This window comes from Ambystoma mexicanum, chromosome 5p (assembly GCF_040938575.1).
Source record: "Ambystoma mexicanum isolate Mex_15411 chromosome 5p, UKY_AmexF1_1, whole genome shotgun sequence".
NCBI lineage: Eukaryota > Metazoa > Chordata > Amphibia > Caudata > Ambystomatidae > Ambystoma > Ambystoma mexicanum.
This window is the reverse complement of record NC_090930.1, coordinates 233,610,155-233,754,333: the sequence shown is the minus strand read 5'-3', so window position 1 is coordinate 233,754,333 and position 144,179 is coordinate 233,610,155.

Here is a 144,179-nt window from a genome sequence, read left to right as displayed (position 1 = left end):
TACATAGAGCGGTGAGTGCATAGAGGGGGTAAGTGCGTAAAACCGGTAAACGCATAGCACGTGTGAGGGCATAAAGCCGATGTTTAACTGGAGCGAACAAGTGCCTGGAGCGATCGAGTGCCCAGAGTGAACTGATGCGTCGCGCAGAGCCGACGAGTACGTAGAACGAACGAGCACTGACGCATCCAGTACTGATGAGTGCGTAGAATGGATGAGTACGTTGGGCTACTGAATGCGTAGAGCATGAAGCAGTCAGGAGTGCATGCCTGGGACAGTCAAGAGTGCACGCCTGGGTCAGTCAAAAATGCATGCGTGAGGCAGACAAGAGGGCATGCAAGGTGCAGACAAGTGGACAGTCGTGTGGCAGACAAGAGTGCATGCACGGCGCAGACTAGACCGTGCAAGGCGGACCAGAGTGTATTGGACCAGACTGGGGTGCATAGAATGGATAGGTGTCCATGGTACGGACTGGAGCGCATAAAATTGTGTGACATATATAGCATGGTTTAGAATGCAAAGAACGTTTGAAAGATCATATAACTCATCATACCACACCACCATGCTTACTCTCTCCTTTACATCACCACTCAACTAGAACACAGAGATACTATGACACCACTGTTCTCATACCAACATCTGCCGCTCACTCCACATCATTCTAATCTAAGTTGACACTGCTGGTCTCACACCCCCCAGCCAGGGGTTCTCCTCAGGCCTAACGCAGCTGCAGCCGTTCTGGATAAAACCTGCCTGAACGAACACATTCTCACGACCTCTCAACCACCACACCTACCGCTAAGAAGCAGCTACTACACGGATATCGCACGATCTGCATTCCTACCCGGTGCTCACATGCACCTTTGACTCTCTCTACTCTCTCTACTGATCTGAACTTCGGTTCCCAAGGGCGTTAAACCTACCAGCGCCTTCAGACCAATGGTATATAAGGCGCTATATAAATGCAAAATAACATAACATAACATAACATACACCTATCACAAATCCGTTCATGACAGACTGCATGTACTGTGGAGGCTGTAGTGTAAGAGTGATATTTGTAGATGCCAGTATTCGAAACAAATTCTGGAATAAGCATGAAATTCTATCATCAATAGGCATCAAGGTCGTCCTGGAAAAGGGAACTAAACAATGCCACTTTCACGAACACTGGTGTCTACTCACCCTTGAGCAGAAGATAAAAGAAGGAAATCTCACTGGAGCAGACATGTACATGGAGTATGGAGAGAAAACCAACAATATAAGGCCTGCTGAATCAGCTGAAATCATGAACATGTCCCCCATTGCTCTGGAGAGAACCCTATGCAACCCCTTAATATTTGAACTGTCTGCAGAGGCTAAGGATCCAGCTTACAATGCAGTGTACAACCATTTGTGACAACCTGGTGTCTAATGTTAGATGCCATTGCGGGAGGGTGCTTTAAAGTCCTATCTTGGAACATCGCTGGTTTGAGATCAAAGATCTGGGATCCTGAACTTGTTGAATACATATCTGATTTTGATGCTTTACTTTTCCAAGAGACCATTTGGTGGAAGTGCATTGGAGGAGTGCTGTCGGCTGAGGAGGTGTTTGGTGTTTGGAAAGTACTCTGATTGATCCCCTGCTAAGAACACTCCTTGAGTTAACCCCGCCCCACTACCCAGAAAGCAATATATTCACCGTGCGCGTGCATTTGGCGCGTGCTCATTTGGTGGAAGTGCATTGGAGAAGTGCTGTCGGTTGTGGAGGCATTTGGTATTTGGAAAGTACTCAGAATGATCCCCCGCTAAGAGCACCACTTGAGTTAACCCCGCCCCACTACCCAGAAAACAATATATTCACAGTGCGTGTACATTTGCCGCGTGCGCATTTGGTGGAAGTGCATTGGAGAAGTGCTGTCGGTTGTCAGCTGGCAGAGGGCAGTGGACAGTGGTAATATGAATTATTTTATTTTATTTTAAATATTTCTTAAGGAATACCAACTTTTACAAATACTTTCCGTCTAGTCTTTGCTTCTATATGAACTTTTTTGGACCGGCCTTGCCACGCTGTGATTTTGATTTTAACTTTGTAAACCGCTGAGACTGGTCTTGTGTTATTATCCTGTGCTGATGTAGTTTTTCACTGCCGGTATGCCGGCAACTAATGAAATATCAGCTCATGCTGTGACTGTGCTGGTAGCCCCAAATTCTACCACGCACATAATTCAGCTTTCTCAAAGTAGTAAGGCTGGGTTAAATGTTTGTTCTTGTTCACTGATGACTGACATTCCCAAATGGTGTGCTCAGGGCTCCAAAGTCTCTGAACTCAGAGTTCCTCTATTACCACCTCTAGATCTACGTATTCTGGAGACTGCTAAAAATGCGAATGAGGGCTGCAAATGAGTTATTTAACTCACACGCCGCCCGATTCTTTGGTTCAAGCTGGGGCCTAACACCACTGCAGTTGGTCGCCATTACAGTCGTGGCTGTGGACAATTTGACTAATCCTCAGGTGGGAGGTGGAGACCATCCATTGTACGATGTGATTGATGTTAGAGTGCAAGGAATGCCGTGTGCAACTGCCGCTGCCTCTAACATTACGAGTCCTGTCATTAGCAAAGGACAGGTGAATGAAATATATAAAGAACTAAATTCTGTGGCTTCGAATAATTTCGATACGATCCCCCAAGTCTAGGATCTTTCTCAGTCCCTGATCATGTTTTCACCTACGGCCCTGAACTCATCTGCACTATAAAGCTCGCATATTCAGGCTACACCTAGGCTAAGATGGCCTCATTAATAGGAATGTCCAGACCCCCTACCGGGGACTATTTAGTGGGGCTCAATACGTCTTTACAGTCTATGAACGTGGCTCTAATTTCTTTGACTAGATTGCATGAGAATCTGGACAGCAAATTAAACTTGCAACATGGTCTCGTAACTCAATTAACGCAGGGAAATAAAATGGTTCCTACTTATTGCCAGAGTTGCGATAAATGGTTGATGTCAAATGCAAAACCGTTTGACAAAACTTCCATGGTAGGGGAAGTCTTATGAACAGATTGTTCACCCGAACAGCAAATTAATCTAGTGCAGCGGAGCAGCAGAAAAAACCAAACAGACCCTAAAAACCCCAGTTTGAATAAGGGAATTCTGTCTGAATATTCTACACTTAATGCAACGAAACAACCAGCTGTGGCTTGCCAACCTGGCCTGCCTGCCTAAAAAAAAAAAAAAAAAAAAAAAAGAAAGTTAAGGTCAACAATATTGAAAGCCCTGCTGATAATAAAGGCGTTTCTATCGAGAATGATGTGGGAAGTGGCCCATCGAAGGGTATGTGGGAAATGGATATAACTTCACCCCTAAATTACAATATTTTCGATACTAAAGCAAAAGTACTTTTGACTAACCAACTAACAAAAAAATCTAAAAACAGTGAACTATGCTCTGGTAATAAAACTACATTTGTGCACATTTCTACAAAGCTTAACCCTCCCCAGAACAGCGGCTGGCCTTGCGCGAGTTGCAATTGCTAATAAGTACCGCAGGGCACATTCAAAGAGGACAGAACCACTCTCACAGAACAGGGCGCAGCTCCAGCCTCTGCCTTATGAGCCTCTGGATGCCCTAGTACAATTGTGTGAGCTGCAAGCTGGCCCCTTACAGTCAACACATATCAATGGGGAGACTAAAAGTGAGGCCATTGATCCTAGTGGATACCCCCACCTTCTAAACGGTTTTACAGTTAGCGATCCAGTCAAAGAAACCAGTGTAAATTGAACCTGCTGACCCTAAACTGGAAAATCTGTTAACCTTGGAGGGCTGGAGGGAGGAGATTGCTCAAACCTTGCATCGCTTATTCTCATTACCGAAGCAACATGAAGTGAATATCATAAGAGACAGTCAAACAAATAGAAATCATGCAATACCATGCAATAGTCATCAAAGCCACCAGATCCAACTGATGTACCAACCAGCCCAGGACCTCAAGCAACTTTCTAGATCTGTGATGGCAAATCATACGATGTTCCACTTAATTTTACAATGTCGCTCGCATCCATTCCTCATGCATGACCTTAATAGGCAATCTGTCATGGACATCCTTGCAGAGATGTCATCCTTAGAAGATCTTTCATCTAATGGTATTGACCAAATAGAATTCATAGACCTCTCGGTCGTCAAATTATGGATGAAATCGGACCTCGTAAGAAATGCCTTGTGGCAGGCTAGAGCTGAGTTTTACCACCTGGGGTTACTTTTGATTGATCAATCCTCTTTTGACCATCAGCATGTGCCTACTTTGGGGAAACAATATATTCCAGTGACTGATGGCGGCCAATGCAGACAGCAAATACAGTAGCGAGACAGCCAGTCAAATTTAAATGCTGAATATATCAAATCCCGAAGCTTATTACAGAATCAACATTAACAATCCTAGCAAATTTTCCCATATTCTTTGGCATCTTGGAATACCAGGAGCTTTAAGCAACTCACTAGTTCTAAAACAAATCTCTTGCACAAATTCGATATCATAGTCTTGCATGAGATTTGGCTTTCTACTTTACCAGTGTGGGATCAATATGTTGTTTATTTGGTCCCTGACATTGTACCTGTTTGGGGCCACCCAATGGCCGGATTTATTTCCCTGTTAATATATCAACTAATTGGCGTTGGAACCTTGAGCATCCCCCAATATTTTTTTACAAATGGTAAAAATTAAATCCTGTAGGCAGGTTATTTCTCTTATTAACGCCTTTTGGAACCATGCTTGCATATCAGATGAGGCTTTCACTAGTGATTTGGAAATGCTGTTGGCTTTAGTTGCTGTAGATTGTGGCTGTGACCATGTTATTTTGGTAGGTGATTTTAATATTACTTGCATTACTTCATCCACCAGAATCCTCTCGCCCATTGCGAAGCGGTGGAATTTACCATTGAAGGAACGACAACTGCATATCTTAATGGGGGTGTGCAAGGTCCGCCAGCTAACACTTCACATAAAGGATTCCAAGGGGGTCTGATCGATTATCCATACGTGGATAGCGATATGTTTAACCTCATATCTAAATTTCAGGTTACCCCATAAACTGTAAGTGACCATGATATCTTATCAATATCAAGGTCCTGGTTTAATCTGAGGAAAATACATTAAGCCTCATTGGCTACTGGCATGGTTTTGAATAGTGCCGAAAATAGGTTCCGCTGGTCACCTGGCTCGTTGGAGGACTTTAATAGGAGAATCCTGCAGTCTGCCAACGTATCCAGTGCATCAGTTACTGGAGAACTTTCATTGTATGTTGGTGTTATGCAGATATTTAAAACAAAGAAACAAGTGCACCCTAAATCTATAACAACCAACTTGCATGTCTATGACCCCGAGTTGGTAGAGAGGAAAGCCATTTATGAAGCGGAAAAACAGAAAATGTGTTTGTTACCCAATTCAATCAAAATGATATGACTAAAATCACTTAAATGCAGATGTAAAAATTGGATAAAGGCCAGGCGTGCGTTAATTTACCAAAATGATGCTGAAAATATGTTAGAAACACTGGCTTCTAAGAACTTGGCCAGGATTTGGGGTCTTTTGAATAAAGTACACTGGACCATCCAGCTAGTTTCCCAGGTTAATCTTATTCCAGAGGAAGTATGGGTAAAATTCTACAAGAGCTTATATGCTACCACCACAATAGTAGCTATCCCTAAAGGCTATGTTGGTTCGAGGGACGATCAGCTCCGCTTTGATCTTGATGATATCTTATTTTACATCTCTAGGCTTAGTACCTCTAGGGCTCCTGGGCCTGATTGATTATCTAACCTTATGATCAAGCAGAATCCGTCAGCCTTGGCTAATATCCTTATGACAATTTTTGTGCAGACCGTCTGGACTAAACAGCTGCCTCCCTTTTGGAGAAAATTGATCGTCATACTGATCTATAAGAAAGGTGATCGGTCTAATCCCATTAATTATTGGCTGATAACCCTTTCAGATATCCCTGGTAAACTCTTTGCCTGGTTGCTGCCTAGAGATCTTAATTGCTGGCTTGATGCTTCCAGGACTCCCACCAGACGGGGTTCATGCCTGGCTTGGGAACCTCCATCAATTTATATGTTATGCAAGTAATGAAATATCATGAACAACTTAAAAAACAGCCTGTATATATGGCATTCATTGATTTTCAGGCAGCATTTGATTCCGTCTGCAGAGACTTATTTATGGTAAAATTACGTAAGGTTGCCTGCCCAGATTATTTACTATTCTGGATTAATGAACTCCAGTCTAAGACCTCGATACAAGTAAGGCTGTCTTTGGATGGTACTCTGTCAGATCCTATTGAGACCTTTAAAGGACTTAAGCAAGGATGCCTCCTGGCCTGCCCCCTCTTTAACTTCTTTGTTACGGACATGTGCCATGATTTTGCCAATATTACTTTGGATTCCCACAGATTGGGAGGCCATGCAATCCCCTGGCTTTTCTATGCGGACGACCTTGTGTTGTTAACAAGAACACCCATGGGCGTGGGAGCCTTGCTTTCCCAGCTTGGTAAGTACATTGAAACCAATCTGCTGAAGATCAATCAGACAAAGTGCAAGATCATGGTGTTGGGCATGAACAGAAGGAGGAATCCTGGGACAGCCCCCTGGCTCTTGCAGAATATCAAATTGGAGGTTGTGTCTGAATATAAGTAATTGGGTCTCTCTGTGAGTAACCATCCGAATGATAGACCCTTTTTATCATGATTTGGAGCTTAAGCTGAAGATGGGTATCTACCAGGCACGTATTATACAGGCGAGATACGGAAAGTTCTCCTCCTCCCCAGCTATAATTTCTTTTAAGCAAAAAATCACACCCATACTTACATATGGGGCAGAGACAAGGAATTGCTTAAAAGAGCTATTCTGGCAGAAATTAGAGGGTCGATATTGGAGGGCCGTCCTGGGTTTACTGCAGACAGTCTCGATGTGCCTTTTACGCCACGAGCTTGGATCTGTGTCTCTTTATGCTATGTATATTTGGAAGCTACTATCTCTTTATAGGAAATATCTAATGTCAGCAAATACAAATTGTGCTATGAATATCTTGCCGAAATATAAATTGACGACAAAACAGGATAAGATCCAAGCTTGGAGGATAAGAATCCAGGACATCTTGCTATCTGAAGGGATACAAGAAAGTGTTTTTATTAATAATCCGGTTAGAGCCAAAACAAAACTCTGGCTATCCGCCTGGACAAAAACAAGGGAGAAATGTCTTTAATTGCAATTGTTCAGAGACCAAGCTTTTAGAATGAAAATGTTACACTCAGTAGAACCTTCATTGGTAAAGTTCCCTGATCCTAAGCAAAGACTCTTGTATATGAGGCTGAGGATGAATGTATGGTATACAGATGAGATTTTGTTTAAACACAAACTCAGTCTAAATAATTGGTGCAGATTCTGTACTAATGATTCCCAACCTGAGACAATTAAACACTTGATTGCTGAATGCCATGCATTGATTTCACTGAGAATTAGACTATTTCAGCGCATGGTCAGAGGACGTCAAATGTTGGATACTAATAATACATTGTGGAGGGTTCTTTTTGACAGCATGACATAAGAATGCATGTAGCCATGATAACATTTAAGCAGTCGTTATACTTGCTGGAAGTAAACAAAGTTGCATATGACTTGAAAGACTAAAACATTTTTTGTATAAATTGCTTATTATGTATATATTAGAATCGAGGTTTTATTTGTGAATATATTAGACAGAACTGAAGAAATAAATGTTAGTTCTTATTGTTTTTCTTTTGTCTGTATTTAAAAATGTACTAGTGTAATCAGACTTGGCTTAATTCGATGTGTTGTAATGATGTGAAGTCCATAATAAGTTGTGTTGATAGGAAATGAATTGTTTAATAATTGAGTTGTAAATTTCAATATTGAAGGCAAAATTTGATTGTGTATATTTGAAAGGCTGCTTGTTCAGCTATAACAAACAAAAAATAATACATTTTAAAAAAAGAGACCTGTCAACTTACATTTTCACCTCTCCCAAGCTTTCTTGGGTTTTATGTTACAGCGATTCAGAGCAAAAAAAGCGAAAAATAATGGAGGCCTTGCCACATATGTAAATGTACGTCCTGGCATTGAATGCAGATCTGAACCTTTGTCTAACACGGGTCCTCATTACGACGCTGGCGCTAATGGGTTAATGGTGCCGTAAAAGGCTGCAGCGCCGTTAACCCATTAGCGCCTAATTACGAGGTCCCTTTGCGGGACCTGACCTTAACGGCTGGTCTAGGAGATATGTTGTTGGCACATTTAGCAGACCATGGTCTGAGATCTGTAAATGGAAGGTTACTAGCAGACAGACCGGGGCGCTACACCTTTAGTACCGCAAGGTGCAATTCAACAATTGACTATTTTTTAGTGCATGCATTGGATTGGCAGCACTTGCAGGATCAAAAAATAGAACAGTGCCCTAGATTGACCACAACCCTATGATACAGTCGATCTTTTACGGCGATAACATTAATACCCATAACGACCAGAAAATCTATGCTCGAGCCAAACATATCATCAGAAGGCCCATCAAATGGGCATTAATGGACAGAGTAGCCTGCTCATCACAGTAATAGTTACATGCGTTCCTTTTATTGAGTTATGTTGCTCACACTTGGTGTATTCCCAATCATATGATTTTGTTTATTTATTTATTTATACATTGTCCATTTTTAAGGCAACAGAGAGGGAACAAGGTAATACAATAAAGTTTAACAATGAGAGATAGAGGCAGACCTACTAAGTCTTGTGAGCATTCAGAAAACGCAAGTGCAGAGAGGGAGCAGGGATGAGGTAGTGGGGGTGTAAGTGCTCGGTGTACCAAGAGGGAAGTGCTAGAGAAGAGCAGCTGTAAGTGCCTAGTTGAGAGTGATCAGCTGCCACAATAAATAAGTGCAGGACTGTGGTGACATAGGCCTTTGGGTGCCAAGGCAAGTGCTGGGAGTGAGTGGAGCCTGAAGGTGATTGAGTGTGTGATGTCAGGACTCGAGAGGACACATAAGTGCCCTGATCTCCAATCTCACCAACTGTGGGATTTAGCAGAGGAGGGAGAAAGGGAAGGAGGATGTGAAAAAGAGCATTGAGGAGCTTCCAGAATTTGAAGAGATCCTGCTCAAGATGAAGAGGCAGGGGGAGGGTGTTCCATAGGAGGGAGCCAGCTGAGGAAAGAGATCAGCCACTATCTTGCTGTTGAGCGAAGTGGTTGACACAGAGTGAGTTGGAGCTGAAGGAACATATTGATATGGAGAGAGAATATGTTTTGAGAGCAAGTTGTAAATAGCATGGTCCCCAGTCCCAGACAGTCTTATGGATGATGCAGAGGGATGGATTTGAATGTAACTCTTGCAGCAACCAGGAGCCAGTGGAGAGTTTTTAATATTAGAGATATGCAGTCCATGGGCTTGAGGCCAAGGATAATTATTGCAGCCCTATTCTGGATTAGCTTCATAGAGAAGAAGAGGGGCAGATTAAGGAACAGGCTATTGTAGTAGTGTAGCATAGAGAGAATCATTGATCTAGAGACATTGAGCTTCTGTGGGAAAGTGAGGAAAGGAAGAATTCCTTTGAATAGGAGGAGTTGAAAGTGGGCCTTTTTGAAAAGGTCCAGAATGTGAGGGAGGAAGCAAGAGAGAAGTCGAAGATGACTCCGAGGTTTCTGGCTTCAGAGGAGGGAGAAGGGGGAGAGCCCATTTAAGAAGGCCAGAGTGGGGGGGGGCGGGAGTCTCAACCGGGAGGATCTCAGTCTTGCTGGTGTTGAGGCAGAGATCATTGGAAGTAAACCAGGGCTGGATGGCAGTCAGGAATGATGGAGGAAGTAAGGAGAGGATCTGAGGGAAGTTTGAAAAAAAAGCTGTGTGTCATCTGCATAAGGCTGGAAGTTATGGGAGAAGGTAGAAATCAGGTGTGCAAGCGGGGAAAGATAGGTATTGAAGAGCCAGGGAGAAAGTTGGAGCCCTGGGGGACACCGCAGGTGGAGGTGGGGGAGGAGAAAGAACCCAGAATAAACTGGCACAGAAGGTCAGTGAGAAAGGATGTCTCCCAGTGCATGGCCCGCTCTGTGACCTCAGGTATCGTGGAGCCATTTTATGAGGATGGAGTGGTTGACTGTATCAAATGCAGAGGAGAGATCAAGTTGAATGAGAACAGCTGGAGAGTTGGAATCAAGAGATCTGAGCAGTTCCTCCCCGGTGTTCAGAAGAGCTATTTCCGTGCCTCTGCATGCTCTAAATCTCGACTGATGGTCGTGAAGGCAACCAAAAAGTTCATTTGGAGGAGGACCAGCTTCTTCAAGAGTTTGCAAGGAAGGGATTGATAGAATAGGGGGGTAGATGGCTGGAGAAGTCTGGTCTGCAGGTTTTTTCAGGAGGTTAGCACACAAGGGAGTGCTTGAGGGAGGAAGGGAAAGATCCAGTAGCAAAAGAGTGGTCACGGAAATCGGCAAGTGCAGGGAAAGAGAGCCAATATTGACCATAATGGTTCTGGAGTAGCACAGGGAAACCTGTTTGGAGGAGAACTTAATGGATTGGACAACTCTGATGACCTCAACAGCTGTGATAGATGTGAAGTAGGAGGGACCGGCTTCTCCAAGAGTTTCCCTAGAAAGGTGAAAGCATTGTTAATATCTGCAAATTTCATACAACCACTACATATCGGCCAAGAAATTCAGCAACTAATGATACAGGGTGGTATAACAGGGACTGCAAAGATACAAAGTCTATGCTTTTGAAAATAGCAAAGTCATCAAATAGGAACAGTGTTGAGCTAGGACGAGCAAGAATCTTATATAAAATTGCATTAAAAGTTCTAAAGAAGCATGGAAGGGCAGGTGTTGGCAGCAACTCGAAGAGGCAGCCACAAAACCAAATAAAAGCATCTTCTGGATGGTGGTATCCCAGTGCAACCACCTACCTACAGTTCAATCAAGAGATTTCCCTGCTTCCTCGGCCTGGATTGATCACTTTTCAAGATTGTTCAGCTTTGAGGGATAGGGCGCCTATGTAGAGTTACATAACCGTGCATATCAAGCTCCCACCACAACTGACCAGCCTTTTCTTGAGTTCTGGCTTGATGAGGTAAAGGAAGATCGGTTCTCCATCTCTATTGATAAGGCTCTGGGTCCATATTTAGTGGTGACAGACATATTTAGGAGGGAACATCAAGTATGGGTTTCTGTGTTTACCTCATTTTTAAACAAATGTGTGATCACAAGTGTGTTTCCTGAAAGTTTGAAGGGATCCATAATAATTCAGATATTTTGAAAGGAGACAAGATGGACCCCAGATGTTATCGGCCAATATCTCTGATCGATGCCACTGCAAAATGGCTGTGACGGTTGCTGTATACATGAATGGTAAACTGGGCGAAAGATACCAGCATCCTCCCAGAGGAGCAATTCAGATTCAATGCAGGAGTGGGCATAGCAGAGCAGGATCTGAACCTCAGTTTGATTCCGGACAAGTATGTAAAAAGTTATGACTCTCCAGTACGCCTCATGAGAGCAATTAGACTGTACTTGAATGAGGAGAATACAGCAACCATTGCAAGAGCTACAGTGTTGTCCAGATTGGATTATGGTAATGCACTGTTAATAGGAGCAACTAAAAAAGATCTTGCCAGGTGTCAAGTCATGCAAAATGACACGGTATGCATAGTGAAGAGAATAAAAAGCAGAGCACATATAACAATGGCAAGAAAATCTTTGCAATGGTTAAGAGTAGAGGATATAGTGAATTTTAAGTCTATGGTATCATACATAGGTGTTTGTTTGGAGACGCCCCTGCCATTTCAAGAATCAATGTGTAAGATACACGTCACTGAGGCAGCCACTCTCAGCAGACACAGGTTTGCTCAATGTGCCAAGATACAATCTCAAGACAGGTAGGGGCAGGGCCTTTGCAGTGCATGCTGCGCAACAGCGGAACAAACTCCCACTCACTCTGCGGCTAGAAGAGACTCATCATGCCTTCAGGAAAAGCCTGAAGACATCTCTCTTTAAGTGATAGCACTCATTTAGGAAACTGATGGCTCCTTAGGACTATAGATAGATGCTCCTGGTAGATCCAGTCTTTGTTGTTTGCTACAAGCGCCCTGATGCCTGCGGGCTGCCGGCGCTATATAAGTAGACATAACAAAACATAACATAACATAACACAACAGTCAACCTAGGGTTCATGGATCTCAGCCAAGGGTTCGACAGGGTAAACTGTGCAGAGTTGTGGAAATTGCTACAAATAATGGGCATACCGACACCCATTCTGAACACATTAATTTCCCTCCACATGGTCCTAAAGGCAGCAGTGGGGTTGAACGATGAAGGGGAATTATCTACATCATTTGACGTCTTGCATGGTGCCAGGCAAGGGTGTGTCTTGGCCCCACCACTGTTCAACCTCTATGCCAGCAACTTGGAAACTGACCTGAATAAAGTCATCAAATATATGCCCAGTGTGGCGTGTAGAACCATCACTGTGCTGTCTTATGCCAATGACGCTGTACAAACTCTGGCAGCACTACAGAAACTTGTAAACGCCCATGTGACATATGTGGGCGGTAGAGATTTTCAATCAATACAAAGAAATCTCCAGTTAGGTGCATCTGCAGGCAGTCCAAATACCTCCCTCATATCCTTAAGGGACAGGACGTCTTCATCTACATGGGCCCCAAAGTGAATATCTGATATCCATACAATGTATCCTTATTCCCTGAGCTAGTTCATCTTTTTTTTCTGTCCAATGAATGCAAATCCCTGTACGCTCACACCAGAGAGAATACAACCCACTAGGGAAGAAAGGCCACAGTCGATCTTGTAAATATAACAAGTTTTATTCTCACACACAGATGAGAGCAACAGCAAAGAACTATGCTGCTATGAAGAATTCGGACAAAAAATGATACAAGCAGAATGTTATATAGAAACACTTCATCATCAATGAAATAAACATATACATTAAATACCGGCGTGGCTGGTTTGTGTGCGCCTATACAGGATCCGCCTGCCCCATAAGGGATGCCAGGTAATTGGTTCCAGCCCAGTCCATCCGTCTTCCATCACCCAGGTGCCGGAGGGATCATCTTCTTCTCACCGAAGCAGGTCAAAGAACAAATGAACTACATTGATAACACAAAGATACGTTATTGTTATACTGTGCACCTGACAGGCTTTAAGACTGGCACAAAGGAGGTTCAGGAGCACTCAAACCTTCACACACACATTTCCCTCACTCCCTTCGGCGCCATCAGGCTCCAAGGTCTCCACCCTCGTTTTGAACTACATTATATCCCTCCCAGCACCTTGCAATACAAATCATATGATTGTAGCTCAAAGACAGGCAATGGCTGCCGTCTTTGAACATTTCAGGACTTGTTATTTATTTATGTATTTATATATTTATTTGTACATTTATAAGAAGCATTCAAAACCCGTGGGTATCTAGGCGCTGCTTACAAAAGAGGAAAAACAGAAGGTGCGAGACGATGGAATGTCAGTTAAAGAAATATGTTTTCAAATGTTTCATGAAGGTGTTGTAAGAAGGTTCATTTCGTAGGTAGGGGGGGGGAGTTCATTCCAGAGAGCCGTAGCATAGACTAGGAAACAAGCCCCTCCAGCTCTTTTCCTTTTGTATCTTGGCGTGATAAGGCAGTGTTTGTAGGCTGATTTTACCGGTCTGGTCGAGGAGTGACTTTTGAATTTTCTTACTTAATTATGTCCTTAATGGGTAGCCAATGGGCAGCTTTTCTGGCCTCTGAGATGTGGGCATGCTTGGTAATGTCCAGTGCAGCCCGGAGTGTGTTATTTTGTAGTTCTTGTAGTTTGTGCAGTTGCAGTAATCCAATTTGGAGCCTATTAAGGCAGGGAAATTTCAAGGCGGTTCTGCATGGTGAGAAAAGGTTTGCTAGCGTTGATGAGTTTGGTGGCGTACTTGAGAAGGGGGCAATTTGGTTGACATGGCGGGTCAGGCAGAGCAACAAATCCAGGTAAACACCTAGGGTCTTGACAGATGATGCCACGGGTATCTTATGACAATCAATGGTGAAAGTTGCGTATGCCTCATGGAGGCTTGCTACGCGGGCAGGGGGTCCAATGATGAGGAGCTCCGTTTTCTCATCATTGAGGCAGAGGCTCTGTGCCACTATCCAGGAATTGATGGTTTCGTTAATGATGTTTATTCTGACAGAGTCTTTGGGATGGTCACCAGTGAGGGGATGAGGACTTTTGTGTCATCACCGTAGTTGGTGTAAGAAATTCCAAGAGCATCTAGTTGGTTGAAAAGAGGATGGGTATACAGGTTATAGAGTGTAGGTGATACGAAGGATCACTGTGGTATGCCATAGGGGGTGGGTTAGATGAAGCCTCCCCAATGAAGACTCTGGAGGATCTGTCAGCCAGAAAGGAGCAAATCCAGTTGGCAGTGGCCTAGAAGAAGTGGGCTGAGGCAGACAGGGCTTTGCATAAGATCTTGTGGTCCACAAGGTCGAATGCAGTCAATTGTCAAATGTCATGCAGAACCGCCTTGAAATTCCCCTGCCTTAATAGGCTCCAAATTGGATTACTGCAACTGCACAAACTACAAAAACTTCCAAAATAACACACTCCGGGCTGCACTGGACATTACCAAGCATGCCCACATCTCAGAGGCCAGAAAAGCTGCCCATTGGCTACCCGTTAAGGACATAATTAAGTTTAAGATCCTGTCCATCTCCCGCCGGTGCATGACCAAGTATTCCCCCCCCCCAATACCTGGTAAAAAAATTCAAAAGTCACTCCTCGACCAGACCGGTAAAATCAGCCTACAAACACTGCCTTATCACGTCAAGATACAAAAGGAAAAGAGCTGGAGGGGCTTGTTTCCTAGTCTATGCTACAGCTCTCTGGAATGAACTTCCCCCCCTACCTACGAAATGAACCTTCTTACAACACCTTCATGAAACATTTGAAAACATATTTCTTTAACTGACATTCCATCGTCTTGCACCTTCTGTTTTTTCTCTTATGTAAGCAGGGCCTAGATACCCACGGGTTTTGAATGCTTCTTATAAATGTACAAATAAATATATAAATACATAAATAAATAACAAGTCCTGAAATGTTCAAAGACGGCAGCCATTGCCTGTCTTTGAGCTACAATCATATGATTTGTATTGCGAGGTGCTGGGAGGGATATAATGTAGTTCAAAATGAGGGTGGAGACCTTGGAGCCTGATGGCGCCGAAGGGAGTGAGTGAAATGTGTGTGTGAAGGTTCGAGTGCCCCTGGACCTCCTTTGTGCCAGTCTTAAAGCCTGTCAGGTGCACAGTATAACAATAAAGTATCTTTGTGTTATCAATGTAGTTCATTTGTTCTTTGACCTGCTTCGGTGAGAAGAAGATGATCTCTCCGGCACCCGGGTGATGGAAGACGGATGGACTGGGCTGGAACCAATTACCTGGCATCCCTTATGGGGCAGGCGGATCCTGTATAGGCGCACACAAACCAGCCAGGCCGGTATTTATTGTATATGTTTATTTCATTGATGATGAAGTGTTTCTATATAACATTCTGCATGTATCATTTTTTGTCTGAATTTTGTCAAGAGTGAGAGGTTGCCCTTGACATTGGCAGTGCCAAACTGGTTCTTCAGGTCTAGTAGGGCTGTTTCTGTTCTGTGTTTTAGGCAGAAGCCCCATTGTCGGGTTCCCAGGACATGGTGATGTTTATGGAAGGATGGGATCTGTAGGTCTGCAACTCCCTCCATGATTTTCAAGAGGAAGGGGACCATTGTGATTGGTCAGTAGTTAGTGAGGATTGCTGAGTTGATGTTTTTTTAACAATGGGGCTATCCAAGGTACTTTGAGCGATGCTGGGACTGTGCAAATGGCAAAGGAAGTGCTGATAATGGTGGCAATGAGGGGTCAAGGGGTTCTGCGCATTCTTTTAGCAGAGAGGCTGAACAGGCATCTCTCTTGCATCAGGAGGGCTTGAGGCCTTTGATGATGATGGCGAGGGTGGCAGTGCAGATGGCTGGAACTGGAAGGGGGGATGCCTGTAGAGCCACGGAAGGTGGGAAGTGAGGGGGCTGGTAAGGAAGACTGTTTCACTTTGATGTTTCCTTGAAGTTGAGAGATTTTGCCTGTGAGGGTATCTTGGATGCTTTTGCACCAGGCGTTGTCTTTTGTGATGGAGGGGGATGGATATACAGGGGTATCCAATTCCTTGAGGATGGAAAAGAGGCAGCTTTGAAGATTCTCTTGTTGTAGATTGCAGCTTTGGAGGTGAGGATGGATTGTTTGTAGTGGAGCAAAATGTTAATAAGGAGGGCTTTGTTGACAGCAGTAGGGTTTTTGCGCCACATGGCTACAGCTGCTCTTTTTTCAGCTCTGGTGGAGCGAAGGTCTAGGGTAAACCAGGAGTTGAGGTTTGCAGTCTGTTTGTTTTTTTAGCTTTGAGGGGTGCTAGCTGGTCTAAGGCCCATACGTAGTAAAGTATTGCAGTGCACAACTAAGGTGGTGGTATCAGACATGGGTGGGATAGGTACGTTGAGGAGAAGAGCAACCCGATCACAGGTCAGGTTGCAGGTACTGTGGGCCATGGTGAGAGCCCAACTGGCTGTTGGCTTTGAGGAAGTGACTGGAGTGGGAATGGAGAAGGAGATTGAGTGGTGGTGAGACCACGGGCATTGGTGGTTGGATAAGATGGAAATGTTGCTGTTGTGCACTATTAGCCAATCTAGGATGCGACCATGGGAATGTGTGGGTTCAGTGATCAGTTGGGTGCAGCCTAGGGCTTCCAGAGAATTGGACAGGGCAGTAGATTCAGTGTCGGAGGGTCGTTGAAGCCCAGATTGAGGTCACCTAGAAGCAGGAGTTGTGTGGTAGGCTTAAGATTAGACGAGATGAGCTGAATGAGGTCATCCTGAAAGGTTTGAATAGGGCCGGGCAGCTGGTAGATGGGGTGGATGGTGGTTGTGGTGTTATGTGAGCATTTCAATTTTGTTGAGATTAATTCACAGTTATGTAGAGGGGGAAGAGTTGATGCTGTGTAGCAGGAGGGAAGCCTTGTAGATGATAGCGACTCCCCCACCTTTTTTGGGCAACCTGTCACAGCGGATCATAGCATATACTGGAGGGATAGCTATGGATAGCAGTGGTCCTGCGGTGGGGGTTAGCCAAGTTTTGGGCAGGGCCAGGACATAGAGGTTTTCAGTTGTGATAAGGTCAAGGAACTCGTTGGCATGGGCAGTCAAGGATTTTGTGTTTTAGAGGACATGCCAGAGAGGTGTGGTCAGAGGTTGTCTGGTGGTGAATGGGACCTCTGTGGCTGAGGTGGGGATAAGTAGTGTGGTAGGGATGGTGGTAGGGATGGTGGGAGGTGCACCCAGTGACAGGACATGGCCAGGGCTGGTGTAGCGATGAAGGTTAGTGTTGTGCTCCTCAATGCCTGGCGGGAGGGCATCAGTGATGGTGTGGGTGGAGCGTGATGCCAAGTGGGCCGCCTGCTCAGTCGGGTTGAGTGGATGTGTTTTAGTGAACAGTACATCAAGCAGTTTGCTATGGTTGGTGAATGGTGGGGTGGTCTTTTGTGCATATGAGGGCTTTGCTGGTGTATATTCTGCAAGCATTACTTTTGGGTTGGTGATCAAAGGGTACCTGGTGCCATGGAATTCAGGCCTCTTTAGGTTTAGTCAGTTAGATGGGCTAAAACTCGTGGTCACAAGGGGTTGGCACCGGTCATGCTTTTGGTCATTGTGAGATAACATGCACCGCAGCTGACGGTCTGTGATGGCTGCCTTGTAGGACACATTCCTTGCTGATAGAAAAACATCTTTGCTACACTGTTAGAAAAATGAATGAGCTTTATGACGGTTGGGGGTGTGGGTTGTCCTCATGGGAGCTCTGGCATGGCTGGAGACTTCCTTTGTCTCGCAATTAGGGCCTACTGCATGAAATGCTGAATTTGCCACACAGGTCTTGTTTCCAAACTATGGTTACTAACATCTACACAGAATTCACTAACATCTATACAAAATATCACACTTGCTTGCACCCTGGGCTACACTATGTGGGTTGAATATATTGGGATGAGGTCACACCACTGCCCCCCCTCACCCCTGGCCCATCATAGTGCTTTGAAGGCCTCTCACCTTACTCTAACGTTCTTAGAGGGGGTGGGATGGGGCCACCAGCATTTTGTAAACTAGGGTTAAGATTTTGAATACCAACAAAAGGGAGACACATTGTTCTACAATAAAAGAAGCTACTAGTTTTATATAAAGTAGTGTGTTAATTTTATTATTGTATATATTTATTGTATTTGTACATTTGTACATTTGTATCTTCTCTTTTATGAATCTTTTTTCTTCGAAATTAAAGATTCATGTGTTCATTCACAAGATGCATATTATAGTGTGTTTTGCTTAGCGGAAGGATTGAACTTCCATTGTAATAAATCCAGCACATTTAAAAAGCACTAAACTAAGAAAACATTGTTGAAATTCTCCACAATATTTCCATTCTGTTTAATTTTGTTTCTAATTATATTTCATTATTTGGAAATATGCAATATGTTCAGTGCAAACCCTGCATTAGCAAGATCTTGAGACATATGGAAGGCATTCATGAGCCTTCTTTTGCTTTCCTAGTTTAGATTCACACTAGTAATTCAACGGCCTTGATATTTGAGATATTCCCCCATATTTGCTTCATCTTTGATGCATGTCACATCAATACAGGTTACTGTCACTCACCTGCAAATGTAAGGCGTGTATGTCAAAAGCCAATACATGCAGCAATGGAATTCTCTGAACTCAATTTTGAATATAATATCCAAGATCTAGCTTGAAGCTAGCGATTGCTAATTTCTCCTTCTGCTCACTCATATTCCAATCTCCTCTTTTGTAGGAATATTCCCCGAAGCAAGCAATATTAGACGTTAAATTGTACTTTTCTACTTTCCATCATAACTGAACCACCCCAGCGTTATGGCATATTTAAACGCACTGTTCATTCCCTTCATCATGTTTTTCATCCTTATAACACGTATCTATCCAATGGTAAGGACTGTCCTTTGCCTATCCAAGGTCCCTGTACAATGATTTGTTTCTGAGAATCATTACTGACAGCTTATTTTTGCGTTTATTTGTAGCATCATTCCCCCTGGCATTAACTGGAATAGGTGCATACAAAAGTAGGTTACTAATTAATATCCATTTGTGTTTCCTGACGTCTAATTAATGAGAGTATGTGCCCTTAAAAAACGTCTTGGTTTCATCCTACTGTCTAAAATGTGAGTTACACTAGGAGAGCCTCATGACGAGTGTGCTGGTCCGGTAACAACGGTGCCGGTAAGCCTACTAGCACTGTTGTTACTGGACCAACACACTCCGAGTCTGCGCTGGCTGCCGTCCTGCCTGCCAGGCCAGACCTGGCGGGCGGGAGGGCAGCCGCCCGCAGAATTTCCGGGAAGCACCTGTACCGTTATCAACGGTGCCGGTGCTTCCATCATCCCCATTCCCATTAAGTCCTATGGGACTCAAATGGGAATGGGGATTTACATTTTTCCAGCGCCTGACTTCCGGAACACCAGGGGTGTTTCCGTGGAGCCAGGCACCAGAAAAATGCACGAGTCCGGCGGCAGCCTGCCGGTTTCACCGGCACGGCTACCACCGGACTCGTGATGGAGCCCATTGTCTCCATATTAGCGGCATTGCACACTGTCTAATATGCTCTGTTGAGATATGGGGTATCAACATTCTGCATCAGCTTTTCCACATTGACGGTTGTGCAGATCGGTGGTGTACTGGCCTCTACTCCTGTCAAAGGATCTGGAGGCGATAAGTGCATCGGTCATCATCGTGCTCGTATTCTGCTTTGTGCAGGTGACTCTATGCTGATGGCCAAATCTCGGTAGGCTCTTCAAAAGCTTACCAATGCCCACACAGAGTGGAAGCTGTTCAACTAGGCATGTCTTTTCTAACAACCGATGCCGGTGTGCTCATGCTTGCCAACAGGTATTGGAAATACACCAAGTCAATAGTGTGGTTGTGATATTTGCTGCTAGTATAGCAAGGCAGCCTATAAAGCCAGTACTGAGTATGTCTATATGCATTCTTTCATGTTGACATTTGTATAGCGCCTTTCACCATAATTATGGTCCCAACGCGCTGTTGGTTGACAGTCCTTGGAGGGACCAGAGTCCACATTTGGGGAAATTGGGAGGTGCTATTTTGCATATACGCATTTCAGCCATTAAACTTATGTGAGGGTGACCAAGACCTTGCTAGTCACCCATGTCTGAATGGTGTGTGGATGGGCACAGCTGAGGTATGCTATGAACTAAGTAGGGGAGGAGTGTGTTTAAGGAGACTGATAATTATGTGAGAAGATACAATTCAAATTGTTGTTGTTAAGGGTAGCATCATTCTAATGGCAGAAGTGTTGTGCATTAGTTTTTATGTTATATGCGAGTGCTGGGTGTGTGGAGTGAGCCCGCGCCTTCCACTAAGTTAAGACGGTGCAGTGTGCAGGTGGAAAATTGGGTTCATTGGAAACACAACAATGTTTACATCCTGGGTTTCATCTATGTACCTTGCACAATTGGGCTAAATGGACACTATGCTACCTTACACTATTCGACTCAGTGCAAGATATGGCTGACTAACAAATAGGCTACAAGCAATTCTATGGAAAAGACAGAATAAGTTCCCAAATCGGGAACTCACGTCCCCTGCACACTATCGTATGTCTGGAATACCAGACCAATAATTCATCTTTTAAATGCAAAGTATTACAGGTAAGTAATTATATCAAGTGTTTAGTTCAGAAAAAATGATCTTTCAGTCAATTTAGGTCACAACAACCAATCTTCATTTTATTCATGATGATGTAGTCAATAAGGGCCCAATGCGTTTCGAGTGTGTCCCACTCTTCATCCGGGGCAATTCAGTTTCTAGAAAAAGGTTTATACATAAATATATTCAATATCACACAAAAAAATATCAAGATAATTCAAAAACTAACTTTACAACATGTCATCACAGATATTACGAAACATCATACAGATAACCAACTTATTCCAAGCTGTCAGAAAGTCACAATCTGTTGGTGGCAGTGTTACAGTGTATTGTGATTTTCTCACTTTTAGTTCAGTAGAGATCATTTTTTCATTCCATTTAATTAGATGCCTAAGACAACTGAAAGGGTACATCATGGGAGAAAGCCTTATTGGTCACCTTGTTTTAAAATGATTTGTCTATACCAGATCAGAAAAATAGAATAATAGAAAAACCAGTATTGATAAAGGTGGTCTAACCTTGTGCCTTTTTTCTTAGAATATTGTGCAGGCTGCATCTGTATTCAGACTGTCGCATTAGTATACGAGTCGAGAGACGTGTTCATGCTGCGGATGTGGCACTCTATAATGCCAACAAGACCCTGTATACAGAATAAGAGAGTAACCATCAATGGCTGCAAAAGCCTGAAAAGTTTTAAAAAAAACAATAGTACGAAAGCGCGTAACTTACAAAGATGTATGGAAAATCCTTTAAGGAGAGGGCTCAGATCAGGATGGCAGGCAAGTAGATGAAGGTAGCTGACTACTGTTAGATCAAAATCTGGATCTGGAGGGAAAAGGAGTGTAAGAGTAGAGTCTAATAATTGCTAAGAGCGAGTGTTACGGCAATCAGTGTGATGTCTGGGCATAAAGCCCTAAGGAGCAGAGTGTTCTTACTTCAAGATCGCAGCGCTGACACCATTAGCAGCGTTGCCTCGTAATAAATACTGTTTAGAATGGTGACGTCAGTACGTGCGTAGCGCGTGTGTCTTGTGTGTATGGTGGAGCTTACACTGCTCTATGATGTCATCAAAATAATGAATGTAAACTCTGCAAGGTGTGGTGGATCAGAACCTCTTGAACTTTGGGCCTCACCTTGGGCCAATCTACCTGCTGGGCTTATGCAAAGCACTGTGATAGATTTGTTGGGCAGTGATACATGGTACATAATTACGCCCCTGATATACATATATAATAATTGTTTTTGAAGGTCTAGTGCCAAAATTCGAAATGTGGTTATATCTCCTGTTAGCTTGCAAACAAACAAAAGATATTCTTAATTGTGAAAAACATATGCATATGCATAACGTCGTTAGCAATGCTATGGAGAGTGCAGAGGGTGCACTGTCTACTCTCTGAGACTACTTCCAACATGCCCCTGCTGTGTGTTCTTTCTCATGCCTGACATGGGTTCATCAGATCTGGTGCAGGTATGTCCTTGCCTGAATGTGCCTGCATTAGCCCTGGGTACCTGCGGTCATGGGAGACGTCAACTGCAAAGCAGGAGGCTATTTGTTTTGTGTCTATCAAGTATGAGAGGATATCATGCATTATTAGTTTGGGCTATTAGGTGTGGTGTGCCAATGCAATGTATGTCTGGGTTTTAGGTTCATTTAACCATTCAGAATAAACCTAAGGTGTTTCACCTTAGGATTCAGTGATAACTCCGTTCAAGCGGGGGTGGGTCGGGATAATCAACATAAGTAACTCTTTTGTTTACAGATACCAAAGATGGTCTTCTAGGTTTTAGAGATTGTTTTTAAAGATACAACTAGGCCAATAAAATATTGGATGGCCAAGACCTCATTTATGAATCTGTGAGTTTCTCCCTCGGCACAAATATAAATTATATATCGTTGGAGTCATCAGCATATTATTGAATGCAGACTGCACGCTGTTCTAACAGAGTGAATGGGGACATTAAGTAGATGACGAAGAGTGTAGAGGACAACGGGGAGCTCTACGGGCTGCCGTATTTTACCTTCACAGTGGAGATGGAATATGCACCCAAACGTTATTTAAAATTCAGAACGAAAGAAATTCGACCGGGCAGAAGATTAACAAGAGTGTAAATACAAATAACTTTTAAATAAATCAAGGCAAACACAGTAAGCAGGAATTAAGCCCTCTCTTCCATTACTCAGAGAAAACACGTTGAAACACATGCACACTAATGAGAAGACACACTTGCAGATTCAAGGGAACAGAGTGACAATAGGAGATTAAAATAAAATACCAAACCAGCAGTTTATCAATTAATCAATTAATGGAGTGTTTCCAATAACAATGGAGTAGAAATAGGGTTATGTGCGTAAAATACTATTCAGAAAATACCACCTGAAAACATAACAATTTCAAACTTATTATGGAAGCACAACATTCATGTACTGAGATCAATTCCATCGTATAAAGGATGTAAAAAGAACTTTTAGCATACGAGTGTAAGAACATTTTCAGATTATCATGCACCAATGATTCTATTGTATGTGTTGCCAGCAAGCACGCTGCACATGTCCTCTGTGTTATGCTTCTATTTCTCGGGCCCTGTCTATGTCAGATTTCTCATGCAGCCAGCGGTCGTGGATTCCTGGCAAGAAATAATACTCGGTCCGATTACCTGCTTGACTTAACATTCAAAGAGAATGTATTTTCTTTTCTCTTGCCATTTCTTATGCCTACAATGCACTTGCTTGTTACCCACTTACTGCTAATTCGGGCAGATTTTGAATTAAGCCAAGCTAGAACAACAAGAACCATGGCTTTTAGGGCATCACGGACACTTTTAAAGCTCGGTTCATCTTTAGTCAACTTAAACAATTTCTGTGTCCATGCATCACACAAAATGATGTTTTCAATACACATTTTCAGACATCTGCTCATAATATAAGTAATGTATCACATTAGGCAACAGAAGATTGCCCAAAGTTCCAAAGTCCAAAGTTCTGATCCTGAATCAGAATTGTGAAGGCCCTATTCAGACACACTTAGAGGGAATCGTGATCACTAGCCTGCCTCACATCTAGATATGATATTGAAGATTAGCAAATGTCACACTCACATGGAATAGTGAATGATAGCAAGCATCACACCTAGACATAACTGCAAGGACAGCAATGCCAATTAACTGATCCACTAACAATTTCACCCCTCTGCATACACCTCTCAAATTCTAACCAAACACTACCACAAGCCTACAACACAACAATCCGTACAAACTTCACTACACTGCAAAAACAAAGCAAACCACACATAGACTTGCACAACAGCACATGATGACTACCGACCGTAAAACACCCCAAGCCCAGTCATCGGACTCACCGGGCTGAGGTTGCCATCACTGCTCTCTTGCACTTTTCCAGCTTATTCCCACTAAAGCACCCCTCCTTCCCTTTTTCAGAGCTGCCAGAGTGCCAGGAGACCACTCCGGTGGTGATAGTGTGCGGTACAAATATCCTTTAACATTAACATACACAGCTCTGTCAGTGACAAAAATATAGCGAAGTTACTCAACACGTTCTGCCGCCCTAAAAATAAATATTATTGTAATTCATTTTTCTATGACACTTTGGTCCAAATTCATGGAAAAAGTGCTAAGTCTGTGTAAACTACTTTTCTTCATAGGGAACATAGCTCCTACTTGTGCATGTGAAATATTTAGCACTGTTCAGTGATTCAAGGAATAAAAAGCACAAGGTAACCCCAGAAAAACTACGGGCCATCACCCATAACTCAAGTCAGCACCCTGGCGAAACTGCAGAATGTCCCTTGCAACACAAGCTAGCAACCTGCGAAACTGCAAACCATCCCTCGTAACGCAAGCCAGCACATCAGCGAAATACGGACCAGCATCCGTAACTCAAGGCAGCACGCTGGCGAAAATGTGGACCATTCCCCGTAACTCAAGTCAGCACCCCAGCAAAACTATGGATCGTCTCTCGAAACTCAAATCAGCAGCCTGGCAAACTGCAGACTGTCCCTCGCAGCGCCAGTCAGCCCCCGGTGAAACTGTGGACCATCACCCCTAAGTTCAAGCATCATAAAAACTTTAGACTTTCACCCCTAATTCATAGCAGCCCCCTCAAGTCCTGGCACCTCCCACCACCCCCAATTACCTCCACCCACTACCTCATGCTGCCCCCTTAAGTCCTCGCACCTCCCATCCACCCCATTCACCTCTGCCCTCTACCCTAGACACCCAATTCAAGTTCCTCCCACCTCCCAACACCGCCACTCATCTCTGCCCTCTACCCCAGGCAGCCCCCTCAAGTCCTCGCTCCTCCACCATCCACACTCACCTCTGCCCAATACTCCAGGCAGCCCCCTTAAGTCCTTGCACTTCCCACCAACCCCACTCACCTCTGCCCACAACCCCAGGCAACCCCTGCTAGTTTGCCCTCCTTTGAACACCCCCACTGACCTCTGCCCACTACCCTAGGCTGCCCCCTCAAAGTCATCACCCCTGCCACCACCGCCACTCGCCTCTGCCCCCTCAAGTCTTCACACCTCACACCCACCCCACTCACCTCTGCCCACTACCCCAGGCAGCCCCTGCTAGTTTGCGCTCCTTCCATCACCCCCACTGAACTTTGCTCACTACGCCAGGTTTGCACCCTCAATTATTCACACCTTCCACCACCCCCACTCACCTCTGCCCACTACCCCAGGTAGCCCCCTCATGTCCTCACACCACTTTCAAACCCCACTCACCTCCACCCACTACCCCAGGCAGCTCCTGCAAGTTTGCCCTCCTCCCATCAACCCCACTGACCTCCACCCACTACCCCAGTTTGCCCCCTCAAGTCCTCGCACTTCCCATCACCCCCACTGACCGCTCCCCTCTACCCCAGGCTGCCCCCACAAGCCGTTGAACCTCCCGCCACCCCCAGTCACCTCTGCCCTCTATCCCAGGCAGTCGTTACAAGTCCTCGCACCACCCACCACCCCCACTCATCTCTGTCCAATACCCGAGGCAGCCCCCTCAAGTCATTGCACCTCCCACCAGCCCCACTCATCTCTGCCCTCTACACCAGTTAGTCAGCGCAAGTCCTCGCACCACCCAGCACCCCCACTCACCTCTGCCTACTACCCCAGACAGCCCCCTCAAGTCCATGCACCTCCCACGAGCGCCACCCACCTCTGGCCACTACCCCAGGCAGCCCCTTCAAGTCCAGGCACCTCCCACCACCCCCACTCACCTCTGGCCACTACTCAAGGCAGCCCCTGATAGTTTGCCCTCCTCCCACCACCCGCATGACCTCAGCCCACTTCCTCATGCTGCCCCCTTAAGTCCTCGCACCTCCCACCCATACCCACTGACCTCTGCCCACTCCCCGAGGCAGCCCCTGCTAGTCTGCTCCCCAACTAGTCCAATGTGTAGCAACAACCCACCTTGACTCGCCAGCCTGGCTCCACCATGAAATACACCTGCCACATATCCTCCTCTAAGATGAACAACTGGGAGCACTGCAGTTGAATCCAGGACTATAGATTCCACCATAACTAGGTGATAGACCACATGCAGCTGCATGTCAACTGGACACCATACTGTTGCACAAGATACACTTTGACAACTCACTCTGTGCACGTGTGAGATAACAATGCAATGTGGTATTCATATAGTGCCTTTGTGCCATTGCAATGGCCTCAAAGCACTAAAGTCAAATGCCCTGAGAGGATTTAAATATGAGGAATCATAGATTTGTCCAACTGATTTACAATGCGTGTGTGTATTTTATCCTGTACAAAGGTTGGTATGTAATGGTTGCAAAGTCCCTACTTGCGACCCTTATAGAACAGGCTTGTGGTTGCACGATGTGGAGGTTCTCAGAGAGTCAGCGAGTCAAGGAGACTGATAATGTATTCAGCTAGATTGAAGAATCAATCATGGGACACAGCTGCATTAAAGTTGCAGAGGTGATAGGCGATATGAGAGCAGGTAGTGGCTGATTGCAGACTTGTGTTGCTGGGTGGCCATAGCTTGGGAGGGACACATCAATCTACCATTGAGTACACAAATGATGAGTGTAGCTCACTCATCCAGAGTGGGGCCTCATCCTACCTCAACACCCACAATGCCAAATACCCACAACAATGAATGAAGTGTGGGCACATACACATTGACAAGCAAGTGCCAAAGGAACACCTAAACATCCATCAGTTGACCAGAAAGGCACTCATAATACAACAAACGCTACCTCCAGCATTTAATGTGCAGAGGCGAATGAGCTGACACAGATACAACACACAACAAAATGATGTGGAACCTGTGGCATTACACATGAACAAGTGAGTATACATCCCCAGGGAGAGGCCACAATGACCACCATGAGATATCTCACACATCACCACACCATACCCATATGTACACCATTAAACACGCAGCTAAATACTGCACTCCAACAGCACCAATGCACTGAAACCAAACACGCAGTGCCCTTGCACACGGAATTAATTATCATAATCAGCCACTGCCACCTCCAGCTGTCTGATGGCCAGACTCCTACATGTCAAACACATGCACACACGTTCCCCAACAAACATCACAGTAACAACATGACACACACAGGCCCCAATCCACACGATTGACACAGAACATATGCACTATGAGAACATGAAAAAAGTTAAGGTGCACACAGACAAAGAAACTGCAAGAAGCATGGAATGAACTGAATGAAAACTTGGATTAAAAATGAACTATTTACAATAAAATGCTGGGTAGGGTGAAACTGTCCCAGGATAAACACAAAAAAGTACAAAATGATACCTAATGCTACATAGCTATATATAATGGCAAAGGGCTACATGTCTCCAATATCTGTCAATGCCTCAAGCAGGGCTGAATCACATTCAACATCCACCACCCGCAGGCGGGCCTCCGTTCTTGCCTGGAGGACTCCGTTCTTGGCTGGAGAGTCCTCTGTCCTTGATGGCCCCTTTAGGGTAGCACCCTGTCCTACAGCTGCTGATGTGTCCCTCAACACAATCCCCTCCTGGGACATAGCCTCAGCAGTCTTGCCTGATGGTACTGGTGCTCCCACAGCCTCTTTGCTCTTTGAAGAAGAGGTGTCAACAGTGAGTGGACAGGATCTGTGCCTGGGCATGGAGGCCATATTCCTGCATCTCTGTTCCACAGCACTGCTTCATACCATTTTGCCAGTTGCATTAACTGTAGAAAAGTGAACAAAGAACATTGGCATACGTCAAAAGTGACAATATATGTGTGGCATGCACAAAATAAACAGTACCATTAAGTTAGCATGGATAAAAGAGCAATTTACACACACACACACACACACACGCTCATGCAGTCAGCATGAATATTGACACATGAGTGCGGGGACAAGAATGAGTTACAGTCATGACACACGCATATGTCAACCCAGCACATTGGCTACAAACATATTTCAAGAAATCATGACATGGTGTAATACCAACACCAAAGTGACCCAAGTGTAAACCACAACCAGGGCCATGGAAAGTGCAAGTGGCAAATGTCTCACTGACACCATTGCATGTTTCGGATTATCACCTTTACCGCTTGCATAGACATGCAGCGTGGGAAAGGCAACAAACAGGACGGCCATGAGGAGTCACACATGGGACAGGGAACCTTGACAGCCATGTGTCTGGCCACAATGTTCAAAACAGGGGACATGCCATTGACGCACCAGAGCAGTACTCTCCTGAGAGACCTGGGGACCCCAACTGCCTCATGGAGCCCCACTAGCACTTCCTGGGCCACCTACCAGGACCCAAGTCCAGCCTGGACCTTATTTATTTTATTGTTTTTTATAACGTGCCTAATACTGTACCTGAATTTCGTTTCTAAGCGTGGATCAGGGATTCAAATCTCTGTTGCTCTGGGTCTGGCCAAATGTACTGGCCGAAGAGACAGATGGATGTGTGGCCATGAGGCAGTTCTAGCCATAGGGCCATGTAGGGATTTGGTATTATCCTGCATCCTAATGGAACCTTTGGTCAGTGTATTGATTGACAATGGAGTGTTAAGGGTTAGAATGTTTATGTGTGACTGGGGTTCTATGTGGTCAGTTGGGAGATGTAAGCCTACCTGGGAGGATGCAGGTGTATGTTGCCCTGAACCCAGATGTACCTGACATTATATGACCATCATAATGTACTGGAACTAAATAAAGAAGTTACTGGAACTTCACCTGAGGTCATGGTCATCTGTGGGGAACAAGGAGTTCTACATTGGCGACGAGGATGCTGGCTGTGCTGGGGGGACAGCATTGAAGATGGCACATACACCTCCCCCCAACCCAAGAAGAAGACCTCCCAGGTAGGGCGAGCGCTTAAAACTGTAGGCGCAGAAGGGCCCAGCGCATGGAGCTCAGGGGCAGAAAGTAAGGGGCTGCGCCAGAGCCAGGGGCCAGCTGGCCTGTCACTAGAAGGACAGGTCGGGGAAAGAGGAAAGCAAGAGACTGAGGAGGGGCTGAGGGCCCAGAGACTGATGGCTTAAGGGGTCTGGGACCACTAGCTGCAGCATGGAGGGCTTGGTGCCCATGGCAGTAGCAATTTGAAGAGGCCTGGGGTCTAGTTACGCCTGGAAATTATGAGGAAGCCATGCTGGGCAGCTGAGGGATATAGCCAAGGCAGTAGCAACAGGAGAGGCTTGGAGCCTAAGCTGCGCCTGGAAATTAAGCAATGAGGAGGCATGCTGTGCAACTGAGGACTATAAGCCCAAGGCAGTAGCAACAGGAGAGGCTTGGAGCCTAAGCTGCGCCGGGAAAAGAAACAATGAGGAGTGATGTTTTACAGCTTGAGGCCTGGAATTGGGGCAGCAGCAATAGAAGAGGTTGGGAACCTAAGCTGCGCCTATATGTTAAATAGAAGATTGGTGGCGAATGTGAAAAGCGCCTGGAGCAGAGGAGGGTCCTGGGGGGCCATTCCAGCGTTTGAGGGGGCTTGGAGCCCATACCTGCACCTAAGAGACTTGTAGCCCGTGGCTGCACCTTAGGGGCTTAGAGCCCATGTGCAGAGATGAAAGAATATTGCCCAAGACAACATGTGTAGTGCCTGGAGGGGCAAGGGCCCATTTGGAGCAGCGCTAAGGAGGTGCATGTAGGAGCTATCACTTATATGAGGTGAGGAGGCTCTTTGAGGGCATGTTGTCAGTAGTTCCTGAGGGGCTTGGAGCCTACTTAAGAACTGAGAGATGCGGTAGGAGGCAAAGGGAGTACAATTTTATAGCAGGCGGCTGGCAGCAATGAAAAGCAGCATTATGAACATACCAGGAAAGGAACGCTTCGGGAGGTGATATTTACAAAAGGAAGGAAGTGTGGCAGATGGATTGGTAAATCCATTTCTGTTGCGGGCGGCTGCATTTCCGCCCGTTGGAATTTTTTTTCAAAAAGCTTAAGTTGTGAATGATCTTAATTGCCGGAATGAATAACAGAGGTACTTTTAAGTTAAGAGATGATGCTTTCACGAGCATAAGTAAAGGAAGCAATTTGGTCTTGCCTTCATTGAATTGGTTAAGTAGTTATAATTAGTTATTGATTCAGAATCTGTTGTCATGTGAGGCCTGAATGGCATTTGGACAGCGTGAGTGCATGAGAGCGTGAACCTGTATGTTGTCAGGTGTAGTTTCTTGTGGGATAGGTTGTCCTGTAATAGGGGTACTTCATGGAAGTTGTTGAAGCTTAAGAGCAGAGAACAAAGTTTATAGTTTTTTAGATTGGATTTAGGTCTCAAGGGTGTTTGTAATTAGTCAACCAAGGTATTAAGTGATCCAAATGTGAGGTTTTATTAAGTAGGTTAAAGTTGCATATTAGTAGAAGGAGATTGAGATATGTGTAGTAATAGTGTTTTCTGAAATGCTATTTGGTATTTATGTTGTAGGTACATTGGTATGAGAGGTTTCTTGCAAGTGGTAGTTAGCATGTTTGATAGGTGTGCACGGATGGTGTGTAAAAGTGGTGGCCTCTGTTACCTCTGTCAACAAATACTTGGTAATGTTATGATGCAAAGAAAAAAAAATAGTGGTGCGGTCATGTTTAACTAACACGCTTTTCCTTCCACAGTTGGACATTTAATGAAATATAGGTTGCATTGACAACATTGCTAGAGTTTGGTATGTGGAATCTGAAGTATAGTTATGTGCACTAATGTTTTATTTCCACAGGTGGGACTTTTGTAATGCAGATGTATTAAGACCTTATTTAATGCTAAAGTTTAGAGTGCTAAGTGTCAAACAAAGTTTTTTGTTTGGTTGTTTGGTTTAGAAACCATTCAGAGTTTCATGATGATACAGCAAAGACTATAGTAGAGTCATTGATGTTGGTATGATGCTGGTGTGAATGAAGTGTGGTTTCCCTAATAGGAGCTGTATTGTATTTAGGAATACTTTCAACATGGGCAATTTAGGGGTAATGGTGTCACAAGAAGTGAAGTAGTTACCCGGGTATCTGGGATACTCAGTCTAGTTGGAGGTGGTGTGTATTTAGGTACATACCGGTTTGCATTGTTGGGTGTGAGGGAGATGTGTGTGTGTTCTTTTGTGGGATGAAGTCAGGTTTAGGAAGAGAGGTATGGGTGCCTCTATTTGTAAAAGTTTTAGTAAGGATGTTTGAGCAGTTGGGTGCCTTTTCCTCACTTGGTAGAAAGAGGAAGGGGCATTGATTGTAATTGTGTCCCACGGCTGTGTGGACTATTTTGGAATATGTAATGAGACTAGCAGAATGTTCTCAGTTAGGAGTGATGAGGCAAGTGCATTGAACGTGGGGTTGTTTGTGTGCGTGTTGTTATTAGCCATTATGGTTAAGTTATCTACTTGTGTTTTTATGTCCCTAAGGAAGGGAGATATGTAGGGATTTGGTATTATCCTGCATCCTAATGGAACCTTTGGTCAGTGTATTGATTGACAATGGAGTGTTAAGGGTTAGAATGTTTATGTGTGACTGGGGTTCTATGTGGTCAGTTGGGAGATGTAAGCCTACCTGGGAGGATGCAGGTGTATGTTGCCCTGAACCCAGATGTACCTGACATTATATGACCATCATAATGTAACTGGAACTAAATAAAGAAGTTACTGGAACTTCACCTGAGGTCATGGTCATCTGTGGGGAACAAGGAGTTCTACAGGCCACCATCCAGGGTTGGCCCTCAGCCACCAAACATTGTGCTGGGATATGCTAGTGGCATAACACTGTCTGTTAGTTGAGCCCCATTAACATGACTTGTGATCCTTGAGCGGTGCTGAGAAGATGGCCACTTAATGAGAAAATGGCACTGTGCACTGTCCACTGTGGATTTCCGATATCACTCGACATGAATGAGGGACTCCTAGACATGTAACGATTATACACTCAAGTAACATGCCCTAATGTAGCATTCCATCATCTCCAACATGAGTATGTAGCGAGCTGACTGGAGCCCAGGTGTCTGGCCTGTGATTAACATCAGACCCTCGGTCTGTGTGACATCAGTGTCAGTGAATGGCCCAATGCCGCAGGGTGGTGAGCCCTATTGTTTACACATGCATCAATGGCACAGCTGGATGGGTGGAAGAAAGAGCCTGGGCCAATGCGCTAATCTTGCGAGAAGGGGACAGCTGCTGCACACGCACACACCACTGGTCTGGGGAAGGGTGGGCTGGCACCCGTGGAAATGTGGTCACCCTGGCTTACATTTGTCAAGAGAGCTTGGTTGAGAAGTGCATATGCATGGCTTGCGTGGGCCCATGGCTACTGGGTTTTGGACAGGCCCTATGGTCAGCTCACCATCCTGGGGAACTACTGGCTTGCTCTGCCTCTGCACTGCTTGGAAGTGAAAGACACCCATGTAAAGGGGCACTCTCTGAGTGGGAATCGTCTTGCATCAACGCTTTTCAAATGCAGGTGCCATATAAATGCCTGTCTCAATGGTCATGGCCAACCTGAGATGGACCAAGTGTGCAAAATGTCCCAGTGGAATGCAGGGTGTGAGACGGACAGCCTGCCCTGCTGTTGCAGTGGATTCATGGGCTGGAACAGTACTCAGATGAAAATACCACAAGGCAAAGCTCAGTGGGCATATTCCTGGAGTGTCAGTCCAGGAAAACTGGACACCCCTTGAGTGGAAGGAGATGTAGGATAATTGGTTGGCCGAAGACCAATCGCCTCATTGCAAAGTGTTAAGAATACATGCTCATTAGTTATTGCGTAGCTATTGGCCCAGCTAGAGTGCGGCCATTATAAGATGACTAGAATCACCATTTTGTTTTCTCTCTGTTCTCTGTTCTCTTAGCGTTGCCTCTTTGCCTCATGTAAAACTGCTTTGCTGTAGATATTATTTCGCTTCAATGGTCCAAGGTTACGAAAACATGTTGAAACATTACACTGGAGAGCCAGACAGAAATGCCCGATTCCCTCCCTCATATATCCTTGAAGACAGGGAGCAAGGCATTTAATCAGTACATAAATGCCAGTGAGTCTCTTGAAAGAATAGCAATGTACGAAACTAGCATTTAAAGAGTTGAATTATGTTCTTCTTTACGGCCCCCCTTTCTGAGCCCAGTGAGGCCCCGGAGAGCGGGCTGACCTCCAGAGCGAGAATCGGAACTTAGAGATTGGGAGGCCTGGTATGCGCCAGTCTCCTACGCACAGCTTGCCTATAAGAAACAGAAATGCTGTGTTCTCGCAAACATAGAATGATGTCTGTAAAACTGGAGATTGCAACCTTTACTAAATATGGTGGTCTAAGGTGTCATATTTGTCACACTGGTCAATCATCGCCTCTAATTCAAAGGGAAATGAATTGGGGGCGGTATCAAATGTGTCATACTGTGTCATTGCTGATTGTAAGGTGCTCCTTTTGTACATATGTAACTGATGTACATCGTTTGCTTGCTTGCGTTACCTGAGGTCTGTTTAGACATACGTCGTGGGGCGTGAAACCACTTGGCCAATTGTGACTATTTTGTATTGCAATAAACCCTAGATTTAGGGAACCGAACCTCGTGTTTGGCGTATCTATTCGTGTGTGGTGACTTTGCCTCGTTTCCACATTCGAGAGTCCGTCAGGGGCCCCTTCAATATTGCATTGTACATGGTCTTCATCCATCCTGGGGATGTGCTGAGCCTGAGTGTGTCAGTGAGGACTAAGTGGAGGGCAGACACAACCCTTACACATTGTCAACAGTGGGCCAGAGGAAGGTGATTATGCTTGCTTGTAAACTGTGTACCGTAGGTGACAGAGAGGGAGTACTGGCCAAAAGTGTCATGCCTCCTCATGAACCCAACAGGACTAGATTCCCAATCATAGACCATCTGGACATCTGGAACTGGGCAGCCTTCTGGACCAACATTGCATTCGCAAGGTCCACAATCAGATGACAGGGCAGTCCAAAGGATCACAATGGGCACATGCAGCGCATGGTCCTGACCTCCTGGAAAAGACTTCATCCCCACGCTGCGTGCTAAGGGGGGCACAACTTAGTGGTAGAGGGATTAGCAGTGGGTCCCTTGGTAGAGTCAGCAAACACTGAATGCATGTGAGCATAGCTGGTTTGGGAGACCCTCCCGCCCCTGGACACGCATGGTGCACTGTTTGAAACACCATAGCTGGCAAACCATCCTGTTCAATGCAGGACCCCATGAGCCTGTCATGATTTGATTATACACAGCATTGCCATGCCAGAGGGTAGAGTGGTCTCACTCCACCTGCTTGCTTAACATTTCCAGACATCAATACACAGGTGTCAGTCTCAGCTGCTGAGTGTGGATGATGCAATCTTCACTTGCAAATGTGTAACCGATACAGGTTTTGTGAATGCATGTCCCTCACATGCCCTCAGCAACGTAATTTGCCATCTGTATCTATCAGAGCACTTGTTGTCACCAACTCACATTGCATGTGCATGAATGCACCAACTCACTGACAGAGCACATACCTATGTTTGTCCACTACACAAATGTCTGCCATCACATACACCCAGCATCGACGAGTGAGGTCACATACTGACACTGTGTGTATTTGTGAGGAACACCATAAGGACCTTGTTGCTACTGGGACTCTTCTTCATGCATCCTTGTCAGGTTAGGACAATGCCGCTGAAAATCAGACATTTGCACTGCATGGTATGGATGCACCATCCTGGGATCCAGCACAGGATGGTGGTCACTGCTGACCCACCTCCCCTACCTGTGCCTCTGTGTCCTTGAGCCCGTGGAGGGTTTATAATTTAACATTTTAGTTCACATATGTGGACACCTCCCACACAGCTCAGGTTGGACACCTTCATTTTATCATTTTTTTAAATGTATTGCTCCATCCAAGTTGGTCAATTACATTTCCTTTCTCCATGCAGGTTGCGCTCTTTGTTATCTGTTTTCGTGACTGCAGATGATATGGACTCTGTCACATTTTATTTTTCCTTGTCTAGGGTGGACTTCAGTGTTGTACTTTTGACCCCTGTCCATGATTTTTTAGTGTTGTATATTTGATCCATGTCACAAGCCATTGCCCTCTTGTTGGCATTGGGAGTTGGAGGACTGCACATACAGCAATGTGCAGTGGAGTGAACCACCGTGGATTGGTGGACTGTTTCAGCCTCCTACATACAGGTGCACATCACAACCTGCCATATTCATCAGATGTGCAGTCGGTATACTGACTCCTTCAGCTGGTCCTAAGCAATGTTGTTTCAGGTATCTAGCCTCATCCTGTACCTGCCCACCCAGCGGGGTCCACCCAGCACCATTTATGCACACTATTTCCATTCCCTCTGCTGGACACTGGCCCTCCATGCGACAATTCAGAGGCACAATGTTAGGTGGAGGTGGTGAGGGATTCACAGCAGATGAGCTCTACCAGCAAGTGAGAGTGTGCACTGTCAATCATGATGATGGCTGGTGACATTTGCGACCAAATAATGGCATGAGATGGCACATGTAGGGTGTGCTTGTATGTTGTGATTTGGTGATGTTTGAGGGATTTCCTGCACTTATCCTCGTGACATATCGGTAGCCTTTGACGCTATTGGCCACAGCATCCTAACAGACAGAACAAACTCTCTAGACATCATGGGCTCTGCATGAAAATGGTTCCTCTCTTACCTCACTGACCATTCATGGACCACCCTCCTAACACCCTTCTCCTCTCACCCTGTCCTGTCTCCAACAGGGTCAGAAAGAAGGCCCCCTAAACCCCTACTCTTCCACCTCTACCTAAACTCCCTCCTCACCATTATCTGTTTACATGACCTGAGCCTCTACATCTACACAGATGGAACCCATATCATCCTCAAGATCCCCAAGACCCCGGCTTCTATACATCCTGACCTGCCCTGTGCATCAACAATATTGGCCACTGCTGTCCACCTCCACCTCAACCCTGTTAAACTGTGACTCTGTTCTGCAGAGAAATGGCACTCTACATCCCAACACACCCTGGCCATCCTCCCTAGGCAACCCATCCACGACATCCAACTCAGTAAAGAACACATGATAAACAATGGAGTCCGAGGGAACTCTCACTCCCCATATCAATGCTGTGTTTACGTCCTGTCATCTACACCTCCACATCCTTAGGTGGTTCTTCCACTGCCTCTCATGCACTCATTGAGTCATGGCACTGTTGGCAATCTTTCTCCATGCCTAGGATATGCCAATTTACTTTATCTGTGTGCACCTGCCAATAAACTCAAACCTCAAAAGTGAGCTCAAACATGTTGAGATCTCCACAGCTAGGCTCCTCCTTGCCTTTGGCCAGTGTGTTCACATCAATTATGCCTTCCAGGTGCTCCAGTGGCTACCCATCGGCCAAAACACCACCTGCATTGTCATGTGCATCAACCACTTTTTCCTCCACAAGACAGGCCCTGACTTCCTGAAACAATGACTCACAAGCTACCTACCCAACAGTAACCTTAGATCAGCCTCGGCACTTCCCAATGTAACCCCTGCCATCAATTTCAGTAAAACAGAAGGGTCCTCATTTTCTGTACAAGCTCCCACACTCTGGTACTCCCTCCCAAACAGCATCTGCCACATAGAGGATCACCATTCCTTCATGAAAGAACTTTAATCCTGGCTCTTCCCTTCACAAAGCCACACAAGGTCCACAACCCATGTAATGTGACAACACGGCTTGCCCTGCTGGGGGGACCATGCAACCCATGGCACTGTTGCAGTAGGTGTAATGCAAGTGGTGTAATTCAGAGAGTCCTGCTATTTTCTTGCCCAGCATGATGCCTGGCCAAAAGGTGTAACGCTACTGACTTGTGCATAGAAAGTATGGCGGCCTGCCTATATGCATCCTTGCACTCAGCAGGACAAATGAGACGCACTTGGACGATCTAGGGTTTGACTGCTTGCCACCTGTGAAACCCTGACAGCCGTTACCTGTGTCTCACATATATGTCACTTTTTGTTTATTTATTTGTTCTGTATGTGATTGTCATCTTCAATGAATTGCATAACCTTTCATTTTTCACATCTCTTTTATTCTCTGTTTGCTCTGAATGTGACAGCCCTGGATGTGACTGTGTACTGTGAGTGCATGCCTGAGCAATATCATCCCCTCCCCAGAACTTCTGTTGTCCTTGCATGTTATTGCAGTCCCTATGATTCACGTGGTCTGTTCCTCCTGGGGGTGGACTCTGTATGAGGGGACAGTGAACTATTGTGTCCATCAAGGGATGGGGGAAGACACTGGAGTGTGGTTGCCAGAGCCTTATATATGTGGGGAGCGATGACCCCAGTCACTTCCTGAGTTGCCTGCCTTGGTGGGTTGACCATGTGAGTTGGGTACAGAGGTAGAAAGAGGAGGCCATGTTCATCAGGTATCCTTATTTTCCCCTTCTGCTCTTCGCCTTCTCCCTCTATTGTCCTCCGTCACCCACTACCTGCTCTATTTTTCCAGTAGTTCTCCTCCCTTTCTCTCCTGTGTCTCTCTTTCACTCGCTCCCATTCTCCCAGCCCTCCCTCTCTCTACCAGCCCCAGTCTCTCCCAGTCTCTCCCGTCATCTCCCCACTGATTAATCTCCTCATTTCTCGACCACTCCCTCATGCTCCACTCACCAGCTGCCCATTCTCACTCTCTCCCCCCAGTCTCCCTCAAATTATTTCATCACTCCCAGCTACATCCCCAATCATATTTTTCCTCTGAGACACTTCACCTCCTTCCTTGGTGTCCCTTTTCCTCACCTGCATCCAAGGGAACCCCACAGGCACCTGGGCAAACATGAAAGTGGCTCTGCCAAAATTGTATGCCTGCCATCAATGCACCGCCTTGTGCCCACAGCTCAAGGATGACTAAGCCCTGTGTCCAGAGTGCTGTAAGTGATTTCAACCTGGCACTTCACCTAGGTCAATGCCTAGCATTTGATGCACAGCTGAAACCCTTAATTATTTATTTGTGTCTATAAATTCTTTTATTCTAAACGATGTACCACTTATATGACGCCCCTCTCTTTTAACCCCCCACCCCCGGTCGTACTGAACCAGGAATCAGGCTGGTCTGCAAAGTTAAAAATATTTTTTTATGTATTGCACAATATAGCACACTATTGTAATGAGTATACAATGATCACCAATGGGGTGATGTCACACTAAACAATCTTGTTAATCACAAGGAGTAATGATGGGCAAAAACAATGCAGCACGGAAATAATACTTTAGGTATGTTCAATCAAATGGCAATGTGGTTAATATTTCCCCCTGCACACCCTTAATCCCCCCCAAATGCAATATAAAGAGATAGAAGGAGAGAGGACAGGTTTCAGGAATGCAGAACTCAAGCAAATATATCAATCCCAATTTCCCCAGCAAACACAAGAGAGAAACAGGAATGATTGCAAACTTGTCAAAACTGGTTTTAAAGTTGGCTTGAATGGAATGGGTAAAACACTGAATCTGGATTTAATTCACTGAAATTATTTAAATACTAATGGAAGCCGCTTTATCTGGTTTCAGACACACACTAGCAACGATTTGAGAGTAATGATCAAGTTGAAAACTTAATTGTGAGGTCGGGTGCAATTAAAAACTATTTTCCACGTTATAGATTATAACCAAATGAAAAATTTGCGGAAAACTATAATTTGTGCTACAAGTAGACACTTAAATTTCGTTTCTAGCATAAAGTATGAAGAAGTTATGAATGTTTATGTGGAGGTTGTTTTTTTTTCAGAAAGAAGCAAAATTGTAAAACAAAGATGTGCTTTTTAAAATACAAACAAGGTTTCTTTACATTAGGGATGGACTATGAAGAAACAAACTACACGACAGCACAGCCACCATACCAGGATGTCTCTGAAAGGTTTTTGCCCGCCGAGACGCTTGCTTTCTTCAGATGCAATATATCAACGCAAAGATGATTTAAACAATATTGTTAGAGAAGGACTATAGGATAAGAGAGAGAGTTCAGGCAAGACAAAAAAGATTTCTAACAATACAGTTCTGGATACGTGTCAGTGATCAGCAAGGCCCTCTGGACACCACATGGCAGGACTGGACAGCAAGGCGCTCTGGTCTACACTGCACAGCACGACTAGACTGGATCTGCAATGGTCCTCTGGACTGCACAGCACAACATGGCACCAGACGGGGTTTAATCTGCCCTTCTAGTTATGAAAATGATTATTTGGCAGGCAAGCAGTTACAGCACAGCCTGGCTGATTCTTTGGTTTCCCCTTTAAGTAGAGGGCTGGGTTCTGGAAGTTAGGCCTAGCTGAATGTGGTTCAGCTATGCTCTGGAAATGGGCCTTTCTGCTTGCAAAGTTTCTGTAGTCTGGAACAAGGAGTATGGATGGATCGCCTTCAGAGTGCTTCGACAATTTCGAGATGGTGGGTGGATCCGTGTGTTTTTCTAGGCCCTCAGCTGTCTCTATTTATCTGTTTGATAAAGGGGTGGGTAAGCTGAATTATCCTAGGCACACCCCCTAGGTAGTCCATTGGCTAAAGTCTGCTCTCTCCCTTGATTGGAGGAGAAAACAGTGTGTCATCATGATGATGTGGTTTATGAGACAGGGAAAACCTCCCCTTTGCCTTTTGCATATAAAATCTATTTTTGATATAATACATCTTTACATGTGTACAATCTTTATACCAATGACATACATAGATCACATATGTTGTGTAGCACACCCTCTTCCAAGCCTCATTGCTGTGAGATCTTGGGTCTGGATATGGCAAAATGTCACACTTTGTGTCCGGGACACAATGTCTAATTTATACATATGTGAGCATTGTATATGGGCATAATCGTATGAAGTTTCATGCTCCTGACATGAATACAATTGCTACAAAACCGGAATTTTCACTGCGCCTTCTCAGAACATCGTACAGAGTTCTAGGTCCTTTTAAAATGTGCACACAAAAATCACATTAACAATACTGTAATTTTACAATTTTTACAAATTTGCCTAGTCATTTATCAGTCTTTTTCAAAAATGTGCTCTCTGTGCTATGTGAATCCACAAATGGTCACCTCTCCCTGCCTCCAAAGTTTCTGCCAGGTCTGAAGCAATCCGCCCACTTCCTTCTGGGAGAGGTCACTCTTGACACTTACAATCTGCATATCCTTTCAGCCAAGGAAGGTCCTTTGTCTCTCCCAGGCGCAGCAGCCCAAATTTCTTCCCCTCTTCATCAACACCTCAATGTGAGTGCCTGGCCTTTGGTGGGAAGCAGGAGATATGCCTTTTGTTGGGGAAAGCTGGGGTAAACTGGTTTGGTGACTCTGAGTTCAGCTAAATTCACTGTCACTTTATAACCTTTTTCTTAATTTAAAATAAAACTTGCAATTTGTAATCAAGCAGTTAGACCTCTGATTCCAGTCTCTAAATCATGGAGATTAAACAGTTACAACCTATATTACTTTTGATAACAGGTCACTTAATTCCAAACATTTGATTTCAATTGCACAAATTTAAGCATCTGATGCAACTAATGACAGCTGTCACACAGGCAGATGGTACTGCGCCCATATTTTGACAGATGTTCACAGGCAAGCACACTTTTTACTGTGGATATTTTGATGATAGATTCTGCTTTTCCTGACATTGTGGGTTCATATTGATTCCTTAAATGAAGTGACGGGTATCAGCCAGCAAGGATGTTGGATGTTTTCTGATGTTTTGGACCAGCAATTTTTTTATTTTCAGCAACCAATAAAAAAAGGATTTAAGAGCAATTTCTGGGTTTCCTTGTAATAAGCACTGCCTATCATGCAGTTTCCATTTTTACTCGGTGGGCTGCCCACTGACAGGTTTCAGCCGTGTGGTCTCTGTTCCACCACTGACACAGGCAATGTAGATTTGGCAGCCATCCTTTCCCGTTTCAAAGCACTATTTCCATAGGTTTTGGCGTGCATAGGGCTTTTGCGGCCATTTTGTTGATGATGGTGCCACCAGCACACAGGGATGTCGCAGGGCAGAGCCTAGTGCGTTAAAACATCCCACAGTGCCCAACGTACTCTGGTGGCAATGTGTTTACTTCACTGACAGTGATTACTCTGTTCCTGAGTTCCAAATTTGTTGTATAATTTGGTGCTCACACTCTTTGATTTTACCTGCCTGTTGTTGCCAGGGAGGTGGGAGGGCAGTCCATCTTGGCATACAATGCAACCTCATTGGGTTGGTTGATCCCTGGTCCTGAACTCTTGCTCTGCCTGGTGTCACTCACATGGCCTTCTCAACTTTGGTGTGCCTCCCGCATACAGGTCTGCAGTTTTAGCGAATGCATTCCACCCTACTTGGAACTGTGTCAAGGGTATGCCCACTCACATGGGCTCCCTTATATGGGTGTCTCCCACCTCCAAAAAGAGCAGAGGCTGAGCTTCCTGGAAGCTCACTGGTACAGGATGGACAGGGTTCGGTGTTGTTTGCCCCAGTGCAGGCCTTCTCTGCCATGCTGTTCACCCTTTGCCACCAAACATGTATTTGCAGTGGTTACAAAATACTGTTATGTGTGGTGCAAACCCACCCTGTCACCACACTTGTGGTGGCACGTGGCATGACCCCTCCCAATTTCTGTTGTGCCTGACCTTAGTCTCTTCCCTTCCTCCACCACCCCTGGTGCAGGCTGGCCTAACAGTGCCCATGTGGATGACCTGTCCACCACCCAAGTGCTGTGGAGTGGCATGCTCAGTTGATTCTGTCCTGCAAAGGTCAATGAAGGCGTGTAGAGCATCACAAGGTGGGTGCAAGGCTCCACCATTGTTAACCTCCAGCAGGTGCAGCTACTGTGAGTATCCAGCCAGTGGCATGTGCTTGTCTCAAAGAGTGAGCCACATACATGTTTGTATATATGGCCAGTGCAGTGACAGTGCAAATGACTCATTGAGTTAGTAATGCACTCTTTGACAAGTGTCTCTGTTACTCAGATATTTGTGGTGGATGTACACCTAATACATGCCTGAAAACGCTGACCTGCTGGGATGTGTGCATTAGTTAGACCTAGACAAACATGGCATATCATGTCTGCTTTGGTGACTGTAGCTACACTTGGTCGGTTCACACCTCCGAGTGATGGCAAACATATATTGTGATGTATGGCTTTACAACTCCTGTGCCTACCATGGTGTTGAGAGGGAAAGTTGAAACATGTTTCAAATCCAGCGAGTGAACCTGACAACCACCACATCCAAGAAAGGCAGCAGAGATGCCAATAGCCAACTTCCAATTGGGGTAGGTAGTGGCTTGGATTAATGTCACAGTATTCTTCAGAGTCCCTGTGACTGGAATGTCTACACTTCACCTCCTTTCATGGGGAATCCTTGGAGGGCATGTCTGGTGGCTGCAGTCATGGTGATTCCAGGTCCACATGCCTATGCTGTAGTTAATTCACTTGAAATTGCTCATAGTTCGATCTTGTGATAGAGGTGGTGGTCTTGTACAAGGCACAGATATGGCAGTCCCAGCCCTTGCCAACATCACTATGTGAATGCCCATCATTTGCCATAGTGGGGAGCAGGCAGACTTAAATGGCTGTGCATCGGGAATACATTTGTTATGTCCCATGATGCTCTAGTAGGACTCCCAAGAGGGGATGCTGTAAAAGCATGGGCCCATCTCAACATGTGATTACGATGAGTGGAGCTTCCTTCCCCCAACCTCTCGTGCACCAGCAGGTGCAGGCCAACACCTGGATGGAAGAAAGTTGTCTGTGACTATTGTTGGTGGATCATTCAGCTCATGCATCAATGAAGAATGTACCTGTGTGATTTGTAGGACATATCGATCATCGTCAAAACAATCTCACCTTGTAGCTCCGGTTTCCTCCTGAGCATGTAACAGTCTGAGGGTTACTTTGATGTCAATTGCACGAGGGCCCTACCCAGGATGCAACTGGTGCTGTCACAGGTCCCCTTTCCCTTTGTCCCCGTAAGCTCAGGCCACAATCAGCACCATCACTGGATCCATAGACCTGGTACACTTATTACTTTCCAGAGTCTCCTGGTCTCCCCAATTTCCAAATCGTGGGGTCAGGTGAGGAATGCTCACAGCATGCACCTGGTGGTGTTGGTGGTGTGCTGGACCCCCCAATGCACATTCCCCTACACAAGGGCAGCTGACTGTGCGGGGTTCCACAACTGTCAGCATGGGACGGGTGTAGGGCAAACCCGGTCCATCAGGCAACCACCATACAACCACTCCCCAGGTAGTGTTTGTTGCAGATTGGAATAGCACACAATTAACAACACCAAAGGTACCATGCTGGGGCAACACCCCAACAGGCCTGGCCTGAAGCTCAGCCACCCGAGTTTCAGATCATCCAGTATGGCCTTTAAACAGATGTGGGTAGACCTGGAATCTGACCATATCAATAAGTGGGAATGAAGTAACTGACCAGGATTCCATCAGTAACATCACATAGAGAAGGAAGAGCCCAGCACTGCATTCACGTCCACAGCGGATGCAGGCAATGTGGCGTAAAGAAGACCGACTCCCCAGCATCACTCAGGGGGCCTCGGTTCTTCTGTTCAGGGCACACTATATGGATGGTTTTAGGCTGGTAGCATCCACCTGCATGGTGGGATTGGGTAATCTCTGAGTCGAGTAATTGGGAATGCAACACAAAGTGGGTGGTTGACTCCATCCAAGAATGATGATGGTTATGAGACCAATAGCCAAAAAGTAGCATATGTGAATGAAGAAGTGTACTTGGAAGATTAAGTTGAAGGGGGTGATTTTACACAGTGGGCAGTCTGGACATCCAGTACAGCGGATCCCCTTGCAAGACATCCACCCAGGCATATCCAGCACATACAGGGCACATTGCCTCCATTGTGGTGACCCACAACTGTCTCCAGGTTGGCTGAAAAGCACCAGGGGGGCAGCTGACTAGCCACTCTGGTGAGGAGTATCACTGACCACTGGCTCCAGTTTCAACATGTCTATGTGCCCAAGTGTGATTGACCATGAGCGGACACTCCCCTGGCAACAATCCAGCATCTTTCTGGGGTCATCAGAGCAGAGACAGGGGAAAGTGGCACCTCCTCCCAGTGCAACTGTTAACTGGGGTGGAATGTCCTCAGTGGAACCCTGACCACCTAGCACCACCAGGTGGGAAGGTCCACAACAGGTGGCAGGGGTCTGCAGTGATGTTGGTTACCCTATTGACTCATCTTGTGACACAGACCATTGTGTACAAGTTGGAAAGTCATACCAAATCTTGTAACGCTATGGATGTGAGGCCCGGCCTACACCTTCTGAAGTGTGATCCCATTTCCCCATGCATGCCACCAGCACCTCTCGTCCACTCAGTTGCGGAGGTGTTGAACGAGCAGGCGTGATAAGACCAGAGACATGATGCACCATGCCTTGCCAGGGTGATGGCAGATGGTACTGTGATGGACGTCCATAGCGGCCCTGACAAGCAAATCATTTGTCCAACATGGGTATAGGGTCAGATGAGCAGTCAGACCATCTAGTGTCTGGTTCTCTCTGACGTTTCACTCAGGATAGCTGGCACTTTTAATCTGGTGAGGCAAATGATTAGAGGTATTGCATGCCATAAAACCTCAACCCATTATCATATGCAATATGTCTGAGGAGGCAATGGGTGAAAGCTGCCATCTGTGTGAGCATGAATAAATGCTTCTAAGTCGGTTTCCCCACAAAACTGTGACGGTAACCCAGCACTGTAGAACCTCTGTTGTCCTGAGACAGGCAGCCTGTGTGCCAGTTAATGAAGCTGCTTGCCTCAGGACTCAGTTGTGGATTCAAGTGCCCACCCTCTCAAACCTGTTATGCAACTCATGTTTGTGGGGAATGTGGTGTATGATGATTCGGGGACAACCTGATTCTAGGTGAGGCATTCATGAGTAGCAGAATGGCTATCCCGTAATCCGTTTGTAGGTATTCCCTGAGGAAAAATTAATCAATGACACTATTACAGTGATAGTGCCACAGCCGTCACTATCCTTACTCCTCCTGCTGAAACACGGTGTGCAACAGAAATTCCCATGCACCCCAGGATGAGCATTGAGCACTGTTCACCCTTTGTGGAAAACGAAGCATACCAGATGGGTTTGGCCCAGCCATCAGTGGAGTGGCTGGATCCAACTCATGGGAGTCAGGGAAGAGAAGGTGGCCCTCGGTTGCAGATGGCAGCTTTAGCCCTTGACCCTGAATGGTGGCCTTACAGTGGGCACAACCTCATGGACACACAGCCATGGGGTAGTGGGTGATTGTCCAGGCCATCTAGTCATTCGACTGGGAAAAAACTTGCCCTATGGCCACAGTGGTCAGAACAGATAGCCTGAGACGCACCTGTCACGGTTGTCCGCTATATTTGTCTGCAGTCAGAGTACATGATAGGTGTGCAGTGTCTCCCTGTGGGACAGACCTGTGTCATGGGAGCTGGACAGGCTCCTCCATCCTAGTACTGGGTCTCCAAAGTGGGTGGGGCCCAACTGGCCTGGCAAAAGAGGGAGAGGCAAAGCAAGCCCAGCAGTTTGGGGACCAGGTGAGTGATATGGTCCGGAAGGTGTCCAGTGTGAGAAACCAGAAGGTGTCTCACCCACAGACCCCAGGGATCTGTCACCCAGGTGGACCAGTGCGGGAGGATCACATGGATGAGGGGTCTTTGGGGAGTGGGAGTACACCATGAGGGTTTTGAATGTGGTTGATAGATAGATTGATATTTTATTTCTATCACACTCGTACACAAGTGTTTCAGAGCACGACAAGGCAAGGGAGGGGAAAAGGGGAGAATAAACAGCGATCTTACTAGGCCCAGTGACATTGAGAACGCGCAAGTGCATGGGAGAGGGGGAGGGGAAAAGTGCATGGAAGGAGGGAGAAGTGGAAAGTGCAAAGCAGAGGAGAAACAGATAAATAACAATAAATAAATAATAAAGGCAACAAACAGTGGTAATGCAGCCAGCAATTTGCAAGTGCTAGGTTTAAGGCAGCAGACAGGGTAGGTCTGATAAGTGCAGGAAGAAAAAGGGGGGGCTGTATGGGTACAGATACAGACCCCAGTGCAAGGGGTGGCCCGAAGGCAGTGCGGGAGGGTGGCAGGGTGAGCAGGTACCTGGGCCCGAAGGACAGAGGGTGGCCAGGTGCACAGTGCCAAGAGAGAACAGATCAGCAGGGGAGAGGGGGAGCGAAGGCAGAAGAAAAGAGGAAGGTCTTGAAGTGCTTCCGGAACCGGAGATGGTTCTCCTCAAGTTTTAGAGTGGTTGGTCCTTCTGGTTGGTATTGTGGTGCATGCTTGATATGGTTGTTCTGAGAGCCTGGCCAGTTAATCTTGTTGTGTGTAAGGAGAGAGGATGTGTAGTATGTGTCTTGCATTGAGTGCACCGGAATGTAGCTGAGTAGCCTGGAACCTCACAGTACATCAAGGTTCCAGGAATGACAGTTAACGATTCAGGATGGGAGATGTAACTTGAGAGGATGTGTATACCTTTGCTCCTGCCTCCTTTTCATGACGTGCCCTGTAACTTTATAAAGACAGCTTCCTTTTACACTTATCTGCGTCCAGTGTCATCTCTAATTAGCTATAACTGCATCCAGAACCCAGATACTACATTATCCCAATGACCTCTGATAGTTTTCTGGCAACATTATAATTACAATCCCTTGTGGAGGTTTTTCATGAAAACTAAATGCACATGTGCTGTGATCAGTGATGCCATCAATGACATTTGTGATGTCATGTTTGATGTCATAGGTGTTAGTCTTAGCAGTGCACAGTGGTGGGACGAGTTTTACCTGTAACCATAATATGGATAGGTTTTTATTAGTGCAAAGTAAGTGTAATGTTCCTTTCAAGCACTTGTTGCACTGAATTTGATAGGTTTATTTTAAGGCAACTGAAACATATCGTTCCTGTAACAACGTTTTTTGTCAGTGAACTGCATTGCTTTTTAGTAGTACAACTTACCCATAACATCCTGATAACAATGTTTTGTGTGAGCAAATTGCATAGGTTTTTACTAGTGCAACTTAACTATAATGTCCCTTTAACTACTTTTTTGTCAGTGAATTTCATAGGTTTTTACTAGTGCATCTTAAGCATAATGTTACTTCAGCAACGTTTTTTCAGTAAATTCCATAGGTTTTTAGCAGGATACCCTTACTTTTTGAAGATGTACTGTACAACATACTGCACCTGTAGGCACCATGTTAATGCGCACAGCAGTCTTGGAGTATGTGTCCGGTCGCAGACATCGGGTGGCATCCAACCTACTCAGAAAGGCAGGGGCTCTCTTACATAGTGGTACTATTCAGTGAACACAAGGAACATATGCAAGCAGCAGCATGTACATGAATTGCAAGGTAAGATAGAGTAGGGCTGCAAACTGTGTGCTTATGAAGCAAACAGCACAAAGGCATAGGGAGTACACCGTAATGGAATACACCAACAACAGAAGTGACGTCTCCCTTCAAAAATCTTACCTCACTGCTGCTGTGCATTGGAACAAAGAACGAACGGCCAGAGTAAGGACGGCACAGTACTAAGACCAGAACATCACTGCAATGTAGCAAGCACACTAATTGGTGCAGTATTCAATAGTGGTGCAGTATTCAATAGTACAGAAGCAGAACATTTTCTTTTTATATGTAGCAATGGCAAGCACCTTACAGTGGCTGGGAGAAAATGTCCCTCATGACACAATGACTTACAATACTAACCCCATTGGTACTCACAGTAGTGTGAAACAATTTATGTAGTATATGTTGCTTCATGTACACCTAACACATTTTTTTTTTCTTTAAGAGAATTTATTGGAAAGGAAAGCAAGGCAGCACAAGCAGCACCCCTTCCACAACAGCATACGGGCATAGGAAAGGAAAGAACCTCTGTAAATAGCAAAAGGGACAGCCTGGAAGACAAAATGGAAGAATAGGAGAACAATTGTGCTGCCTTAAAAGATTGTGTACAAGGGTATATTATGGACAAAATGAAACAGCACTGGCAGACCTGCATGTGAACCCATTCCCTATGTCACAGCCCACCATCCCCTCAATATCCGTGTGATGGGAGATGATAAAGTGATACCTCAATCTCTTCCTCCCCTTACAACCAACTTGTGCAAATCCCCAATCCCCCACAATAAGTATCCACTTCTGATACCCCATCCCTTTGCTAATGGTGTGTATTAATTTGTGCAAGTAAACAATGATATTGAAATTGTTACTGAGTATATATGTGGTAAGCGGCGAATAGTCCTCGTAGGAATAACCGCAATTAAACAAAAGATAGGTGTCCTACAGACAAGGCACTTGCCCGGCCTATCCGCTATTACAATGGAGGCATCCGTATGATACCAGCACACCTGCATGTCCGCATTTTGTGCACCACCTATAATTACATGTGGGAGCAGACGTTTGTTCGTTGTGCAAGTACACACATGTATATCTGTTCCTATGAGTCATGGTGACACCACCAATGCGCACCATATGTAAATGTACGCTCATTAGGTTGCGCCGCCCACCCACGAACTACAGGTAGCGATACAGATAAACATCCCACCTGCTATACCTATAAACACCCAGCGTCTTCGAAAATGTTCTGCGCATGTGTGTCGCACTATTAATCAGTAGAGAAGTGGCAACGCTGTGCATAGCACACCTATGCACATGCGCACATCATATGCGGCCAAAATGCATCCTGCGGACAGCCGTCCCAAGGGAGAATAGTGGCGACATAACCATGCGACCGCACCCATGCTGCGCATGGTCTGTTATGTCGGGGACACGATCCGGACCCGTGGACAGGGAAAAAGTACAGTGTTGTGCAATATACATAGTGTTTTTCAGAAAGTACACGCTGACAACATACCACATTGTGCTGGTGCACGTGCCTATATGTTTTTGAACAATGTAGGCCTGTTTTCTGGGTGCAAGTTCTCCACAGCAGCCCTACAAAAAGCCACACCCCAGAGCTGCTCCGCAATCTGTTTGTAGCTTTTCAGAATGGAATAGCAGGCCACATAGATTTGCCCTGTACGTGATGGTGGACTGAATCTGCTGTGCTACGTTGCCTTTCCAAGTAATGGCAACCATGTCAGCCCCGCTCAGTATGCACAGTAATAGAGAAAAGTATTAATGGGCTTTCCTGTGACTCACACCCTCAGTTGCAATAGTCCCCACTGTCCCATTCCCATGGGTAGCACGCTGAAAACGGTACTATGTGGCACGTGCGTTTTCCCAAATACGGCGAGCGCCGTGCCCCAATAAAGTAGAAACATTCCTTCTTCTCTTTCCACAAACTTCTTTCCAGTATGCCGTCATTGGCTACTGTTAGAATGTTCCTCACGCATCCACCAATCATATTGAAGAGCTCTCCATGCAACAGTATCAGTTCTGTACAGCAGTTCTCTGCGTAGTCACCACACCCAGAACCAGTATTGTGCAATACCTCAGGCTCCACAGTCACATTTGCATGTCCAGCCTCAAAATCCCTGCATGTGGATTTTGTGCTGCATACGGGCATGGGGGAATAAATTGCAACCATTGGCGGCTCTGAAAAGAGATTTTTATTTTTTAGGTACTTCTAGTCAAACACCTTTTTTTCGGTTTTTATTTGATGTTGTGTTTTCTTGTGCTCACATTGTTACAGTAAACTCTTCAGTGCATCCAGTAGATGGGCAAACAAAACAGTATTACCATTGGGAGACAACGAAATGCCATTTGCTTGGAAAAACTCCACATTTCCACAACTAATGAGGTCATTGTTGTAGAAGAACATCCATTGGACCATTGGACCAAAAATCATACATGCTTCTGTTGATGAGACACCTTCCAACCTCTGGCTCAGAACAACATCCAGGAACATTTTCCTATACTCTTCTTGGTGTTATGGATAAGAAAAGCACCTTGGTAGTGGGAAAAAGCCTCTTCATTACATTCAGCAACCTCTTCAGTTGACGGAACAAACCTAAACATTCCACATAACCCAAATGCATGCCACCATAGTGCATGATGACAGCATTGACTGTTGCAAAAGTGTCCAGTTCTCTGCAAAGTGCATGCATATCAGCGAAACTGCGGTCATAGACAGCACACCACAACACGTCCACTCCTTTCAAACCGACATTGCCATCAAAGTGTCTTTCCAGGGCATACTTGTGCAGATCTATCACAAAGGCATCACCCAAAGTCAACACAACGCGTTTCTCCATGTCAGCCAGCCTCACAACGCAGAGTACTGTAAATGAGTTTGACTGCCCCTTCCTGTGAACCACACCCTCAGTACCTGATTGGATAATCCCCACAGTCCCATTTCCATTGGCCAGCATGGTGAGAAGCGCAGAATGTGACACGTGCGCTTCCCAAAGTACTGCGAAGGCCGCTCCCCAGTAAAGCAGGCGCAGTCCTTCTTCCCTTTCCACAATTTCTTGTCCACCACTACCTCATTGGGTATGGATAAACAGTCACACACGCATCCACCAATGCCATTGAAGACGTTAGCATTTAACACTGTCAGCTCCGCACAACACTTCATATGTGCTGTTACAAATTCAGCCTGCAAGTGTCATGTCATTCGAAAGCACGTCCAGTAGAAAGTTCAGTAAATGATTGCAAGATTTGTGCATCCACATTCATCCACATGAGCACCCATCACCACAAAATAGAGGTATGAATATTTTTTATGCAGTATGTTTACAACTCTTTTATAAGTGCCTCTGCGTACTGTATCTGCCACTGAGCGTTCATTACATTCTTAAAAAGCATAATGTTTTTTCTCCCATCCCCTACCATCAAGTGGCACTTCAATGGTATGTGCTTACAACGTTGTCATTTACCCATATCATACATTTTAATATCGAAACAGAAACTCACTTCTTTCCTTCCGACAATGCTACACATTGTTTTTACCACTAACCTATCTCCTACATAAATTGTAAAAATAAGGCACCCAAACCAGCACTGAATGTATTTTACCAGCCTAAAGCAAGTTCCCAAAAGGTCACTGTCTACACAGCTGTGGTTCTCTCTAGGCTGGACTCTTGCAACAGCCTCTTTTTAAATCTGCTCGCTTCTACTCTCCGCCCTCTGCAACTCATCCATAAGAGGACTCTGTGACTTGTCCTTGGCCTCAAGCCCAGGGATCGTATCTCTCACAAACTGAAATGTCTGCAATAACTCCCAGTGACTGCAATGAATAAGGTGAAAACCCTCTGCATTATGCACAAGGCCTTCTGGGCCATGGGCCTCAGTACCTTCAACTCTCATTTCCTAAATATCTCCCTGCTCGAGCTCTCCCCTCATCCGCCTCCAACAGGGTCAGTAGCTTCTGCAGGCAACAGGTTGGTGGTAGATCTCTTTCTTTGGATGGGGCTTCCCTCTGCAACAGCCTCCCTGCCTCCCTGAAACTGGAGGAAAACCATTGCTGGTTCCGGAAGCACCTCAAAGCATGTCTCTTTGCATCTGCTTTTTCTCCTCGGCTCCCCTGCTGACTTCCTGTCTGCAAATGATTCTCCACTGGTTACCTGGCTACTCTCTGATGTTGGGCCCAGACCACCAACCCGCATCCAGTAGCAACCCTGCACAGCCTTTCTGGCAAGCCCTGCACTTGGAGACTGTTTTCTGTATTGCAAACAGTTGCACCACCACCTGATGTCTGCACTTATCCTTGCACTGGGCACAATCAGGCCGTAGTTTTATTTCTTGTCATTTGATGTTCTTCCCATTTACTGCACTTTCCCCTTCCCCTACTCATGCTCTTGGGCGATCAGAGTGACACCTGGCCTAGTAGGTTTGTTGTCTCTGTCTCCCCTCTGTTCCCACTCCCTTGCCTCATCGCGCCTTGCAAAACTTGTGTATAGGTGCATTATAAATGGCATATCATACAAATTCACATCATATGATACCATACACACATTGCATTCATACCAACAGGATGCCTTCCACTTACCTTGTACACTTTACAGGTATTTTATTTTTCCACAGTACTCCACTTACTACACACTTTTAAAAAAGTATCGCACAAAAGCAGCATTGAATGCATGTTACCAACTTTACACAAGTACATACAGTTTGTGCATACAAACAGGATGCCTGGCCCTTACCTTGCACACTTCCACCATAGCCTTCTGCACTTCTTTGTGCAAATAGACCTTCTGCCACAGTTTTTGCATACACACCACAACCACAAAACCTACTGCACAATGCCGTAGCCTCCACAGTCCCATTTCCATGGCTCCCCTCCTGAAAATGGCCAGATGTGGCACGGGGAATCATGAAACTACCGCTGAATCGGCAGATCTTTCGTGCTAGGAAGGGGGGGTGAAACAGGGTAAGGGATTGGGTTTTTAGTGGTCCCTCTGAAAGTTTGGGTCTTTCTTTTGTTTTTTACTTTGTTACATGTTTTTTAAGTGCTTGCAAACAACCATTTTTGTTTTTTCTCTTTGTATGAGTTTCTGTTTCATTCATTTTTTACTGAATTATGGTCACTTCTTGGACAGTGTAAAAGAAAATGGTATTTCCAATGGCGTTCAAAGAAATGCCATTTGCATGGAAGCAGTCTATATTTTGTAATTTCATGCTCTCATAGAGGGCGGAGAACATTCCATCAGTGCACATAAATGCAGACATGCTTCTGTTTATAAGACACCTTCCAACCTCTGGCTGGGGACATATTACACCGGCATGGTCCCATACTCCTCTTGGTGGAATGGTTCAGAAAACGACCTTGGCAGTGGGAAAAATCTGCATCAATGCATTCATCACCTTCTTCAGGTGACGGAGCAACCGTCCACATGACATATAACCCAAATGTAGACCTCCATAATGCACCACGACAACTTGACCAGTAACAATAGAGGCGACATATCTGCAAAATCATCCAGAGCGGCACCCAGCACGCCTTTGACCATGCATACAAGAGTCTACGGCTTGCCCACACCCAGAAAAACATAATGGAGCCATGCATGCAAACATGTGGCCAGAAACCACAATCCACAAACATAATATAGTCGGCAGCACTTCTATCCAACCCCAGCACCATAAGACAGCGATGCATTGAAACATGTAACAGTTAGCAGAGTCCACAAACATATCACTGCCTTTGCCACCCCTACCCACTTTCATTTGCAAAGTATTGTGTCACTGCTAACCAGACCACGCAATCTTCACAACATTGGGCCTACTCCCAGGTAGCTACACAAACCAGAATATCCAAGCACATAGAACATTCACTTCAAGCCTACCCTCTTCTATACTGACAGTGTTCCAACACTACACCCAGTGGGCACACTGCAGGACTTTTCAATGTACAATCACCAGCCATACACCGAAAACCGTAGGATGTTCTATCAATGACCGCACCCATGGAAGCAACAATATATGCATGTCAGCGCACTTCTCGTGCTCTATGAAGAGTAAAATGTGCTCCACAACCATTCCGTAAAAGTGAGCAGCCTCTGACAGATTCAGTCTCAACTGCATTGCTGCGGTGGGTGTGGGCAAGGCCTAGATTAGTGGGTGCATGGCCCATGGCCTGCAGCCTTTGGCCATGCACCCAATAGTTTAGGCCTTGCCCACACCCACCACAACATAATGCAGCCATGCATGGAAACATTTGTTGAAGTACTGCACTCCACACACGTACCACAGCCACTGCCACTGCTACCCAACCTCTACACCTTAATACAGCTATGTATGGAAACATGCAACAGTTAGCAGATTCTACAAACATTTGACAGCCTCCGGCACCCATGCCCACTTTCATTCACACAGTATAGTGTTACTCCCAACCAAACCAAAAAAAATTCTGCAACAGTGGCCCTGCTCCCAGCACTCTATTCAGTACACAAAAGCCTCACCTCATAGTGCAGTATAGAAGTCAGCACTCTGGGCAATGGACACTACACAAACCTATGAGATATGCAGTTCACCCCTATCCACTTCTCTGCACACACTATTTGAGTATTGCACCCTCTTCACACACTGCAGTATCCTTGCACATAGAAGATGCACTTCAACCCTACCCGCTTCTATACTGACAGTATTCCAACATTGCACTCATTGCACACACTCCAGAACTGTTCACTCCATTAGTTGCAGCAATGGAGTAGACACTGTAGGATGTTCTAACAAGCACCGCATCCATGGCTGCAACAATGTATGTAATGCCGACAAACCACACATAGAATGCAACAATGTCAAACCTAATTACACCCACGGCACATAGTTGTCAGTGCAAGGCCTCCATCCATGCATCAAATGGGCTATGGGCTTACCACATGCAACACACCGGAGTACACACTATGTTACAATGTGCAAGTCATGTGCAATGCACTCCCCTTCTGCGATTGTGCTCCCACCAGTCAACACGGAAAGAGGTCTCCGCACCAGCTGTCCTGCCGTACCAAAGCCTGCCTGCATTCAGCACACATGGTAGTGGCCTGTGCAGAGACCCACAGATTGGACATGTACGGATGAATACTGCAAGCAAAACAACGTCTTTGTCCACCTTTTGACATATCTCAGATGAATCACTTCTCACTGCCCCACCCTTTCCATCCCTTCTTCCCACCACCACATGGTGTAACACATGTTTTTCAATGCACGTCCTTTCTGCAAATCAGCTGCCACCAGTCACCACGGTAAGAGGTAGCGTCATGAGCTATTGTGCCGCAACTAACGCTGCCTGCATTCAGCACACATGGTAGTCGCCTGTGCAGGGACTGGCAAATTGGCGCAGTACGCACGGATTCTGCAGGCACACCACCGTTTTTGTCCACCTAATAATCACACATCTCACACAAACCGCTTCTCTCTCCCTAACCCTTTCCATCCCTTCTTCTAACCACCACATGCTTTACATTACATTTCTCAGTCCCTTTCGGCGCTGCACTGTCCTCCGATACACCATGGCGGCGTTTCCCAAAAATGTTGACGCACACCACGTTTCCCTCCAGCCAGCCACCGGCCGCGTCCAAAGTTCATTGACATAACGGCGTGCTCCCAGCCAATGAGACTTCTGTCTAGGGAGCGAACAGGGAAATGGGTCTGCGAAGTGGAGCCAGATATTACTAATGTTTTGAGATGTACATTTCAGTTCTTTGCAACAAACGTTCTGGTTGGATATCCACCAAACACACAAAAGCATGCTTTTGGAACGAAGCCGCCGCTCTTGCCGCAAATTTGGTGAAAATCCGTCCAGCCGTTCGGGCTGTAGCCGTGCACAACGTTTTTGGACATTCAGTCGATGGAAAAAAAAATAATTTGGGACCCCCTTATAACTTTGCCTCCCCTGCACGAAACCTCACCAAACTTGCTGATAAAATTCAGAGCGGGCCATATGCTCTTTTTGCGACATTTGGTGAGGCTTTCTCCAGGGGGAGCAAAGTTATAAGCCACTGAAAAAATTGTCTTCCTATGGGTTTAGAAACGTAACCATAACTACACGCTGCTACCGCGGCCTGTGTAATGAACTCAGCATACATAAACAAACATATAATCAGATATATTAAAACATATAGAAAAATGGCATCACTGTTAGCAAGGAAGCAGAAGACACCTTCATCTTGGCCACTATGACACTGCTTAGTCCCAGGGCAGGTAGGTGAAAAGATCACTCATACTAACCGAGTCTGAGGTGGAGTGTCCTCCCTCTCAGTGTGACTGCATCAACCGGGGGTCCAAGTTCTAACTGCCTTCCACAGAATACTCTTTCCTCTTTATGTGGCATGTCCCCGCCTTTCTCAGTTGTGACTACCCTCGGCCGAAGAGCAGATCACAAGTGGAAGGGGCAGAGAGCGGAAAAAAACAGTCAGGATTGGAAAAACCCAGCGCCCCTCTCCTTGCATTCATTCCCAGAACCTCTTATCATGCACCTGCAGAACGCTCCAACTCCTTTCTTGTATTCGTCCTTCAGTGGACAATACAATAACTATATTCCACAGTTCGTCCACTCATCAACAATATTTATGTAGTTATGTGACCTTGCTCTGCTTTCGCTACTGAAATACTTGTTTATTTTACCAGGCCCGCAGAGACGCAGGCTTTTATTATGGTGATGGGAGATGAGTGTCCAAATAAGCTGCTCACCGATGTCATGTTGTTTCAGCTCGTATGTCAAATAAGCATTACAGTCACGGACAGCCCACTATTAGGGAAAACATACTAACACCCGATCCATGTACTTGACATGTCCCAAAACTACGGTCAGGCAAGGTCAGGCAATTATCGACAATCACTCACACCTGACTTCCATTACACTTGCCCACATGGATAAAAGGTGGATCACATGAGCACACTCTGAGAGAGGCAAAGCACACAAGGAAACAGCAGCTTCGAGACAGCTGCTGAGCATGACGTAAAAAACAAAAGGGATCAGAAGGGGGGAAATTCCCTTCATCTTTTCAACAAGGAACCATTACTTTCCAGAGACCTTAAGAATAGAACGCACAAGACCAGGACACCAGGATGAAAAATCCTGCATTGTGTGTCAGAGATACCGGGACCCTCCCGTATCAGCAATCAAGGCGCGGAGAATCACCAGCCACCATCGTACTGTCCTTGGCTCCAAGAACAAAGTAGCATCAGTGAAGTCAACACAGCCTGTGAATTGGGGAGACTGATACAAGATCAGTCTGTGTTAAAGCCATGGTTGCAAGCAGCAACATTGTATTGGGAGCCCTGGAATGAACATTGTTAAAACGCATTTGATAAGCGATGCAAGTGAAATTAAACTGCTGATGAGGGATTGAACTTTAAAGCAAGCTACAATACCTTTGACAGAGTGGTCTGGTACCGTGTGGGTGCTCGAGTGAAGGTCTCTATAAGGTATTCAGCTGAAAAGTAATAACAGTAAGTACATTTGGTCCAATCCCAGTGGAGGGAGACCAAACTGAACGAGAATGAATAAATGTGAATTGAAGTGGACTTGCGACGGGTCAAGCAAAATCCTGCGCACTGCCAAAAGTCTTCGATTTTGATGAAATCGAGAAAGTTTGGAAAGGCATGTGAATTTGATCCGAGCAAGAAATTGGGAGACCAATTTAAGGTTCTGTGTTAAAGTAGGTCTGAGCCCAGTGAAGGGGGACACAGGGTGAAGAGTAAATCAACCGAGAAGTTGTATATGTGAAATCCAAAGAAGAAAGGAACTTTGATGTTTGTCGTGCTGCATCAGGCCCTCTGAAAAAAGAGACTTTGAATGACAAAGAGTATTTTGCACAGAAGGCCCTGATGTTGAAGTTTTGAACTGCATCCTCATGATAGAGAAACCAGATGCTGTGCTAAGTTCGAGTGTGCCGCCGTGTCCCGTGGTGAAAACGTGGGGAAGGGAAGCCAACTGCTTGAAAATCCTGACATATCATTTCTTGAACACTTTTCTTTTGCATAACACTGTTTCTCAGACTATGTGCATTTATAAGTATGGATTGGCATTATAAGTATGGATTGGCAAGAGGTTATGAGTATAGGCCATTTTATTTTGACAAGACACCAGGAGGACTGCATTACTATTATTTGATGGTTGTAGCTTGCTCCCATCTTTAGATTTAGTATTAGATATGCGTTTTTCAAATCCAATTGAAGCTCAATAATGACCTTGAATTGTGATCACTTGTCTCTGCCTTATGGTTTGATACCATGCCTTCCTTACAGTGACACAGAGTGGGTAATTCATAGAATTTAGCGCCGAAGTATTGCACGCGGCTGGCGTAGAGAGGGAGCGTGCTCCAGCGTGTGCCCGCCCTGTGCGCCAAAATGCATTTTCACGCACAGCGTATTCATAACCAGCCGTGGCGCAGAGTGGTGCAGCGACCCTGCAGCAGTGCCAGTAACGCCCTCAACCCGCCGCCCTGTGTGCCAAAAACATTGCACAAATCCCCTACATGGCGCAAAGGCCAGTGGACCAGCATACAGCCCCCAACCACGAAAATGCGCTAAAAACGCCACACAGCCCTCACACGCCATATGCGTAGCTCGCTTGTGCCAGCGAAATTGCATTGAAAACTCCATGTGCACCCCTTAGAATACGCGTAACCTGCTCTCACCAGCAAAATCACGTGGAAAACTCCTTGCGCACCAATCGGTATATGCGTACACTGCTTGTGCCAGCGAAATCACGTGGAAAACTCCCCGCACACCCCTCGGTAAACGTGTACCCTGCTCGCGCCAGCAAAACCGCATGGAAAATTCCCTGTGCACCCCTCGGAATACGTGTACCCTGCTCGCGCCAGTGAAATCGGCAGCCCATCACCCCAGACCATGGCCTGAAGGCAACCCATCACCCCTGGACATGCCCCGCAGGCAGCCCATCACTCCTGGACATGCCCCGCAAGCAGCCCATCACCCCTGGTCATGCCCCGCAGGCAGCCCAGCCACCCTCCCTAAGGCCCGCAGGCAGTCCATCACCCCTGGGCATGCCCCGCAGGCAGCCCATCCACCCTCCCAATGCCCCTCAGGCAGCCCATCTCCCCTGGCCATGCACCTGCAGCCGGCCCACATGTCACCATGCACTTGGGAGCCCTGATGTCATGATGCCTACCCCCGGAGCACCAGGCCAGGCCCAGCACCCCCTGAAGCAGGCATCATGCCCTCGGGTAAAAGCCCAGCGGCCCCTTATACGGGCTCTTTGGACTCAGTCCTGGCGCCTTTGGCTCCAGGCTCATGTTGGACATCAGTCCTGGCGCCATAGGCGCCAGGCTCATAAAGGGAGGTGTTTTGTGCACTTACCTGATGCAGACCATGATGCACGCTTCAGGCCTCCCTGAAACCTGAAAGGGACTATTTTTTCATAGGGACTATTTTTTCACTCGGGCGTGGCCAGGGAAGGATACATACCTAGTTGGGGAAGGATACATACCTGGGACTTCTTTGGAGGCTATTTAAGCCACGCCCAGACAGCAGCTCATGCGTTCTTTATGCTTCCTGCAGCTTAGCGCTCACCGTGTCTGCTCCTGGACTCCAGCCACGCCCGCCTCGAACCTGGAAGACCTGCAAGGAAGGAAGAGAAGAGAACGGTGAAAACCAAGGACTATTTCAAACTTCTTACCTGCATCCGGAATCTTCTCGCCAGCATCCCTGAAGAAAGACTTCCATTTAAAAGCATCGCGTTGCTCGCTGCAGCGCCACGCTTCACTCACCTGTCCTCGAGACATCTCCCGGCTCCATCGCGGCTGTCAGCATCGGACGCCACATCTCTGCACCTAGGTGAGCGAGGAAGAAACAAAAGGTGAGCAGAAGGAACACAGAAGGAAAGCCTGATTAACAGCCATAATACTTACCGGCTTTTCTTCCACATTTCGGGTCGGCACCGCCCCGTTGGCAGGTACCGTACCCCGGCCCCTATGGGGAAAGTACAAGAGACATTTCTGGGGAATGATAAGGACATTTAGAGGGATCGCCCTCATCACTACTCACCTCGGCAGTTTAACCCCTCGACGCAGCGCCTTCATTCTGCACCTGAAATAAAGGACAGATCACAGGTTAGAAAGACAACATAAAGGGGGCCTCACTTGAACTTTGAACTTTCATACTTACGGCGCATCGCTCACGAAAGTCAAGTGGATTTTGCCAGCGCCATTCTGAAAACCAGTGAAGTAACTGGACGAACACGCGCCCCTGCACCAGAAGCAGGATGGAGAGTTCATCCTTCCAAATCATAAGGTGAGCTTAAACCGGGGTTTGGAGGAAGTTAGAGAGGAACGAAGGGGGAAGGGGGAAAGGGGAGAGCTAGCACACTATTCTGCAGACTGTTAATCCCCTTTCTCATCTGCAGAAGGATATTCCTACGGGCCAGGCAAGCACGATTTGGAGGTCCTGTCCAATCGGTGTTCCGGGTCCTGCGCATCACGCTAGAAGAGGCCACAGCAATACAGACTAGACCAGCGCCCCCGTGGGAACCAGGTGAGCGTTACACCTGACACATGTCCCCCACCCCATCCCCAGTGATGGGCACCTGCCAGCAAGCCCCGACTCATGAGCCACCCCACCCCACCCCCATTGACGGCAACCTGCCAGCAGGCCCCGACTCATGTCTCCCGCACCACCCCCATTGACAGCAGCCTGCCAGCAGGCCCCGACTCATGTTTCCCACCCCACCCCCAGTGATGGCAAACTGTCACCCCCTCCGCGTTGATGGCAACCACGATGTCCATCCAGATCCTCCTCTGTCCATCCTTGTCGGTGCGTGTTCTTCCGAAGAGGGCATCATAATGCACCAGGACTTGCTCCACCAGGATGCCAACCTCTCCTGCTGTGAAGCTGGCAGCCCTCTGCCTCTCTGGCTGGGGGTTGCCAGTGGTCTCAGAGGGTGTTTCCCCCAACATGGCAACCCCCGAGTTAGATGTGGGTGGGCAACTGGGTCCTGGTACTTGGCTGTGGAGTGATAGAACTGGAGTCAGGAGTCTTCTGTTCCAGCAGGGGTGGTCACAGCAACTGCAGATGGCTGACGTGCAGGTCCCAAATAGCAGGGCACGTGGCTAGCAGGCAGGCAGCAGCAGATGCTGGTGGGAGTTTGTTCGGGGATCTGGGGGGCAGGAAAATGGCATTTTGGGCAGGAGCGTGGTCTTCCATGTAGTGTCACATGGCCAGCTTGATATGGAGTGATTTGGCACATGAAAAAACAGCACGTCAGCGTGTAATTCGAGGAAAGGCCCTTAGCGCATAAGCGACGTAACGCGCGCGGGCGTTTCCTTCAGCACGGGTGCATAGTGAATCCGCACGTGCACAAGCAGCACGTCCGCGTGTTAATGCATGTAATTCGAGGAAAGGGCCTAAGCCCGTAAGTGACGTGACGCGCGCAGGCGTTTTCCGGCACAGGCTAAAGGTGAGCAGGGCCAACAGTTCGATGTACATGCTTTTCGTGGAGACCGATGCGTGTGTTGCTATTTTTAGTTTTTTCACGTGCCATCACTACTTCCCAGAGGATCAAGGACGTATCTCTTCTTTGTAATTACCATGCTAGTCAGACAGTGAGTTGCGCACCAAATTTTTCCCACTGCGGGTCCACCTGTGTATCGCGTACCCGTTTTCGAGGTCATAGTAGCCTGCGTGTCCCACATGTACATGTTTTTTGTGTCCCTGGGTGCCACCGCATACTGCGGGATGTTAATTCCACACACGTGGGCTACCGGGAGTTGCGTGCACGGTTTTACTGCAGTTTTGGGGTGTCTGAGCATTGTGTGGCCCATCACTTTATCACCGGGGGTCACATACAGCCTTGCAGGCGCACAGGGGTGCTGTTTACATCTAGTACCCCACCCCTTTCACCCCAATTGGCCAGGACAGTTGTCGTGTACACCTCCCATTGGCACTACTACATCTGTGCCATGGTTGGGAGGCCACGAAAGGTGAGTGGTGCCTCAGCTGGGCGTCCTCCAGGTGGTAGGCATGGTCAGGGACGTGGCTGGTGTGACCAGGGAGTATGGGGACTCCAGGGTGTCCAGGGTGTCTGCAGAGGGGGAAGAAGCAGGGATGCGCCACTTCAGCAGGATGTTCTGCCACCTGTAGGTGCAGTCATGCCACCACCCCCTGTGGTTCCGGGAGATGCAGCTCTTGCATATGACCCATGTGACCCAGCAGTCCGTTTCATCGACTGCCGCAGGACCAAGGGTAGTGGTAGCTACAGGTGCAGCTGTGGCCACCACCACCCAGGCTCAGGGTCGCCCAGCGCATGCTGTGTTGGCACCTGAAGAGTCCCAGGATGATTTCCAGGTGGTCAGGAGGCACGTGGTAAGTGCACGCTGGGCTGCTCTGACCGAGGCACACGTCCCTGGGGCTGTGTTGTCATCTTCTGCCCCGAGCAGCCGGGTTTTGGCAACTGCATGGGCAGATGTAGCTGACACTGTGAGTCTGCCAGCCAGGACAGTCTCTGTCAATGACCGTGGCACAGCGGCTGTTGCTGCGCTGGGTCCAGTCAAGAGCACCCAGCAGCCACTGATGCAAGTCAGGGCTTCCGTCTTAGTTCCACCTGCCACTCCCTTGGTTCAATCCACCAGTGCCACTGCCCTTACAGATCAGGGAGGCATTTGCCATTCTGGGTCCGGATCACTGCCCAAGAGGAGGAAAGTTGCACCTGCACAAGAGGCTGGGACCCCACATACAGCTCCGGCCTCCGGCATGTCGAGGAAGAAACCTTTTGGCAAGCAAGAACTGGACTTCCGTTTGGGCCACGTGTCGGAGCACGACCATGATATGCTAGTGGGCCCAAATTATCACACTATGCCTACCCAGCATTGGGACCACTGGAAACATGTTACGGAGGGTGTTAGTTAATTTGGACATGAGGTGTGCACAGCTCAGAAGTGCAAAAAGTATTGGGATGTCCTCCAACGCTGTGGTAAGCTAAAGCGTGTCTCCAATTATGCCATGACTCGGGTGAATGGCAGTGGGCCACCACCTGAGGAGGAAGAACTCACTCCGCACGAGTTGATTGCTGCGGAGTTCATATCAGCAGAATTGGTCGAAGGAGTGGGAGAGATGCTGGAATTTGATGTGCCGTCCAGTGTTGTTGCGTGTTTGTCCAGCCCATGTGTGGGTTGCTTGTGCGATGTGTTGTGCTTGACTGCCAATACATGCTATGTGTACATGGTTCTCATGTGCGAGTCATGCAATGCTTCACTGATGCGTGCCTGCTGTGCAGCATGCTGGACATGTAGTGGAGACAGGGACTGTCCTAATCACCACACTTGCACCCTACTCACATGCTAGTCACCCGGCTGCCCCACCGGTCCATGTTCCAGCTTACTGGCCCTTCTGCATGTAAACTGGGGTGTCTTTCCACCCAGCACTCAGACTATGTCATTGCATGCCTGACATGCATGTGTGTTCTGCCTGCATGCGGGTACTCCACGTAGGCATGCTCCCTTGCCCCTCCACTCCCCTGCACCACTATTACACCATTGCACTCGTGGGTAACAAGTTGGACTACTGCAATGGCCTGTTCAACGCTCCTGTGTACATGCACACTTCCCCCTGCCAACCTGCCTGACACATACTGTGGTGAACATCCTTTCTCCTTGTTGCAGGGTGTCTCACTCGGACTGTGCAGATGGCAGATGCTCCTCAGGGACATGAGTGCCCATTCATGCTCCATGTGCTTTCCATGCATGCCCCTATGTGTCCTTGGCAGGATGATCATTGTTGTACATGTCCAGGATGACATACATTTAATGGCATTTGATCTTCCATTCCATACTCACTCTGGCTCAATCCTGCATCACGCACATGTTTAGGGTGTCATAGTCTGTGTGGGGCACAGGTCTCCCCTGTTTCAGGCCCCCTGACTCTGTTCAACTGGTGTAGTGTCTTATGCACAAATGGGTGTACTACAGAGGGTTCATCATGTGTCCTGCTTACTGTCCCCTTCTCATCTGCTGTGTTGTCAGTGACTCAGTGTTGCAATTGACGCTACTCAACACTGTCTGCCAATACACAGTTATCTGGTCAACCTTTCACTGCCATGCAATGGCTCCCTGCATTTTCACTGGGGGGGTGCGTGTAGCAAATTGCCTGACCTTGCCCTTACACTGCCTTCTTGTTTATTGATTGACATCATAATGTACTTGTTGGTGTAGATAGTCGGTAACCTACACATGTTCTGCACTGCACCACCCACTTCTGAGCCATGTTACACCGTTCTACATGCCTACTTACTGCTGCAATGTCAAAGTGACCTGGCATGTATGGACATATTGCCGTTCCTTCACTGTCATGAACGGCAAGGGCACAGTTGCATCCTGTGACACATGTACTCAGTATTGGAACACCCTAGTGGGTGTTTAGCAAAGTTGATAGGTCAATCTGCGTCCTATACTAACTAATATTGGCCGCAGATTGACTGTAGCCTGCCAATCAGGTTGTAATGACTGTGGAGCTGCCTGCACGTGTGTATGTGTACACTTTCACATACATCAAAGGAAGCAGCGTTGTAGCTGCTTGCTTTGCTGTATAGGATGCTGTTCATGATCACAATATGGGTGTATATGGACACAGGTGTTTTTGAACACTTTCACATGTACATATGCAAGCAGCGTCAACGTTGTGTAGTGCAACATTGCGGCTACTCACTTATGTGTGTGTGAAAGTGTTCATTTGCATATGTGTCTGCAGCTTTTTTGTTGAATGACTAACATGTAGTTGATTAACATTCATTCTGGTGAGATTTCAGCATTGCGCCCGTTATGTTCAACTGGCACAATCCTGAAGGTGCACTGTCATGCAGTAGGTGTACGCTAATCTGGTGGGGCCTGGCCGTGATGATTTGGCACACTGAATTATGGTTTAGGGCACAATCATAGCACAGTGTGCTCAATCAGGCCCTGAGGGGTGTTCTGGAGGCTTCATGGCTGGCAGCTCAGACCGTACTGGGCGTTATGGTCCCTCTTGCTTGGTTGCAGGCCCCCGCTTTGCTTGGGACATTCACTATGTCTAGATGGATGAAGCAATATTGGTGATGATGATTTAGTGATGCGTATGTACATGCATATTACGTGTGTCATGGTGTGTTTGGATTCACTTGCAGCTGTGACCATTTGGCAGTTCAGACATGCTAATGGTATGTGCCATCTCTTTGTTGCCATCTGTCATTTCTGCCTGTGACATGTGCCTGACAGAGGTGGTGTGTGATGGAGGTGATATCCTACATTCAGTACATGTGTAGGCTTCGCTATTTACACACATCCAGTCCTCACCTGAGATGTCCGCCTATACTACTACTATGCTCCGTTCCATTTGGACTGCACGTTGTATCTGTCTTCCCTCTTGGACTTTGATGCTGCCTGACAGCGCATATTTCCTACTGGACTACAGCTCTTTTACTTGTTTTTACTTGTTTTTCACACTCTAGTGACTTTAGTCCCTGTTTTTCTTCCTGCTACTGTCCTTGTTGCAGATCTGTCTGCCGTCTATCGTGCAGTTATTTCCACGTACTCTTACACTGCCTCGGTTTGCCTCAGTACACTTCTGTTCAACAGCATCTCTCTGTCGCTCCTCCTGTCTTTCATCTATTACATCCATGCCTTTATGTTGACTTTTGCCTTTTACCAATGCTTTTCAACTGTTGTGGCTCTTAACTTGCTGTCAGCTGTTTCCAGCTATCTTGCATTCACTGTGCCTTTCCAGACTTGTGCTGTCTCTGCCTTTCTTTGTTCACGCTATCAAGGATTGATTGGGTATCAGCTCAACCATCCAGTTGTGCCCGCCTCCTTGGTTATTTTCTACTGAAGTTCCTTCTCTACCTGTCAGGGTACAGACCCTGGGTTGTGTGGGAGGAGGTCAGATGTAGGTCTCAGACATGACCCAGTAACAAGCAGCATTAAGACACACACACAGAAAAGATTCCAGCCTTATGAAAGACTTTTATGCCCTTTCTGCAGGAAAGGTAGACTCCAGACTACCTTTCCCAGCAGACACCGGGCCAAGAACTACAAAACCCTGCCCACTTTGGGTGGGGCACACGTGCGCATGCGTGCACTAGCAGAAGCACGGGGCTTGTGCTCAGACGTCCGGCAGAAGAAGACATGTTTCCAGGTGCTCCGAGCAAGCGGAGCAGCATGAGGGGCCACGCTCTAGCCGACCTTCCTTGAGGCCCCTCGCACATGCAAGCTAAGTAGCGCCAGCGCTGGGGAGTTTAGCCAGGCGTTGGCGAAGACATGCACAGTACAGCAAAGCCGCGCTGAGGAGCAAATGCCAAGAAGCTTTCCAAGTTGTCAGGGGCATATGCAGGGGGCATCACCCATATCCTCGAGTCGCCCCTGCTCCAGAGAAGCTAAGTTATTAGCACAGTAGCGTTCCTAGCCACAAACTAATACAGCACAAGGGGGGCACCCAACGACGCACAAACTGGAGTGCAGTGTATATCATTAGCATATGCAATTAGCCGCGTGCGCTGCCCATAGAAAGCTGCGGCTGGCAGAACGCGACTTGTACTGAAGTCGCACCTCGCCACACGCGGCTAGCAGCACATCCAAGGCCCATTCTATCATGTGTGATTCTTAACACATGGTTTTCCATTTACCGCAGGGCCACGTGCGGCTACCTTACTGCATTAACAGTGTATAAACCATCACGGGGGCAAGCAAAACTATACGCACGAAGCAGCAGACAAGAGTGCTTGTTTGGGGAGGAGTCAAGTTCGAGGCATGAACGGTGTTATGTGTGTGTGTGAGGAAAACACACACAGAATAGTAACTCACGCTCTCTTTGCAGCATTGAACTGCTCCTGTTACCGGACCGGAGAGTGCGCAGGCAGGAGGCCAGCACTCACACCAGAGATAAGTCTTTCTTTGGCTCGCCTTTGAGCCATTTGTACAATGTGCATGAAGAACATGGTTTCTCTGATTGAGTATGTGTAATTGTCAATTGTTGTATTTTGTATTTTCCCAACTTTCCCTTGCCCATCCACCTTCCTTCTCCTGACCCCCTTTCCGGTTATCCTAAATACTGATACCTATCCAACCAACAGATCCCTAACCCTCTTTCCCCGCCGGGGCCTTGGAGGCCTGTGTAAGTTTTACCTTGCAGGCTCCCGGACCGCTGAGGGGGTGGTTGGTTCATGCTACTCCTGCGCCTGGAGACCGGAGCTGTGACACTACCCATCAGTTGTGGCATCCTCATTGATTATTGTGTACTGAAATTGCTACCCATCCTGTTGAACCATTGTTGAACTGTGCTACCTTGGTAGTTATTCTCTAATTTTGCTTGGACATGTGCTTGGCCATATTCAGCAACTTCAAGTCATCTACTGGAGACTCTTCCAGGGTTTTTGGTGGCTACAGGCTTTTTCCCTGGTTTGGGGGTTTGGCTCCTTGGAGTTCTCTGCGATTTGGCATTTTTACCAGTCAAGGTGGCCTCTGAGGGGGTTGGACCCTATTTACACAGAAGGAAGAAGAAGGAAACCAAGGGGAAGGGGATCCAGAAGCCAGGTAGACTAGAAGGAAAAAGTCAACACACCCCAGACACAGTTCTTCTGAAGGTCATGGTGATGGGTAAATGAGGGAGGGGCTTTTGTTGTCGGACAGTACGTTTGGGCTACAGTGTTTGGGCACTCTCTGACATTGTCATTGTGGGGTACTATGTACATGATGTGTTCTGCTGGTCAATGACTGTTCCTGTGTTGGGTTTACTTGTCAGGTGTCAGGGGATTTTTGTGGTTTGACATACTGCGGTATACATATGGGCAATCTTCACATGTGATGTGTACAGGACACTGAGGGTCACTTGATTTTACATACATGCATTCAGTGCATGTTCCCACTGACACACACACTTACACAATGCTCCACCACACACTCAACCACCCTTACATGCCCACACGTGCACACAGATTGCCTTCTCTAGTATGCTGTGTCTCTGCAGCACACAGTCACTTACCATTTGGGGATTGTGTACATGCGTTACTGGGTTATTTTTGTTGCTTGTACTTTTTATATGATGCTCAAGGTGTATCCTCAACACAATGTGCTGTGTGCTGTGCGGTGTGTTGCAGGAGAGACACACAGCACACGGGTTTGGGATTTGCGGATTTGGATTGGCCAATGTGCATGCCAACAGGCATTCTGTCTTTTGTTGATGGTACCGTTGGTGGCATGCATTTGTGTATGACTTTGTATGTGTGGGAGGTTGTTGGTCCGCCATTTCATCTGATTCCATGTCAGGTGTGATTGTCTCAGGCCTCTTTCCATTTATCACGTGCCACTTCGTATCTAATTAGTCATGTGTTGTGCTTTTGGTTTGCTCTTTTGCTGTTGCATGCCATGTCATGGTGTGGCCGACAAGGGTTGTGGGTTGGGAGGGTTTGGGTCGACATACCAGTGATTGTCATGGCCTGTTTTGCAGGCGGGTGGTGTGATATGCACTTTGCATGTGTTCCTTTTGGTCACACAGGATTGGTTATGTTTAAGTAGCTAGGGATGCACACAATGTAGCACTTCCGTGGCAACATTCTCAGGGTGGTAAGGTTGTGACAGTTGACTGTCTCTTTGTCATCATCGATTGTCACCTGGCATGTGCCAGGCCTGTGTGCACTCCGCAGGGGTGGGAGTTTAGGTGAAAAATGTGGCCATAAGCTGCATCTGGGCTGCCTCGCCACGTGCCCTTTCCCCTCCCATGAGCAGCGCCTGTGCCTGTGGTTGGGAATGTGGGGCCACCACCATGTCCACCGGTACGCCCCGCCGTGTTGCAACATTGTGTAGGACACATGCTGCCACAATGATCCTGCACACTACTGGGGGTGCATATAGTAGCTGCCCACCAGAGCAGTCAAGGGAGCAGAAGCGTGACTTGAGCACTCCGAATGTGCCCCCCACTATGCCCCTGGTTGCAATATGGGCAGCTTTGTATCTTACCTGGAGTGGTGTGGTGGGGTTCCATATTGGCGTCATCATGTGGTTGATCAGAGGGTAGGCACTGTCCCCTGGGGAGGTGAGGATGGTTGTTATTAGTTGGGTTTGTGTATTTGTCCTTGTGTGACATGCATGCATGTGCACAGACATTTTTACTCACCAATGAGCCATGTGTCGCCATGCTTCCCAGCTTCCAGGTCCCCGCTCAGGGCGGACATTCTGTATATGAAACTGTCATGGGTGGACCCAGGATAGTTTGCATAGACAGAGGCGATGATTGCATGGGCATCGCATACAACCTGTACATTGATGGAATTCCAGTGCTTGCAGTTGCGGTAGATGTGCTCAGTGGCCGTAGGTGGACCTAGGGCCATATGGGTGCAATCTATGGTACTGAGTACTTTGGGGAAGTGTGCCACCCTGTAAAAGTCCTGGAACACAGCTTGCCTTTTTGAGGGTGTTCTGGGCATGCATATGTGCCTGCGGACTGAGGGGCATGCAGTCATGATTGTCAACACCTGGTGTAGGCAGCGTGACTGCATGGGCTGTGAGACAACCCCCACTATGGCAGTTGTCTGCTGAAAAGACCCAGTGGCCAAAAAATGCAGGACATTGAGAACCTTTTCCAAGGGGCTCACTGCTTGGGAGCACAAGGTGGGTGATATGAGGTCATCCTCCCACTCAGTGACCAGGTCTAGGATGATACGAGATGGAAACCTATACCTGCCATAGACCTCGTCATCAGGCAGCCCAAAAAGGCAGGTCCCGGGCAAAAAAATGTGGGGCCTGGCTATTCTTCTCCTCCTGCGGTGTCCCACGATCAGTAAACCGAGAAATGGGACATTCATTGTAGCTGTATATGCTTGTTTGTTGTTTGCACGCACTTTTATTCGATTCCATGAATACGTGTTGTTTGCGCACGTGTGGGTGTTCCGTGTATTTCCAAGCAGTACTTCCCCAGTCACGTCCTCATTTTCAAGCGTAGTTCCCCATTCCGCGTGTTCCGCCCCCTTTTTAATAATAATAATAATAATAATAATAATAATAATAATTTTTGGTGTGTGCGCTGCACATTGTGCGCTTTCGCTGTGCACATCTCACACAGCGTTTGGGATGTCGCAGTGAAGTGTGCATCCGTGTGCGCCACCCGTGGATTTGGCGCACATCCCGGGATAAACACACGCAGGGCCTTCCACGATTCGCAAGCGTGCGCTTGCTTTTTCACGATTGCGTCAGCTTGCACAACAAATTTCGGCGCACATTTGTTCCATGAATCGGCCTCAGAGTTGTTTGCTACAAAAAACAATGAAGAAGGAAATGTAGTGTTTGAACTGAGCTTACCTTGTCCAGTACACATAACAGAAAGGGCAGTGTTCCAGATGACCCAGAATACAAAACAGAAAGCACAATATTTGAAGGAAGATGTGAAGAAAGTGCCCAAGAATCTGTGGACGACAGGACCCCATGATGTAGGAATACTCAAAGGGGCACAGGCAAGTACACATCAAGTTAAAAGAGGGAGCGCTGCTGCCATGTGCGAAGCAGCATCCACTCTCAAGAGTGGCAGATGAGGGCATATATGAGACACTGCATGCCTTATGACAACAAGGCAAAATACAGGCAAACTCATCACCTTGCAACACTGCTATATATCCGATTAAGAAGGCAAAGGGCGGGGTGTGGTGTTTTATACAGGATTTACGCCCTCTGAATGACATTATTGAGGTAGAATATCCATAGGTTCCCAACCCTGGGACAATGTTTTGCAGCATTCACGCAGAGGCACACTATTTCACAGTGTTTGACTTAAATAATTCATTTTTCTCCATTGCATTATGCCCAGTGTGAACATACTAGAATGCCTGAGGGGTACTAAGAAGCACCTAGCATCTTCAACAGAGTAATAAACATGAACTTGAGCAATTTAGATGTTGCGAGCACAGTGATACAATATGTTGATAACTTGTGGGTATGCAGCAAGACAGAAGAAGAATGTAGAAAGGACTCAGTGGCACTGCTAGCATACAAATGATAGAAGGTGGACTGGGAGAAATTTTAATACTTTCAAAAAGAGGTGGTGTGCTTGGGTTTGATTGTGTCAGCAGATGGGGGAAACATAACACCAGAAGGACTAGAGGCTATACACAAGACTCCACAACTAAAAACAGTGAAAGAGATGCATCATTTTTTGGCCGTGTGCATCTATTGCAGAGCATGGGTTTTTGATTACTCCACATACACCATGCCATTGTTGCAAGCACTAAAGGAAGCACAGAAAAAAAATCACACATAAAATGGACAGCTAAAATGGGGAAACGTTGAGATGAGCTGAAACACGAGTTAGCACACGTACCAGTGTTAGCAACTCCCAATAACAAAGAGAAGTTTCACCTGTTTTCACAGTCAGATGGAAACGTAATGACAGCAGTACTGACACAGAAAAAGGGACAGGGACACAAGCCACTTGCATATTACAGTGGGTCACTGGATGCAGTTATGCAGGGACACTTCCCATGCGAGCATGCACTTGCTGATGCTGCATTAGCTATTGAAAAGGATGTCCAGTAGTATTGTACATGGAATATGCATTATTTGCAATATAGGAAAAAACAAAATCAACACTGACTACACAGAGGTAATACTAACAAACCCAGCAATAGAAGTGGTGAGGTGCAAAACAATAAACCCAGCAGAGGTAATTGCAGAAAAGGTAGACAAAGGACTGTGCAGCATGCATCAACAGGAGCAAAGGTAACCCCCTAGTTAAGGAAGAAGTGATAGAAGGGGGAGCATGATTATCATGTATCGAAGTTCCAGCATTGATCAAACACACAGGGAAAAGGCACTCCCGTTGTGCAGTGCTTGGTATGGATGGGGAGTACAAACAGGAGGAATTGATAGTGTACTTAGAGACATGCTTGCCAAATCATCACTCTTCACATGCAGCTGAATTAGTAGATCTAATTGTAGCACTAAACATGTCTGAGGACCAAGCAGTAAACATCTTTTCAGACTCGGTTTATGTCACCTCTACAGTGCACTCAGTATTAGCAAGATAGAAAATGAGAGGGTTTAAAAGAAGTGATGGCACTGCCCTTCAGCATACAGTAATGTTGAGAGAACTATTGGAAATGTTACCACTTCCGGTAGAATTAGCATTAATAAAATGCAAAGCCCATACAGGAGGGCAAGATTATATCTCACTAGGAAACAAAAGAGCAGAAAGACCAGTAAAAGAAGCAGCATATATGCCAGGGAGATCACATGTGCTGTACCCTGGCGAGGAAGGAAAAATACCACTAATAGTAGTACTGAAAGCAAAGAGTAAAATGCATTGCCAGAACATTTCAATGCAATCCCTATATTGCAGATCATTGAATTGCGGGGAGAGGCATTGGATGCTGAAAAAGAGCTGTGGAAGAAGAGAGGGTGCTCTCTGTCGCCAACTGATTTGGTTTGGTGACATGATAGCACAGGAGAGGTTGCCATGCTGAGTAAACTGTTATAATTGCCATTGGAGCAGCTACCCTATCCTCCCCACGTATCGAAAGATCATGTGGCTGCAGGGATAAGTGAAAACTTTGTATGAGTGTGTTTCTGAGTATGCAAGTAAATGTATGATATGCCAGACATTTCTTCCAGGTCAAACATTAAGAGTTGTACAGGGAACATTGGTGTGCTCGGAAGGCCCCTTCAGGCACTTGCATATTGATTTAGTTGATATGCAAGAGAGATGTACTTCTTATAAGTACCTGCTTTTACTGGTGTGTCCATAGTCACATTGGCTTAAGGCAGGTCCCTGTGCTCACAATAATGCACACTCAAAACTTCTGGCAAGGAGGGTGTTTGCGGGGTGTGGGATTTCAGATGAAATTCACTCTGCTTATGGGCAGCAATAAAGGAAATCAGAACTCTCCTGTGGATACAGCATCAACTATGTACAGTTTACCATCCTGGACTGCTGAAAATGTGATTGGCTAAGTTTATGCAAATGCTTGAGAAATCAGGTGTGCACTACTTGCTGCTTGCTTTATTTGCATTTAGAAACAAGCCTTGAGGAGATCATATTTTGACTCCTGTTATAGGGCGGAGAATGCATGCACCAATTCCGCCATTGCATACAATCTCTGAATCACACTCTACTTCTGCTATTCTGGGAGGGGAATTTGATTTGTACCTCAAAGAACTTACCATGTCCCTTAAATATATATAATTTCAGAGAAGGCCTACAAATCAATGTTGACAATCAGGTGATGCAAATTGACATTTTCCTCAGACAGAACCTCTTTTTCCGGGAGACCTTGTATTTGTGTGCAACCACGTGAGGAACTGGAAAGAGGAACTTTTCACTGGCCTGCACATTGTCGTCTATTTGAAACCGACTGCAGTGAAGATACAGGGGCGACACTGATGGGTCCACATTACAGACGTTGACCAAAATAAAAGCCCTGTCTCCCAAAGGACACCATAATGGGGAGTATTAGCACATTTTCGAACTACTTTAGATTTGATCAAAAACCAGTGAAGAGGGTGGTGAAAAGGGTTGTAATGTAAAAAAGGTGACAAAGAAAAAGACCTTTTCAGTTTTCTGGAGTGTAATAATGTTAGTATGTTTTAGTATAACTGTCATGCTTCTGCTTTATATGTTTTTAAAGAAAAAAGTGAAACACAATTGAATGCTAAAAGAAAAATGGAAAAGAGAAATGTGATGAATCGAGGGGGCATCTGAGGAAGAGCATAGTTCATTGATAGGCAATATCTGGTATGATGAAATCATGCATGTGGGAAGAGACAGTAAATGGGACATGCTACATGTGCTACATGTGCTCTCTCATTCCACATGTAGTTGGAATGTCCAAAGTTCCCCTTCCCCCGGCTGTGTCCTATGAGGAGGCAGGATACCTAATGCACCTGTCTCTGTAGAACTCAAAGTTTATTCCCGGGGAAAAGTAGTAGTTCACTGGGTAGATGATATGATAGGTTATTTATAACACGCTTTACACAGAGGATTCTATCCTCCTGAGACTTGAAGGAGAAAACCTATATGAAGACAACTATGTAAAATTAACATGAATGCTTCGAAATTAAGAAACAAAGCATAAGGTAATGGCGTATGTCACTGAAGGGCTATCACAAAGGTCAGCAATGTCCTCTTCTTCAAATGAAGTTTCAGTTTCAAAATCCTCCCCCTCCTCCTCACCTCTGTCTTTTTTCCTGATTTTCTTTCCTTCCTTGTTTCCTGGTTTCTCCTTTTTTTTATGAAGATATGGACGGCCACGAAAGGACACCACCGCGACACCGTATAGGTAAGGCGGTGAAAGATCCTCCGTGACCGTCGGATAAGGGGAAAAAGCCAAAGGCACAAAAAACCCCTAGTGGAAGATTTCAGGTTGTGATCCGTAAGCAGGTTGGGTAAGCTTCACATGAAGGACCAATGTCCACAGAAACGGAAGGCGAAGACAGTCCAAAATAGCAGGCAAGGTCGGTACACAGGAAGAGGAACAATTCACAAAAACGAGAGGCTGAGGCAGTCCAAAATAGCAGGCAAGGTCGGTACACGGGATGATAAACAGTTCACAATAACGGGTGGCAGAGGAAGTCCAAAAATAACAGGCAAGGTCGGTACACGGGATGATAATATGTTCCACAACAGCGGAAGGCAGAGGCAGACCTAATAGCAGGCGAGAGGAAGGAAGGTAGAGCAGAGTGGGAGTAGAATAGCGAAAGTAGAAAAAAAAAGAGGAGGGAAGACGGGACGAAGGAAAGAGAGAAGGAGAGAGAGAGAGACGGGAAGAAAGGGGAAAAGGAACGAAAGTAAGGCGAGGAAGAAACTGCAAGAAATGGGCGGAGGTAACACAGAAGGCTTCCTAGAGAGGCAAAAGCAAGCGGATAACCAGGGAGCGTTGCAACGCATACGCGACCCGGAAGCAGAAGGCTAAAAGCTCCCGGTCGCGTACGCGAGCGGAGAAAGACTAGACCTTCAAGCACGTAGGGGAGAAAGGAACGTGACGGCAGGTTCTATGGCGGACAGTGTCGATACCGATCCCAGACTCGCCATCTACCCCACGATGTGACAAGGGCGTACAGTGGGCAACATACAAATATAAGTGTTATGCTCACCTGGTCTCTGCATGGACGTTGGGGCACGGTTGGAGCCCTCCAAGGATTCGGCTCACTGGGATCGGTTCTCACCCCCAGCTGCTGAAAAGTATACTGTTCTGGATGCTGGTACTGCCCCTGCGGGAACACGTAGGCAATGAGAAGGGTGTGGAGGTATCGTGGCTCCCCTTGGACCTTTCTTGCCAAAATGAGGTAAGTAAGCGTTTACCGATATAGGCTCACCTGATATATAGTTAGGGCGAGCTCTCCTTCCTGCTTTTCATCAACAAGGGTGCTTCAAGATGAGTCAGTTGCTTCACTGGTCCACAGATGTGGTGGCCCAGGCCGGCTGTGAATGAACCACTTTGAAGGTAGGAGTCTTTGTGATGATTATTGTTCATATAAGTATTAATGAATTGTCACATGATTTAAGTTTGTACTAATATCTCTTTCTCCCTTATAGGTGATGGCAGCCCAGCGGAGTCATTGCACCGGTGGAGGACTTTGAAGTGTTCCCAAGAAGATGACTAGTTGGAATCCATAGGTAAGCGCTAGATACCATGGCGCGCGACCTTAGCAAATGTCTCAATTAGGTTTCTAACCTTATCTGTTCTTTCCTCCTGCAGGTATATTCTCGCGGTGCTTGGAGAAGAGTTGCAGTGCGTGGACCTGGCAGTGGGTGAAGGATGCCTGCGCTCGCGACAAAGCTGGCCATGTAGAACTTCTGAGTTGGTGTCTGAGCTGAAGGTCAAGTAAGACATGCAGTCAGTGGCTGTATTTCATGAGCCAGGTAAGTGTGCTCTGGTTGATCGCGGATGGAGTCACTGCGAGCAGGTAAGAGACACTTCAGCGATGATTCAGCTGGTTCAGATGGAGCAAATGGGTAAGTTTGCCTCCACAATGGTTTGGCTGGCTATGCAGGTAAGATGCTTCTCTGCGATGGTTTCACTGGACGACAGGCAAGAAGCTTCTCTGAGAGGGTTGCACTGGAAAACAGGTAAGATGCTTCTCAGGCAGCGGTGAGCGTTACGCTGCTTAGGCAGAATAACGCGAAGCCTAGGCCTGCGGGCGGGGCAGGCTTAAATAGCCTTGTCCCAGCCACGCCCCCTTGCTCTGCTAGATGGTTCCACCCTGCCACTCCCAAATGATGCTGCACATGCAGCTTCATTGATTCCTATGGCCACGCCCAGCCCAGATGCACGTGGTTGACTGATATGAGACAGAATGACACGTGCCCAAGGGAAAAAGTGTGCAGAGCACACTTTCTTATGAGCCTGGCACCAGGACTGGGTCCAACTGGACCATTTAGGGGATTGAACTGGGGTTCCTGTCCAGTGGCCATGAAAATAAGATCATAAAAGATTACAGTGCACAACTAAAGAAGGCCAGAGTGCCCCCTGGTGTCATACGAGACTGATGATGCGGATAGAGGGAGAAGTATGGTATGGGGACAAATGGGAGGGGGGATTAATGCAGTGTCAAGCTGAAGGACTGGTGGGTTTTGAGCAAAATGTGGTAGCTAAGGTTAATAACAACTGATGAGCAACTTGGGGAAAAATATGTTCATGCCTTAAAGTGCTTACATGAAAAACATCAACCTGTTGACAAAAGGAACTTTACACAATTCCCTTTATGTTTCACGTTGAAGGGTCAATTTTCCCAGGAACTAATTCAGGATGCGCCAAAGTCATGCAGAATTCAAAGCTGACACAGGGTACAGCAGTTGTGATGGAACGCTGGTGGAATTGCGGAACCAAAGCATATGCCCAACGTCTGCCTGACTGGAATGAAATCTGCACACTTATCACTTTGCACAACCCTACATTTGTGGTGCCGTGAAATAGCACTGCCATGAAGATTGTACTGCAGGTAAAAATGGCACAGAAAAATTAACAGCAAAAAGCGATGCAAATGAGAAAGCGGTAAAACAACTTTTTCTAAAAGTAGAGCTCAGAGAGCCTGGCTGCTATCGCAGATGAGTACTGTCTTTTTTCCACAGCTGCCACCTTTTTTGATTCTTAGTTTTTTTCAGGAGTACAGGCTGCAGCCATTTATAAATGGCTGCAGCTAACACGTTATAAGCTAATTCAACTGCAAAAGTGCTAAATGCAATCAAGGAAGAGAAGAGGGCTTTGCACTTGATGACCCTTAAAAAACATATTATTTCTGGACCTACTAACTGCCATCAAAGGAAGGGTCTGCGCTAGATTCGGGGCAAGTTGCTGCACTGCCATTACTGATGGTGATACCTCCAATATAACTCTGAGCGGAGCTATACAAGAGATGAGGACACTCCAGGGAAAGGTGGCAAGCGATGTCAATGGAGTGCAAGCAAAAGGCTGACTAGACAGAATGTTTGCATGGGTGCCCAACCGGCTTTCAAGATTATTTTGAGTGACTGTCCTCACATTGGTACTGATTCTCCTCACCTTCTGCATTTTAAGAACATTTATAAAGTCTCTTTTAACAAACAAAAATTACATTTGATGTTACCCCTGAGTGTTGATAAAAGAGATTTTGAAATTAAATGCTGGAAGATAATAATGGTGGAAAATAAAGGGGAGGATCCTGATCAATGGGTCTTTACACAACCTGCTGATGTTGATAACTGTTAATTAATACTAGATCTAATGCCTAAAAGATGGGACAGGGTTGGGGAAGATATGAACGACTGCGAAGAGAAAGGGGGTGACATTACATAGTCACACAAAAATATGGCCCCATAAATATGAAGTGGCTGAAAAGGAACGAAAGGTCCAAAAATATTTAGTTATTAATAAATGAATAAAAGTGGAGCATAATGTAATAAATATGCAAGTTCAGCACGGTATGAAGGAACACACTTATCAGCTGCAAGGGTCGCACTCCATGGGGGCTCTTTCTGATATCTGATATATAAAAACTTAATAAAACGAATCCATAAATCCTGAGGCACAGGTAAGTATAATTATGCGTAGTGATAGAATGAAACATGGTAATTACGCCCTAAAAACCTGCTTTGGCTTAAATGTGTGCAAGCATTTTGTTTGCGGCAAAGGCCGCTGCACCTATTTGTTTAGTTCAGGGCAAGCATTCCCAGGTGAGCGTTAAGAGAAGAACACAGTAGTTGTTATTTTTCGAGGTTAACCGATTAGAGTTCACAGGGTCTGCCAGTGAAAAATCAACATATGACCATTATATGAAAAGTGATTTTCAAATGGAGCCGGCAAGAACCAAAGCAGTTTCAAATCGCCCATAGACCATTTTCCTTGGGAAGATGGTTAGAGTGTTCCCAATATGCAACATTTATGCAGCGGTTTCTCCATAGCTCAAGGCTCTGGTGGTGTCATGGTGGGTAGCCATTCTCATGAGAGTCAGGAAGAGGCGAAGGGGCCAGAATAATAAAGTTCCACTGGTCGTCTCAAGTGTTTAAATCACATAATTATGTGCTGTGGGAATTGCATGTAAATAGTGACATCACAACACTGTAATTGAAAAAAGAGAAAGAAAATTAGAAAGACAGTGGCTAAAAAGGCAAAATGGAAGAGAAACAAGCAAAAAATGAAAACATTGAGACAAGCGATATAGAGAAAAATTGACCGAATTATAGAAAACTTTTATAATGATCACATTTCTACAGCTTCCAACTCAATGGGCAAGCTCTTTCAAATCCTAAAATCAGTGAAAAAAACACCATCCCTTTCACCCGCCTACCAACCCTCACAGGAAGATTTCAAAAAGGTCCAGCTCGATTTCCATGAAAAAATTCATAAATCTTGAAATGGACTTTGTCAGGTGTCAAGCACAGTCTTCCCTGAAAGAACTAGACCCTACCATCTTAAGTGGGGAAAAATTCAAGTTTAAACCACTCTCTAAAGAGGATATGAAGTAGCTCCTCTCCACGGTCAGACAGACGACCTGTTCAGAGCATATCTTGCCCCCGAAAATCATCCTGGAAAACACTGACACATTCGCTCCAACCTTTTGTAGAATGGTCAATGCCTCTGTTAGAGACAAAAAGGTTCCAACAACAATCAAAATGGTGACTGTGACACCACTGGTCAAAAAACCAGGACTCGACCAGCAGGACACTACAAACCTCTGACCGATAACCAACTGTAGTCTATTATTAAAGATCCTAGACAAAGCAGCAACTAAACAGCTCCAAACCTATGTGGATGAAAGTAATCTGCTTCACCCACAGCTGTCTGGTTTTAGAGGCTTGCACAGAACTGAGACCGCGCTGCTTGACCTTCAGACCAGAATGCTAAATATTTTGGACAAAGGAAAAGCTGGTATGCTGATCCTCTTAGATTTATCAGCAGCTTTTGATCTGCTAGACCACCATAAACTTCAGGAGGCATTGGGAAATCGGGAAATTGCTCTCAAGAGGCTATAGATTTCCTTGCGGAACGAAGTTCCAAGATACATTGCGGAGATGAGTTCTCTAAGCCTTTACGTATAGACTGTGGTGTGCCCCAGGGAGCTAGCCTGTCTCCCCTCCTGTTTAATCTGTACTTCTGCTGTCTTTGCACCCTCCTTATCAACCTGGCGGAGATATTTGCCAATTTCGCCAACGACACCCAGCTGACAGTTGAACTAAGCGGGTACCACAGCGTGGACAGCTCTAAAGTTGGAAACATCTATAACGTAATTGAGGCCTGGATGAAAGTGAATTGGCTCTGCCTAAATGGCAGCAAAACAGAGCTTATGATACCTGGCTCTCCTCAGGCTAGGGCCAAACGAAACTCTGACTACGCCTTGTTCAGCATATAAAACTCACACATATTGGTCGCCGATAAAGTTTAAACTTTAGGAGTATACCTAGAGTCCACACTTGGGCCGACTCTCAAGTAGCATACCTAAAAAAGAACTTCCGATACTATCAAAGGTTATTCAGGCAAATAAAACATGTCCTGAATGAGAAAAAAAAACTGTACCACCATTGCTAGAGCTACAATTTTCTCAAGGCTGGAATACGGAAATGCCTTACTATTGGGGTAAAATCAAGGTTGTATAGTCCAATACCAGGTCATTCAGAATGACACAGTAAGAATTATCATTGGCTGCAATGGACAATCATATTACTTTCAAGGCAGCTTCAATTGTCTACCACTGCCTCTTTGGTTCCGCTGCAGCCTACTTAAAAGAGCAAATATCCTCATATGAATCAGGAAGGTCTTTGAGATCAAAGGACCAAGGATTGGTGAAAACCATCTGTGTCAAGAAAGCAAATGGACTAGGACAATCTTTTCCAGTCAAAGCAGCACTAAAGTGGAATAAACACCCAGCCTCACTAAGGCTAGAACCCAACTTCTTGGTGTTCAAGAAAAAATTGAAAACATTACTATTTACATTTAAAAAATCCAGAAACCTGTATCATGTAGCCCCGCCTCTTTTGTCTTGTCATATATGTTTTGTTTGTTCTCTTTATGTCCACGCCCTGATGCATGTGCGCTTCGGCGCATTACAAACAAACAAATAAATAAATAAATAAATAAATAAATTGAGGGTGTTGTGGGTAGTTTCTTGGACCCAATGATTGATCGCAATGTATATGTTTCCATTGGGGTCCACGTAAAAAGTCCAATCATTTCTGTGTGGGGAGATATTTTCATGTAGCACAATCGTAAATGTGAATTATTTTGCTTTCTATAAAATTCTTTATTCCAGGAGGGGGTGGTTCTTTGACGGTGTATTTTCATGCAGTTCTGTTCCGCATTCTGTTCGAATTTGCTGTCCCTGCTGTGTCTGGCACCCTGAATTGCATTACATTCCTTTTTGACTTCTTTTGTAATTTCTTGGTGCATTGTTCGAGGCGGCCCCCTACACATGTGTATGGTCAAATTGAACTGTAGGCTCCACTCCAGATGGTGGCCTACCATCTATTCCTCTGGGTCTCAGCTTTGCAACCATGCAGCCCCCGAGTACCCAAATACTCTGTTTTCCCAGAGGCTGTTTGGCCAGTCATTGTGTTTGCAGACGAGAAACACCCACATTGAGGGGCCTTCCCAGAGGGGGCATGCCTTTGGCATGGTCCCAAGGCAGGTCGAAGGTCATTGCTTGGAACAACAGCTGAGGTCAGCCAAGCAGTCCAAACGTAGATGGACAGAGTGCACCAAATCAGTCCCATGGCATGAGGGTAGACAGACAGGCAGGTCGCCCTGTCATCCACATGCAAGTCAGTGGAGGTTCTTTTGCTGGCCAGACACCCTTATTGCCGGCACAAAGTTGCCCATTTAGAAATGCACCGTAGGCTTGTTTTTCGCTCCCACAGTGAGGCGGCAGGACACCCCAGCATGCCATGTCCTGATGGGACATCATGCGGGGCATGGCACTTGGCCAGCTTGTAAGGGTGAAGCAGTTTCAACGCAAAGCCCACCAACACAGTGGTTTAACCAAGAAGCACAGATGGGGCAGTGACAACCAGGTGGGGCATAGACAGGACCCATACACATTGTCTACAGTAACCCAGAGGAAGGTAACTGAGGTTTCTTGTATTCTGTGTAACCTGGGTGACAGTGGGGGAGATCTGGCCAAAAGTATCCAGCCCCTTATAGACCCAACTGGCAAATTATTTTGGGAATTGACAGCCATCCAGACTTCCAGTGGAGACCAGCTGTCTGGTTCTGCAATGCATTCCAATGTTCCTGGGCATGAAGGTCTGTGAGCGCCTTGGCCAAGGAGCAGCAGGACCCACTGGACAGGGAGCGCTAAAGACCCATATGAGAGGCATGCGTGGGTGCGGAGGGGTAGCACAGGTGTTCTTGGCCAGAGCACATTTGAGCTTTTCCATTCAGGGAGGGACAGGGATCCTGGCTGGGTGACCAGGCCCACTGCTGGCCAGGAAAACAGTCAACCCACATTTGAGGCAACTGTTCAAGGGAAGGTGCAACACCAACAGTCATCATGGAGCTCAGGCCAGGGCATCGGCATGAGGTGGCTCTTTCAATGAGCCGCTAGGAAGGCAGAGCTGAGGGCCAATATCATGCACACAGAGGATAATGCTCAGCAAACCATAATCCTAAAGTTTCACATTTCCATGCAGGATTCATTGACCAAGTTCTTGTTTTATTCCGCCATGCATGCCTATGTGAGCAGGAGGTTTAACAAGTGCTATCCAGGCCTCTCCATAGGGCATGGGTCAGAGGTGTCATAGCTAATGCCCTGGCCATACACAATGGCTAACCCAGCCATTGTGCTCCTGCCTCTGATGCAGCACACCAGCAACATTACTCCGCAGTGTTCCTCACAGGGGACTCACCACACTCTAGAGGGAAAACCTTTTTTTTTTAATGTTCAACATTTTTATTCAGAAGAAGAATTGCCAAATGTATACAAACAGAATTAATCACAAAAGAAGTTCATAGAAAATCACAACAAATCACAGCAAATCACAGAAAGTCAATGCCTACACTTATCATCTAAATGAATTAATTAATTAACTATCAAATTAATTCCTGCGCTAACGAACCGCCATTAAACAACAATGTCCTCAACAAAGCCAGAAAGAAACTCCTCCATTCCCAAAGAAAAAGAGAGCAGGCCAGCAGAGAGAAGAAAAAAAAAGAGAAAGGAGAAGTACAGAAAAGAAGACCAGACGAGAATGCAGTTGGGGGAAGAAGCAGACAGAGAGATAGGAAAGGGGTCAGAAAGGGAGGGACACAAGTTGGAAAGAAACAGATAGAGAGATCAAAAGAACAGAGACATTAGCAGATACTACAAAAGCTCTTGGACAATCCTCCTGAGTGACTTTTAATGCAATTCATATTGATCCCCCTGCAAGGAAATGGTTCTATCACCCTACACAAAACATATTAAATAACGGGCCCCCGTTCACATCCAACCTATGCAATAAAACCTCTTCCACTTTGTGGGGTGTACTAAAAGGCCCCACACTGAAGGTCCATGGGAAAAAGGCCTAAATGTCAATACCAAAGGAAAAGCAGAATTTTCTATTCACAAAAGAAGAAGAAATTCTAGGGTCCCTTTCACATGAAAAACAGGATTTTTAAACACTGATAGAAAAGCAGCTTTGTATATTTGCATATGTATTTGCAAGTTAGAACTGAAGGGCCATGTGAAAAGGGCTAGCTGTCATTGCCAAAGGAAAAGCAGCATTTTAATCCACAAATGAAGAAGAAATTCAAAGGTCCCTTTCACATGAAAAACAGGACTTTTAAACACTGACACAAAAATTGCTTTGCATGTGTGTTTGCAAGTTAAAGCAAGGCATGAGAAAAATGTTCCTTAGCTAACATAAACATGTCAGGGAAAAGATATGACATGTGTTGACCAAAAGTAATGTATATTTTGTTTTGTATGCAAAATATCAGCAAACATTTGAAAAGAAAAGCCCACTTTGCTTCCATGAAAAGGTTTCTGTAGGCCTGAGTCAAACCCTTTGCTTGCCGTATGACAAATGTCACAAAGGACTCCCCCCATGGAAAGCCTGGTTTGCATCCCCCCAGCAATTTTACAACTGCAATAAAATATGTGCTGCCTGAAAGGTGTTGCCCCTGTGCAGAGACAAATGGCCCTGGCTGGTGCATCCCGGGCATACAGAGAGAAGGTGTAAAAACAAGGGATACAATTGAGAGGAGCTGAACTTCGAAAGACATACAAGAAATTGATGCCTTTCAAATCAAAATAGTGGTCCCCTCCAGATTAGAGGACAGGCCTTGTGACATCAAAGGGCCACCCGGCTCATTATCTGCAGTGGGGGTTTATTTATGATGAGAGAGGATTATTGTGTTGTGCCACTTATAAAGTGTTGTTTGACATTTCAGTGTGAGTTTCGTAACATCTAATTCAAATATATATAAATATATTTCCTGTACCCCAGCCTGGATCTTGGCTCATTAGTAGCTCTGGGGGATGGATCCAAAGGGCATGATATGCATCTGAAATAGGGCTGTATTAAAGAATCCATTAAACAGTTTGCTGGATGACACCATGCTGGGGAAGGAAGGAACTCCCTGTGTTGATAGTGCCCTCTCAATTAACCATTATAACTCGGAACATAATATGAATACGAATCCTCAAACCCTCACACCGACCCGCTTCTGCCTCAACCTATAATGTGTGTAGTCCAGTATCCTAGGTATGTATCAGTGCCTGGCCCATCAGGTTCTCCGTGATTATCTAGGGCTCTCCATGGTTACTCCCCGTTACTCACCGCCCATCCATCTTCCCTTCCTAGCAAACGATCCTGAGCCCGAGGTACCACTCTGTTGTCTCCATAAAGTCTTCCAGTGAGGCCAACACCCCCTTTTCCTGCACCTTGCCCTGGCCCTTCTGTATCAGGAAGGATTCCATCCTGTGTGTCTATGCCACAATGTTCCACCAACCCTTTTTGTACAAAGAGTGCAGGTCCTTCCAGTTGTCTGTGATGTGCTTGAGTAGGGAGTGAGAAGTCCAACAGGCACCCCTGAGCATCGTTACCCATATATCTTGGACGGATGCTGCCTCAAAATATAGCTGCTAGGGACAGAGTTAGGTGTATGTTACATATTTGCAGTATCTGTGGCCACACTGATCCCCAGAAACTAGCTGTGAAACTACAATCAAGGTGCAAGTTCTTCAATGTGCCCTCTACCTCCCTACAGGACCAACAACATAACATTCTCTGTACCCCCTTTGGCCTACCCCTAGTATTGATGGAGTAAACAGGGATCTTATAATTCATAAATAGGGTCTGAGTAAGCGACACCGATCTAGACAGGTGCCTAGATAGATGTCTGATTTTCATCCATATGTCACTCCAACTATCTACCGGAAACTCCCTATCACAGAGCCTCAGTCACCACTTTGGTATTTATCCTCACACGGTCAGACAAAACAGCATATACAGAGACCACTGAATTGGGTGATTCTGCATTCCCACCACTCCCTGCAGGGATACTCCTCCCGCTTATCCACCTGGCCACCAACTGTCTATACCGCAGAAACTCCCCAGCCGTAAACCCATACTTGTCTCTCAAAAACTGGAATGTGATAATGGCCTATTCGATCCATATCTGTCCAGTGAACAGCGCGCACTCAGCATGCCATTCCGGCCAGTACACTGCTTTCCCTCCCACTTGACTATCCTCATTATACAACAGCAGATGGAGCCTGTCCCTCTCCCCACATGGCCATGACCAATCAAGCCATTTCCAGTGCTGCCCAAATAGCACTGATAACCAAGCAACACTGCAACACCTTCTTCCCTTTGTGCCAGAGAATCTCCTTGGCCCTGTACGACGCCGCTAGTGCTACCTCAAGCTCGAGCCAGCCTGGCGCATTGCAGTCAGAGGCATCTGACAACAACTCTGGCCCCTGTTTTATAGTAAACACGTTATGATACCCTGCAAGTGTTGGAACTTCACCACCATCTTGCATTGGATGCAAGGTAAGCCAAGTCAATGAAACTCTAGGTTTTGCTTTCCCCCAGAAAAAAGTGGAGATCAGTTTATTCAGGGCTTTAAAACACTCAGATGGCCACCCCACTGGTAACATCGAGAGGACATGCAGAATCACAGGGGTAATCAACATCTTGACTGTTTCCATCATACCCGACCAGGATATTCGGAGAGGGTCAATTAAGACAACAGGGCCTCCACCTTGAAGTGGACCATGGCTGTTAAGTTATTTTCTTTCACACATGGTATGTCTGTGCAAGCTGTGAAGGAGATTTAGGGAGTAATGATGTAGATGGGAGCCTGGTGAGCCCTTTATGCAGGTTGGTTCATGGTACTCAGGTGAGCAGAGGGTATTGTGTCATTGGTGGCAAGGATGTTGTGACTGTGTTGGGTGCCTTCATGTGCGGTGGTCTGGGGTGAGCAGGTCCAGCAGCATGTGTGTAGAGGGGGACATGGAGATGAGGGACTGTTGAGTCATTTCTTGCAGTTGTTGCCTGGCACTCAAGGGGCACAGGGTACAGTGTCATTTAGTGCAGGTATGTGTTACCTGCTCTGACCTTGTGTTTTCCTTTCTTGTCAGGCATTCTTCAAGGGGAGACAGTTGCTGCTATTCAAGGACACAGAGATGTGAAATGTCTGGAATGTAATGGCAATAATGTCTTGAAATGTACACATGTGTATTGATGATGATGATGATGATGATGTATCAGCCCTGAAGAAGGTCTGTGTGCTATAAGTTCGAAACACGTGTTGGCAAGGCTAACAACATTACCTTTGACCTTTACAGCTCATCCAGAGCAGGACTGTGAGACTTGTACTTGGCCTCAAACCCAGGGAATGTATCTCTCCAGCTCTGAAATCACTGCACTTGCTCCCTGTGGCTGCAAGCATCAAATTCAAGACCCTTTGCATCATCAACAAGGCTTTCTGGGGCCTGTGATCACACTACCTCCAACTTTCTCTTTCTAAACATCTTAACATATCAAACTCTACGCTCCTCTACCTCCAATTCTATGAGCGTCAGATGCTTTTGCAAGCAGAGAATGGGGGGCAGATCTCTTTCTCGGCTGGGGTCTTCCTCTTGAACAGCCTCTGTGCCTCTCTTAAACTTGAGCAGAACAACCTCTGGTTCCAGAAGCAAATCAAAACCTTCCTTTTTTGCATCTGCTTTCTCTCTTCCTCTCCTCTGCTAATGTCCCTGATAGCTGAGCACACTCATCACCTGGCATCCCCTGAACTCGAGCCCAGGCTCCTGCATGACCAGTTGCCCTCACACTGCCTCTGGGCTCCCTCAGCACTTAAGGGTCTGTATCTATAACCCCTTCTCTTTGTACTCAAGAAACAACCTCTGCCAGCACTTATTGGGTCACCTGCACTTCTCCTCATTCCTCACCTTCTTAAAACTGGCACTTCTCCCCTCCCTTCTTCCCTCCACTTGCACAATCTGAATGACACAAGGGGGGTCATTCCGAGGTTGGTGCTAAGGGAAAAACGATGCCGGTAAAGGATTACCAGCATCGATTACCGCTACGGTCTAATCTGACCAGCCTGACCACTATTAGCGGCATCGTAAATTACGGCGTCACTAATAGCGGCATGTGCACCATGTCGGCATTAGCGGCATGCCGTAAACTGGAGGAGATCACAAGTGAAGTGGGCATGCAAATACCAGCTTCATGAAAGCATTAAAAGTGTTTACCGGCATGCCGTAAATACCGGCATTGCAGACCAACCGTAAAATGCCATGTGCAGCGATCCCAACTGCCACAGGTGCACACAATCAGCACATGTGGAGGCAATGGAGTCTGGCCCACTACAAAAGGAGTACACCCACACACCACACCCCCTCCCACACCAAGATGATTCCAATAGTAGTAGCATTACTGGAGCTGGAGGACATGCTTGCATTGCCACAACAGCAGCAACAACAAAACCAGCCGGCACCACAGAGAAGATGCAGGAGGAGAAGGAGGGTGAGACAGGCCCAGCATGCCCCACCAGTGCAGCCACCGTTATCACGCAGGCAACCCCAATCCCTCACATCAGAGCCAGTCCTTTCAACCTCACCCCTGAGCAGATCCACACCCTGTACCGTCTGGACCAGGACACCGTCACCACCATTGTGGACCTGATACACAACACATTGTCAGCCTCATTGAAATACGCGTCACCATCCCCCCTCTACTGAAGGTGGGGTCTGTGCTCCACATCCTTGCCACAGGCACCTACCAGCACACAGTGGGGCACATGCATGGCATATCACAACCCTTATTTTCTCGGATTCTGAACCAAGTGCTGGATGCCCTCCTCAAGCACACAAGGGACTACATATCCCTACCACGGACCCCCCAGGAGATATTTGATACAAAATCTGGCTTCCATACACTTGCAGGCATGCCAAATTGTGTAGGTGCCCTCGACTGCACCCACGTGGAGTTGGTGGTCCTGATGCCATGGAGGTGGTGCACCGCAAGCAATACCACTCCATCAATGTGCAGATGATATGCAACACCAGCAAGATCATCACACATTGTTGTGCCCGATATCCTGGATCAACTCATGACTCTATGGTCCTGCGGAACTCCACGCTACCACGCTTCATGGAGCGACAAGCTAGATGACATGCTTGGCTGCTTGGTAAGTTGCAGGACTGGCACATGGCATTGAAATGGGGGGGAGAGATGCACACACCGCCATGCTGCCAAAGTTGATGTGACTGCACGATGTGCACATCACAGAACACTGTGCCGCAAAGCATCAAAAACGGTACATGACACCCAAATCCCATAGGAATGAAGTAAGGTTGACACCTATCACTACATGACTACCAGGAAACCACTCCACTCCCATAACACATGCACCACTCATAAGCGGCCCTCACCCTCTGTAACGCCATCCAGCACCATGCAGTGCATATGCCCTATGTTGCTGTCTCCAGCATATCACCACACAGGACAAACATCCCTGGGAGTGCATCAAACTGAATCAACTAGGGAATCCACTGTCTGGGACAGGGCCACAACACCCACAGGAGTGCTGCATGTCACCATGGGAATGATCAGCACTGATTGCCCAATATTGCACAGACTACTGCCAACACAGCTGTATGCGTACACGATGCATGTGCAACAAGATGTCAGTGCACACCATGTATCATCTTGAAGATGCAACCCACACCATTAGTCCATGGCACAGGACACATTGAGGGACTGAAAATGGCGTAAATACGTCCAGGGACATGTGTATGTGGGCAACGATAATCTGCAGGCATGTGTGACTAGTACAGCTGTCCATCATGAATCGACTAACATTCACCTTTGATTGCCTCTCATGCAGGTGATAGTGGCTATCCCTTGAAGCCATGGCTCATCACCCCTGTCCGAAACACACAGAACAGGCACGAGGAGGACTACAATCGTTCCCATACCCGTACCCATGTGGTCATCGAGCAGACGTTTGGCCTGTTGAAGGCACAATTTCGCTGCCTCTGCCGGTCGGGTGGGGCACTCCTCTACAGGCATGAGAAGGTGGACAATATCAACATGGCATGTGTCATGCTGCACAATATGTGTATCCGCTGGAACTTGCCCCTGCCCCCTGACATTGGACTGCTACCACCTGGTGATGATGAAGGGGATGAAGAAGATGTGGCTGGACATCATTGCAGTGTCGATGCACAGGAGGGAAGTGCTGTGCGGCAGTCAGTGATTGCACAATATTTCTGACACACATGGCAGCAGAGAGTGACATGATAGTTGGACAGAGGGCACTGGGTGTGGGGGTACATGTACACTATGCACTGTATATGAATAAATGACACATGCGTAATGATGAATGTCCACTCAGGTCTTGCTTTTCACACAAGGGGTGTATTAAATATAACAATGTTAACGAAAGTGCAAAAACCCTCCACCACCCTCACCCTCACCCCTTCCCCTTACAACTCCCTCACACACCCTCTCCTCCGTCCCCCTCTCCCCACAACTCCCCCACACACCCTCACCCTCCTACCCCCAAAACTACCCCACACCCTCGTCCCCCTCTCCGTCTTGTCAGCCTCATTGAAATACGCGTCACCATCCCCCCTCTACTGAAGGTGGGGTCTGTGCTCCACATCCTTGCCACAGGCACCTACCAGCACACAGTGGGGCACATGCATGGCATATCACAACCCTTATTTTCTCGGATTCTGAACCAAGTGCTGGATGCCCTCCTCACGCACACAAGGGACTACATATCCCTACCACGGACCCCCCAGGAGATATTTGATACAAAATCTGGCTTCCATACGTTTGCAGGCATGCCAAATTGTGTAGGTGCCCTCGACTGCACCCACGTGGAGTTGGTGGTCCTGATGCCATGGAGGTGGTGCACCGCAAGCAATACCACTCCATCAATGTGCAGATGATATGCAACACCAGCAAGATCATCACACATTGTTGTGCCCGATATCCTGGATCAACTCATGACTCTATGGTCCTCCGGAACTCCACGCTACCACGCTTCATGGAGCGACAAGCTAGATGACATGCTTGGCTGCTTGGTAAGTTGCAGGACTGGCACATGGCATTGAAATGGGGGGGAGAGATGCACACACCGCCATGCTGCCAAAGTTGATGTGACTGCACGATGTGCACATCACAGAACACTGTGCCGCAAAGCATCAAAAACGGTACATGACACCCAAATCCCATAGGAATGAAGTAAGGTTGACACCTATCACTACATGACTACCAGGAAACCACCCCACTCCCATAACACATACACCACTCATAAGCGGCCCTCACCCTCTGTAACGCCATCCAGCACCATGCAGTGCATATGACCTATGTTGCTGTCTCCAGCATATCACCACAAAGGACAAACATCCCTGGGAGTGCATCAAACTGAATCAACTAGCGAATCCACTGTCTGGGACAGGGCCACAACACCCACAGAAGTGCTGCATGTCACCATGGGAATGATCAGCACTGATTGCCCAATATTGCACAGACTACTGCCAACACAGCTGTATGCGTACACGATGCATGTGCAACAAGATGTCAGTGCACACCATGTATCATCTTGAAGATGCAACCCACACCATTAGTCCATGGCACAGGACACATTGAGGGACTGAAAATGGCGTAAATACGTCCAGGGACATGTGTATGTGGGCAACGATATTCTGCAGGCATGTGTGACTAGTACAGCTGTCCATCATGAATCGACTAACATTCACCTTTGATTGCCTCTCATGCAGGTGATAGTGGCTATCCCTTGAAGCCATGGCTCATCACCCCTGTCCGAAACACACAGAACAGGCATGAGGAGGACTACAATCGTTCCCATACCCGTATCCGTGTGGTCATCGAGCAGACGTTTGGCCTGTTGAAGGCACAATTTCGCTGCCTCTGCCGGTCGGGTGGGGCACTCCTCTACAGGCATGAGAAGGTGGACAATATCATCATGGCATGTGTCATGCTGCACAATATGTGTATCCGCTGGAACGTGCCCCTGCCCCCTGACATTGAACTGCTACCACCTGGTGATGATGAAGGGGATGAAGAAGATGTGGCTGGACATCATTGCAGTGTCGATGCACAGGAGGGAAGTGCTGTGCGGCAGTCAGTGATTGCACAATATTTCTGACACACATGGCAGCAGAGAGTGACATGATAGTTGGACAGAGGGCACTGGGTGTGGGGGTACATGTACACTATGCACTGTATATGAATAAATGACACATGCGTAATGATGAATGTCCACTCAGGTCTTGCTTTTCACACAAGGGGTGTATTAAATATAACAATGTTAACGAAAGTGCAAAAACCCTCCACCACCCTCACCCTCACCCCTTCCCCCTACAACTCCCTCACACACCCTCTCCTCCGTCCCCCTCTCCCCACAACTCCCCCACACACCCTCACCCTCCTACCCCCATAACTACCCCACACCCTCGTCCCCCTCTCCGTCGCCCACAACTCCCCCACACATGTCCCATCAAGTCTCCAATGCCTACATGAGGTTGCCCTAACTATCAATTGGCACTCCCTGGTCCACGTGGCGGTATGTCTTGCCGCTGCAGGGTACGTGCCGACCTGCGGAGCGGGCTCGTCTGGGTCGAACTGGATGAAGATGGTTTGGCCGCCTGCTGGGATTGGGTAGCCGGATGCCCTGCCTCCATGGCATCGGCTACGCGGCCTAACACCTGGCGGAGGGCCAAGACCTCCTCGTAGAGGCGGCTGGTGTTATCTGCAAAGGATTTGGCCATGGAGGCAGTGTTCTCCGTGATGGACCTGCCTAGAGAGGTGAAGTTCTCATGCCACTCCTGTCTGGCCAGTCTGTTGTCCTCAAAAAACTGCTGCACAAGGGCAGTCAGCTGTTCTGACCACTGCGGCCCTGCGGGTGCACCTGTGGAGATTGATGGTCCCTGGCTGTCCTGCTCAGCCTACTCAGCCTCCATACTCATCAGAGTGGGACTGAAGTGCCCTTCCATCTGCTCCTGATCAGACTGCTCCGGGGTGGTGGCGTGGTCAGTATCGAGGGACGATATTTGGGGAGATGCCGGTGGACTTGACATACGGACCACTTCCAATGCACTGTCCTCAACGGGCACCCATATGTCATCCTGTGGGTCTTCCTGTTCCCATTGCCTGGATCCTGTTCACTGAGAGTATATTTCTAACTCTGATTCGCAGGTCGTCCCAGCGCTTACAGCAGTCTTTGATTGTGCATGGGGTGTTCCCAACAGCACTGACCTTCTGAGCAACAAGTGCCCAGAATTTCAGTATTGCCTCCCTCTTCATGTTGTTGGAAAAAACTATCCCTGCATGCTCCTACAGTGTCCCAACCAGCATCTCCAGCTCATCCTCATTAAATCTCTCCTTCCGCTGGCGGGCAGCTCCCTTCTTAAGGTCCTTGGGCATAGTGGTGTGATAGGAGGATGTTTTCACAACAACAGCAGAGTCCAACGGGTCCTGTGTGGTGGGGATGGCAATGGATTGTGTTTTTAAAGATGGCCGCTGTGCTCCTTTCCGTTCCTGTGCGATGACGCTACTTCCGGTCCCGCTTATTAGGGGTGACCGCTAATTACGGTCGCCGCTAATGCCGCATTGGGCCATGCCGGTAGTGCTATCTGCGCTATTCAAGATGCCGCAAAGGGAATTTTTCGTGCCTTTAATGGCATGGCGATCATGACTTTACCGGCATGGCGCATAGCTCGTGCCTGCGAAGTCGTAATAGTCCTCTTTTAGCGGACTAATGACAGCACGGAAAAGCTATTTACGCCATGCTGGTAAGGACAGTTACTTACCTCCAAACTCGGAATGACCCCCAAGGTCTAGTAAGATTGTTGTTTGTCCTCCTTCTCTTTTCCTCTCCTTGTCTTGTTGCGCCTAGAAACACTTGTGTACAGGCGCGTTAAAAATTACATATATCATATCATATCATATCATACCAAAGTGGATTAAATATTTGGATTAGAAAAATATCAAGGATGTATAATTTCAGTTAATGAGTGGTCAGAATTAATCTTCCATAATACAATATTATTATTCAGTATAAACATTTTTTTGAGTGTCATGCGCTTTGGACAGACTAATTATTTTCCTATATACCAGGTTGTATACTGGGATTTTAACGAAAACAGTAATAACTAAAACATTTTCAACAAACCATGATTACCAAAAGAAATACTTATTTTTTATTTATTTTTTATTTCTGGGGGACCAAAGCCACCATTTCCCTATGATTATAACCCCATCCCAAACCCTCTTCACCCGTTTTCATCCCTTACCCCACCCCCATATATATATTTAATATACAAATTGGTGTTTTTCGGTATTTAAGGATCATTGAAAAAGTTATTCGTTATATCATTTTTGTTAACCTCACTGGATACCATACCAGGCATGCATTCTCCTTATTGTGAAATGACTGCACTCACCGAAGCAAGCTATGCAGAATGAAACACTGCATCACGCGTGGCTGGCTCGAGACATCTCTAAGGGTCTTTCAGAGGTACAGGACTGACATGAACTCACTATTTGAAAATTAAAGGAACAAGATGATGTGAGCTGAGAAACCACTTTAAAAAAATGTATTTAAAAAAAAAAAAAGGAATCCACCAAAAAGATGCGGGTGATACAACTACATGTATCACATACAGAACATTGCATTGAATTAGCTTCCTTTGAGAAAGACATTTCATTTCCCCCAATGAAGGCGATAATCGTGCTGCGTGTCACTTTCAGACAACTAGCAGCCCCATTTCTCTGCATTAGTTATTGCCTCTGACACAAATAGAGAGGCCAAAAACAGCAGGATCCTGTACTCCAAGCTCGGATGGAAAGGAGCTGAAGCAGCAAACATATTAGCACAGGGCACGAAGAGGAGTGTGTTTGTGATGGTGAAAAAAATAAAGACAAATGCGTGAACTAGAGCGGGGGAAAAAAGGAGTGGTCGGAATTGAGGTGTCAGTGAGATTATTTTCTGACTCAACCGAACATTGAAGAATTCCCATGAAGCACAGACTGCACTGACGCAATAGAAACGGAAACATTCAAATTAATATCATGATAAAGTTAAAAGGCGTATCGTTGGGCTGTCTAAAAATATCAGGCACTGTGCACATTTTCAAAACTTACATATGCCATTAGCAAGAAACTCTAAAGAGCTGGGGTTAACACATCCATCCTTCAAAGCTACTAATGTTGTTGATCCTGAAAAAAATTGATAGAGAATGCATATTCCTCCTGTTTCTTTCATGCTCTGAAAATCAAGGTTATTTATTGCTTTTAATACGTGTTTTGCTTATTTCACACATAATTGCCAATGGCATTGAAGAGTGGATGAAAGAGGCACGGGAAACTATGTCAGGTGGATAAAAGGCATTCTGGGAACTAATTATAATTTAGAGTCGGCGAAGTCATGAATAACACCTGAAATGTGTTTTAATTAAAATGCCAACACTAGCTATTAAAATAAGGTACAACATTCCATTGTGGAGTGTGCCAGTGTGCAATAGCAAGAAGAAGTTATAAAATGGGAATACAATGGCGTTAGTTCAATGTTCTAAATCTTCTAGGTAAATTCACCAAAAACGCCAAAAACGCTGGGTATGTTGACAGCCTAATCTTGTAATTACAATTACAGTAAGTGATGACACATGCTCACTGGAGTAGATGTTAGTATAGAAAGTGATGCCACATAACCGAACCACGGAACTGATGACGTCACAGGACATGAAATCACAAAAGTGAAAACCAAAAACAAGGTCAGAATGTAAATAGATCAAACATGTCATTAAAAAGGACACATATGCTATTTTAACCATATATGAACTAGTTTTATGCTACAGACATATGCAGCACAGCCGTTAGAGACCACGGGAACAGGAACTGAAACTCTGCCTGGTACAAGCTCGTGTATCCAGCAACACAGTAACTGAAAATCCGGTTAGCCTTTTCCAAGCTTCCATGATATCCCAAGTTCTCACTGTCTTAATCTTGCAGGACCCAGTGACAGGCAATGGTTATAGGTCAAAGTATGGAATCAAAAGGATCGAATGACAAAAGGGTCGAATCAAAAGGACCGAAAACAAAAGGTTTGAATATTTTATTTTATTTTTTTCCATTTTTTCGGGGGGAGGTCCCCCCAACCCCTGTTTTTGTGGTAAAAACCACCTTTTTTACCTAAACGAAAACCCCCCAAAAAATATATAATTAAAAAAATGTTTTCTAACCTTTTGTTTTCAATCCTATTGACTCTCACCTTTTGCATTCGATACTTTTGTATTTGATCCTTTAACCGGACACCACAGGCAATAACAGCACCAAATCTGCGAAAAATGTGTCATGATGCAATGATACATATGCCCAAATGGACAGCCTGTCAGATGCAGCATTGTGTGCCCTCGTGATCTCTTTGTTTGTGTACATTAGATCCTAATACATGGAAGCATCATATAATGGCAAAACCCCATTGGAAAACATCTGTGAATAAGGGCCTACTCTCCTACGCCCAGCTGAATCCTTATACGCCCTGATAAAAGACTCTTTAACGTATATCTTTACCTTTTGGCTCTGTCCCTCCCAGGTTTCGTCTGACCTTCATCCCTCTAATCTCCATTCTTATCCGTTCATGATCTTTCTTCTTTCAACATTCCCTATGCCACCATGATAATCTAATGCCATGTGTTAGACAGTATTGAATTAGAATTTGCAGTCAAAATATGTCTCTGTCCATTCATGATTCTGCCTTTTTTAATTGGCAACGTTTGCATGAAAATCCAGTCTAGTAAGTGGGATATTCAAAGTAGTAACCTCCGCCTTCTGGATATGTTGAACGTTCGTCTGTGTGAATAGAGTTGTGTATTAAAGCTTACATTATATTCAGTCTGACCTTGGTAAACACCTGAATGTATGTTGTGAGTAGTGTAACTAATGCAGTTCATTGAAGGACACTAACGTACATGAGAAGGAACACATCCCTTTACTTTTCATATCACAACAAACTAACTGGTGGTCATCCAAGGAGAAGCTAGGACTCAACCATATAAAAAAGTAACGCTAACATGAGATGGCCTATAAAAGCGAATCATGAGGTAATATTACTTGTTTAGAGGACCTCACGTTTTAAGTTCACAGGGTGATCATGTTATCTACTGCTTAAAGTTGTGATCTTTCTAGAATATATGAAATTGTGCATTGTTTAGAGCATTACTTAATTTCTAAAATGTATTCTTTAACCACTGAAAATATGGTTCTCTATTCATTTAGGCATGCATACATGTTGACAGGGTATATTATGTCTCTGTTAGCATGCACCACATGTATGCCTGTAATATGGGTTTTGTATGTCTTGAAATAAATCAGGATATTTTGTTCACTCTGACATGGAGTTTCCAGGGATATTGTATGTGATTTTATTAAGAAGTCATAATTATCATCATATTAACTTTATTACCGAAAATGTCAACTCCATAAAAACAACACATAATATGTGATGGCTGGAATGTTTAGAATTAATCTTAACCTCTGGCATTGCTTTGGGCAACCCTCCAGATCAACGTTCTTAGTCTGCCAAGCCTTTACAGAAAGGGCAAAGGGGCGGTCCAGCCCAAACTGCTTGGCCACATCCCTTCTGCATGACACCGCAAGCATCCCCGACATGTATTGGCCTTGTTGGACCTCATCATTGAGGAGTAGCTGGGGTCTCTAGGCCTATCAGACACAGGACCCACGTGCAGAAGGGATGTGACCTAGCAGTTTTGGCTAAACTGCCCCCTTTGGGGCGGGAGAAGGCCTGGTTTGCATATGGTCTTTCCAACTTCTGTAATTGTTTGGTAGGCAAAGAATAATGATCTAAAGGGTTGCATAGAGTGATGACACAGGTTAAGATTAATTCTTAACCTTCCCTCCATCTCCTCTTTTGTTTTGCTAACTCCATAAAAGAAACATCTTACAAAATACGGGTAGCTTATAATGCATTGATATTTTAGAATTAACAGCCAGCCTATCCATTAAAACAAAGTGTCCATTGAAACACAGGTCCATCACATCACTCCCCAGTCTCCATCAATCAAGATACAGCTGATAACAGGCTTTTACTATACTACAAATGACAGATGTACACAGAAGCATTTCATGTGTATGTGTAGTAACATAACACGTTATTGACACAGACGAAAGCTAGTTTCACATGTCTGCCATGGGGAGGACAATAGCGGAAGAAAGGTTGTAGTTCAGTTTCCCCTGGGCATGACTGACATAGTTACATCTTGTTTTATATGTGTCCGTGAAATGTGGATCAGATTTCTGAGGGGGACTTCCATCAAGGAATGTATACGTCAGATGAATGTACGGTTTGATACCATATTGGATGGGAGGCGAAACAGACAGTTTATTGGTTGGTGCTGCAATGTATGGAGCTGAATAAAGAATATTAAATGAAGGTCCACGTGCTGCTAATGGTTTGTGCATCACAATGTTTGCGTTATAGTTAATAACATCCATTTAGCGTTAAAGTCAAAAATGGTAAAAACGCCAAATATCAGATAGATTAATAATTGTTTTTCAAACAAGACCTTGATGTTATCCAGATAGAATTCAAAGCCCGTATGATCTTTCCTGAGCAAATAGAAAATCATGTTTGGATTAGTAGCCCTCAAAGGCAAGGATTCACTGTGCACCCAGGAGCTGAACGCTTCTTTAATATAATGGTTGACGCCTTATGTTATGTTATGTTAAGTTAACTTGTACAGTGCACGTTCACCTAAAGGCATCTTGGCGCTAGAGAGAGCAGAGACAGAACAGTAAGTCAACGAGGAAAGCTAAGGAACTAAACCAAGGTGGTTTTGAGTATTCTCCTAAACTGTAGATGATTTGACGCATTCTTGACTCTCCTAGGTAGGTCATTCCACATTTGAGCGGCAACGACTGAAAAAACACGGCCTTCAATACGAGATCTGCTGAACCTCGGGATGACCAAAGAGCCGGCTTCAGCAGAGTGAAGGAGGCGGGCAGGGACATAGCTGATGAATTTAGATTGAAGGTACGCAACCCCCTGCCCGTGAAGTGTTCTGTGCACAATGCACAAGGCCTTAAACCTAATCCGCTGCATGACGGGGAGCCAATGCAGGGTGCGAAGCACAGGGAGACGTGAGCCCCAAAGGGGGACCCTGTAGCCACCCGGGTGGCAAGGTTCTGAAGACACTAAAGTCGCTGGGTGGTGCCTTTGGGCTGAGCCAGATATAGAGTGTTACAGTAATCAAGTCTGCTCAACACCAAGGCGGCCACCGCAGGGGAATGAAGAGTTGCTGGTATCAGAGGGAGGACCTTCCTTAAGATTTTTAAGTGAAAGTGGCCCGCTTTACAAACGACAGACACCTGATCTTTCATTGAGAGAGAGGATGAAAGGATTACTCCCATATTCGTCACCTTGGACACTAGGATTGGAAGGACACCAAGTTAAGAAGGCCAGAGCAAAGACACCCAGAGAGTAGGATCAGGGGGGGCACCAACCACCAGCACCTCCATCTTGTCCTCATTCAATTTCAGCCAATTGTGACTCATCTACTCACCAGCGGCTGTCAGGCACTTATGAAGGCCCGAAGACACCTCTGCCCCATCAAGATCTAAACGTATCAGGATATGGGTGTCATCGGCACATGAATAGTGTTGTAATGGCTTTTCCGGTTGTGCTCGCTCTTCACGAGCGTGGAATTCTCAGGAGAGTTCCACGCTCGTGCGGTCCATTGGCGGTTGGAAAGAGAAGGGAGAGGTGGTGAGAGCGGCCCAGGACACGGCTGTTCAGGTTGAAGTGAATAAAGCTGTTCCCAACTTACCTGACTCCTGCTCGTCATTACACTGGCGACGAGCTTCAACCTGATACCCACGCGCCTGACCAAGCCGTGTGTCCTGTTGTTGTGTCCCTCAGCCCAGCAGCCTGATCGCTCTCTCCGCAGCAAACAGTCCTCTGTGCCTGGAACTGGAGTCTGCCGTGCCGCGCTCCCGGACGTGGTCGAGCGCGGTCCACAACGGCCACCACAGTTGTTGCTGCCTGCAGACGGTCCTCTGTGCCTGATACTGGTGCCTTCCGGGCCGCGCTCCCGGACGTGGTCGAGCGCGGTCGGTCCATTCCAGACACCAGTTGCCGCGCTCCGAGCTTAATTGAGCGTGGCGTTGACAGCCTCCAGCTTTCCTCACAGGTGAGGCCGCGCACGCCCCCGTGGGGATCCAGCCGGGCGGGTTTCCTCTCCTCGCCGCTTCTCCTGGCGATTTGCCAATGTGACTGAGCCACGTCAGGGATTTTAACGTCCCGCCTCCAGAGGAGGAGGATACGGCCCCTGTGACTGTAAAGGGGCGGATTTGTTTGGAAAGGGGCGGATTGGCTGCAAAATGGGCGGATGTGTCCTTTCTTCGTCCACTGTTAACCTACCTTGGGAAAGTTGCGTGGTTTTTCCCACAAAATAGTTTTGAAGAGGGGTGCTATCCCGGTGGTGCATAAGGTCAGGCGGGTGCCCATTGTCGCACGGGATCCACTCAAGGCAGAACTGGACAAACTATTGGAGGCTGGTGTGATTGAAGAGGTGGAATCCTCAGAGTGGCTCGCTCCTATCGTATTGGCGCGCAAATCTGATGGAGGCATGAGGATGTGTGTCGATCTCAGGGATTTGAATAACAGTATCTGGATTGACAGACATCCCTTGCCTAACATCAACGAAATGCTCTCTCTGGTGGGCGGAGCGTCTCATTTTTCCACCCTTGATCTATCCTCTGCCTACCACCAAGTGGACCTTCATGTTGAATCACGGCCCCTCACGTCTTTCATCACCCCGTTTGGGGCTTTTCGTTTCCGGCGAATGCCTTTTGGTTTAGCATCCGCTTCTGCTGTTTTCCAGCGAGTGATGCAGAAGTTGTTCTCCGGTGTGGGAGGCGTAGAGTATTTTCAGGACGATATTTTCGTATGGGGCAGGTCGCACAGGGAGCATGATGAGAGGCTTTTGAAAGTTCTTGGCATATTGGAGAAGAGTGGTTTGACAGTCAAATTGAGTAAATGTAAGATTGGAGTGGGGAGTGTCACTTATCTTGGACACACCTTAGATGCTAAGGGGATACATCCTAAGGCTGATTTGGTGAAGACGTTGTGTGAGGTGTCACCACCTGCCAGCAAGGACCAGCTGAGGTCATTCTTAGGGTTGGCCGAATATTACAGCAGGTTCATTCCCACGTACTCTGACAAGACTGTGGCCATGAGAGCGTTACTCAAAAAGGGTGTTCGTTTTGACTGGTCTGAGTTGTGCCAGCACGAGTTTGAACATTTGAAGGCTCTAGTGGATCAAGCTCCTTCTTTGGTTTCCTTTTGTCCCTCTAGGAGGACGATTTTGACCGTAGATGCGAGTGAATACGGTGTGGGTGCTGTACTTGAGCAGTGGCTGGAGGGGGCCTTCCGCCCTGTTGCCTTTGCCTCCAGGGTACTCAGTGAAACAGAGCGCAGATACGCCGTGATAGAGAGGGAGGCCCTGGCTGCGGTCTGGGCATCGAAGCACTTTAGAACGTTTTTATGGGGTGTGGAATACACTTTGCGCACCGATCACAAACCGTTAGTGCACGTTTTAACAACTAAAGGATTGGCCCAGGCATCCTCCAGACTGATGCGTTGGATGGCAGACATGGGGGAGTACAATTTTAAGGTCGAGTATGTACCTGGTGATAAAAATGCAGTGGCAGACTGTCTCTCTCGTTTTCCACGCCAAGATTCATATGCTGGGGATCCGGTACAGAATGTAGCAGGGGATGAGTGCACGTTGGTGGCCAAAGTGTTTCCTGCAATCAGTGAACAGGAGTGGGATATTGAGTGTGGTCGGGATCCCGTTTTGAACAGTATTAAGTCTGCTCTTGCGACTGGTGCGGGCAAGGAAGATTTGAGTAAGTCATTTGGTCAAGTGTGGTCAGAGTTGTCGGAAGGTCCATGGGGCATCGCTAGAGGTTCTAGGTTAGTTCCACCAGAATCTCTAAAGGGTAGGCTTGTAGAGTTAGCGCATGAAGGTCACATCGGGAGATCTATGACGAAAAGGAGACTCCGAGAAGGGTATTGGTGGCCCAAGATGGATGAGGAAGTTGAAAGGGTCGTTAAAGACTGCGCAGCCTGTTCCGTCAGTGATAAAAGTAAGTCGACCCTAGCGCAGCCAATCCACCCCGTGGAGGTGCCCCAAGATGTGTGGTCCAAGGTGGCGGTGGATATCATGGGGCCCATAGACGCCTTGGGAGGTGGGTTGAGATTCTTTGTGGTATTAGTTGACTACACCTCCAGGTGGGTGGAGGCCACAGCTTTGTCTTCCGCAACTACGGAAAAGGTAATTGAGTTTTTGGCATCAGTGTTTGACAAGGAGGGTGTACCTGCAGGAGTTGTCACCGACAATGGTCCTCAGTTTGTATCAAGCGCCATGCAAGAATTTTTCTCTAAGTTAGGAATACGTCACCACAAGGTGGCTTTGTACAACCCAGAGGCCAATGGGTTAGTGGAGCGCATGAATCGGTTTGTGAAAGGAGCGGTTCAGTTGGCGATCGCTAACGGCTTGCCGTGGAGTAGTGTGGTGTCAGAAGCACTCAAGGCATATAGGCTTACCCCTTCGTTCCTTACGGGTGTGTCTCCGTTTGAGCTAATGAGGGGAAGGAAGCCTGGGTCCAAGCTGAGGGTCGCTGCCTTGGGGGGGGGGTGTTCAAACTCGTGTGAACATGCAAGAAGTTCTCGATAGAGTTCGCGCTAAGCAGGATGTGTTTTGGCAAAGTCAACTTAAACGTAGGAGGCATTTGTGTGTGAAAGTGGGTGACCATGTAGTGGTGAAGAATCCCAGGTTCGTGGCCAAGGGTTTGAGCAAGTTCATGCAGCCATGTATGGTGACCAAGGTTGGTCGTGGCTATGTAAAGTTACAGGACGGAACCAGATGGAGTTTGAGACGTGTGGTTCCAGTGGAATGTCCTGGTGGCATCTGTCTGGAAGAAAATACTCTCTACGCGGGGGGGCAGGATAGGAGTTTTGATGGAAATTGGACAGCTGCTCCTTGTGATGAATCGTGTGGTTCCGCAAATGACAGTAGTGGTGATGGTACGGTTGCAGGTGGCAAGGGAACGGTTAGGTCTGGTGATGATGTGACTGATTGTATTGCGTCCGTTCCGGGGTCCACGGGGGCCAATGGTATGGTGGTAGTGACAGCACCTGTGGGTGCAGGAGTCGTTGAGAGTATGAGGGTCTCTTCCCCGGAGTGTGAGGGTGTTGCGCCTCTGGGTGGGGAAGTTGATGAAGTTTTCCAAAGTAGTCCGCAGGATTCTGTACTGTTTCCAAGGGAAGTGGGTTCTACTATGCATAATTCTTCTGGGGAAACTAGCAATGACACAAATATCTGCCCAAGGAGAGTGAGGAAAGTGCCAGCTAAGTATAAGGACTTTGTCCTAGAGTTTGCCGATGATTGAGGATTTCCTTTTGTTTTCTCTCCTGTTCCCTCACGTGTTGTTTGGGGGATGTTCGCGCTTTCTCCTGTGTATGTGTGCGCGCGTGTATATGTGTATGTGTGTAACGGGGGGAGAAGTGTTGTAATGGCTTTTCCGGTTGTGCTCGCTCTTCACGAGCGTGGAATTCTCAGGAGAGTTCCACGCTCGTGCGGTCCATTGGCGGTTGGAAAGAGAAGGGAGAGGTGGTGAGAGCGGCCCAGGACACGGCTGTTCAGGTTGAAGTGAATAAAGCTGTTCCCAACTTACCTGACTCCTGCTCGTCATTACAAATAGCACCTGATGCCGAGGGAGTGGATGAGACAAACCAATGGCCAGATGTAGATATTGAAAAGAATGGGGGACAAAGCGGATCCCTGTGCGACACTGCAAGATAATTGGCAGGCGCTCGAGAGGAAAGAGGCCAGAGAGAGCACCTGTGTGCGATCAGTCAGAAAGGAAGAGAACCAGGAAAGTACACGGCCTGAGATGCCCATTTCAGATAGGCGAGTCAATAGGATAGGGTGGTCTAAGGTGTCAAATGCTGCTGACAGGTCTAAAAGAATCAGCGCACTCACCCCACCTGAATCAACCAGCCTGACCATGTCATCAAAGACTGAGACCAATACACTTTCAGTGCCTCTCCCAGGCCTTAAACCAGATTGAGCCGGGTCAAGCAGAGTAGAGGATTCCACATAGGAAGACAGAAGAGGAGAGACCAGAGATTCCAGTAATTTCATAGAGAAACGTAGTAAAGAAATAGGCTGGAAATTAGAAGGAAGAGATGGATCCAGGGAGGGTTTTTTTCAGAAGAGGAATCAGCTGGGATAACCATCGATTGACAGGAGACATTTATAGCCTGAGGGAGCTCAGGGATAAGATCACGGGAGATGACTTTCATAATGGTCAGGGCACCACATCGCTGGGAGAACATGATTTAATACTTTGTATCGCCAAGGATACTGTCTCATGAATTGATATGATATGATAGGATATCATATCATATCATATCATATTCCGTCCTCAAAGAAGGACGGAAATGAAGACCATTGTACCATTGTTGGTGGGTTATTGGGGACTGAACTGAGACTTTCACGAGAAAGTGGAGAGACAGACATCTGGATGTTGTTACGAATCATCTCTATTTTAGAGATAAAGTACGGGGACAGGGCATCACAATGGGCTTGGAATGGACTGAGCATGGGGGAAAGATTTTCAGAATGGGATAAGGACTTCACTGCAGCGAAGAGAGCCTTAGGTTGGCATAAGGCTGTCACATTTTTATGAGCAAAATAAAGCTGAGAGTGGGAGATATCACACATCTAAGCAAAAGTACTTCCATCGCCAGAGGATGGGGGCAACTGAGCTGTGAGACCACCATGGTGGATTTAAACATTATGGCTACACCACCCCCACTTGGTAATCGAATCTAGGTCATCCCGCATATGTTCTGAATTAACCTTATACAATGTATTTTTGATATGAAAGATCCAAGAGTTGGCTCTAACCAGTGCACCTCAAACACATGAGAGCAGCTCTGTAATGAACAAAATTATTTGAATAGCAAATGTATGGCCAATACAATAAGGGCCCGTGTGAGATTGTCTCTGGGTTTACAATACACCACAATTGCAGGCATTCGGGTATGCTACAGGAGGTGATTTCTTTTGAATAATGTTCTCTCTTTATATTGTCTATTTGTTCCCCATCGCTTCACTGGCAGTGTTAGGGTTTTATTTGGACTTGGTCCATGTTGTGCAATTGTGTGGAAATTGCGGATTTGGCGGAGGGCTGCTGAGCCACTTGTTTGTGTTTACGGGGCTGACTGTGATGTCGGCTACTTTGCCTTTGTGTTCTTTGATCTGAGGAAGCACTGTCCCCTTCTGGAGCTCCTGTATTTTAAATGTGGCGGCTTGCGTAGCACTCATGTTTTGTGCAAGGGTTGGGGAAGTGTGCGGGCGCATGGGACAAATCTACTCATGGCCTGACTATTGATGTGGATACAGCTGAACTTACTACCAACACAGTGACACAAATGATCACAGAAAGTTCCTCATCCACACCTGAAGTTCCTCATCCACCCCTGACACTACTTCATTGCCAAGTGCCAATAATGTTTTACTACACATGTGCTATGCTCTTAAAAACTAAGTAAATTGCATAACTAGCACCAATGCAAGTACTTGTTTGACTATCACAAGGAATTGTTATGCCATGCCATGTTTGCATTGCAAGAAACTTGACTAGATGGCAATTTTTTAATGGATGGATTTTTATGTATCACCCGTAAAGCGATTAAGGATACATGCAAATTGCAATAATCCATTATATATTTATTTTAAAACGGATTATTCGAAATATATCACCATAAGATTTGATTTTTTCAAAACAATAAGGTGTATTATTTAAAATATACATATTGTTAATTGTTTTATAAAGTTGTACTGCTATTTACAAATAAATGTGCACATACATATATATCATGCTAAAGGCCTACTTTCTGTATCAGCATATATCTTACACTCTTTTCTATAATAGAAATGGCAAGTAAAGGAGAATGGCTAGAGTTCTACTTTCCTAAAGATGGCTTAATGAACAAAAAATAGCTACAAATAGTCAAGTATGTTGTATTTTACCTTGATAATGCATGTCAATGTATTCTGTTTATTTTACCCTTCATAACTTAGAAGAACAACAACAAAAACAACAGGACCATTTGCACAAATGAAGAGAACATAATATCTGGACATTTTGAACAGGGATTATAGAATATTTAAAACCATTTTAAATCAATTATGTGAGGAATCAAAGTAAATGAAAGCTCAAGTAACACAAATGTGTACAGATTTAAAGAAACATTTTAAAATAAATATTCATTATCATTGCAACACTTGGTCATGTGATCCTTTTCCCCAACTATCCTCCCAATCAAGTGAAGAGGACATTACTGATCAACGGTTTGCCGAAGTTTGTATTACTCCGTCCCCATTCCCCATGTGTGGTAACCATAGTGATTCCACTTTCCTATCTCAATTGTAAATAATGGGTTCAGAGTACTGTGTATGCAATCTTTCTTTTCTCTGCCCTTTTGGGCGGTTTATAACTTCACCCCCGTGAATCCTCAAAAACTTTGCAAAAGAAGTATATGACCCATTCATATAGATTTTGCAAAGTCTGGTGAGGTTTCATTAAGGGGGAACAAAGTTATAAGGGGTTTTTAAAATGTGTGGTTTTTCCCATAGACGCAATTGAAAACAAAATTTGCTCACACCTACAGCCCAACTCGCTGGTTGGATTTTCAGCAAATTTGCGGCAGGAGCGGTGGCTTGGTCCGAAAGCGTGCTTTTTTGAATTTGCCATAATTCCATCCAGTCGTTTGTTTTTAAATTAACAAAATTAAGTTAAAAATAAATAATGATATCTGGGTTCGGTCCGTGGACCCACTTCCCTGTCCGGTCCACAAACGAACCTCTGATCGGCCCAGAAGGTGGTGTAATGTCTGCTTGATGTTTGGATGGTGAAAAGCGTGATGTGCGTCTGATTTTTGGAAACGCCCACCATGTTGGATTCAAAGAGAGCCGCCGTTGTCCGCGAACACAGCAATGAAAGCATATCAACAAACACAAAATTGCACTTGTCAAACTAATGAAATAATCTTTGTAGAGGTGGGGGGTGATGAGGATGGGATGGTATATGGCCTTAAAAAGCCCGAAAAATATGGGTGCATTTTTTAACTCTGATGACCGCGAACACTCCTGTGTTCACGAACATCTGAGATGTTTGGGGACATCTATGCCTATTTCTGCATTACAGGGTTGGTGAAAAGCAGTTTTGGTAAGGGTTATAACTTGAGGGCCACTCAATGAAACTGCATGAAATTCTGGAATTTTATTCTGAACCTAACCCTGCAAAGTGTTGTGGTGTTTTGCCAAGAGGGAATACAATTAGAGGGGGGCTCCCAAAATATTTGTAATGCTTTTAAATGTAGTGCCATCTGACAAATCTGCAGAAAGGATTTCAAAAAGATTGTAGACCTGGATATGAGTTTTTTTTTTTCAAAGTTTGGTGGCATTCTGTCAAGAGGGGACAACATTAGAGGGGGGGTCTCAGTGATATTTAGATGGCTTATAACTTTGTTGCCATTTGAGAAATGTGGAGGTTTTCAGAAAGATTATGGACCCAGACTTCAATGTTTGTGCAAAGTCTGAATATATTTTGTCAAGTGTGGGCTATGTTATATGACTATTATACGTACTTACAAAAAAAAAATGGCAGATTTGCAGCAAACTCGTGCATGGAGCATTGGTAATGTCCTGAAAGCAAATTTTTGCAAATGTGTCTCTGTTTTCTTTTTTGAAAAGTGTCATAATGTAGGTCCAAAAAATAGTGATAAACCTTTGGTGACTGAGATATAGCCTGTGGCCATGGGCAGTGGCCAGAATGTCCGGGTCATGGCCTAAGACCATTGTGATGCTGGAAATGCATCGGAGGGACCGGACCTCTGTATCCTTGTCCTTTACAGGTTTTTTTTATCGTGTTCTGTCGTGATTTCCGCACAGGAGTTCGTGTGGGACTCCTGGTGGTGCAGCTCTCTCTCTTGGTTTGGTGAACAGACCCATGGGATACCCTTATGGTACCCATGGGTAGGGGTGCAACCCTGTGCCCCTAGTGTATGTTTTTGGGCACCTGTGGGTGGCCCACAGAGCAGGGAATAGGCTGGTGGCAGCTCCGTGCTGAAAGGACTGGTGCCCTGAGCGTCCTCCTTTTTGGGATGCCCAGGCCCTGTCATTGGAACCGGTAGATTCCTGATGGAGACAAACACTTCACTACAAGTCGTTGTTTCTATGTCCTCTACCATATGTTAGGCAGTGACGTGATATAATCACGTCTTTGCATTATGTATTTTTGGGTTTGCTTGGCATATTTACTGAGCATTTATATCTCATTATCTGAGTATTATGCATGTACATGTAGTCCCTATGGCAACCGGCTCGACACACCAATATTAGTTTATTACACCTGTAAACTAGTTGACACAAACTGACATTGATGTGATGGGGGGTAATGCACGCGCATCGCCCCTTGAACTCATTAAAATGCAGGCGTACCGTCTTTTAGATGAATCTGTGTGAATAATATCAGTCCGTGTGGAAGCCCACACCAATATGGTGAATAGGGAGGCAGTGCGCATGCGCGCCGCCACCATGACAACACAATAACATTTTGCAGTCTCGAGGTGCGTGTCTGACTGACGGACGTCTCGAGGGCTGCGTTCTGCTAAAGATATTCAGGTACGTCTTCACAGCAGCTTAGGTGCGGTGATAAACACTAGCGCACGGCTAGTTATGGAATAGTAAAACGCGAGCAGCACCTTTGCACTTGGTTGCATGCTCGGCTTATTCACATATGATTAGCACTTATTCTTCTATTGATCTGCACACATGTTGAGGGGTCTACTCACGGGTGGTGCTGCCATGCCTGCCTACATATCTATGCCCCCACGTGTATATGTATGGCTTTATCTCAACAAGTGACTGCCTCGGCACATATAATTTCGTCGGTGAATTGATCCGTGTGCAATGGACACTACACCTTTCTCTGATCATGTTCAATCTCTTTTTGAACTCCAAACTTAGCACAGTATCTCTGTTGTTGACCCCTAGAGTATGCATCCTTCATGATCGACTTCCCAACAGCTTACTCAGACCTGGGACGATGCTTTTGCCTCTAGACCGGGTGAGTGGTGTTACATGTATCAGATTGACCTTTAAATACATAGAATTAAATGTACCCATAAGCTGAGAAATGTTATTTTTGCTCTTAATGCAGGTTGAGGTGTTTTCATTATTGCTTCAACTATAAGGTCAGTGACTTAGATTTACATCTACCCTCCTTAATTACTGGCACACATCTGGGAGTTAATTAGTTTATCTTAGTTATTTTTAGGAAAACCCCTATGAAACTTTACACATCCTGCCCTGAAGATGGGTTCATCGGAATCCGAAACGCGTTGGCACCTTTAGGAGTGTTTAGGACAAAACATAGAGCATAAAGGATTTGCACTGCTCATTTTGATATACACATTATGTTGTTAAAATTGTGAATTGATTGATTTGTTCAACGCTCAATCGTAATTGAATATGCTTTTGGAGTGTGCGAATATACAGCTCTGATCTCTGTTCAATTGTATGTAACATTTATATTGATTAATTTTGTACACACTGAGACTTCACAGTGTGATTGATTCTTATTGTTTACTTTTTACCTCTGTTACACAAATATATGTTCTGTCTACCCACATGGTGTATGATCTTGGTGGCTCTTGATTGTACTAGGGCAGGTGGACATTACTTTAGTTTGTTGCACATATGTGCATTTAATGAACAAGAAAGAATATATATTTATATGTGTATCTTTTCTGTATAACTAAGAAGAAGAAATACAGCATAATGGGCTGTGATTTCCATTCCTTTTGGGGACCCCCCTTCACTATTGGTTAAAAAATTCACCTGGGACTGTGTCCCAAGAGGAGTGCAGCATAGGGCTATCGGGTTGGCAACACCTGATGTGTGTTCTGTGTTTGTCTTGCTTTGGACCTTGATTGGCCTCGAAGTTAACCCTGCTGCACCTGAAGTATGATTAATTGACCTATTTAAATAACCACAAGGAGACGTCTTGACGTAGACCTTATAGAAAAAACATTTACCTACTGTTGTGCCTCCCATCCCTCTTCTTTTCTCCAAGGACTAACCCAGAGAGACCTGGTAAGGCGCTCTCTTCCCGAGCTACGAGGGACCATCGTGCACTGCTGATCTTTACCTACTCTCCCTGGTAGACAGACCTTCGACAGGCTGCCGACCTGATACGGGGATTGCTGTGGAACTCCAAGGAGAAGCGCCCGGACTGTTGTCACCACTGTCGATGACCGCCGTTGCCGACTGGAGCCGCAGTCGTCCCATTGCCTAAGAACTTCATTGATCCAAGGACGCTCTCATCCGCATCAGTGCTTTTGTATCCTGCTGGAGAAGGCCTGATCGTCGATGCGCCGAGGAGCAACCACCGGTGGGTTTCCCGCCACCCAAAGACCACAGAGATGCCGACGGCTCGACGCTCTTGCAGGGCCACTGTTCTTCAAACTCTTTGTGGTCCAGAACTATCGACACCGAGGTGCCACGCATGCATCTTCATTGCAGGACGTTTACGCTTCACCGTCAACGTGCACCCCTAGGAACGACGCGGCCACTTAACCGTCGTAGCTCAACCTGTTCTCAGTCGGACGTTCGACGACCCATGACTCCTGCCTGAAATGGAGGACACTCAAGAAGGGCCGTCAATTCCCTGATGCGGAATGCTACAACGCCAAGGTACTTTGGGGTTGCAGAACTATTGGAAAGTCTAGTGGGAACAAAATATGGACTGGGCTTGTATCTTTCTTCTACAGTTTGCCCAGGTGGGGGGATCTCCACACAGAACTGTGTCTAGGTAGGGGGACCAGTATTCTGCCAATTCTTCAACCACCCTGCTTTCCTTTCTCTCTCTACGGCTGGTTTCCTCTTTATTCTGATCTATGTGTCATTCTGACCATATGCACTTTAATGAGATCTAATAACACTAGGGGTACCACTTTAGAAACTGTATATATTTATCATTGCTGATTTTCAGAGTACAAAGTGAGTTATCGTGATATTGTATATACCTTTGAACATTAATTATATAAAGACTGTGTTGTAACTGATACAGTGTGTGGACATTCCTTTGTGGGTGCTTGGGGACTACACTGTACTTAAGAACCAGCTCGCATCGCCTCCTGAGAAGCTAGGCCTTGATTGCTCGACCGCGATACCAATAATAGAGAATCTTGGCAGGGGTTCTCTGTGCCTTCTCTCTACCATATAGAGAGCGGAAGTGCAGACACCCCCCACCGGCGTCTTTACACTGGTGGCAGCGGTGGGATGCTTATGGTTTTAAGAATCAGTGTATAACCGTGCAACTTACGAAGGATATCTGCACTTTGTTTTATTAAGGTTTAGTTGTGTACAAGATAACTGCATTACAAGCAATGGAATCTTTTGCGAATGGTAAATTGACTCAGATGAGCTTAGAGGCTCTCCCGAGTGCTTGTGAAGCCAGGGAGTTAGACTTTGTGGATAAGTCTAGGGCAGAGCTGATAGCTTCCCTGGTGGACTACCAAATCGATTGTGAAACTCTTGAAAGGGGGGATGCAACCAATGAGGACTCTACCCCGGGGGTTGTCGCCGAAACTGATTCTGGGAATGCCACCATTCCTGCTGCCTCTTTTCCGAACCCCAGAAATTCTTTAGAGCTTGAGTTATTGAGGATGAAGTTAGCCTTTGAATATCAAAAGTAGGAACTAGATGCTGAGCTTAAGAAAGAGGAGTTGGCAACAGCAAGTGGAGCTCAAGAACCGGGAACTTAAGCTAAATGAACAGGATCTTGAACTCAAAGATAAGGACCTTGAACTCAAGAACCGGGACACTGAATGTCAGCGAATCCAGTTAGAGAAAGCTCAAGTGGAGACTTCAGCGAAACCAGTTGAGAGTGTCAGGTCCCCAGCAACCAAGTTTATGAAAGATTTGGTTGGTGTGTATGCGGAGGTTTCTGATATCCTCCAATGGATTGACGCATTTGCAATGGCTTGTGCAATTCAAGATGTTGATAAAAGAGATTGGGCTAAGTGTTTGTTGAGCAGAGTGCCTCAGCCTTGATATGACTGTATTCTGAAACTAAGTGTGGAAGAAAGGGGTCAGTATGAGTGCATGAAGTCTGCTTTAATTGCCAAGTTTGGCAAAACGCCTACCCAATACCTTAAACGGTTCAGGGATTTTAAGAAACGAGAGAATGTGTCTTGGATTGACTGGGTGAGTGCCGCGCACATGAACATGATGGGGTGGATTGATGGTTACAAAGTGAAAACGTTTGTTGAATTGTTTCACCTCTTGTTTTTTGAGCATTTTTCGGAAGCCTGTTCACCAGAGCTGCGTCAGTATGTTGCTGACCAGAACATATTGGACCTCTTCATGCTGGCTAGGTTGGCTGACAAGTGGGTCTCTCACCGGGTGTCCCCTAAGGACTCCAGTGGGAAGGACAAGGACAAAGAAAAGGGGGCCTCTCAGAAAGCTGAGGAGTCCCAAAAGCAATCACAGTCGGGTAAACCAAAACCTTCCTCTAAGAAGACCCAAAAACCTAGTGGGGATAAGTCTGTTGTGGGTGGGAGTAGGAGTGTTGGTCCGCCTGCTGCAAAGCAGGGTCCCAGTGGTTCCAGTAACGTACCCCAGACTCCTGGCACTTGTTGGGATTGTGGGGCTCTGGATCACCGAAGGGGTGACCCCAAGTGTAAGGGTAAGGCACTTGGAGTCCAGGCTGTCAGCCTGAGCTATCACTACTCCGTACCTGAGGTAGAGGCCACTGTCCTCCCCCCCCTCTACTGGGATCATCTTCGGTGCCCCCGTAGAGATTTCCTTAGTGTCCCTTGGGGCCTGGGACCAGTAGGCAGAAGTACTGGCGACTATCTCACAGGACACTTGTCGGTTTTTGAGAAGTGTCCTCTTGAATGGCCAGCCTTCTACTGGTTTGAGGGACACTGGGGCAAGCATGACAGTGGTAGACAGGACCCTGCTCAAGCCAGAGGACTATGTAGGTGCTCCTCTGAGAACCACCAGGTTAGCTGGTGGGCCTCCCAAATTATCGCCTGTAGCCCTAGTCAACATTACGATTTGAGACAAGACAGTGAAGCTTCCGGTCCTGGTTCAGGACAACGTGCCTGCGAACATTTTGTTGAGAAACGATTTGGTCGAGTTGGGGAGGATCACGGATGGTCTACCCATGGCTGCTGTGGCGGTCCCCCTATCGCAGGTCACACAGGGTCCGGCTGCGAGCCCGGTATCCTCGCCGATGGGGAAACCCAAGGCGCAAAGGAAATGGAAGAGTAGAAGGCCACCTCTGTGGAGGGAGCCCCCACTCTTCTGGCTGTTCCGACAGCACCCATTGGGATCCATGCTCTGGACGGGCTCGGTCCAGTGGTAAATCCCATCTCAACTCCTGTGGGAGAAGAGCCAGAAGACTTTTCTGTGGGAGAGGCTCTCAACCTGGAGGATCATCCCGACCTTCAATGCTTGTTAGCTCAAGGCGGACCCTCCCGGGGGGACTTCTGTAAGGGAAAGAGAGAGTGCCACTCTCTCGAGGGTCTGAGGAAACAGGCCATGTCCCAGGCAAAAGAAGAAGTGCCTAGGACATTTCGGATGTATTGGGAGGGTGAGATCCTTGTTAGTGAGCCCACTAAGCCTAAACCTGGTGCCCTCAAGAGGTTGGTGGTACCCCAGGTTTACAGGCCCTTCAAACTGTAGTTGGTGCATGAGGTGCCCTTGGCTGGTCATCTTGGTACCAAGAAGACTAAGCAGAGGCTCTCTGCCCATTTCTACTGGCCCCGGATGGGAGTAGAAGTGGAGTCCCACTGCAGGACCTGCCCAACTTGTCAGTTGTCTGGCAAGACTGGAGGCAGTGTCATTGCCCCACTGAAGCCGTTGCCAGTGGTTGGCACACTGTTTGAGAGGGTGGGCATCAACCTCGTAGGTCCCCTTGGCCCTCCCAAGTCAGGTGGACATCGGTTCATCCTGGTCCTGGTAAATCATGCCACCAGGTACCCTGAGGCTATACCCCTTCGGACTGTAACTGCCAAGGTGGTTGCCAGGGATCTCCTGGGCATTTTCACCCATGTTGGATTCCCTAAGGAAGTTGTCTCTGATAGAGGATCCAACTTCATGTCGAGTTACATGAAAACCATGTGGAAAGAGTGTGGGGTAACTGTCATGGTGCATGCTCCTAAACACCAAAAACTGGTGAGCCCATCCCTGACACTGGCATTCTTAAGGGCTTATCAAGCCCCAAATAGACTGTCCTGGACTCAGTCCTGGTGCCGCTGGCACCAGGCTCATAGTAGGTGTTGACTTCATGGGACTATATTCTCAGCTTAGGGAGGCTGAGCCTTTTAGTGCAGGGTGTGGATTGGGACTACTTTACCTGAAGAGGCAGGATAAGGTGAAGAGGACTATTTGCCTGGAACTACTTGCAAGGCTATTTAAACTGCACCCTGCAAACAGAACACTCTTTGTGTTATTCTGCACTCCTGCAGCATAACACTCACCGTGTCTGTTCAGCTCTTGCACCTCTTCTGCCACGCCCGTCCGGAGTTTTCCATCTATCGACACCTGTGAAAAGAGAAGAACAGGAGTTATTAAAGAGTCGAAGGCCTTGCATGCAGTCTAACATCCCAGCCTCACCTTCCGCTTATTCATGGACCGCCGCATCTGCAGAAGAAGCAGAAAAGAAGGTACCCACTCGGGTTGCTACACTCACCTGGGGTCTGCATCCTCCAGGAACTCCATCGACCGGTTCTTCCATCATCCTGAATTGCGCCGCACCACCATATCATCCAGTAACTCCATCGAGCGGTTCTTCCATCTTCTTCCTGGAATTGCGCCGCACCTGCTGAACAGAAAAGACACAGCAGGTTAGTCACGCACAGCAAAGGAAAGCTATTCAAAAAAACATTTAGCGCGCCTCACACAGCGCTATACTCACCTGCAGGAAACCTGCTCATCATTGTAAGGAGAGTCAGTCCATTATCCGAAAACCGCTCAACACCGCGCCTGAAAGAAAAGAACGAACATTAGCTAAACTTGAGCGAGAAAGACTTTATGCAGCTATTCCAAGAAGCTATTGGGATAGAGACTTACCTGCTTACTCCGGTTCTTCCAAATCAGCAACCTCCATCGGATCAGTGAAGTAACTTGATCTTTGGAAAGACTGTACAAACCGCGCCTCTGCCAGAGTGTGCAGGACGGAGTGCTCACTTTTAAAAATCCCAAGGTGAGCCAGAGGAAGAGAGGGAAATCAGAAGGAGGTGAAGCCAAAACCAGCTCCATTCAGTTGGCTAATATCTTGTTTCGACTTTGCAAGCAAACGCCTCCTGAGGTGAGAACAAAGGGAAGACGCGGGCTAGCATCCTCATTTAAGCAGCGCAACGCCAGTGCAGACATCATCCTTCGGGCACGATCTACGCCCCTCTGGAGACCAGGTGAGCGTGACAGTAACCTATAAGTTCTCCACCTCTTACCACCCCCCAGACCAATGGTTTGGTTGAGAGATTTAACAAAACTCTCAAGGGCATGTTTGGTGCTTTGGTAGAGCGCCTAAGGAAGAAGTGGGATCTTCTCCTGCATTCCTGCTGTTTGCCTACAGAGAGGTACCTAAAGAGGGTGTTGGTTTCAGCCCCTTTGAGTTACTCTTTGGACATCCTGTGAGGCGGTCCCTTGCCTTAATGAGATAAGGTTGGGAGGCCACCCCTCCAGGTCTCGCCAAGCAAGTAGGGGACGATGTGTTAGGCCTCAGACAGAGGATGACACAGATGATGGATCAGGCAACGGCGAATCTTAAGGCCAGCCAGGAATTGAATAAGTACTGGCATGACCTTAAAGCATCGCAAGTGGACTGGACTCCGGGACAGGCGGTCCACGTGATGGAGCCTACCAAGCCTCGGGCTTTGGCAGATAAATGGACTGCACCCTTCAGGATAATTTCCAAGATGGGTGAGGTCAATTATCTGGTTGACAAGAGAGCCTCGGGGGTAGCCCTTCAGGTATTCCATGTTAATAGGCTCAAGCCTTTCCACAGGCAAGCCAAAGTCTCATGTCTCGTGCTGGCTTCAGAGCAAGAAGAGGATGAGAGTAAGCCCCTTCCTGATTGGCTGCATAGCAACCCTCAGGATGGCTCCGTGGAGGTAGAACATCTTTCTCCCGATCTGACGACAGAGCAGCAGAAGGCCTGCAGGACTTTGCTCCGGCAGTATGCCTCTCTGTTCTCACTGACACCATGGTGTAGGCATGAGATTGACACTGGTGACAGTGTGCCTGTCAAAAGCAGGTGCTACCGTATGTCAGATACTGTAAAGAACCACATCCAGGCTGAGGTTGCCAGATGTTGGATCTGGGTGTTATTGAACCCTCAACCAGTCCCTGGTCCAGTCCAGTGGTCCTTGTCCCCAAGGCAAGTTCCCAGGCCGGTACTAAGGATTGGAGGTTCTGTGTGGACTACCGAGTCAATGCTGTCACCAAAACTGACGCGCTCCCATTGCCCAGGGCTGATGAGCTTGTGGACACCATGGGTGCTGCCAAATTTGTGAGCACCTGTGACCTTACCTCAGGCTATTGGCAAATAGCTCTGACGGACCATGCCAAGGAAAAGACAGCGTTCTCAACACCAGAGGGACTCTACTAGTTTAGAGGCATGCCTTTTGGATTGAAGAACTCCCCTGCCACTTTCCAGAGATTAGTCAACCATGCGCTCAGTGGGCTAGAAGCTCAGCACCTTTGAGTTACTCTTTGGACATCCCGTGAGGGGGCCCCTTGCCAAGAAGTTTGGAGGGCACCCCTCCAGGTCTCACCAAGCAAGTGGGGGAGGATGTGTTAGGCCTCAGATGGAGGATGACACAGATGATGGGTCAGGCAATGGTAAATCTTAAGGCCAGCCAGGAGTACTGGCTTGACCTTAAAGCATCGCAAGTGGACTGGACACTGGGACAGGAGGTCCTCGTGATGGATCCTACCAAGCCTCGGGCTTTGGCAGATAAGTGGACTGGATCCTTCAGGATAATTTCCAAGATGGGCGAGGTCAATTATCTGGTTGACATGGGAGCCTCGGGGGTAGCCCCTCAGGTATTCCATGTTAATAGGCTCAAGCCTTTCCATAGGCGAGCCGAAGTCTCATGTCTCTTGCTGGCTTCAGAGTAAGAAGAGGATGAGAGTGAGCCCCTTCCTGATTTTCTGCATAGCAACCCTCAGGATGGCTCCGTGGAGGGAGAACATCTCTCTCCCGATCTGACGACAGAGCAGCAGAAGGCCTGCAGGACTTTGCTCCGGCAGTATGCCTCTCTGTTCCCCTGACACCAGGCCTTACACCATGGTGTAGGCATGAGATTGACACTGGTGACAGTGTGCCTGTCAAAAGCAGGTGCTACCATGTGTCAGATACTGTAAATAACCACATCCAGGCTGAGGTTGCCAAGATGTTGAATCTGGGTGTTATTGAACCCTCAAAAAGTCCCTGGTCCAGTCCAGTGGTCATTGTCCCCAGGGCAAGTTACCAGGCCGGTACCAAGGATTGGAGGTTCTGTGTGGACTACCGAGGAGTCAATGCTGTCACCAAAACTGACGCGCACCCATTGCCCAGGGCTGATGAGTTTGTGAACACCATAGGTGCTGCCAAATTTGTGAGCACCTGTGATCTTACCCGAGGCTATTGGCAAATAGCTCTGACAGACCATTCCAAGGAAAAGACAGTGTTCTCAACACCAGAGGGACTCTACTAGTTTAGAGGCATGCCTTTTGGATTGAAGAACTCCCCTGCCACTTTCCAGAGATTAGTCAACCATGCGCTCAGTGGGCTAGAAGCCTTTTGTGTGGCCTACTTAGATGACATTGCCGTCTACAGTTCCACCTGGGAAGAGCATTTGACTCATCTGGATAAAGTGTTGCAGGTGTTAAAAAGGGCGAACCTCACTATCAAGGCCAAAAAGTGCCTTATAGCTCAGGGGAAAGTCACGTATCTTGGTCATGAGGGAGGAGGGGGTCGAACCCAACCTCTCCCCAGTAAGGTACAGTATGTACAGGACTGGGAGACTCCCACTACTCAAACCCAGGTGAGAGCCTTGTTGGGCCTCACTGGGTATTATCGTAATTTCATGCAGACTATGGAACCATAGCTGCACCCCTGACAGCTCTGACTTCACCCAAACAGCCTAGGAAGGTTAATTGGACTGAAGACTGTCAGAGGGCCTTTGATGGCTTGAAAGGAAGTCTATGTAGGGCCCCGGTGTTGTGTGCGCCCTATTACAGCAAGCCCTTTATCGTTCAAACTGATGCCTGCAAAACCGGAATTGGAGCTGTCTTGCCCCAGTTAGATGACAAAGGAAGAGAACATCCAATCATATTCATCAGTAGACAACTTAAGGGTAGGGAACTTAGGTGGGCTACTGTTGAAAAGGAATGTTTTAGTATAGTTTGGAGCCTTAGGTGTTTTAGAGCCTAGTTTACCGGGTCTACCTTCAAGGTCCAAACAGATCATAAGGGTGATGCAGATGAAGGGTGAAAACCCGAAACTGCTCAGGTGGTCCATTAGCCTGCAAGGGCTAGAATTCACCAAAGAGCACAGACCAGGGAAGAGTCACGATAATGCAGATGGCCTTTCCAGAAGGTATGTTGACCGTCTGGATGAGGGTGTCTAGCTCGCGGGAGATTAGGCACCCTAACCTCAGTCTGGGGGGGACACTGTGATGCGGGAAATGCATCGGAGGGACAGGGCCTCCGTATCCTTGTCCTTTACCGTTTTTTTATCGTGTTCTGTTGTGTTTTCCGTGCAGGAGTTTGTGTGGGACTGCTGGCGGTGCAGCTCTCTCTCTTGGTTTGGTGAACAGACCCATGGGATACCCTTATGGCACCCATGGGTAGGGGTGAAACCCTGTGCCCCTAGTATATGTTTGTGAGCACCTGTGGGTGGCCCACAGAGCAGGGTACGGGCTGGTGGCAGCTCCGTGCTGAAAGGACTGGTGCCCTGAGCGCTCTCCATTTTGGGGTGCCCAGGCCCTGTCATTGGAATCGGTAGATTCCTGATGGAGACAAAATGGCCCCCATGGCCTCTTGCCTTCCATCGTCTGTTACTTTCGTCTTCCTGAAGTCCGAGGAAGCCCTACCTCTGTCCCTTCCCCCTGACTGGCTGTTGGGTGGAAGTTCCATATATGGTAGTGTGGGGAAGTGCTGACCAGACGGGCTGGAGCCTTCCCAACGACTGTATGTTGTGGGTAAGCCTGTGGGTGGGACCTGGGTGAATGGAGTGTGTGACGAATACGCATTCTATGTTGTGGGTGTCTAGTATCTGGTGGTTGACACAATGACTGAGACAGCCCTGCCTGAAACCGGTATGAATGCCGTATGAAGTGTTGAATAGCTCGGTACTTGTCCCAATACACATAACTTGTTGTGAGTGTCTGGAGAGAAGTGAATGGCCTGAATGCACGGTGTGCCTGATTGGTTGACTGCCTGCATGAATGCCCTTTGTAGTGATTGGATGCTTCAGAGTGACCCAGCTGAATGAATGGGAGATCAACAGTATATCTGGGGACCTCTCACTGCTTTGAATCGTGTTCAGAAGTGTTCAGAGCTGAAGTCCAAACTACGAAGAATAACTGGAGTGAAACTGACACTTGACCTTGAAGCCCTGCTGGAAGAGAAGAATTGCTGTTGCTCTCCTTCGCAATCTGAAAGCTGCTGTGTCTCCAAGAACTGACCCAGAGAGGACCTGGTAAGACGCCCTCTTCCCGAGCTACGAGGGACCATTGTGCACCGCTGATCTTTGCCTATGCTCCCTGGTAGACAGACCTTCGACAGGCTGCCGACCCGATACGGAGATTGCTGAGGAACTCCAAGGAGAAGTGCTCGGACTGTTGTCCACCACTGTCGACGACCGCCATCGCCCACTGGAGCCGCCGTGCTCCCGTTGCCTAAGAAGTTCATTGATAAAAAGGACGCAACGCTCTAGTCCGCATTGTTGCTGCTGTATCCTGCTGGAGAAGGCCTGACCGTCGACGCGCCGAGGAGCATCCACCCAAAGACCACAGAGACGCCGATGACTCGACACCGCTAGGAACGAGGCGGCCACTTCACCGTCGTAGCTCGACCTGTTCTCCGTCGATTCCCCAACGCGGAACGCTACAACGCCAAGGTACTTTGGGGTTGCAGAACTATTGGAAAGTCTAGTGGGAGCAATATATGGACTGGGCTTGTATCTTTCTTCTACAGGTTGCCTAGGTGCGGGAATCTCCACACAGAACTGTGTCTAGGTAGCGGGACCAGTATTCTGCCAATTGTTCAACCATCCTGCTTTCCTTCCTCTCTCTACGGCTGATTTCCTCTTTATTCTGATCTGTGTGCCATTCTGCCGTATGCACTTTAATGAGATCTAATAACGCTAGGGGTACCACTTTAGAAACTGTATATATTTACCATTGCTGATTTTCAGAGTACAAAGTGAGTTATCGTGATATTGTATATACCTTTGAACATTAATTATATAAAGACTGTGTTGTAACTGATACAGTGTGTGGACATTCCTTTCTGGGTACTTTGGGACTACACTGTACTTAAGAACCTGCTCGCATCGCCTCTTGAGAAGCTAGGCCTTGATTGCTCGACCACGATACCAATAATAGAGAAGCTTGGCAGGGGTTCTCTGTGCCTCCCCTCTACCATATAGAGAGCAGAAATGCAGACACCCCCCACCAGCGTCTTTACAACCATGACCCGGACAATCTGGCTTTTGGCCATGACCGCGAGAGACCAGCAATGAGGTTAAAGTGGGCTATGTGGTCAAGTCTTTCAAAATTGGGATAGGTTTGAATGGGAAAAAACAATCTGCTCCTGGGAACATGTTGAAGGGCTGGATGGGATTGCAGAAAATATGCATGAGGAGGGTAAGCAAGAACTTGTAAGCATGGTTTTGCAAATAGCAACTAGGAGAAATACGTACTGTAATTTGCTTATAGGGGCATGCGGCATGGCCGAAGCGGTAGGTATGAATGGGAAAAAATATTATGCTTGCGGTTACAGCCTAAAGTCGTGGACTAGATACAACAAAAGTGCGCGACAAGCATTAGCAAGGACCTGAAAGCATGTTTTTGGAAATATGTCTTGTGTTTTATTTTTTTCGAAAGTGTAAGAATGTAAGTTGAAAAACTAGTGATATACATCTGGTGTCTGGGTAGTGGGCCCGGCCCTCAGCAAACGCAAATGTCTACTCTGATTTGCTTATTGGGGAATGTGGCATGGCCGAAGCCTATGCCCCATGGATTTGGAGACTGGCCATGTCTGCAAGCTATGAGCAATGATCATTGGTTACATAATTAGGGATAGTGGACACTGAACTAGGATGCAGGGTATGTGCAGTGAATAATAGGGGTGGTTTGGTTTGACTGGGGTCATGGTGGAGCCTTATGCCGTAGGCAATTGAATAATGATTTCTATCCCCAGCATGCACTGCTGATAACAACAGACATAAGTATGCAGTGCAAAAAATATGTTTCTTAAAAGAGGTTTATAATTCGTTCATATTTATGAAGAGAGGAATTATGAATAACTTATACACAGTGTTGTAACACCATGAAACATTTTCACTTATAAAAACCTATTAAATTGACAGAAACAACTTTGTTAAAGGGATGTTACGGTTAAGATGCATCTCACCCTTGGGACTCCTCTCCTCCAGTAGTAAGCCAGTGGCGTCCCAGCTTGGCATCCGAAATGCAAATGCAAAATATTTGTATGAGATTGTTAAGTGGCAGTTTGTGTGTGGAAGCTTAATATGGTCATAGATTTATATGTACAGCTTTTGGAAGTGATTGTTGGATGGATATCTGACTGTTTGAAAGCAGGCATTGAGGGAGTGTTGCTAATTTCAAATTAAAACACGGTAGAAGGGCTGCTCTGTGCGATAGTGGGCACGTGCCATCTGGGTCTTTTAATGATCCATGGCCTAGAAAGGGTACTTTGGAGACCGTGGATAGTTATAAAGGTCCATTGATTATGGTCCTTGTTGTATGCTAGAGAAATGTGTTTGGGACAGAAAAATGTTTCTGTCCTTTAATATATTTCTCTAGTATCCAATTTTCCATTAGCACTCTGGGCTGGGGAGTCAGCCAATCGGGTGGCTAGGAATGAGGGCTTCAACTGCTGGTACAAGCCCGCGTTTCAAGCTGCCTGACGGCATGCTCTCCAGCTGCAATCATCCCGCCCACTCTCTATCCCATTTTTTTTCACCCCACTGCTTACCTTATTGTGGCGCTGGCCGGGGCCACCACCGCATTTGCTCTTTCTCCTCACCCTCAATAGGCCCCCATGGAAAGGGAAGAGGGGCTCTAGATGGAGCCCCGCCTTCCCTTTCCATTGTGGCCATCTTGGAAAAGGATTTTCCTTCCTACAGCCGGGCACTGTGTGCATCCAGCTGTAGGAAGGAAAATCCTTTTATTTAGCACCCTGGCTTATCGCTTTTGCAACCCGGGGTGCTAATGGCCTTCATCCGCCTTTGCAGGACCTGGAACGCTGGATAACGGCCCAGAGCCCTTGTTATCTGTTCTCGCTTCACTTGGGCCCATAACTTGGGCTGCTGGGTGGTCATCCCCCGTTCTAGTACCTGGAACAGGGGATGAACGCCACATTATTTCCATTAACATAAAATACTAATGGAAATGTTGGAGAGTCTTATTGAGTCTATCTACTTTATTGAGAAATGTAAAGTAGATGGAGTCTATAAGATTATTTCTTTAAGTTCTATTATTTAACTGTGAAAGGTGGTTCCTAAATGAACCTTCTTTTTTTTTGCAGGAGACATAAGAAAGTAATGTGGGGAGAGAAATGAGGGAAGAGGCACCAACCACTAATATGGAGGGACAGGTGTACAGGGTAAGACGTTCTGCGTGTGTTAGATCTAAGGTGGGGGTAGTGATTCTCATGCTCCTTGATTACAGCTTCAAAAGCACTTCAACATTTCTCCCCCCTGCCGAGTGGTGTGTTGCAGTATTTACAAAGTACTGTTATCTTTGAAAGATATGGATGAACAGCCTCTTTTATTGCTTACAAGGTAGCTGGTGGGATTTTGTGTCCCACAGAAGTAGGCTGTGTGGTTACAGTATTGGTTGAGAAAGATGAGGTGCATAAGAAAGGAACAAACTTTCTTTTTTTTAAACTTTTATTTAAGTTCAGTATGATGTGGCAATGTAACATACAATTAATTAGTAAGTAACTTTACGGAGTATTACATGACACTTCCGTTCCCTATTACAAATCTAAAGCAACGCTATTTTTTCACAAGTTTAGACTTTAGACAAGTAGATTCGAAATTCACACCAGATAAACTTTGGTATAGACGCGTAGGGCAGTCTCAATATGGACTGTTCCTCATTGTCATTGATCCGTGTTAAATCCTTAAGCCACTCACTAAATGTGTCCATTTCTTGCCACAGTCCAAACCTTGCAGACACTGGAGACGTGAATAGCTGTCTGCCCATGATACTAGATAATGCAGCATAGATTGACTCCAATATTGTATCAAGACTGGGCAGTTTCAGAGCATATGGAGCGTACCTGCATCTGTGGACCCACACCTCAGGCATAGCCTATTACAAACTGGGTATAATATAAGTGGCGTATAGTGGAACATATGCAGTATTTTGTATTGAATCTGTTTTAAACTCATATTCATAGACACTTCGGTGGTAAGTGTAGACACTGTGTCCCATTGCTTGTCTGACAGAGTTAAGTTTAGTTCAGTATTCCATTTTTCCTGTGACTGGTTCATTCCCCTAGGGGTCGTGGTCAATATTTCCCTTTATAGAGTACACAGTACATGGGGGCACCGCGCTTAATTGGCAATAAATGACAGTAGTTTAATTTCTGGGGGTTATTTTGAGTAGTTTGGCTATTTATCACGTGGTGCAGCTCGTATTCCGTAATACTTTAAAGCATCGGTCAGTGTTACTGCATGTTTATTTTTGCAACTGTTTAGTGATTTGAAATCCCCCTCTGAAAAGAAGTCCCCAATAGCTCGGTATCCGTGGGTTTCCCACTGCTGTTTAATCGGCAAGTCACAAGTAGGGGGTAGAAGAGGATAGCTCATAATGGAAGCCATCGGTAATATGGGATCTCTATCTTCAACTAATGATTATTCGCTTCCACACTTCCAGCGTGCATAAGACCTAGTTGAACTGGCAATAATCTTTGTATGATATTTCAAATATTAATGTCTTCAACTCCATCCTGCCAGCTGCTTTCCTTTCTAATTCAACATGCAGTGGGACTGCATCCTTACTTTACCAGTAGGTAGCATGTTGCGATTGGGCTGCTAACCAGTGCACTTCCATATTGGGCACGTTGAATCGCCCTGTGAGTATGGTAGTGCCATATTCAACCACTTTTTTCACACCGCCCCAGCGTGCCACAAGAACTGGGACATGTTTCTATGGAGATTGGAAAAAATGTTTTCCACAGACAGGTAGGAACATTCACAAATGTATACAGCATCTTGGGTAACAATATAATTTTTTACTAAGGCCATTCTACTCGCAACGGACATGGGTATACGGGACCAAGCAGATATTTTTGCAGGGAAGTATAGTTGCTCGAAATGAGGGTGTCTTTGGCTTTAGTCACTATCACCCCTAGGTAGTTCATTCTGTCAGGAGTCACCCAGTCCGTGTTCATCTAGCTCTCCATGTTTATGATACAGAGAAGTATAAAATCTTGTGAACATGTCATTAATGCCCTGCTCAGTATAGACCATTAATTGACTCTCGTCTTTTACCCCAACTATGTCATTCCTCCCCCTCCTCAGTCTTCACCAGGTTGGCCGAAAGTTTCTCGAGTCTTTCACCTTCACCATATTTCCTGGCTGAGGCATGTTTGGCAAAGTCATGTATTTCCCTATCCGCCAGTCGTTTAAAGGTTTCACTGTAAAATATGTATAATTTGTTTTATATCCACTACATAGTTTATGTAAAATGTCTTACTCTTTGCCTGTCCAGCGCCCAGATACCCACAGGTTAGGCGTGCTTTATAAATGCCAAATAACTACAAATACATAAATAAATACTGCCGCTCTAGTGTCTGGAGCGTCCCTTCACATTTCGTAAGATCTCTGCGTATAGTGCGTGATATACCCAGTTCTCATTATATTGCCATTCCTCTTATATATACTTTAAATGCTTGCCACAAGGTGGCCTGCGATACTGTTGTATTATCATTGTATAGAAAATATGAGTGGATGTCCTCCTCAATATCAGTTCTAAAGACAAAATCCTGCAGCATCAGTGACTTGAACTTTGACATGCCACAGCCTATCGGGGCGTTGGCGCACATCAGAGACATTATGATCGCAGAATGGTCAGAGTAAGTTTGTGAATATACATCTGTTTCCGTCACTTGTCCCACTAGATGATCTGATATCCGGAACATGTATATTCTTGATGCCATATCATGTACCGTGGAGTAGTATTTATATTGCATCTCCACTGGGTGTAGCGTACACAATATTTCATGTAAGTGTAGTCTGTCAAGTATTGTGGCAATACAACTGGCTGCCTTCGATAGCAGTCTGGCTCTGAATCAGTACGGTCAAGGGTTAAATCTAGAATAGTATTCATGTCTCCTCCTAGATTACTGCAAATGGCATATATGGCAACAGATCCGCTATCGTCAAATAGAAGCTAGGGTCATCAATATTAGGCCCATATGTGTTCACCAGAAGGACCTCTCCATTAAGTAGTTTACTGTGCACTATGACATATCCACCCTCCAGATCTATGTGTGTATGTACTTGCATAAAAACAGTTTTGCTATATACCAAGGTTAACACTCCACTGGCTTGTGTTGACTTCTCAGTAAAGTACCAATTTGAGTACCATGTTGCAGCAAAAGAAGTATTTCCAACAGCAGTCACATGTTTCTCCTATAGAAACAAGACCTGCACATTATGATGGTTTACAAAGGATGCACTTCTTCTTGCCTTGGTGTAATTCCCTAGCCCTCTGACATTCCAGCTGAGAATTCTAACCGTCTCCAGGGTGACATAGAACAGTAGTGTATACCATGCCATTGTATAAATGCCATTTTGTTACCAATGATTTTTGCATGGCGCTCTGAATCATTGTATGTATATAGCTGAAAAATCTTTCCCCGATTTTACCCCAACTTGATTCCCCTCCCCCTCCCGTATCAACCTCCCAAACAGAGCCATGTACACCACCCTTGCCCCTACCTCGCGTCCCCAACCAATTATGTATGTCCCCAAGTTGTGCACATACAGTAACAAACCAGAAACCAGCAACCTTGCATGGGGGCCGCTGTTTCCACTCCCGGGCCTACCGAGGGCCACCGATGATCTTGAACAAGTAGTCTATTCCAAGGGCAGAACCCCATTTCAAAGTTAACCGACTAGCTTTACATTGTGTACATGTTACAGGGACAAAAATGACTTACATCCTACAAAGAAGGTAATCGAGCTAAAGTAATTAAATAGTTCACTCCCACCACTTCCATTAAATTGTCAGTGTTCCAATTGCCTGCTCAGGATGGCAATCGAGGTGACGTGCCTGTATCTACTTCCACTGGTCTGGAGACGATCGGTATGTTGGCCTCAATGTAGTTCACTTCTTCCTCCGGGAGGCTGAAGAATAATGCCTTTCCCCGGAATAGGATCCGTAGACGCGCAGGATATAGCATGGTATATGTAATCACTCTTTCCTGAAGCATACATTTGATGGCCATGAAGTATCTACATCATTGTTGGACAGCCAGAGAGAAATCCAGGTATCAATGAATTGTAGTGTTGTCCTATTGCCCTTTTTCTCTGGCCAGGCTCAGTGCCGTATCAGGGTCTCTATAATTGAGTAGTTTTGCAATAACTGGCCTGGGAGGAGCCCCAGGCTTAAGACGTGACAGAGGTGTCCTGTGAGCCCTTTCCACAACAAACATTGAGGAAAGGTTTTTCTTGTAAAAAATGTTCTAAATGTTCTCTTCCATAGGACCACTGCCACCGTTTAACAAGGATCTTTTCACGGCAGTAGTAACTCTTGACATTTGTGATTTCAAAGCAGTTATGTCATCTTCTGTTAACCCAATGCACATTTCTGCCTCCGTCATCCGAGTGCAAACTTTCTCCATTTTACCATTCAAAGTATTTATATTGGTCGTAGTGCCCCCAATTTATCAGTCATGGAGGCAGAACCTGCTTGCATGCTATCCTTCACCTGTTTAAGGCTTAGTGATTTATCGGCTGACTTGCAGGTGGTCATTTCAGTTTGAAAGTCCATAGTCTTATCCGGGCGTGGTTGATTAGTTTGTCTGGCAAAATCATTCAGCATATTTTGCTTCTTCTGGTTGGCTCCCCCTCTAGGCATGATCAGATTTGTCTCCACTAGGCAAGACCAGACTTTCAACAGAGTGTGCCAGCGATATGGTAGGGTGATGGTTGCTGCGTCGCCTACATCAGTATGTGCTGTTTTATATTCTAATTATGGTTAGTTTAGCACAATTGATGGCCTCTCAATGCAGGATTATCAGGAGTACAGCATAAAGACTTCAACACCACCCGCCGCAGTCCACTGACCCACTGCTAGGACCTATGATAGAAACATGAGTGTAACAAACCATGGATAAAAGTTTGCCAGCAGAGGAAACAAAAATGTGGTTTTTGGGTTATCTCTCACAGAGTCCCAGCAAGGGTCAAATGCGCCTTGAACCCTACTGTCTAGCGGTATTACACACTTTGTTGTTGTAGGGGGGTATCTCCGGGTCACAAGCCGGAAGATTAAGGGCCTGATGGCCAGTGCAGGTATGACTTGCCACCAGCTCCCCCCTCCACAGCCCTTTCCTGTGTATAGGAAGCATTATATGTGCATGTTTGTGCACGCTCAGTATTCAGAGTACAGGCAATCCAGTATAGAAGCCAACCACAAATCAGGGCTGCTCAGGGTCAGTGACTTACCCCACATTCTGCACACTGCCCGTCCCATACCTTGTGGTTAATCCTGAGCGTGGAGGCGTCTGGTGACAGTCCAGCGCTCCTGACTTCTCTACCGTTCCTGGCGGCGGTCTGGTACAAGAGCCTTCTCAGTGCTGCATCTTCAGAATGCAGCCACAGCTTTCGCCAGAGCCCTCACAAATTGCAGGGTGTCTGAATCAAGGGTCCCATGATGCTGAGGTCAAAGCAGGTGTACTCCCATACGTTTCCAGGCACTCGGCAAGGATAATTACATAGTAGGCTGTTGTTATGATCAGTGTTGAGGCGGACAGTGCGCACCGCCTGTTGTGCATGTTTCCCTGTAGTCACTGGCTCGACGGAAGCACCCGGCCGCTCCAAGTATGGCCTGCGTAGGCTGCTGTAAGTTGTATTGCTCAGATCTCTGGAGTTCCAGGGAGTTATGATGCAGCACTTGGACAAGTTGCGGTAGAGTACCACCAATGCTGGTGTATGATTTCAGTTCATATCAATATTTCCAGATAGAGGGATACAATGTTATTTCGCTTTTGACTCCCTCAGAGGCTCAGGGAGTTGCATCCATCTTGTGCCTGCTCAACAGCGCCCCCATCAGGAACAACCCTTCTGAGAGCATTGAAGTGAGTGGATTTGGTGTGGCGGCACCTGGATGTGGTCCACTAGGTGTACTGTCTAGGTAGTCTGCGACTGAGTGCACTCAGTGCATTTCACTTTGGTACATTCCCAACAGTAGTAAGGAACTGCCACACCCATGATTCTCTCTGGGTGCTAGAGGTAGGTATTTCCTCTACCTCACCTTCTTGGTCTTCTTCATTGTCTTTGGAAGTAATGCACTTTTTTTGTTGTGTAGGTCCTCCAGCTGGTGGTGGTGGTGGCTCTTGGGGAGGTAGAATGGCAATAGCTAATGCCATGTTTAAGATAAATAGCCGTTTTGCTAATAGTCTTCCAAGTATGTGCTCTGTGCTAGATTGTTAATGGATAATGAACAAGAATAGCTGTGCAAGGGTACATTTTGAGCTTGGAATTCCTAGATCAGCATAAAATGCAGTTTCAAACTTTTCACGAAGCAGACCCCGTTCGCAAAGTGCAGACGCATTCGCAGACGCGTCATCATGTGCTCATGGTCACATGACACAGAAAGTCCACGATGATGTCAGACATTTGCGAATGTCGACAAACAGAAAAAGTTGGAAAAAGTGTATAGAAGTGTTAAAAATGATGCTAGAAGGTGCAAATGGCAGAGTTTTAAGGTGAAACTTTGTAAATTGGAGAAAAACGTTGCTATATCGGGGTAAATATGATATTAGTAAGTTGTAGCACTAGCGTGCACTGGTAAAAACCCATGAAACTCACTGAAAAAACGTTGTTAAAGGGACGTTATGGTTAAGTTGCAGTAATAAAAACCTATGAAATTCAATGTCAAAACCTTGTTAAAGGGACGTTATGGTTACAAGTAAAACCGAAAAACCTCTGAAATTCCCTGGGTATTGTAAGCTAAGCAGCAATAACTTGCCCCACAACCTTGCACTGCTAAGATTAACAAACAGGACATGAAAGATGACATCACAAATGTCATTGATGACATCACTGATGATGTTACATATGCAATTCATTTTAATAAACAGTGCCTCCAAGGGGTTGAGTTTATAATGTTGGAAACAAGCTGTTAGGGGTGATTGGGAGAACTATCATGAACTACTTAATGTATTAAAGAATGTTCTCTTGTAACCAAATCATTATATTTTAGTGTTGTTGTTAGAGGAGGAACTTAAGCAAAGATACATATAGGCAATGGTTGCAGCATGCCCCATAGAAGTAAAATATTTTAAATTTGGTAATTTCTGATAGTAAAATAATTAAGGCTATTTTCTGAGAGTTTTGAGTAATGTTAAACATGGAATAAATAGGTATCAATTGAAAACTTACCAGAAGAAATACTTCTAAAAACACACAATGCACACAAATTAGAGGCACATACAGGGAAACTAAAGTAAGGACGAAAGAGACAACAGCACCAAAAAATGACAATAACATAGTTAATCATCATGTACACAAATTAAGTGTGTGTTTGAGGCATGCTTATTGCCCATGTATGTGAACTATGAGCTCAGATTAAACTCTAAGGAAAGTACTTTAATAACATATAAAAAGGTTATTGTGTAGATATATATAATCTTTTAAATTTTTGACGTTCTGATTGTCAGTAAAAACAAACAAGTGGCCCAGATATGTGATGTCATCAATGACATTTGTGATGTCATCTTTCATGTCCTAATTGTTAGTCTTTGCAGTGCATGGTGGTGGCGCGAGTAATGGTTGTTTAGCTGAACATAACTGGTGAATTTCTGAGGTTTTTCAGTTTACTTAAAACCATAACGTCCCTTTAACAATGTGTTTTCATTGAATTTCATAGGTTTTTATTAGTGCAATTTAACCATAACATCCCTTTAAAAAAATATTTTCCGTGAATATATTACAGGGCCTGCGGTACTGGCTCTGTATTTATGATTAAGTTGCTCAACCCATCAGAAGAGCACTTTTTGGGTGGCTTATAACTTTGACGCCCCCCCGGACCAATCCTCACAAAACTTTGCAAATAAAGTGTATGACCCTCTCAGATCGATTCTGCAAAGTTTGGTCAGGTTTCATACAGCGGGAGGTAAAGTTATTTGGTGGGTCGCAATATGTGTGTTTTCCCCATAGACTAAATGGAAAGAAATATTTGCTCAGGCCTACAGCCCAAACCGCTGGACTGATTTTCACCAACCTGTGGCAGAAGCAGCAGCTTGGTACCAAAAATGTGCTTTTGTAAATGTGGTGCAAATCTGTCCACTCACTTCCCTGTTCAGTCCACGGACGAGCCTCCGATTGGTGCAGAAGACGATGTGAGGTCTGCAGACATCGGACACGTCTACTGATTGGATGGTGAAGAGTGTGAGGTGCGTCCTACTTTCGGAAATGCTACCATGTTGGATCGGTGAACAGCGCAGTGTGGGAAAAGTTTGGACATATTTCGGGACATTTGGTCATGGAAAGAGGGTCTGGGGAGGTTGGGGAGTGGAAAAAAGATTATATGGGGCTGTTTGTGTAGGTTAAAAATGCCCAGGCAGGCATTGGATCTGCCTGTAGACACTGCGGTTTTCCGGGCACAGCGCCATGAAGAAACAGCTTGGAAAACACATTTTGGGTTATTTGATGGCTGAAAATGGGCATAGAAAGGGTAGGGGAGTGGACTAAAGATGATACAGAGCTATTTTTATAGGTGAAAAAAGGGGTTGCAAATGCCACAGAGATCACAGTCAATTTTGACAATTGCAGGGGGTTCAGGGCAACTTTTGTTATTTGAAGGTGTATTGTGTGGTTTAATTCTATTGTGGTGGTTGTGACCACTGGCCAGATTCTTTTTGGCATGGCCTATGGTCATGCCCCCAATAATCTGCCCACCGGCAATACACATACATTACTTTTTTGGCCCTCATAAACAATACATTCTATGTACTATGTTTGGTACAACATTAGTGTATGATACACTATTTTTGTGTTGACATTAAATAATCATTGTGTCATTGGGAAAATAAATCCATAAAGGATTAAAAACAATATTACAATTATGTGACTGTAAGTGTGATAGTATGTTTGTTTGAAGTGTGTTTTCATTAAGGGAATGTTTAAAGTAGTTAGATTTCTATTGGTGTATTCTTTTTTAAAAACTTTTATTTATTCAGCTTGGCAGCATAACACAGGCAAGCAACATACAGGGCAGGTACAATGTAGTTACAGTTGAAACAATACAGGCAAACAATAACTGCTTCCAATGTGGACATGTTCATCAAGTACATATGCAGAATAAGCGAGTCATAAGAGGACTGTGATTCAGGATGGGGAACCTAGTTGCGTAGGGGTAATAGCTGGAGAAGATGCATCCGGTGTGGCATGCAGATCGGACATATAGGACCGGAATTTAAGCCAGAAATCTCTGGGTCTTGAGTGAGTGGGTTGTAGGTAAGACCAGGTTTCCTCAGTGTCTGAGGCCCACGTGACTGCCCTGAGCCATTGAGCATGAGCCAACAGAGTAGGATGGATCGTACTTCAAAGGCCAGCCAGTTTTTTTGGAGTCCCGGGGGAGTCCAGAGAAGTCATGAAAGAGGCCCTTTATTGGGGAGGGGTCGATGGGGTGGTCGAGAATAGCGGATAAGGTTGAGCACACCATATCCCAGAATTGGGAAAGGTGGGGGCAGGACCAAATCATGTGAATATAATCGGCAGTATCGTGATCACATCTGGGACATCTTGGGGAGTGATCACTAAACATGCGATGTAATCTGTTTGGGGTATAATGAATCCTATGCAGTACCTTAAGCTGAATCAGTTTGAAGCGGGAGTTAAAGGATACCTGGTGTATACGAGCACACATATGGGCCCGGCGTTCATCTGTCCCCTCCACCCCAAGGTCGTCTTCCCATGCTCGCCTCAGCTAAGTGAATTTCGGAGTGTATCTGGATTGCACCATGGTGTATAGCCTAGATATTTTACCTCTAGTGGGTGTAGGGAAGGTAATTTCTTCAACAGCGGGGTCATATGGCGGTAATGCTGGGAACACATGGTAGTTTCGTTTAAGGGTTTTACAAAGGGACAAATACTGGAGCCATGCACACGGGCCACGTCTCAAGGGCAATGGGAGGTCCGGCCACTCAACAAAGCTGCCCTGCTCGAAGACGTCTCGAAGCAGCTCGTATCCCGCCTCAGCCCAGCGTCGCACCATTGGTGGCGGCACTCGTGGAACCACCGGGAGAAAGTTCCAAAGCGGGAGGTTGCCACGGTATCAAACAGTTTCCATGTTTTCGTTAATGCCAAGGATGTACAGGCTACCGGGTCTAGTGAGTCCAGTGCCGAGGGGACGGGTTGTATTACCAGGGAACGGATGTCCCGGTCACCAACCGCTAGTTTTTCATGTCTGACATGTGGAGGGGGGTCCGTCGTGTTAAACCAGTACGATGTGTATTGAATTTGGGAAACCAGCCAGTATTTAAGAAAATCAGGGGCTCCAACGTCACCATTAGCCATAGGGATAGACAAGGTACCAAGTTTAAGTCGAACCGCACCCAAGTGCCATAAGAAGGAGTTAATAGTGTGAGTCAATACTCGGAAGATGCCCTCGCGTGGCCATAAGAGGATGTTGGTGAACCTGTAGAGTAGTTGGGGTAACACTATCATTTTCAATATCCCTATTCTGCCTGCAAGGGAGATCGGTAGCTTACTCCAGGCTAGCGTCTTAGTCGCCAGATGCGTAAGGTAATTTTGATAGTTCTCCCCCAAGGTCGGCTTGAATTGTCGTGTTATTTCTATTCCCAGATAGGTGATTTTTTCCTGAGCCCACGTGAACCCCAGGGTATCAGGAGTGGGGAGGGTGCAATCCGTGAGTGGGAAGAGAGTGTATTTTGAGCAGTTCACCTTGAGGCCCGAGATACGACCGAAGTGGACGACGTCCGTCACTATCGGGGATAAATTGACAGAGGGGGAATGTATGAAAAGCAGTGTGTCATCAGCGTACAAGGACACTATGTCAGCCTGACCCGCAGTGCGAAGCCCTCTATGTGCATGGGATTGGCGTAGCATGTCAGCAAAAGGTTCTATTGGTATAGCGAAGATCATGGGAGAGAATGGACAACACTGTCTCATCCCCCTAGCGATCTTAAAGAGAGGGGAACATCGGTCTTCAGTGCGGGCCCTAGCCACTGGATTTGAATAAAGCACCATGACCCAGGAGAGAAAGGTGGGTCCAAATTTGCATTGTTCGAGGACCCGCCAAAGGTATTTCCAGGAAACCGAATCAAAAGCTTTTTGCATGTCAAGAGTGGCGGCTACCGCGTGTACATTGGGACTTATTCTACTAGTTATATTAAAAAGACGCCTCAGGTTCAAAGAGGTAGAGCGCCCCGGGATGAAGCCTGCTTGATCTGAGTGGATAATAGATGGCATACAGGGGGCAAGTCTTATCGCTAACAATTTGGCGTATATTTTGACATCACAATTCAATTTATGAGCGAGAGCGGGTGATACGAACTGCACTGTGTGGGAGATTTACCAGGTTTGAGTAATACCGTTATTGTGGCTTCTCGAAGTGATGGGGGAAACATGCCCGCCTCTACTGATTCCTCCCAGAGAGCTATTAAGTGTGGGAGTAGGAGAGCTTTATAGCGTTTGTAAAATTCAATCAGGATGCCATCAGCGCCGGGGGCCTTCCCCGAGGAGAGGGAGTCAATGGCATCCGAGAACGGGGTGAGCGGGGAGTCGAGGGACCCAGTGGTCTCAGGGGAAAGGGCCGATAGGGGGATGGCATCGAGATAGGAAATGACTTTCGCCATTGAGGCCTCATCCGATTTGGAATACAGGGCTTCATAAAATGTAAAAAATTCCGAGTTGATGTCTTGTGATGCGATAGCCATAGCGCCGTCGGGCCTTTCAATTCAATCCCGGGGATATGTGGAGCCACCAGCGCACAGCGGATGAGTCTAGCAAGGAAGCAACCAGGACGCTTTCCCTCTCTGTATTTCCTCACCAGGCCAGGGTTATCTAATAATTTTTGTTCACGATCCACCAGGGACCGGAATGTGTCTAATTCGACCCCTATGGATGCCAGGGTCTCAGAGGTTGAGAGCAGTGAGCATTGGGCCTCCAGGATCGATAGTTTGTATTCGCTTTCAGCGATGCCCCTCCGGATTGTTCTGAGAATGCCATTTTCCTTGGACAGCGCTATACCCCTAATGTAAGCCTTAAAGGACTCCCATAGAATGGCCTACGAAGACACTGAACCTGTGTTTATTTCAAATAACTCTTCAATAGCTACCTCGAGCTCGGAGCTGAACAAGGGGTCGAGGAGAGAATGGGGTTTCATCCTCCAGTGTCTAGTTCGGTCGCGGTCCGGACCCCAACCCATGGTAATTATCACTGGCGAGTGGTCAGATAGGGTTCTAGGGAGGATCATCAGTTGTATAAAAATTTTTATCAATACATCTGAGATCACCCATCTATCAATTCAGGAATAGGAGTCATGCAACGAGGATTAGAAAGAGTAGGCGCGAGAATCAGGATGGAGGAGTCTCCATGCATCAACCATAGCGTGGCGGGCAGGGATGACAGCGCAGTATAGGCTGCCTTGGTGAGTTGGCGGGGTCTGGACCCGCATCTATTGAGGTCCACGTCAAAAATTGTGTTGAAGTCGCCCCCCCAAAGAGTGGGAACTAGAGGGAAGCCATCGAGAAGGGATGTGAGATGTGCATAAAATTCTGGGTCATCTATGTTAGGGCCATAGATGTTCAGTAAGACCACCTCCCTGTTCTGAAGTGTGGCATGGAGTAGTACATATCTGCCCTGAGGGTCTATTTGTGAGGATATAAGAGCACATTTAAGACTTTTATGAATAAGAGTCATGACCCCACGGCTTTAGGTAGAGAAGGTGGTAAAGTATCTTTGGGGACCCCACGTTTTAGCAAATCTCATACATTGTATGGCAGAGGCATGTGTCTCTTGCAAGAAAAGGATCTTGGTCCCATGACGTTCGGCCTGCAGCTGGAGTTTTCTCATTTTCTTAAAATTGCCCAATCCCTGCACATTCCAGCTCATGAAAGTCAGGTTATCTTCAGTCAATAATGCAGCAGTGTTCGTATCAAGAGAGTGTTAAAATCCAATGGGCCAGTTTAGCAGCACTGTAGCCCAGTCATTCCACGTTACCCTGTGATCCACCTCCGCTGCCAACGCCAAACATTTTATAATATAACACCCAACGCATCCCACCCCCGCCCACATCCCTCCCCCAAATAGAGGAATGCCAATCCCAAAACCCTTTAACCAAATCCAAACCAGTGGCATCAACGCCTGGGGCCTGTAGGCCGGACTGGTTGCGCTGCTCCGTGCCAATGGCAGATCCAAATAAAACATAGTGCCTACAATGACGCTTTGTACGTAACTTGGAAAAGGCTTTTGCACATATTAGTGTGGCACAAACTTGTAGAGGTGAACCAAGCTGAGCTAAGTAAGGAGTAAGAGACTAATATATTCCTGGCGCAGGGGGGTGGCCGAAGTCAGTGAACCCCCATTGGGACAGCTGAGCAGTTGTAGGAACATGGTTGGAGGGGAGGGTCACCCTGGGAAATGTTCATCGGGATCGTGAAAAAAAATACCTGGTTGGCGTGCTCTATGCGCAGTTTGGTGGGATATAGCATGGAGTATTTAATTCCATGGTCTCTGACCCTTCTCTTCACCGCCAGGAAAGTCTTGCGCTCCTGTTGGACAGCCACCGAGAAGTCACGGTAGAGGTGTATCCTTGCACCACCCAGCAGAAGCTCTCCCTTAAGTCTTGCGGCCTTGAGGAGGATGTCACGGTCTCGGAAGTTCTGCACCCAAGCTATAATGGGTTATGGAGGAGCGCCTGGCTTAGGTTTAGCTGTCAGGGCCCGGTGCGCCTGCTCTATAGCAAACTGTGGGGAGAGCATCGGTAAGTCAAGGAGCGACAGCAATGTATGTTCAACAAAGTCCTCCATTGGTTCATTGATGCCATTCTCGGGAACACCGATAATGCGGAGGTTGTTACGCCTCGATCGGGATTCCAAGTCCTCATTTTTCTTCTCCACCTCAAGAACTCGGTTTGAAAGAGCGGTGACCTCCGCATGCAAGGCACCCAGCCAAACCTCGGCAGAGCTCACCCTGGTCTCGACCTCCGACACTCGTCTGTCAGTCCTTTCGATATGGGCCTTGATGGAGGATATGGTGCCATTCATGTTGTCTAATTTCGAACGGAGTGTGGTGAAGCCCTCGCAGATGAATTCCATCATGTTCTGGGATTCTGGGGTGACAAGGGATGATGAGTTAGTAGGGGCCTGCTCAGGGACCTCTTCCGACGATCTCACCGGAGTCTTGGCAAACATATTGATGGAGCTCTGCTTTTTCCCGGCCCCCTTGGTCATTGTGGCGATGACGAGGGTCGAGCAGAGTGAGGGAGAGCTGGTGGTGCCTAGGTCAGTGTGAGAGGGGGACAGGCAGGATACAGCCCCCTGGGGGATCAAGTCACTCACCCACGCCACGGGCGGCTGCCCAGGGTGACAGTAGGATATTGTATTCGACCCTGTCAAGAGAAGAGGGTCCGCCAGATTGTGCAGACGGTTGAATTGGTGTGCAGTGGCAGGCAGCCCTACCTGCCTACCGTACCCCAGGAGGGGGGACCTAGAGGATCAGGTAGGCGATCAGGGGGTCCGGTGACCGTGCTCTCGCCCACACAATGGATGCGGCTACCAATACAGCCTATAGGAACTCGCCCTGTAATAGTTGAGACGAGGATGGAGACCCAAATCCACCTGCGTGTAGTCAAAGGCACCCGTCGCAGGTCACCGAAGGGTTAGACTCGGTGACACCATTCCACCTCCACGGAGGACAGGAGCTCAGGCGCAAGTATCCAGTTATATTTGCTGGGGGGACGAGGGTGAATGTCACTCAGCCTTGTAGTGTTTGCCTGTAGGAAGGACAGTATGTGAACTCTGGAATAGGTGATGTGGTTCACAGGAGGCTCCAGGTAATATCTGGGGCGTACAGTCAAAGTAAATGGGATGAAACCAGATGCTAAGGCCCTTCCGGGCACAATGCAAGAGTCTAATGTTGTCCAGACCGCGCGTAGATGAAGCGAGAGGATTCGGAGGGACACCTCGGGGAAAAGTGGAGCAGAGCTGAGATATGGTCCAGGCCACAGTATGTCCTCAGATGCGAGCCACCTGGCCTCAGTGCATTCTGTATCAAGTGTTCACTGGGGGTGACCCCCAGGTTGGCGCAGACCAGTGTTATTATTGTGCCTGAAGGCTGGGCACTGCCGGTATACAATCCGTGGAGCTCTGCAGGGAAGGAGTGGAGCAGTGCCACTCCACAGGGGTGTTCATGGGGTCCTCCTCCTCCATGTAGCTTATGGCCACCAGGATCTGGCAGCTTAGCGGGTGTCATCAGAGGAGCGCAGTATCTGGTGTCCGCTGGCGTACCGCAGCTCCACACCGAGCGTTGAAGTCGCTGAAGGGGCAGCCACCTCCCCGAAGCAGGGTTGGGGCACACCCGGGCCGCACAGCTCCAATGGCAGTGTCCACCCACGCCAGTGATGCGCAGCCTCAGTGCACGCACAGGCTGCCCCCGATCCCCACCTCTATCCAGAGCCATGGAGGCGTGCCATCCCCCGGCGGGCCTCCGCAAGAGTAACGGGGAGTCTCGGGCACGCTGGGCGGATCAGTCCGTATCTCTGCCGGCGCTGGATTTTGGCACGTAGGTGCGCCGCCGATGGGGGATGGTCACAGCGGTGCCCGATTACAAGCGTTCCCGGCACCGTTTCTCATCGGGATTTGGACCGTGGGGTCCCTGGACCAGCGGCTCGTAAATCGTGACAGCTTGGGTCGAGACTTTAGTCATAAAGGTGCCAAATCAGGATCGTGTGATCTGCCTGCCACGGAGCTCGTACCTCAGGCAGCCATCTTGTTCAGCGCTCAACAGCGCCCCCCCATTGGTGTATTCTAACTACATTAGCCATTAGAAGAAGTTTTGTAGTAACAAGAATTGTGATTACCTATTTGAAGTGTATTGCAATGAAGGGTATTTTTGAAGTAGTTAGATACCTGTTGGCGTATTCTAACAGCATTAGCCTATTTGACCTAAAACATTTGACCTAATGACTAACTTGACCTTTTTTTTATGATCCAAATTGACCTTTTTGTTAAGAATTTCAAAAATAAGATATAGGGGATTTATTTGCAGATTCAAGCCATTTGGCAATGTATTTTGGACTATTAGAAGACCTTTTTCAGGTTGTTTTTACTTAATTAGATCAATACCAAAGGTTACAATTCGACCCACAGTTTACAAATCATAAACAGCAATACAAAACCATTAAAAAAAAAAAAGATTCCAATGAAAAAGGTTTTACAGAATGCATAACCAGCATTTGAGATTTAAATATTGATTACATGCAGGCCACATGACAAGGACAAACACAGTACATCAACATTTGGTAGAACATGCAAGACAACAAGAGAGAAACAAGAACACCTTGTCAGAAATCAGTTTGTAATTAGCAGCCAATAACAACTATTTTGCACCCATACCTCTCATTGTATCATTCCAAAAGGTTCTGCATAATTTCTCCCTGAGATCTGATGTACTACTGTAGGTACTTCTCAAATATCTGATTGCCATGTGTACTCTTCTCATGATGCCAGTGAACTCTGCCCTCACACAAACCTACTGTTGAGTGTTATATATACATGCAAGAACTGGAGGAGCTGATAAATCAACATCTACTCCATAGGTGACCATTGCAGGTGTGTTATATGCCATAGTTAACTCTTTCATACACGGTTAATTACTGATGTCTTGAAACCTTATCATGCTCACAATATACTTCAATCAAATCTGCTGGATGAAATATCCTTAATTTGAATCTGCTTCAGAGGAAGCAGTTCAGGTCCGACTCTTCATTGATTCCATTGGGACTTCGAGCATCTGACTGGTCTATCCAGAACGCTTCTCTCTGTGCTCTTAATCTTAATCTTAATCTTTTATAGTCTTTCCTCTGACCTTTTGTGTTAATAGACTCCAGAACCTGGAATTTTAATTGGGGAGATACTGTGCCCTTTCCCGTTGAAATTTCTTGCCACCGCTGATGTGGCATTTTTATTTCTTATGCATGATTTATGTTCATTCGCCCGTATACAAATCTTTCTTCCTGTCTCGCCCACATAGTATCTGCCACAGGGACATAGAATGAAGTATACTACATTTTTTGTCGGGCAGGTTGCATGGGTCTTCAAAGGTATTTTTTCATCTGTACGTGGTTGAAATACTGCTGGTCTGTTAATGATGTTATTGCAATTTCCACAGTTTAAATACTGGAAAGTGCCCATGTGCTTTGATGTAAAGGGTAGTATGGTATTAGTTTTGGTGTTAACAAGAAGATCTCTTAAATTGTTACTCCTTTGGTAGGCAAAGGTGGGTGGATTACTGAACAGGTCTTTTGTTCTCTCATCACTGGTGATTATGTTCCAGTGATTAGTAATGCATTTCCTGATTTGATAACTTTGAGTGGAGAATTTTGAGACAAGCACTACTGCAGGTGTGGTTTCCCCAGTTTTTTTGGTTAGTAAGTACTCACATTTTTTAGTTCACATTTGATCATTGTTGATACTAAATTGCTTTTGGGGTAACCCCTTTATCTCAGTTTGGTGTATAAATTGCCAAGTTGTGTCACACTCCGATTGGTCAATCACAATTCTCTTCATTCTTTTCTAATTAAGTTGAAACGCCCTAAAGAAGGACTTCTAATAGTCCGAAATGCATAGGCAAATGGCTTGCATCTGAAAATAAATCACTTATGTTATTTTTGAAATTCTTAGAGGCTTGTCATTTTGGTGAAACTGAATTTTGTTGTCATGTGGATATTTTTGGAAGCCAACAGCTCCTTTGTCTAAAACCTGTTCTACGTCAAGGTTACATTTTAGTATTACTCTGCAGTTTAGAGACAACGTTAAAATGTTCTCCAATCCAGCTCTGCTGAAAATACATTTTTCTAAGCTATTTATTTCTGCTGTTGCTCGTTGACATATAGGTAGTGTCATGCCATGCAATTCTAGTTTGCCTGTGAAGCTGACATACAGTATGGGAAGCATTTATTTTGTTAACATTGTCTCATTGAATTGACAACAGTTTGCAAGTGTTGGCATTAAGGACATGCATTTTATATTTTGCTTAGTTTATTGTTGCATGAGATCAGTATGTTTCATCCGTTTAGCTCATGGATTAGTGTACAATTTAAGATGGATTTTGCATCTTTAGTAGGTAGACCATTTGTAATGCTTTTTAAAATGTTACCATAGGTGAGGTCTACAGACTGACACATGTTTTGTGTTAGTTCTCTGTACTGAACCTGTTGCCACAGATATACATTTCCAATGCTGCAAGAGTTTTGCAGCATTATTTGTGTGCTAATGTTTTGAAAATAGGTTGACCTTTTACTGGTGTTAACTGTGGGAGGTCTCTGAAAACAATAACGTGTTTTTCTCCAAACAGTTCTTCGTAGTCAGTTTTTACGACTTCTTGCATTCTGAGGTGAATTAAAGCAAACATCCGGTTGGAATCTATGCTTACTTCATCTATTAGGAGCACATTTATTTGTTTCAGAATTCCACATACTTCAGTAGCAGCTTCTGCTACTAATTTGTACATTTATAATTTGTTTTGGTGTTCTACTGGAAGGAGCAGTAGTCAGTGTAAAGTTGCACCTCCTATGTTGCAGGCAGCTAAACCTGTGTGGGTTGTTACAACAGCTGAAAGATTGTTATTTGTTAAGTTTTGTAGAAATGTGCTGATTATTTTAATAAAAGATGTTTTTGTAGAACCAGCTACACCACTTACATACAGGAGCCGAGGTTTATAATTTTTACAGCTACAAGATGTAGTTTCATGTTTAAAACCATGTTTAATTTGTTCAGTAACTTCTCGATAATTGGTGAGTTGTTCATCATTTTTTTTATTGGTTCAGTTGTTGACACAACATTTCAATATAATCCATTAAACATTGTAAAAACAAAGTCATTATATTAAATGAAAATAAAAAGGGAAAAGAAAAAAAAAGAAAAACTTTTACTCTCAACTACATTATCCATTTAGAATACATAAAATCACATAAAATGCATTCATTTATCTCATAAAAAGAATATCTCACATCTATATTTCAAGCAAAAATTCCTTGACTAAAACTGACCAAGTCATATATCATGACTGACCAAGTTGTTCAAGATCTTCTAAGTTTGTCCAGCTTTGTTCTCTATCTTGTATATAGGTTCTTTCAACACTATGTAACTTCATCTACATCCAATTTTAGAGCTAACAGAAAGTTAACAATTGATATCCTCATTGAGGTAATCTGAGCATTATACAAGCAATTCCAGAACACTTCCGATGTTACCGATAGATACCCGGTAAAGAAGTGCTCAAAATATTTATTTCTGAGCAACCTTAATTTGGAGCAATAGACAATCAGATGTACAAGAGTCTCTGACTCACCCACTTGTTTGCAGAACCAACACATATTACTCTCAATCAGGCTCCACTTCTCTTGTAAGCCAAATATTTAGCCTAAACCAAATATGCAGATCATGATATTGTGCAGACGGAAACTGTTGGATATATGTTTCTGCCGTCTGTGGTCTTTTATCAAGAGAAGTGTATGTTTTAAGAAGATTCTTTGTAAGACACTCTGTTCTTGTGTTGCTCCAGTCCCACTCCCAGATGTTTTTTTGGCCTTATTGTGATTATGGATTAACAATTCCTGTGTTACATTATCTGCAAGAAGAAACTCCTGTACACTGGATCGCCATATGCTCAACTGTCTATGATCAGTCGTGTACTTATATTTAAGCAGTACCTCCATTAATGAACCCTCCTGACCAGGAACTGCATTTATTTGTACCATGGTTTGATTTGGGGAAATTACCTTTTTCATTAGACCCCATATCAGAGATCAGCTCTTCGACATGAGGGAACGCAGCATTATTTGGGCATAATTCAGATGTAATTTAGCTTGTTGCGGTTTTATCCAGTTTCTGTATTTGTATTTGAGTCTACCAATTTCTTGAATTCTCATCTCAAGTGGTGAATTAGTAAGGGCTTGGATATTTGCTCTTAAACTAGTCTTTCATTTTCTGAATATCAGTGTCATATACGTGATAGTGAGGTTTGTTCGATTTACTCCAAATCTCGCTATTTGTCTTATAGATTTGCATGGCTGCAACATAGGTCCCTTCTCTATAAATGACGTCAGGAAGTAATGTACTTGGGGGATATCTAATTTTTCTCATCAAAGCCTGTAATTTATCTGTCGTGCATCTAAAATAGTTACCTTTGCTGGAACAAGACAGTTGACCATGTAAAAGTCAAAATATGGTGATCACTGACAGATTGCAACACTACCTTGAATTCACAAATTTGTGCAAAGAGATTACGATCTACATATATATAATCAATGAATGTAGATTGATGACCTCTTTGCCATGTATGAGTTGGTGATCTGTTTTCAGAATCAGCATTGTTTGTTAAGAGAAAATTGTGATTGTGCATGAGATTCACCCATCTAGTCGCTGAAGGCAACATTGCCTTGCTCTGAGACAGAAGACGCTGAATATTCAGGTCACCAGCGAGAATTGTATAGTAATTTGTGGAATCATTGGCAATGAGTTCCAATATGGTTTCCATATCCTCCATAAACTGATCATCGTTTACTGCCGTATGTTTCAAATAAAGGTTTGCACGGGCGATGCTAAAACCCGAGGATTTCATCTTTACAAGTTGGATGCAAGGACTTGGAGAGGCCCATGGGTTATCGTAATATTCGCAGAAGATTTAATAGCAATTAATAAGCCAAGTTTTGACCTCTCTCGATTTGCTTTGGATGCTGGAATCAATGAAATTACGTGGTTCTCCCATAGTGAGGCTGACGCCAGCCAAACATCCTGTTGCATGACTATGTCGTATTCACTTAGCATGCTTACAGAGGATAAAGTTAAATGGGCATAGGCATTGGTATTTCATGAGGCTAACTTGAAAACCGTCAACTGTTTGTTGATGAATTGTTAATTCGATTTGGATGTGTGGTTTAAAACTGAGACCACTTGAGAAGCAAGTGGATCTATATAAGAGCGAGCGAGAGACAAATAAGGGATTTGTAACCATTGCTTATTCTATAGTGGATTTGTGTTCTTCTCACTGTCTAGATGGTTATCTCCTGCAAGATTGGATTGGTACAGTAGCAGAAATACCATGTCATATAGGTCCTCACAAGCACTCCAAATGATGTTTCTTATAGCCCCTGATGTCATCCATAACTGAGCTACCAATGTATCATAATGATAGATGAACTCAATTTGCGCTAAATCATTGGAGTTTATATTTTGCAACTTAGGTATCTCTTCAAAGAATCAAGGTCCTATTTAGGTCCTAATTTGGGTATTTACCCCCTGTACATCATAGAATCAAGTTATGATTTGTTATTGAGTCACAATTGGTATGTTTCAGCCTATAAAAGGATTTAGAATGATTATCTATGAGATCTGTTTCTCTTATATTGTTTATGTGTGCTTGTTGCAGTTGTTTACCAAATATGATGGAATCAAATGACCTAGAGGGCTCTTTGTTATTTATATTCAAGTGACTACTTTTAGTCATGTTTGGGAAATGTTTAGAGAGAACAGGTCCAATGGGAATTCTCAAGGGATCTTTACCATCTGTTTTCAATAGGGCGGGGCCCTTAAAGAGCGGGCCATAAAGGAAGTGATCGATTGCTCAGTTTCTTTACGAACGCTCCTCCAGTGTGAGAAATTGACCATGAGAAATTTCTAAAGTGTCTTGTTGTTTGTCTAAGGCGCCAAACGAACAAGAGTTTCTTGTGAAGTGGAATTAGTTGTTTCCATTTTTTGGATCTCTTTGACCAGATTGTCCAATGGGGCATATGGACAAATAATCATCAGTGCTCCACTGGAGAGACGTGTTTGTTTTTTTGGTTGGATTACAAGCCTGTTTTTTATTTTAGTGTTTTGTTTTCTTATTACAGTCGACTTTAGTTTGGCTTTAATTTTTGGAGGTAGAGTTAGTGAATGAATAAAGTACCGTGAATTAGACTTAGATTTTACAGTAGATGGAACTGCAACCTTTTTCTTGTTACTTGCCTTCTCATTTGTCACTTGGTTGCCACTCTGTTTTTTGGCATTGGACTTGTAGAATATATTGAATATCGGTTTATCATCTAGCACACTGATACATTTGATGTTAGAGTCACTCGGAGTTATAGAGTCTAACATCATCTCAGAGTCTGTGAATATACAATTGGATTTACCTTGAGTTTGTTGCATACTCACAGTATTCACAAGAGTGTTTGTATTCACTGATGGTTCATGGGATAGAGCCAAATTAATATCAGTAGCTTTCTGAGTAGCAGAAGCTTGTAGAGCAGAAATTATTTGCACTTCTTTTTTATGCAATTGTTGATAAAGTTGCAAGTTCTTAGGGGACATGTGAGGACATTTTCTATTGAGTGTGGCCCTCCAAAATGTTTTGATCATTATATTTTGTTCACTGAGTCTATAATGCAGGCTCTCATATAGTTTTGCGAGTAAGAACAGAGCAGTATTCATCAACTGCAAAAATATCTCAGCGAACGGTAAAGCAGCTGACAAAGCCGCATATTCACTTTGACAATCAGCTGCATTAACTTTTCTCTGGGCAGGCTGCGCGTAAGAGAGTGATGCAATAGAGGCATCCTACAATGAGCTGGAGAACATCACAGGTGACTGACATAGAACAGATTGTGCTGGTAAACTAGTAACCTCACTCAAAAAACTAAACCACCCACGACTAAAAAAGTGCAGCTACTCTTGCAAAAACTAAAAGTAAAGAATGATATAAAAAGAAAGCAAACCTACTAATGAACCTAACACCATATGTAGCAGTGTTAACATAACCACTATAAAGCAATTAAAAAAATGAATCGTTGAGGTTCTGAACTGGGGCCAACATTATTGA